This window comes from Mercurialis annua, linkage group LG1-X (assembly GCF_937616625.2).
Source record: "Mercurialis annua linkage group LG1-X, ddMerAnnu1.2, whole genome shotgun sequence".
NCBI lineage: Eukaryota > Viridiplantae > Streptophyta > Magnoliopsida > Malpighiales > Euphorbiaceae > Mercurialis > Mercurialis annua.
Window position 1 is genome coordinate 60,394,412 of NC_065570.1, and position 141,401 is coordinate 60,535,812.

The 141,401-nt window shown below is 31.7% G+C and overlaps 18 protein-coding genes across 26 annotated transcripts; 9 read left to right on the forward strand and 9 right to left on the reverse strand.

Moving 5' to 3' along the window:
* The first annotated feature begins 848 nt into the window (after positions 1 to 848).
* On the forward strand, positions 849 to 4,758 carry LOC126664995 (leucine-rich repeat receptor-like serine/threonine-protein kinase SKM1). Its single transcript, XM_050357642.2, has 2 exons — positions 849 to 3,508; positions 4,195 to 4,758. Exons 1-2 carry the CDS (start codon positions 1,006 to 1,008, stop codon positions 4,560 to 4,562), a joined length of 2,871 nt encoding a protein of 956 aa, XP_050213599.1. The 5' UTR covers positions 849 to 1,005; the 3' UTR covers positions 4,563 to 4,758.
* An 11,613-nt stretch (positions 4,759 to 16,371) lies between these two features.
* Positions 16,372 to 22,789, reverse strand: LOC126661560 (homeobox-leucine zipper protein ATHB-8). Its single transcript, XM_050355418.2, has 19 exons — positions 22,232 to 22,789; positions 21,774 to 22,008; positions 21,513 to 21,672; positions 21,224 to 21,333; positions 20,927 to 21,017; positions 20,272 to 20,367; positions 20,068 to 20,181; positions 19,891 to 19,974; positions 19,640 to 19,795; positions 19,476 to 19,550; positions 19,224 to 19,330; positions 18,950 to 19,142; positions 18,522 to 18,707; positions 18,303 to 18,380; positions 17,838 to 17,972; positions 17,396 to 17,721; positions 17,171 to 17,270; positions 16,916 to 17,065; positions 16,372 to 16,605 (listed from the first exon to the last, which is right to left on the reverse strand). Exons 2-19 carry the CDS (start codon positions 21,995 to 21,997, stop codon positions 16,459 to 16,461), a joined length of 2,532 nt encoding a protein of 843 aa, XP_050211375.1. The 5' UTR covers positions 21,998 to 22,008; positions 22,232 to 22,789; the 3' UTR covers positions 16,372 to 16,458.
* A 9,545-nt stretch (positions 22,790 to 32,334) lies between these two features.
* Positions 32,335 to 33,318, reverse strand: LOC126674236 (uncharacterized). The gene is made up of 3 exons (XM_050368655.1): positions 33,293 to 33,318; positions 33,221 to 33,230; positions 32,335 to 33,120 (listed from the first exon to the last, which is right to left on the reverse strand). Exons 1-3 carry the CDS (start codon positions 33,316 to 33,318, stop codon positions 32,335 to 32,337), a joined length of 822 nt encoding a protein of 273 aa, XP_050224612.1.
* Positions 33,319 to 38,522: 5,204 nt separating this feature from the next.
* Positions 38,523 to 42,894, reverse strand: LOC126675475 (uncharacterized). 5 transcript variants are annotated; one of them, XM_050370228.2, is made up of 7 exons: positions 42,634 to 42,893; positions 42,452 to 42,507; positions 42,243 to 42,366; positions 42,043 to 42,149; positions 41,847 to 41,916; positions 41,645 to 41,763; positions 38,523 to 38,800 (listed from the first exon to the last, which is right to left on the reverse strand). In XM_050370228.2, the coding sequence occupies exons 1-6, from the start codon at positions 42,707 to 42,709 to the stop codon at positions 41,684 to 41,686; spliced, it is 513 nt and encodes a 170-aa protein (XP_050226185.1). In that variant the 5' UTR covers positions 42,710 to 42,893; the 3' UTR covers positions 38,523 to 38,800; positions 41,645 to 41,683. The 5 variants fall into 5 exon arrangements, with proteins under 5 accessions (XP_050226185.1, XP_050226180.1, XP_050226190.1 ...); XM_050370223.2 differs by having other exon boundaries at positions 41,653 to 41,763; positions 42,634 to 42,892; XM_050370233.2 differs by lacking the exon at positions 38,523 to 38,800 and adding an exon at positions 40,107 to 40,392 and having other exon boundaries at positions 41,653 to 41,763.
* A 1,493-nt stretch (positions 42,895 to 44,387) lies between these two features.
* LOC126665514 (uncharacterized) lies at positions 44,388 to 48,606 on the reverse strand. Its single transcript, XM_050358334.1, has 10 exons — positions 48,350 to 48,606; positions 48,186 to 48,230; positions 47,644 to 47,700; positions 47,173 to 47,242; positions 46,776 to 46,817; positions 46,585 to 46,658; positions 46,013 to 46,083; positions 45,839 to 45,924; positions 45,657 to 45,766; positions 44,388 to 44,642 (listed from the first exon to the last, which is right to left on the reverse strand). The coding sequence occupies exons 1-10, from the start codon at positions 48,485 to 48,487 to the stop codon at positions 44,580 to 44,582; spliced, it is 756 nt and encodes a 251-aa protein (XP_050214291.1). The 5' UTR covers positions 48,488 to 48,606; the 3' UTR covers positions 44,388 to 44,579.
* Positions 48,607 to 63,324: 14,718 nt separating this feature from the next.
* On the forward strand, positions 63,325 to 64,940 carry LOC126672679 (GATA transcription factor 12). Its single transcript, XM_050366636.2, has 2 exons — positions 63,325 to 63,765; positions 63,987 to 64,940. Exons 1-2 carry the CDS (start codon positions 63,487 to 63,489, stop codon positions 64,749 to 64,751), a joined length of 1,044 nt encoding a protein of 347 aa, XP_050222593.1. The 5' UTR covers positions 63,325 to 63,486; the 3' UTR covers positions 64,752 to 64,940.
* Positions 64,941 to 71,363: 6,423 nt separating this feature from the next.
* LOC126665574 (protein NONRESPONDING TO OXYLIPINS 2, mitochondrial) lies at positions 71,364 to 74,802 on the reverse strand. 2 transcript variants are annotated; one of them, XM_050358405.2, is made up of 3 exons: positions 74,544 to 74,802; positions 74,261 to 74,442; positions 71,364 to 71,832 (listed from the first exon to the last, which is right to left on the reverse strand). In XM_050358405.2, exons 1-2 carry the CDS (start codon positions 74,672 to 74,674, stop codon positions 74,292 to 74,294), a joined length of 282 nt encoding a protein of 93 aa, XP_050214362.1. In that variant the 5' UTR covers positions 74,675 to 74,802; the 3' UTR covers positions 71,364 to 71,832; positions 74,261 to 74,291. The 2 variants fall into 2 exon arrangements, with proteins under 2 accessions (XP_050214362.1, XP_050214363.1); XM_050358406.2 differs by having other exon boundaries at positions 74,324 to 74,442; positions 74,544 to 74,801.
* Positions 74,803 to 74,909: 107 nt separating this feature from the next.
* LOC126665573 (uncharacterized) lies at positions 74,910 to 79,778 on the forward strand. The gene is made up of 4 exons (XM_050358404.1): positions 74,910 to 75,430; positions 75,550 to 75,706; positions 76,063 to 78,203; positions 78,391 to 79,778. The coding sequence occupies exons 2-4, from the start codon at positions 75,565 to 75,567 to the stop codon at positions 79,684 to 79,686; spliced, it is 3,579 nt and encodes a 1,192-aa protein (XP_050214361.1). The 5' UTR covers positions 74,910 to 75,430; positions 75,550 to 75,564; the 3' UTR covers positions 79,687 to 79,778.
* Positions 79,779 to 81,240: 1,462 nt separating this feature from the next.
* LOC126666208 (E3 ubiquitin-protein ligase SINA-like 10) lies at positions 81,241 to 82,082 on the forward strand. Its single transcript, XM_050359213.2, has 2 exons — positions 81,241 to 81,327; positions 81,402 to 82,082. The coding sequence occupies exons 1-2, from the start codon at positions 81,241 to 81,243 to the stop codon at positions 82,080 to 82,082; spliced, it is 768 nt and encodes a 255-aa protein (XP_050215170.1).
* Positions 82,083 to 82,528: 446 nt separating this feature from the next.
* LOC126664963 (uncharacterized) lies at positions 82,529 to 84,107 on the reverse strand. Its single transcript, XM_050357597.1, has 2 exons — positions 83,479 to 84,107; positions 82,529 to 83,299 (listed from the first exon to the last, which is right to left on the reverse strand). The coding sequence occupies exons 1-2, from the start codon at positions 83,537 to 83,539 to the stop codon at positions 82,692 to 82,694; spliced, it is 669 nt and encodes a 222-aa protein (XP_050213554.1). The 5' UTR covers positions 83,540 to 84,107; the 3' UTR covers positions 82,529 to 82,691.
* Positions 84,108 to 85,158: 1,051 nt separating this feature from the next.
* LOC126666038 (uncharacterized) lies at positions 85,159 to 88,720 on the reverse strand. 2 transcript variants are annotated; one of them, XM_050358986.2, is made up of 9 exons: positions 88,526 to 88,720; positions 88,035 to 88,241; positions 87,230 to 87,290; positions 87,055 to 87,091; positions 86,673 to 86,750; positions 86,494 to 86,566; positions 85,851 to 85,890; positions 85,495 to 85,569; positions 85,159 to 85,421 (listed from the first exon to the last, which is right to left on the reverse strand). In XM_050358986.2, the coding sequence occupies exons 1-8, from the start codon at positions 88,565 to 88,567 to the stop codon at positions 85,520 to 85,522; spliced, it is 588 nt and encodes a 195-aa protein (XP_050214943.1). In that variant the 5' UTR covers positions 88,568 to 88,720; the 3' UTR covers positions 85,159 to 85,421; positions 85,495 to 85,519. The 2 variants fall into 2 exon arrangements, with proteins under 2 accessions (XP_050214943.1, XP_050214942.1); XM_050358985.2 differs by having other exon boundaries at positions 85,159 to 85,569; positions 88,526 to 88,718.
* Positions 88,721 to 90,345: 1,625 nt separating this feature from the next.
* Positions 90,346 to 91,417, forward strand: LOC126660571 (uncharacterized). Its single transcript, XM_050354166.2, has one exon. It carries the CDS (start codon positions 90,572 to 90,574, stop codon positions 91,289 to 91,291), a length of 720 nt encoding a protein of 239 aa, XP_050210123.1. The 5' UTR covers positions 90,346 to 90,571; the 3' UTR covers positions 91,292 to 91,417.
* Positions 91,418 to 96,270: 4,853 nt separating this feature from the next.
* On the forward strand, positions 96,271 to 99,023 carry LOC126664840 (ultraviolet-B receptor UVR8). Of its 2 annotated transcripts, XM_050357417.2 has the most exons (5): positions 96,271 to 96,509; positions 96,635 to 96,802; positions 97,138 to 97,173; positions 97,294 to 97,418; positions 97,492 to 99,023. In XM_050357417.2, the coding sequence occupies exons 1-5, from the start codon at positions 96,416 to 96,418 to the stop codon at positions 98,779 to 98,781; spliced, it is 1,713 nt and encodes a 570-aa protein (XP_050213374.1). In that variant the 5' UTR covers positions 96,271 to 96,415; the 3' UTR covers positions 98,782 to 99,023. The 2 variants fall into 2 exon arrangements, with proteins under 2 accessions (XP_050213374.1, XP_055960254.1); XM_056104279.1 differs by lacking the exons at positions 96,271 to 96,509; positions 96,635 to 96,802 and having other exon boundaries at positions 97,133 to 97,173; positions 97,318 to 97,418.
* An 814-nt stretch (positions 99,024 to 99,837) lies between these two features.
* LOC126664428 (nuclear pore complex protein NUP85) lies at positions 99,838 to 106,205 on the forward strand. Of its 2 annotated transcripts, XM_050356810.2 has the most exons (18): positions 99,839 to 100,388; positions 100,503 to 100,608; positions 100,697 to 100,807; positions 100,939 to 101,022; positions 101,376 to 101,447; positions 101,577 to 101,633; positions 102,151 to 102,270; positions 102,383 to 102,583; positions 102,731 to 102,841; positions 102,940 to 102,977; positions 103,170 to 103,326; positions 104,053 to 104,154; positions 104,339 to 104,395; positions 104,598 to 104,744; positions 104,886 to 104,956; positions 105,061 to 105,148; positions 105,390 to 105,446; positions 105,630 to 106,205. In XM_050356810.2, the coding sequence occupies exons 1-18, from the start codon at positions 100,003 to 100,005 to the stop codon at positions 105,825 to 105,827; spliced, it is 2,163 nt and encodes a 720-aa protein (XP_050212767.1). In that variant the 5' UTR covers positions 99,839 to 100,002; the 3' UTR covers positions 105,828 to 106,205. The 2 variants fall into 2 exon arrangements, with proteins under 2 accessions (XP_050212769.1, XP_050212767.1); XM_050356812.2 differs by lacking the exons at positions 105,390 to 105,446; positions 105,630 to 106,205 and having other exon boundaries at positions 99,838 to 100,388; positions 104,886 to 104,977.
* Positions 106,206 to 107,417: 1,212 nt separating this feature from the next.
* Positions 107,418 to 112,389, reverse strand: LOC126653991 (protein unc-13 homolog). Its single transcript, XM_050347999.2, has 5 exons — positions 111,793 to 112,389; positions 110,521 to 111,387; positions 109,322 to 109,777; positions 108,846 to 109,035; positions 107,418 to 108,763 (listed from the first exon to the last, which is right to left on the reverse strand). Exons 1-5 carry the CDS (start codon positions 112,309 to 112,311, stop codon positions 107,829 to 107,831), a joined length of 2,967 nt encoding a protein of 988 aa, XP_050203956.1. The 5' UTR covers positions 112,312 to 112,389; the 3' UTR covers positions 107,418 to 107,828.
* A 9,076-nt stretch (positions 112,390 to 121,465) lies between these two features.
* LOC126659910 (uncharacterized) lies at positions 121,466 to 123,588 on the forward strand. Its single transcript, XM_050353240.2, has 2 exons — positions 121,466 to 122,689; positions 123,289 to 123,588. The coding sequence occupies exon 1, from the start codon at positions 121,599 to 121,601 to the stop codon at positions 122,670 to 122,672; it is 1,074 nt and encodes a 357-aa protein (XP_050209197.1). The 5' UTR covers positions 121,466 to 121,598; the 3' UTR covers positions 122,673 to 122,689; positions 123,289 to 123,588.
* Positions 123,589 to 123,704: 116 nt separating this feature from the next.
* Positions 123,705 to 126,884, forward strand: LOC126659920 (probable transcriptional regulatory protein At2g25830). The gene is made up of 7 exons (XM_050353252.2): positions 123,705 to 124,002; positions 124,117 to 124,289; positions 124,379 to 124,440; positions 124,582 to 124,738; positions 124,887 to 125,164; positions 125,718 to 125,838; positions 126,529 to 126,884. The coding sequence occupies exons 1-7, from the start codon at positions 123,915 to 123,917 to the stop codon at positions 126,619 to 126,621; spliced, it is 972 nt and encodes a 323-aa protein (XP_050209209.1). The 5' UTR covers positions 123,705 to 123,914; the 3' UTR covers positions 126,622 to 126,884.
* A 322-nt stretch (positions 126,885 to 127,206) lies between these two features.
* Positions 127,207 to 130,979, reverse strand: LOC126659901 (carotenoid cleavage dioxygenase 8 homolog B, chloroplastic). Its single transcript, XM_050353230.2, has 6 exons — positions 130,600 to 130,979; positions 129,053 to 129,796; positions 128,423 to 128,616; positions 128,114 to 128,303; positions 127,897 to 127,999; positions 127,207 to 127,576 (listed from the first exon to the last, which is right to left on the reverse strand). The coding sequence occupies exons 1-6, from the start codon at positions 130,885 to 130,887 to the stop codon at positions 127,431 to 127,433; spliced, it is 1,665 nt and encodes a 554-aa protein (XP_050209187.1). The 5' UTR covers positions 130,888 to 130,979; the 3' UTR covers positions 127,207 to 127,430.
* Positions 130,980 to 141,401: the final 10,422 nt, after the last annotated feature.

Consider the following 141,401-nt stretch of genomic DNA (forward strand, 5'->3'; position numbering starts at 1 on the left):
GAATTATCTGAACTAATAATTCTTTGTCATAACTTATTCTGACAAAGTATTATAAATCAATCAATGATCATATAGTATGTTTTAATCATTAGGAAAATGCTAACCAATTAAGTTTCACTATGGATTCATATCATATTGGTTCTCCTTCATAATATATTTTCCTTATCTTCTTACATTCTTTTTATAAAAACTGAAAACTATTAATAAACCATATCAATCATATTTGTATTGATATGAAACGTAAAAAAGGAGTTGGTTGGTATTTGAGAAGCGCTCAGTTGGTTAAACAAATGAAAGAATTTAACTATAGAATCAAATGCTATGAATACTATTTTGGATATTAAAAACATAAAGGGTAGTATGTGATATGTAGTTAGACGATTGTGTTATGTTAGTGAGACAATATTTTAATATATCTATCATATTTATAAGGCGATATGTAAATTAGACTATGCACTTATTAGCATGTAATATCTATTTCTTGTGAAGTTGTCAGGATTGGTTTGCAAACATTTTTTAGTATCTTATTCATCTGCTTATTTCGATTATTTCTTAATGAACTCTTGAATAAATAACCATTCTACTATAATGTATGAGTAATTTTCATAAATAAAAGTAAAAAACGAAAGGTAAAATCTAAAAGATTGAAAAACTTTTCAACGGTCACAGGAAAATACATGTCACTGTCCGAACTCAGTCAAAAGATAATTTTGGTAAAATCCGACAAAATCAGAGTCTTTTCCAACATATGTCCCTTATTTCCCTTTTCAAACACTTTCTTCAAGGTGCACTTTTGTAATTATGCCCTCTTTATTATCATCTTCTTCCCATTTCTCTTTTTCTTAATCATCTATTTATACACTCATTTCTCTTCAACCCCTCACTACTACCATATTAATAAGATCAGCTATATATAGAAACTCGTGTTGATTTATGGTTTCATCTTTTGCAAATTTTTACAGCTTCAGATCCTAGAAAGATCATTATCCACTCTGCTATAGACAAATGGCCAAGAAATTAGGACCTCGAGCTCAAGAATGTTCTTCAATGGCGTTTTTTTTCTTATTCTTGATGAATTTTCACATGCTACATGCAGAAGATGAGCTTGATCTTCTTTTATCCTTCAAATCTTCCATTAATGACCCTTTTCATTACCTCTCAAACTGGAACTCTTCAGACAGTTTTTGTCTGTGGTCAGGTATTACTTGTAATAACTCTTCTCGTATTAACGCCATTGATCTTTCTGGTAAAAACTTCTCCGGCGAGCTTTCTTTTTCAATCTTTCAGTTGCCATTTATTAAAACTGTCAATCTTAGTAATAATAATTTCTCTGGTTCAATACCATTTGGTTCAGTTTCCTCTCTGGAAAGATTAGATCTGTCTAATAATATGCTTTCCGGGAAAATTCCTCAACAAATTGGATTATTTTCGAGGTTAAAGTTTCTTGATCTTGGCGGAAATGTTTTAGTGGGTGAAATTCCGGTTTCTATTACAAATATTACAAGTTTAGAGTTCTTGACACTTGCTTCAAATCAATTAGTTGGTCAAATTCCTAAAGAATTAGGCCAAATGAGAAGCTTGAAGTGGATTTACTTTGGCTACAATAATCTTTCAGGTGAAATTCCACAAGAAATTAGTGGTTTATCTTCTTTGAATCATCTTGATCTTGTCTACAATAATTTCACTGGTTCGATCCCATCTTCTCTTGGAAATCTCACTAATCTTCAGTATCTATTTCTTTATCAGAACAAGCTTACGGGTCCGATTCCGGACTCGATTTTCCGTCTCGGAAATTTGATTTCACTTGACCTTAGTGATAATTATCTCTTCGGTGAGATTCCAGAGCTTGTGGGTCAATTGAAAAACTTGGAGATTCTTCATCTTTTTTCTAATAAACTCACTGGAAGAATTCCTGATGCTTTGAGTTTCTTGCCACGACTTCAAGTTCTTCAGCTTTGGTCTAACAATTTTTCCGGGGAGATTCCGAAGGATCTTGGAGTGAAAAACAATCTCACCGTAATAGACTTATCCACCAATTCTCTCACCGGGAAAATTCCTGAGGGCTTGTGCAGTTCAGGGAAGCTTTTTAAAGTTATTCTTTTCTCAAACTTACTTGAAGGTGAAATACCAAAGAATTTGACTACTTGCAGAAGCTTGAAGCGAGTGCGCCTTCAAGATAATAGCTTCTCCGGCGAGTTACCTCAAGAATTCACTCAACTCCCACTCGTTTATTTCTTGGATGTTTCCGGCAACAATTTCTCCGGAAGGCTCGAGTCGAGAAAATGGGAGATGAGTTCACTTCAAATGCTGAATTTGGCAAGAAACAGATTTCTCGGAAGCTTGCCGGATTCATTTGGCAGTGATCTGATTGAGAATTTGGACATGTCTCAGAACAGATTTTCAGGTGCTATTCCTCGCTCTTTTGGGAGGTTATCGGAGCTAACGAACCTCAAGATCAGCGGAAACCAACTCTCCGGAGAAATTCCAGACGAGTTATCTTCATGCAAGAAGCTTGTAAGTCTAGACCTGAGTAACAATCAACTCACCGGGAAAATCCCTGAGAGTTTTTCAGAATTTCCAGTTCTTGGTCAGCTTGACTTATCAGAAAATCAATTATCAGGAGACATTCCAAGAAATTTAGGAGAAATTGAATCGCTTGTTCAAGTGAACATCTCTCATAATCATTTTCACGGTAGTTTACCATCCACCGGAGCTTTTCTTGCCATAAATACAAGTGCAGTTGCCGGAAATGAACTACTCTGCGCCGGCGGTGACACGTCATCAAGTGGCTTGCCTCCATGCAGAAAGACGATCAAGAATCATACTTGGTGGTTTTATATTGTTTGTATTCTTGGTGCTTTGTTTCTCGTTATCTCTGTGGTGCCTTTTGGATTTATTTTGATACGACGTCGTTTAAGGAATCTAGAGCTGAAAAGAGTAGAAAATGAAGAAGATGAGATATGGGAATTGCAGTTCTTCAGCTCCAAGGTATCAAAATCAGTAACAATGGAAGATATTTTATCGTCCAAGAAAGAAGAAAACATCATTTCTAGAGGCAAGAAAGAGATTTCATTTAAGGGAAAATCAATTTTAAACGATATGCAGTTCATCATAAAGGAATTAAGTGAATCAAATTCAATTCCGTTGAACTTTTGGCACGAGATAGCGGAATTTGGTAAGCTTCAGCATCCGAACATCGTAAGATTAATTGGAATATGTCGTTCCGATAAGATTGCATATTTAATTTTTGAGTACAAGGAAGGCAAAAATTTGAGCGACATAATTTGCAATTTAAATTGGGAAAGACGAAGAAAAATTGCAACGGGGATTGCTAAAGCTCTTCGATTCTTGCATTGTCATTGTTCACCGAGTGTTTCAGTTGGTTTCATGTCGCCGGGTAAAATTATTATTGACGGAAAAGATGAGCCTCACCTGAGATTGAACCTCCCTGATGACCTAATTTGTTTTGATGCCAAGTGCTTCATTTCTTCAGCTTATGTTGCTCCAGGTTAGTCACAACTTTACCCTATTGCTAACATTACGAGTCATTATTTTTTTATAACCTATAGTTATTTGAAATAAAATTCATTATATTCAACAATTTATATGATTATAGTAATTATTATAGGGAACATTCTTTCATTTAGAAATACTAAAAAAATAGATGAGAATTTTGTCAGAGATATTGGTAAGCTTTTTCTTTAAGTATGTTAGTATTTATATATCAGTCCAAATCATATTTTATGGTTGGCATGCCAAAAGAGATTTGTAAGGGTGACAAATCATGACTCAACACTAAATTATGAGAATCGTGAAGTAGAGCCATAATGTGCGTATGTATATATATATATATAACTTTAATCTGTTTTACGTAATGAAAATACCCCATAGCCTATTTAAAAATTGATTATTTAATATAATGTTGAGAAATATCGGGACATTTAGTCCACTAGTGCAATGATGTCTTGGTGGCACTTATATTTCATGTTAAATTTGTTTTTTTATTAGGGTGCCTAAAAGGTTAGAAAATATTATAAATAGTAACACTGAATTGAATTTTATATTTGAAGTCTAATAAAATTTAAGTAGAGAAATTTATGAAGAAGTCAGATATCTTTTATGAGGTTTCATTAATCTTGTCCATGCATGCACATTACAGACTAATTATAAGATAAGAACTCATCTCCATTGCAGAAACTAGAGACTCAAAGGACATAAATGACAAAAGTGACATGTATGGATTTGGCCTCATTCTCATCGAGCTATTAACCGGAAAAAGCCCCGCCGATCCCGAATTCGGTGTCCACGAGAGCATCGTCGAGTGGGCCCGGTATTGCTACTCAGATTGTCATATCGACACGTGGATCGATCCAATGATTAAAGAAAATCTATGCATAAATCAGAATGAAATTGTTGAAGCCATGAACTTGGCTCTTCATTGCACAGCCACTGACCCTACAGCTCGACCATGTGCAAATGATGCATTCAAAACCTTAGAGTCGGCTTTCATGACAACTAGTTCTTGCATTAAAAATCTAAAGTTATCTTCAATCATCACCTAATTTTTGTGCAGGTGTTTGTTTTTATATTGTTTTTTTGGTATTTTAATTTTAATTGGATTTTCTAGCATAAGATGTTAAATAGAGAAGATTGTTACTGAAATGTTTTGTTTGATAATGGTATGTTTGACATAAGTTCGGAGTGTAAAAATGTAGATACTGAACGAACATTATATAAAACTATAACTTTTCTCTTTTAGTACATAAAAGTTGTTCAAATTTTTTTTTCAATGTTTTCTTTCGGTGTGATTACTCTATGAATATGTCACGTCATTTTTATAATAAATTAATGAGTGTTTAAACATTTTATTATAATTATCGTTTATTAAAAATTATTTTGACATTGCAAATATCTTATTAATTTGCTGTATGAATGACGTGACACAACTGTTGTGATGAATAATTATTGATTCACCTATATGAAAAATATATTACCTATAGTATGACGTGACATGGTATAATTAGATTAAAATCTTCAATCAATAATGACTATGACCATAATTAAATTATAGTCGACTCTCTAATAATTAATATACACAGTGAATTAAAAATTTATTAATTATTAGAATTATTAATTTATTAAATATCTTATATGACGTAAAATTGAAATTGATTCTTTGAAATTGTATTAATTATTAAAATTATTAATTTATTGAGTATTAATTATTAGAGGGTATATTGTACGGTATTTTTTTTTATTTTTTCACCTTCAACATTATGGTAGTACTTTATGAGTGATAATTCATGGTTTGCTTAGATTGCAACTTTCCAATGCTAATGTGATCCTCCAAGTAATATATGTGTGATGGTCTTTAGCTGGGCTCATGATTAAGAAAGAAAGCATTCACTTAAATTGTACTAACACATGAATTGTTGGATAATAGGCTTACATTATGAATATTTTGCATTTTATTTTAAATATCCAATGTAACACATTTGAATTAATTGAAAAAAATAATATTTTTGATGAAAATTATGTAATTAAAAGCCAAAAAAAGGGCAAAAACCAAAACTATAAGCTTTCGCACAAGAAGTGTCGCACAGTAGAAAGCTACGGCTTATAGAAAAGGCTTAAAATAAAAGTCCGAAAATAGAATACAAAGAGGGTTTTTAAAAAAAATCTAAACCCGAATAAACAAAACTTTTGTTACAATTCTTAAAAAACCACGCTGACTTAGTAAAGCAATTAAAAACCACATCTTCCTTGTCCGATGCCTTGCTTTGAAAAACTCTGATATTTCTGCACTTTTAGATTTCCCACACCACCAGACACCAAAAGACCTTCCAAAACTTCTGATAGAGTCCTCTCGAAATAATTTCCTGCCATTGAATAGTTAAATCCACAAAAGAGTTAGAAAAAACTCAAACCACATCTAACTTCTTGAGAATTACCACACCAAATACTTCTCGTAAAGCTACAGTCAATAAAAATGTGTGCTTGCGTTTTCACAACACCACACAACGAACACAAAGAATTATCCACTGTAATAATAGATCGAATAGCCAAAAAATCAAGAGATATAACTCTATTATGTAAAGCAAGCCAAATAAAAAACTTAACTCGCGGTGGCTCTAAAGATTTCCAAACTTGATTGAATGGTAAAACCATGTCCTGCATATTTTTCCTATTCTGCAAACCCCTATGAATGACGTCAGCTGCTATCCAAGATCGTGATTCAGCATCAGCAAGTCTTCCATCTTCAGGCTGAGTTATTTGTTCTCTTAGAGAGAATAAATGGATATGTTCTTCTGTTCTTAGAGAGAACAGCATAGACGAACTACATGAACAACACCGACAAATCGGTTCTTGGGCCAGCAGCAGCGACGGAGATCTGACAGCGTTTTCCGGAGGAGGGCCGATAGTGGTTTGTGGTAAAATAGGTTGAATTTAATTTCAATTGGTTTAATGAGAGCTAATCAGGAAAATGAGGGATAAAAATACTAAAAAATATATAATAAAATTGGTAAATATTATAAACATTAAGGTTATATTTGAATCTTTTTCGTATAAAGGTAAGAAAGCCACGTCATCAATTAACAGTTGTTTTTAACAGCGATGGACAAAAGGGTTTAATTGTTCAATTTTAGAACAACGAGAGTTTTATTGTACCCAAAAATAATTAAGGGCTTATATGTATTTTTAAAGAAACTACGAGAGCTTTTTTTATCTTTTGCCTAAAACATTAGGATAGTTTTAAAAAAATTCCATCAATAAATTTTTTTTATCTTTATATTATACCCTTACACTTATATTTGTACATTGATATTATATTATAATATTAATACTTTATAAATTGTATTTATTTTAATAAATATATAATAAAATTTAAAAAAATGTATCTTATAAGTATGTTGTTATCTATTATTTTCTTGAAATTACACAAATGCATGTATACCTAATAAAATATCTATATTTGTACATAGATATTATATTATGGTATTAATACTATATAAATTATAGTTATTTTAATAAATATATTATAAAATTAGAAAAAATTAAAATTAAAAAAAATGTATTTTATAAGTGTGTCGTTATCTTTTATTTTCTTGAAATTACATAAATGCATGCATACCCAATTAGGTCAAAATCAGGAAAAGAATGTGGAAATATAGAGGGCTGTTTCCAACCATGCTAGGCCACAATCTTTCTTGTTTGTGACCCACTTTTGGTTCTATATATATTGTAATGATAGCATCTCATCTCATCTCATCTCATGGATCTAGGGTTAGCTCTTTTTTCATTTTTGCTTCTTCCCTCGAAGCAATGATGATATTTGTGAGTGAAGAACCCTTTGGCTCAATCAGAACTGGGGGCTAACACTGTTAGAAGATTCCAGCACTACGCAACAATCTAAACGTAAGAATTTAAAGTATAATCATCACGCAGTTACTTTTGGCTGGCATGCAGAGATATGATTTCAATTTCAATTTTATCTTAAAAGTCTCAACAGATCGATCATATCCATTATCTATATAATTCTTGGAGACCATGCTAAAGGCTCTTTTATGCCCTCTTTTTAATTACTTTCTAGTATATATTTTTCCATCAATGGAGATTAAAACAGTGTTGAATGTTGATTTGGTTTATGGCAAACGGTTAGTTTCTAAATTTATTTTTAGTTTTGAATTCTTGATTAGTAGAATAACCATAATTGGATACACGTGCGTTCCATTGGATAATATAATACATCAACAACCCACTTAACACAATTAGTCCAGTTAATGTGGAACAGTTTACCAGTAGCGAAAGCAAGTAATGTATGGACGCAATTCAAGGAATCTACACAGTTTATTACCATATGGACGGAATTTATTATCAAATGTACATTAAATAAATACTCTCCGTTTCAATAGAATTGTCCACTTTATCTTTATCTCAAAGTTTTAAAAAATAACACGGGCACCGTTTTTAACCTAAAACGGAAACTTGGTCATATATGCAAAAAATTGATAGTCCGTGTATTTATATGCCAAAATTAAAAGTTCGTGTCAAATACTAAAAACACGCGAAAGTTTGTGATTTTTTGTACATTTAGACCAAGAAAAATATATTTATTATTTGTCTTTTCATGTATTTTCATGTTTTGCCCTTTAATGATAGTAGATTTTTCAGAGAGTTCTTTTTAAGATGAAAAGAATGATAAAAAAAGAAATTTAATGGTCAAATATTCTAAAAATAAAAATGGAACTTTTTAGATGGGACATTTCAAAATAAAATATAAGACTTTTTAAACGGAATGAAGGGAGTACTAAAATCTGTTATTTACAAGAAATGGAGGAGAATTTTAGGATAAAATATATAAAAAAAGTGGACAACTCTATTGAAATTTATATTTATAATTTTTATAACTTGAGTAAAAAGGGGGTTTTAAAAGGGTCTGTGTTTATACAAAATGGAAGATTTACATCTATACTATATATAAAAGCGCGGATGGGAATGGAGGAAGGGGGATATGCACATTTAAGATAATATTCTTTTTAGGTCAAACCCATCCTCAGGTCCCTCTACTCTTCACTTTTTTTTCATCAGGTCCCTATATTTCAATTTGACGTTTACAGATCCTTTGAATTTCAATTTCTTTGTTATTACATCTTTTTATGGATGGAATTTGGAGAGTGTACCTCACTCTCCGTTATTGAGACTGTGGAAAAAATATATAACATTTTTAACTTTCAAATGAAGTAAAAAATACCTTAAAATTCTTATATTTAGTTTATACTACATTAAAATCCTTGTACTTACTCTACAAATTAAAATCAAACCTTATTTCTTTTAAATTATTTATTATATTATTATAAATTCATATATTTATAGATAATTAATAGTGTAGCATTAACTAATTAAAATTAATCAAATAATTATAATTAGTTTATTATTTTAATTTATTTCGGAATTTAATTTTTATTTTGAAATAAAATTTAATCCGTAATTTTAGTCCCACCATCGTTTTCTCCCCCACTCCGATCGGCACCCATTAAAATTTATAAAATATGATTATTAATTAAAAAACTATTGAGATAACTATTAGAATTAGAGTACCAATAAAAATAAACTACTTATAATACTATTTCAAGATAATTATCTAAAATTTTAACTAAAATAGACTATTTTAAATATTAATAATTGTTATTTTAATTATTATTTAATCATCTAAAATTTTAATTGAGATAAACTATTTCTAATAGATTACTTATTTAGTTATTGTTTGATATTCGATATTTATATTCTCTATATAATATAAATTATTTCTAATTAACTAATATTTCAATGATATTTTATACTTAAATATAGTTTATAATTATAAAAATAATTATTAATTAAATATAAATATAATTATTTTAATTTATAATTTATATAATTATTTGATGAGTGACATTATGGGTCATATATAAAACATGTAAAATGACACAAGAAAATAAAAGTGTGAAAACAAAAGAGGTTTTTACATTTTTAGGTCATAGCAAGACCGCGCCCATGTACTCATCGTGTTTGTTTTGTCATCTAAAGAAAGAAAAATATTTCTCATCCTCTATTATTGAGTTTTATAGAATATGGGACAATTAACTTTTTAATCTCTAAATAAGTATTTTTTTATATATATAATTACAGTGGGGGAATGCTTGTGGAATAAAATAAATCCACGACCTTGACAGTTTGCTGTCCAACGCTTATATCATTTGAGCTACAGCTCGTTGGTAATTTCTAAAGAAGTTGGATCAATTTTTTTGAGGATAGTCGTCCCTATATGCTCGTCCTCTTAACTTCAATATTTTATAGTGTATTTTTAGTATTTATAAAAAATATGGAAAAAAAGAGTGAGTGACGGAGAGGAAGAGAGAGAGAAATAAATATATTACGTAAATAACATTTTTTATTTAAAAAATAGGTATTATTATAACAAAAACAAAATTTTAGAGTAGAAATATAAAAGTGCTAAAAACTGAAAATATTTATTTTATTTTTTATGTGTTGAAGTAAACATTATAATTATTTTAAAATAGAAATTGTTTTTTTAAATATTTTAATATTTTTTAGGACTTTTTACTCAAATAACAACCATTCATGTTTGATTTACTTTTATACTGACTCATATTTGACATTTCAAAACTATCATAAAAAGAATTTATTACTTTTATACCATTCATATAAATAGAGCTTTAATAACACAAATCCTCATAGAATTAAGTGGCAATATGCCCCCTATATTTGTAAGCAATAACAATTAACACATAAATTAACTTTGTTGGCAAATCAGTACACGAACTTGGTGATTATAGGCAATTTGCCCCATTTTGGTAATTTGCTCCTTTAATTTGTAAGTTAATTGTATCTTAAATTGGCAATTTGCCCCCTAAACTTGTAAGTTAATTTGCCAAAATGGGCTAATTGCCCATAATCAACAAGTTCGTGTATTGATTTGCCAACAAAATTAATTTATGTGTTAATTGCCCATTGCTTACAAGTTGAAGGGGGAAATTGCTACTTAAGTCAATCCTCATAATTACAATTACTTTCTCTCTACTCAGAATTCTCTCTCTTTTCTCTTTCAACTCACCTTTCATACACTTAGATCGTCGTTCCGCCTCCGCCTTACCGCCTTCGCCGTTCCGCCTCCGTCTCGCTGCCATCTTTCTTTTATCTTTTTGATTTTAGATATGAAATTTTTTGTTCTTTTTTTTTTATCATTTTCAGATATGTAATTTGTTTATTTTTTACCGTTTTTATCACCATTAAACATGTATAAAGAGTATATTTAAAAAATCTAATGCTCACTTCATGTTATGAGAATAATTTTGTGATTTTATGGAATAAAATTCCATTATTTCTGTATTTTTCTTGTGTTTTGTTGTATTTCTGCGTTTTTTTTATTCTACAGAACGATTTGTTGATGATGATTGATTGTTGAATTATTATAATGTTACAGTGTTGTTGATTTCATGTTGACTTTATGTTGATATCAACTGATTTTATTTTTGATTTTAACATTGACAAATAAGATAATATTGTCTTGAAATAAACTGAAAAAATTAAATTAAATTAAATTGAGACTAGATAATTATATGGTAGCATCGGGGAAGAAGACAATTAATGATGTTGAATTATTGTAATGTTACAGTATTGAAATTGTGTTGATTTTCGGTTGATATTTTGTTGATTTTAACATTGGTGAATAAGACAATAATGATGTTAAATTATTGTAATGTTACAATATTGATCTTATGTTGATATTGTGTTGATATTATGTTGATATTTAGCTGATTTTAACATTAAAAAAAACACATTATATGTAAAATAAAATAAAAAAATTGAAATTAAATTGAAAAAATGTTGAAAAAAATAAAAATTAGTGTAAAAAAAGATTGAAAACTTTAAATTAGTTAGTTTAATATATATGTTGATTTCGTGTTAATATTAAAACTGACAAAAAACATTAACAGTAAAAAAAGTTAAAATTCAAAAAATATTAAAAAAAATAAAAAAAATTAAAATTAAAATATGTGATAAATATTAAGTGCATGAAAATAATGGTGAAAAAATATATTAAAAATGATGAAAGAAAATGTTGAAAAATGAGAGTTGATATAAAAAATAAATTTTTTTAAAAAAGTAGTATAAAAGAAAAAAATTTAATATGAAATATAAAGATTTAAAAGAGATAGTAAAAAAGTAAATGTTAGAAAAAAAAAACACCATTTCATATAAAAAAAAACCCTATTTTTTTATGTTCTGAGTATTTATGTAAATAGTCCAATACATCACTCAACAAATAGCCTAAAGGGTCTGGGCCAGGATCCTTCAATCATATTATAAGCTCACTGTACAATTTAAAAGATTCTGGGATTACTCTAGGGTTAAGGGGAATAACAATTTTAACTTGATTCTTCTCCATGCATATTTTAAGTTTTCATATAGAATTGCATCTTTATTGACAGGGCGGACCCAGTCCTTTGAACTAAGTTGACAACCGCCCTCCAATATCTTTTTCTTTTTATTAAAAAAATATAATTATTAAATTTTCATTTTTGAACAATTAGCTCTCTTATTTTATGTTATTTTAAAATTCAGTCCCTCTCTACTAAATACCCCCCCTTTTTTGTCCCCCTCCCCCCTGTTTATTGATGTATCAAATCTGTCCAAGGGCATTTTTCAAAAAATATATGTTTGTAAAAGTTTAAAGAGGGCATTCATAGATATAAGTAAAATGAAAAAACATGCATATTTGAGTGAATTGATGGTTTATTAGTTGTAGTGTCTGTCTAGAGAACATTGGGCAAATTAAAGCTTTATTTTGAGAAGTCACTCTCAGCTTAATAATTCCTAAATAAAGCTTGACTTGGACTAGGAGCTATAGTTCTAAATCAACATCAAAACTGCCTAATGGAAGAATTAGATGCTCATTTATCCATACAATAAAAAGTTAAAGTCATTTTCTGATCAAACCTTAAAATTAACACCACTGAACATGTGGTTGATATGATTTAATATATGATATGAGGGACGCTATTTTTATGTTTTATTTTTGTTAAAAGTTGTCACCAATCAAACTATGAATCATTATTTTAAAAATCAAATCTGATCGTCTAGATCAACCAGTTCGATTGCAAACTGGAGACCAATTGGATTCGATGAGATTAGTTTGGTTTGAATCTTCTTTAAAAATCAAAAGTATGAATCAACTTAACCAGAAAAAATAAAAAAATTGTTGAATTGGTTAAACCAAAAAAATTTATAGTTCTTTACCTATTGATATGAGTAATCGGATAAGACTTTCATGCAGCTGGTCTAAACCAGAAATGATGAAGAAGCGTCATGAGAATATGTGAAAAGAAATTCAGTTATTCCTCTAACGCTTAAATAAGTATAATAACGAGAAAGAATAGTAAATATTAAAGGAAGAGATTAATGGCGGAAAAAATTCAGAGTTGCCATAAGAGATCAAGTGAAAAAATGTGTTATGTGCGCATCACGTGGGAGACACTTGTGATTTTATTTTTCTTGACCCGGTAGAGAGTTTAACATGAAAAAAACTGAGAATTACTCAATTTCAGGGTCTACATGTTTTTTTAATTTGACTTCTTGATTAGCTTTGTTTTCTCTTCATCCTTGTTCTTGGTTTTATGAAGTTTTTAGCATTATTTTAGTCTATTTGGTTCATTTTATTTGGCTTTAATTCTATGTTTTTAAGGTTTTAACCTTAGTTGATATTTGATAGAAGTCAATTATATGTGCCATTTCTAGAAATTCTGAGGCATCTTGGCATTTCAAAGGTCACAAGAACATTTTAGGTAGCTCTTATACGGCTCAATGTTCAAAATATATTATAATTCGGATACCTGTTTATATTATAATTTTACATAGTTTTATTAATTTTTTATTTTAAGTACATTTTTTTATTCTAAATGACCACTTGTCACTTTTTTCTTTTTCTCTTTCTCTTTCTCTTTCTCTTTCTCTTTCATTTCTTCTTCTTTTTCTTTTCTGTTTCCTTTTTTATTCACTATTTTTCTTTTTCTTCTTTATTTCTTATTTTCTTCTCCATTTTTATTTTCTTCTTCGTCGTTCCTTCATCACTCTGCAGTCGTCCCGCCATCGTTCTATCGTCGCTCCATATTTTTTTTTATTTTTTTTAGCAAATTTTTTCTTAACTCGTGGTGATTATTACGATTTATTTTAACATTCAGATCTAAATATATTACTCTTGATCTTTTTTTTTTCAATTTTAGATCTAAAAATATGCATAAAAACAATTTTATAATGAAAAAAAAAGATTTTCTGCACAAAATTAATTTTCTGTAAAAAACACAGCGTCTGATTATCATATGAGTATCACTGCATTATCATATCAGTATCATGATACTACAGAAAAAAACGATTTTTTATTAAAAAAATAGTATCTGTTTATCATATGAGTATCGCCGTATTATCAATATCGGTATCATAACATTATATGATTACGATATAGTTATATGATAATACAATAATGTTATGATAAGGTTTTTGTGATAATAAAATGATAAGGTTATGTTAATATGATACCTACATGGAAAAAGAATTATAAAACAATTATGATAACGAGATGATAGTGTGAAGACAATAGTATGATAAGGTTTTATGATAATAAAATGATAAGGTTATAATAATTGTATGATAATATGATACCTACATAAAAAAAAATTATAATAACGAGATGATAATGTTATGACATCTACATAATAACAAAGTAAAATCATAATTATACTAAAACCGAGACTAAAAGTATAAATCTGAAAAAAAATGATTATTCTCATTTTTGAGGTAAATACGTAACAGTCCTAAATTATTGTTTAAACAATAGATGTGGTGGGCAATATTATATTGATGTTATGGGTTTATTTCTTCACAAGTGTAAAAATATTTCTCTTTGTAATGAAAGAAAATGAAGAACATGCATAGATATTTCGTCTAATATTTTAAAAAAAATTCGACCTTTTAACTCTTTTTTAATCCTACTCTAACATTTAAAATTGGTCAATTTTACTCTATTTCACATTTTCTCGTTTTAATTATACTCCAATTTTTTAATTTTCTTACTTAAAGGATGGAATTATTCAATCAACTAAATTTAAAGATAAAATTAGATTCATTTCCATTCAAAAAAATATAAATAAGTCCTTTATTTTTAAAAACTAACCAAAAACCATAATCTAATTAAAACTAATTTAAATTTTTAATTAATTAACTAAATCTAAACAAATTTTAAACATATACAATTAATATATGTTAGACATAGAGAACGTTTTTAAATTTTTTCTAAATAAAAAAGGCATCAATTTAATATTTCAGGGTACAATTGAAACACAAAAATATAAAATAGGAAAAAAAAATTGGTGATTTTTCAACGTGGGGTAGAATTGATAAGGGGCTTAAAGGTCGGGTTTTTTTAAGGCATTAGACTAGATATTTATATCTATCAACAATATTAAATTTGCAAGCAAAGTGGATTCAAGTATTCCCGGGGAGTATAATATTTTTCTTATTTCCTCGGATTATAAAGTTAAAACGAGCAAGTCTAAGTCTTTAATTTTGAATTCTCTATCTGGACAAAAAAAATTGATGCTATAAAGATTTTCCAAAAAAAATATTAATATTTTTTGGTCATACGTAACCGGTCATTATTTAGATAGAACAGAAAAATACAACTCGACATCAGTATACAAGTTTGTGCACTCAACCTTCAATATATACTCTTTTACATGCAAATTGTATTTACATTTTTCTTCACCCTTTTAATCTTTTTCTTTCTATTTTTTATTTTTTTCTCATCATTTATATTAATTTAAGTGTCGAAATAAACTGTCGAAAAATTCGATGTTCTCTTGACATTTATTAATCCTTTCATGTTTAGACATGTCGCAGAAGATCTTATCCGATTAAAATACTGCGATGAACAAGAAACAGCATTGCACATAAAAAATACACTATTTTTAGAGATAAGCAAGATGACATAAAGTAAAACAAAAATAGAATATAGTAATAGCACAGAGGCCGGGACAAAAGGAGAATATAGTGGCAAATTCTGGAAATGTGGTGCCCATATTTCGGACCACCAAATCAATCTTATAAAAAGACGTTCTTAAATGTTTGATTTAACAAGTGCGGTGGGCACATAGAAACAGTGATGTGACCAAAGATTAGGAAATGCATACAAATATTTTGAACAAAGTGAAAGGGCGAGACCGTGAGATATGCAAAGTAGGGGTGTGCAGAAATATAATACGACTATAAAATTGAACCGAATCGAATCAAAATTGTAATTATCATTCAATTGTTTAATAAATATAGTTTGGTCCAGTTGTTGTTGTATAGACGTTTGATGTTTGATTTTCCGTTCGGTTTGGGCATTTTAAGAACCAAAAAAACTAAAAAAATGAATAATTTTACTTTAAAAATGTTCTTTTGAAAAAAGTAATATAATTACGTACGCTAATATTTTTTTGTCTTTATGTTTTAATTATAGTTGACATATAAATTAATAAATTTCATACAATATTAAGAATACGCCAATTAATATATATATATATATATATATATATATATATATATATATATATATAAATTAATTTTATAATAAAAAACATTAAAATTAAAATAAATGGTTTTTAATTGAACTGAACTTTTTATTTCGGAGCGATGTAATCCAAATTTTTAGTTCGACTAATTTGAAAATTTAACAAATTTTGATAGGTCAGTTTCGGCTGATTCTAAACCGAACCAACCGACTAAATAATTGCTGAGTGGTGGTGATTCATTAGTAAAGCATAAAGCAGGAAATATCAAAAGAAGAGCATATTATAAAAATAAAGATTGTTTATAATCTAATGTTGTCTGTCTGCATTTAATTTGAACTAGTATTCAGTTTTAGACAAAAGACCAATTAATGAACATAAAGCAAAAGCAGTGAGCTGTTTCTTCTTCATTTAAAACCTTCCATGCCACTGCTCTCTCATATGATACTGGTCTTCCCATACTTGACAAGCAGATACCACCCTCAAGCCACATAAACCCCTGCAATATTATTTCGACGAGCATAAAATACCTTTACTATAAACTGAAAACTCGCTATGTAGCTCGTATATGTAAATGTTAAAACAGAAAATGCAGAAATTGAATATTTTTAACAAATATAAGTTATAAATATAGAATTTCGGAGTTTCAGAAGTGTTTCCGGAAATGGAAATGTCAAAACATAGGATTTGAGAAGTTTTCATGCAACATCGACAACTACAGGTTAAGGATAGTGTAATGAAGATCCTCTTTTTTTGCTTGTTATTTCTATCGCGTTATGAGTTATGTTGAGTGATATTTATTACTATACCTGCTGCATTATCTGTGGAAACTCTGAGCACAAAGTCTTCCTTCCATTGTCATCAAATATTTTTTCCAGTGTGATGTCCTGAAGCGCAACCAAAGTTGTCTCGAGCATGTCGAGTCCTGCCTGATTTGCAAATGTAAATACAGGAAGAGCCTGCATTCAAAATTGGATAGGTTACTGTACTGTTCAGGATATTGTCATTTTTTCTTGATATAAACTAAATTATATGACGATCTTAAAATTATACAAACAAAATACCTTCAAAGAACAGCACATAACCGCATCCGTGTGATGCCATAGTGATTTCAGAACAGATTCACTTCCTTCATTTTTGAGTAGTTCCACACCTAGATAGCACCTGTAAGAGTATAAATTAGTTTGAATTCAATAACTGAGAACTTTTTTTGATTGTTGTCACTATTTCTACTGATCCTATGGATCGTACGTAAAAGAAATGCAAGTTAAAGGAATCACAAAACATACCGATAGCTTTGGCATATCCAACGTGCAAGCGTGTGAGCTTCCGGAGTGCCAGGAGGTGGCCGGAGACAAGGGTTAGAGCCAAAACCAGATGGAGAGAGGGCCAGTGCCACCCTCTGAACGGATGCTATAACACTACGAACATATTGCCGAGCCATGGAAGCCACATTTTCTTGAAGGTGGATTTCAAAAGCAAATTGGAATGCTATTGTCATTACTGATTTTGTGCTCCCACAATGGCCTAATAGATCACCAGAGGCTTTGTTTCCAGCAGGTCCAACTTCGAGAGCAGAGGCGAGGTCAAGTGTACGGTTTGGACTAGTGGCATCCTACATAACGTCGATTTCCAGAAATTATAAGAGCATTTTAATGATTTATGATCAAGGGGAAATTATTTAGTATCAAATATTTATTTTACTTGCATTATGCTTGTTTCCATACTTACCATTTTTGAATCAAGAGGAATGATGCGGAAGCCGGATGGAATAATAGGCGCATCATCAGAAAAAGAAGCATCAATGGGAGCAAATACAAGTTCAGCGCAGGTCCCAACAGAATTCTCGTCTACTCCACTGCAAAGCTGAGGATTTTGCAAGTAGGACGTTAGAAATTAAAAACAAATATGGATTCAAAATACTTGATAAGTTATAAAAAAAAACTATGTAGAATGGACACGGATACGGGGAAACATGACACTTGGACATGGACAGGGTGAAAGAGTGTTAATTTAAGGCTTCAAATGTTAAACATAAAGTTCCGCAACGTTTCGGACAGATTTCCAAAATGGGAAACATTGATTGAAGGAAGTGTCCTTGCTATTCAGAAATAAACACTAATTTGGTTAAGGTTAATCTTGAGAATCCGCTGGCCTTGACAAGATACAACTAATGAAATAAGCTGTTGCACTTACTTGCAAGAGGAAGATGTCACCAGGCATAATCATATCGTCCCGGTAGCCCATATTTTCAAGTTTAATTACCTCCATAAACTGCAATGGAACATGCAGATGTTATCATTAAATTCATGGCATAAAGTAATCACATGTTGCAAGGATAATTTATAATCAGATTGATGAGAAAGAAAGGAGAAACAGTTGGATGTCATCATAGTGCAACACTAAATTACTCACCTCTTCATGCTCAATTGTGTGAGCCAGGGGAAGAATAACCTGACCCCCGAAACCTCCAGCTCGAGCCACTGGCAAGGTACAGGGACCAGCTTTCACAGCAGCGGAAGCATAAGCATCAATACCACTATCTGCCCATTCTGATCGATGTTCACGCAAGAATCTGAGAAGTATTGCTGGAGGAACATTCTATACAAAAGAACAGAAAGCAAATGTTTGTAAAACTAAGTTATTTATTTCTATAACAAAAAATGATGGTACAACGGAAAAACTAAGTTATTTCTATAACAAAAAATGAGTGTACAACGAAAAGCAGAAGGTCAGCAACAACTAAAACATATCAAGTCCAGGAATATCATATAAAATATAATAGATTATGTAGAATTTTAGCTGACGTATTGCAGATTAGCAATATACTTAAAAATCCTTACTTGTAACAACATCGATGCCTTTGCACAAAGCACTCCATTGCTCATAGATGGAAATCCACCAGCATATGTTATATTCAGACCCATCATTTTGCTGGGAGATGAGTTGACAAGAACCGTAACGTCATCTATGCCATCACTTTCCAGCATAGACCACCCCTCATCAGTAAACCCATTAACAGCTTCGTTAAAGCCTCTGCAGCATTGAGTCAATAAGATCACCAGGTAGAATTGTATAATATTCAGAATTTCAAAGTGGAAGATTTAAAACTCATACTTGCTCAATCTCTGACTAAGTGCACGTAAAGCAGCTGGTCTTCTTCCCCAACCAGAGACATTTGGCTGAGAAATTTCTTGAGAAATCTGTCTTAGATGTCTTAAAGCCTGCGTTTAGAGAAAGCGTTGTTAGAATTGAAGAGCGTATTTTTCATAACTATTTTAAGTGTTCACTCTCACTGACGTCAATGTTTTCAATTCATTATAGAGGTAGAAAAATATTATGAAAGAGATAAACATAGAAAAGGCTAACCGCCATTGTTGTCTTCTGAGCTAGCAATGTTGATGACTCATAAAGGGGGCGCAACACTTCAGGTACACTCCATGGCTACAAAAAAATTATAAACATATCAATATACTTGCATAACCAAGCAAAGCATAATAAATTTCACATTATGTAAGAATGTATAAATATACCTCTAAGTCCATGTGGTCAACTATATGAATAATTGATCCACCTCCTTCACAAGGTCTAATCAGATACCCACTGGGCAGCAGTTCTGCTCTCACAAAATGCTGAGTAGGTGGCATACTGGGACCGTTCTGGGTATTGTTAAGTGATCTCTCACAAACCTTATAGCAAAAGCATCAACCATATTAAGTTTCATGGATATTTTTAACAAGCTTCACATAACAAAAAAAAGGAGATTCACAAGAAAAAATTATACCACAAGACTACCATCCTCCAAAACAGAGGTATAACGAAGTAACCAGAAGTCACGAGCTGGAGCCAAAGTCGTAGGCGCATAGAGCTAGGAAGAAAAAAGAAACAAAAATTAACACAATAAAGCAGATATTGCACTTAAGAAACTACAGATGAATGAAAACTGGCAGTTAACCCATACCTGCATGTAAATCAATTCAATAGTTCCACCATTTCCAGTGGACAATGCATTTAGAACATCCACAGCTCGGCAATCACGAAACCATGATGGCCGATCTTTGAGGATTTCCGCAACCTAGACAGTTTAGCAACAAAAATGTTTATAAACCAAATCTAAGACTCAAAATTTTACAGATGCACAATACCAAGCGGAGTTAGAACTTACTCTAGTGGGTTCTAGACCCACAAGGCCGCATGCACGTGCTGCCACACCAGGGCAACCATGAGAAATAGCAACGATTCCAATGGAATCCGGACCAGGCTGCAGAAGTAAATAATAAAAATATTGAATTAGAGAAGTAAAAATCTCGCTAGCTGTTACCTTAAAACATTAAATTGAAAGCACTGTCTTGGAGTAGCTGGGAAGCATTAGGAATAAATTAAAAAGCAGACAAGGGACATCATTGTACTCTGCTTATAATGCTTGAACAGGAAGAAATGATAATTTGCAGAAACTATTTTTCCCTCATTAAAGCAAGTATAGTACAAGTCGTGCAATAATTTGGCATCCGCTTTAGGATGAGTCAAAACATTTGTACAATGTGATAAGGACATTGCTTAGAAGTATAGCAAGGTTTTGTCCCTTATTCTTTTATGAATTAAGATTAAACAGAACACATTATACTCGATGAAAGATTGACGATTAATAGGCGGTGTGGGCTAGTGGTGGAAACTCTCTTCCATGTCAACCAGCAAGAATCTTCATCACTCGACTCTTTAGGTATATGCATGTATTTGGCTCCACCACTTAACTCCACAAAAAGTAAATAAAAGCTGTTCATCGCAAAAAAAAAAAAAAAGTTTGATGAAAAGCTAGAAACCTTCATCCCAGGCATTTGGACCCACTCCACAGCAGTTCCAGTAGCCTTTGAAAGAAACTCTGCTAAAGTCTCCTCTGCAATGGACAAAAGTCTGGAAAAAGAAGAGATAGAAACAAAGAATAAGCTCTTAAGCCAAAGCCATACAATACAACAAGAAAATTGTACAAATCGAGGCCAGAAAATGACATAACAACAGAGGTATATTGTACAACAAGGGCAATCTGCTCAAGAAAGAGAGTGACATAACATGAACCAAACACTTTTTTTCTGAGGAAAAAGAATCACAAATCCACTAACCCTGCAGGGCTGGCATCCCTTGGTGGATGCTGAGGAGTCAGATGGTGTTGACCGCTAGTCACCACCGATTCACAACTGTTGTTCGTGTCTGTGGTGGCTAGATTGGTGGTCTGCAACAAAGAAAATAGACTTGAATTCCATCCTTTAACATTAAAAACAAGATCTTCAGACATAATTCTCAACAACCAAAATATTTTTGTAGGAGATTACTAGTTAACCCCACCAAGAAACACAATCATTTCTAGCAAATTTCTTTAAAAAGTAGAACAAAATAACAAGTTTTAGTTACATTTTGTGTGTGTTGGCGAAAGTAGCTGTTCTCATAGACCAGCTGAGACACCTGCTTCTGTAACCTATCATTCTCCTCCATTAACAATTTATTCATAGCATTCAACTTCCTATTCACAGCTTGAAGCCGTGAAGCTTCTTTTCTCTGCTTCTCCCTGCATCTACACAACAGAACAACAAAAACAGCACAATTAAAGCTAAAAACTTCACCTTTTTCTAAAACAAATCCCATATTTTATACAAGAAAAAGAGCATACCATACCTTCGATTTTGAAACCAAACTTTGATCTGCTTAGGTTCAATATTAGAGAGAATAGGACACTCTCTAATCAATTGCTGACGGCGCATAGAGCTCGGTTTAGGACAATCATGGTAGAGCCTTTCAAGTGCTTCGACCTGTTCTGGTGTGTATCTAACGTATTTTCCATTGTCCATTGCTATTTTGCTTCCTCCATCTTTACACACTGATGAAGTTACCGCCATCATCCCTACTAGTTCTGCATCATCACATATACTTTTTCAATTCTCCATCAACACAACAGAAATAAAATAAGCGGCAACAAGATATTACTACAACTTAAGCTTAACATATATTATGAAGTTTGAAAACCCCAGCAGAAGAATATAAACTAACGAAATAAAGCTACAAAATTTGGCGTTTTCATGGTGAATAAGTTCTTGAACAGCAAAAAAAGATTGGATATTTTTCTTTTTTTTTACCGTCTGAAGAAAGTTGGCGTAGATCGGGTCGCCTGCCCCTATGGTTTCAAATAAACAACAGCATCAAAAGCCTCAAGAGTTTATGTTCTCCCAGTCCCTTGAAACACAAGCAAGGCAAAAGAAATGAAAATGCAGAGAAGGTGATGGCTTTTGAAGAGAAAAACTGAAGCCCAGTTGAGATAAAACGGTGTAGAAGAGGAGAGTTAATGAAGAAGAAGAATAAAGTTGGAAATTTAGAGAGAAGGTGGTGGTATTGGGATTGGGATAAAAAGAGTTAAAAAGAGAAAAGGAAAAGACCCCATATCCCAGACAGAATATCAGAGCATGTTCTTCCTTTTTATTTTTGTTTTTGTTTATGTGTTCTCATAATAATACTAGTATCACACAGCATCATCATCCATTCATTCTTCTTCTCCTCTCTGTAGAATTACCCATTACAGAGTTTCTTTTTTTAACTTTTGTTTTGGTTTCCTCTTACTTTTCCTGCTTCCTCAATTTTATTTCTTTCTATTTGGGTTTGGCCAAAGTTTTCAACTCTTCCCACTTCAAAACAAAACAAAATCCCACTCTCTCTCTCTCTCTCTCTGTGTTAAGGTGGAGAATTGCTATCTAAATTTTGACTGACAAGCGTGTGTCCACTGTAAACCTCATTGCCCCTTTCCCCATTTCTTTCTTAATTTCTTATGTATGTATTGCCAATTAGGGGTGAGCAAAGCTTTGAAAAAACCGAACCAAACCGAAAATAATATAAATTTTCGGTTATCGGTTAACGGTTCGATTAAGAATTTAAAATTTATACTTTAACCGAACCGACCGAATATTTATAATTTTGAATGCTTATTATGAAAAATAGGGTGATATGTTTTTGAATTTAATTCTTGCTATGGTATGGATTTGTGAGAAAATGCTTGATTTCTTTTTAATTTTTATAGAATTCAATTATTTGAATTTGTGAAAAAAATTAATTGATCTTTAAAACATATGTAATTGAAAAAGCCCATAAATAGCCCATTTAACCGAACCGACCGAAAATATATTCGGTCGAAACAGATTCGGTTAATATTCTTTGTTCGTCGGTTCGGTCAAAAATATTACAACATTCGGTTTGGTCGGTTTGGCCATTTTCGGATCGGTTACCGAACCGACCGAATGCTCACCCCTATTGCCAATTACCTTAAATACATTACCTTCCTATTATACCTTATATTTAAGTATTTAAGTATGTAATTTCTATTACTCAAAATATGAATTATAATTACTTTTTTAATTATTTAAATATTGAAAATATGACCAATCGATGTTGATGTGAACATCGGAACTCATATATCTTATCATGTCTTTTTTTCTTTTTATATTTTAGTATTGTACATCAGCGCTGATTGGTCAGAATTTTAATCTATAACGTAACATTTATAAAAATACTAAAATTTTAAATTTTAAAAATAAGCTAATGTTGAATTCACAATATAACTCGGAATTTTATTTATATTTATATTTAGAACATATTGTTTTAAATAAGATATCATATATATTATGAGAACGTTACAAAAAATGATAGAAATGTGCAAAATTTTAAACGCCACCTTGTTAAAAAAAAAGAATGAACTCAACGTCTAAAAGTTTTCACCCAGAATGTAAAAATTCTCGTTTTTTTTCGATATGTATCAGCAATGTACTTTTTGAAGTATCAAATATGTATCTACGATGTATTTTTATAAATAAAAATAACAGCATGAAAATTTCATATTTTGTCTACTTTATATTTGAGATGTATCAGAAATGTATTAAAGATGTCTGAGCGATATAGTTTTTGAGTTATCAAAATAAAAGCGTAAAAAGCAAAAGAAATTTGTTTTTTAGATCAAGATGAAAATTTTTGATCTTAGAGAATGATTTTGAAAATCAAGTGACTTTTTTAGATGGTTTTGTTGTTTTCTATATTGTATTATTAATGTATTGGAGGAGCGATTGGGATTTTGAACTTCTAATTACACATTGCCAATAATGTTTTTTAAAAATAAGTAAAGATGCTTAAAAAAACAGATATCTGGCCTTTAGTAAATTAGCAAACTGCGGTCTTATTAAAAAGGATTATAATCATGTGAATCATTAAAAAGGGTTATAATCATCTGAGTTTTAGGTTACAAGCTTCTAATTAATTTGAAAATTGTCAAATCCCATTTCCTTGTTCATATAGAATTTGCATTTTGCATGCACGGCATTAATGGAAACAATAAAAGAAATTAAGAATTTTGAATGATGAATTCAAGAACAAAGAGGTTGCGTATAGTGAAGTGCGAAGACAAAATCATGAGAATTTCTGCATGCCACCATCACTCTCTAGTCTCCCCGTATACACTATAGACTTATAGTAGTATAATCTTTTTTCTTTTCTTTTTATCATCTTTTTTTGAAACAAAATACATAGTAGTAATATTTGTTTTCTTGGAAAAAATAGGATCATGAGACCAACCCCATTAATTGCAAGCGGAGTAATTCGTATTAGTAATATATGATAAAACAACATTTATTTAATGTAATATTAGAAAATATGGAGGGTGGGAAGGTGATTTTGTCCAAAAATTGGTCAGGACTTAAGATTTTAGATGTGCGGCTCTGTAGAAAATGAAAGAAGGAGAATTCCATTTAAATTTAAAATTTATTAAATATCATATCCAAACAATAAATATCACATTAATTACCAAAGTTTATTTTTTAAATTTTCAAAATTTAATTTTTTGGTCCAATAAAAATTAAAAATTATATTAAAATATAATTTTAAATTTTCTAATTTTCGGTGGTTAAAGTAAAAAAAACAATTTTAAAACTAATAATCATCATAAAGTCAAATAAAGCAAATGGTATAGCACTCATGAGATGAGAGATTGAAAAGATTATATTATTGAGAAAATAGCTAGAATAGCTATGAAATGATGAAATCGGAATATTATTTTAAGAAATAAAAAAGTTTAGTTCAATTTGCAACTATCCATAAAATTTTGGATGTTTTGTACAATTAGGCTTTAAATGTTAGTGACGATTTTGGGACATATTAATGATGTACTAGGGAGGAAATTACTCGTATTAAAATTACCAATCTCCCTAATTGTGCCGCTATTTTTTGGCAGTAATGATGCAATAATAATACGTAATTTTCTTACTCAAATTATTGTATCATTTGAAGTAGTTTATGAATGTATGAAATTCCTTTCAGATTTAGTCACAGGAGAGAGTACTAGGAGTGTAAATGAATCGAGCCGAGCCGAGTTTTAAAATGCTCATATTCGGCTCGTTTAGCAAACGAGTTGTTCATATTCAGTTCATGTTCATTCGAGCTTTAAACGGGGTATTCGTGTTCAATTCGTTTAAATTTTATATTATTCATGTTCAGCTCGTATTCATTCGTTTATCCGTTAAACGAAAAAGCTCGCGAACGAGTTCGATAAGTACTAAACGAGCTCGCTCTCAACAAGCTCGCGAACGAGCTCGACGAGCACTAAACGAGGTCGTTCGCGAGCATGTTCATTTAGCAGCGAAACGAACTAACGAGTTCGGCTCGTTTATCCATTAAACGAACACGAATACGGACTGAATAAATTATAAAAAAACAATATCCAATAATAATTTTTTCCAAACACATACTAAAGTACAATTGATAAATCCAACAAAAAAATTATTCAAACAAAAACAACAAAAATGTAAGCAACATAAAATTCTAAAAACAAATAAAACAACTAATTGTCCAAAGATGTTAGGTTATAAATTTCTCATATCAAAACTATTTAAACCATGTAATTTTAAAATTGTAAAAGATATTTATATAAATTAATTTAATAAATTAGTTCGCGAACACCTAATCGAGTTTCTAAACGAGCTTGTTCACGAACTCTTATTTGAACTTGTTCACGAACTCTAATTCGAGCTAGTTCACGAACTTAGTAGTAGGCGGAGTAACATGTCTAAACTCTTCTGCATAAAATAGCTCATATGAAAATTGGCTTAACATATAATTTGACTCTTGAACTTGTACTTTTTTACGTATCTAACCCCTAAATTCAACTGAATCTCTGAACTTGTTAAATAATCTTTTTGACCCTTGAACTTAATAAATAAATTAATGTTGAACCCTTGACACTTGAAACAGAGAGAGTCGATATTTACTTATTTGTCAAGTACAGGGGTTAAATAGGATTATTTAACAAGTTCAGAAGTTTGATAGATTAGACGTTAAGATAAAAAGGTATAAATTTAGGGGTCAAACCATATATTAAACCTTTGAAAAATAGTGTTTTTTTTCTTTAAATCATCATATATTCAACCATTATATTGGATGTCGACTAATTCGAATTCTAATTGAACATTGATCACATAAATAAAAAAAGCTATTAAATTTTAGCCTTAAATTCTTTTGAGAGTACTTTTTAGTTTGGCCTAATTACTTAAAAAAACCCCACCTTAAAACAATTTTTCGTTTATACCCTGACCTAGGAAAAAGTTCATTTTTACCCTTTTTTTGATTTTTCGTTTTCAATTGTACCCCAAAATTTTATTTTTTGGCAATTTATTAATTAAAGGATGAAAACATTAAAAATAATTAAATAGAAGGGTTATGTCATCTTTTTTTTATTTGAAAAAATACAAATAAGTTAAAAAAATGAACGATTATTTTAAACTTTTTCTAAATAAAAAAAATTCAATTTAATGCTTTAGGGTAGAGTTGAAAATGAAAAATCAAAAAAAGGGTACAAATGAACTTTTTTTCTAGATCATGGTATAAACGAAAAAATATTACAAGGTGAGATTTTTTAAAGTAATTAGGCCTTTTAGTTTTTATTTACTATAAGAACCCTAAAAAGGAATCCATCTTTACTTTCACAAACCTTCAATTTTCTTTTAGAGAAGACAAAAATGAGTCAATGTACTTTAACCTCTCTAAAATATTCAAGTCCTCATTACTTAAAAGGGTCAATCCATTCAAATTCAATCACCACCCATTTGAGAGAGGAAAAACTCAAGAGACCCTAAATTTATTCATGGGTTAATAGGAGATTTAATATTGTTATATTATTTTTATCATTTAAACTAATATATTAGTTCAATTTTTTTGCTCCAATTGGCTAAAATTAAAAAAAAAATTAGTTAAAGTTATAAAAAAACAAAACATTCATGTCAGCATAAATTTTTGACAATCGAAATTATGTGAGATTAAACACATACTATTAAATTAATTGGGTATAGCCAGTTAAAAGCAATATGGATTAAAACTAATTTAAAATTTTATTTAAGATTTAAAAATTTAATTATTTTAGTCAATTAGATATGTCAAAATGGATCATAATACGGCATCTGATTCGCCAAACATGTAAAGTTGATGAATCTGGGTTGAATCTCAGCGGATTTGTGTTGAAAACGTGTCAACCCGTTTATAAAACTAATAAATGGGTTGTATTACGGGTTAACTGTCAAATCCATCAAACCCGTTTATAAATATACTACTTATAATAATATACAAATATACAAATTATAATCTTATAAAATATACAACCATTTTATTAGATAGAATAAACGTAATTATAATAACATTTTATATAATTTAAATATATCGATAAGTTTGATGTTAAAATTATATTTTATATATTTCAAATATTTTGACGCATTAAATGAGTCGTGTTAATAGTATTTTGATATTAATCGTATATCTTAACGTATTAATCGTATCATATCATGCTATTCGTTTTAAATTTGTGACGTGTTAGGATTATTTGTTTTTTTGATAAGATTAGCTAAATTGATGGAATTCGTGTTAATCCTAATCGTATCAATAGAATGAAAGGACACGAGGACACGAACACAATCCGCCAATCCATGTTGAGATTCCTGAATAGACCTTTGTTTATTTTGTTTGTGATAAATATTGTGCAAAGTGTGATCGGAAGAAAAATAGCAAATGGCAGACCAACTCTAGTGGTTTGATCCTTTACCATTCCGCATCCAAAGATGGACCTTTTTTACATATTATAAGTAGAATTACTTTAACCTTTTCTATGTTTTCAAATTCAAAGACTCGTAGTCATTTGAATCTAATTACCCATTTTATACACTATTAATTATTCTTCATTATACATTATCAAAAGTTTCTTGTTCTAATCTCAAATTTCTACGACACATTCCTGACGCTCAGTCTATACGTTATTCATAATCAAAAAAATTAAAGATTTAAAAATATAAAATACTATTATAATATCTAATTAATGAGACCCATGAATAAAATATGGTTTCCATTTAGGTACAAAGAACATGACTAATTGACGTACTGATAATACTCCTACGATTAGATTAATATTGAGAGAAATATGCTCAAGCAATTAATTTATTTATATGGGATAAACTCCAACTGTGATTCATATTCTAATTAAACTTACTAATGTGATTTACTTCACAATCAAGAAATTCATCATTTATTTGGATACCACTATAATTCATATTCTAACTAAATTAAAAATTAATTAGAAAACATTATGAAAATCCTAATTTTAAAGAAAGTAAAACAAATCCTGAAAATATGAATATCAACAATACTAAAAGTTTATAATTTGTTATACTTTAGTATTAGTTTAATGGTGTAATATAAAATGAATTATACTAATTGTGATGGTTAAATAAAGGCGATTTACCAAATCACAATCGTGAACATATAATAAGACAGTTTAATTAGGAAAAGAGTTGGAAAAGTAACATCAATGGCCTAACTCAAAAGATAAATGTGAATTGTTTATTATATTAAAGAAAAAGTTAATTAGTGTCTAATTTCCTTTTATTGATGATACTTTGTTAGATTAATATGTCAACGGCAGTCACAAAGGCATCGGCTGGTAAAAGTAATAACATACCCCGCCACTCCCGCTTCTTGCATTGTAATTCGTGCCACCTCCACCTCCACCACCGCACCAACTGCTTAACAAGCATGATACCTATAATCATTTGAGGCTCGGCTTATATTGAAGTCGAAGCTTTGAATGTTGAACACGAGCTCGGTTTATTTAAATTTTACTATATTCATATTCGATTCAAGTTTAAACGGACTTTGTTTGTTTAGATGCTAAAAAACGTTAACGGCGAATTTGTTTATTTTAGGTGTTAAATAATTTAAACTCGTGCTCGTTTAGTATTTACATGAAAAAATATCATTTGTTATCTAATTAAATGAACATAAATTAAAGTCGTTTAGCATCTAAACAAACTAACATGAACTAGGTTTGATAAATTAGTCAAAATTTATATAGTTACAATCAAAACTATACATTTACTTACATATGAGTTAGTTCACCAGCTCTTAATCGAGATCATATAGAAGTCAACTGACGAGTTCATAATCAAATTATATATGAGCTCGTTCGTAAGCTCATAATCGAATCAACTTGCAAGCTCGTATGTAAAATATTTATGAATATAAACGAGTCGGACACCGTTAAATTTAAAATTAATTTGTTCAAACAAGCTAACATAAATTAAATTTAAAACTTATTCTTCAAACTAACAAATAAGTTCAAGCCGAGTTCTGATAGATTTGAACATTAAGTCGCTTGTAAGTTTGTGGTTGAATGTTTAATATATGAATAAATTGTTGAGATAATAAAGTAATGAAATATTAATATTAGTAATATAAGAAAATGTACTTAATTTTGTTTTTTAGAGTTTTTTTTTTTTTTTTTTAGAGTTAGGAGATAGAACTTGCGGGTGAATAGAAACTAATTATATTTTTATATTATCTAAAATAGAAAAGGAGTTAGAGATAACCTAACACTATAATATCACCTTATTCTTTTAATTTTTTACTGACAATGATTTATTGCTTTAATAATTTTATACATAAAAATATTAAAGTTATTTATTATTTTGAAATTTAGTTATTTGATAAAATATTTGTTATCTATCAATAATAATAAATAAATTTTATAAAAATATATAGAATGCAAAAATTAAGAAAGATATAATGGACGACCTCTCTCTTTCATTATTTATCAATAATAATAAGTAAATAAATTTAATTTTATAGAAAATAAAATTAATTATAAAAATATAATTTAGAAACACATCTGACATGCAATTAGACATTTGATAAAATAGGGTCGTCCAGTTTCTATAGAACCTATCACTAAAATTCCCCTAGAGGGGGGATAGGGATAAACGGAACGAAAAGGATTTTTCATGAGATGAAAAATGAAAATTATTCATTTTTATGTAGTCGTCATTTGTCATTTTAATTTATCTTTCTTACATGACCATAGAATTAAGTGTAGGTATTTTTGAAAAAAAAAAAAACAGAAGCAAGTGTAGGTATTTAATTTATCATTTTAGTAAGTGAAATTTGAAATCAGTTGAATACACAAAAAAATATTTTTGTTTAAGTTTTTGTTAAAATATTTGATATTTAATGGCCAAGACCTTTTCATAAATACACAAGATCAGCAGTTCGAATTTCGATTTTCACAGACCGTGGTGGATTGTCTGTTTAGAATATATATTATAATGGTATTAATTAATTTTCATTAATTTCCGGTATCACGTAATCTAATGTAATTTTATTTTTATAAAAAAAATATAATTAATAAGTAATAAAATTATTGAAAATAATATATTGATTAAGAAGAAGGGGGAGACAGGTATGTGAATAATGTGTTTTAGGTTTTGTATAACTTGTGCTCAACGCCAGCATGAGGAAACCATATATTTTGTGGGGACCATTTTATGTGGGTCGTTCTAAATAGTGTGGTCCCCGCACGCGTGAGCACTTTTACAACGTGCAGAAGCTGGCCAGCTAATCTCAGGGGTATGTTTGTAACGTTCTTTTCTTTTCATATTAGTATTATTATTATTGCAAATTAATATGTCGAGTTTCATGTTTCTATAGACATTAACTTAAAACCGACGCCAAATCCTATAGTATCATTAATAGCAGTATTAATATTTCATCTCTAATTTACTAAAGGCGATGCTACGCTGATAATAGATGCTATGAACTTGAACTCAAAGCTCGATTTAGACCGCGAAGTTATCATCCAAGACTGTAGGAACCTGTGTTTGACGAAAAATTCTTTTTAATTTTTAATTTGTTAAAAGAATTTGTAATTGGGCGGCACATTTTATGGCCAAACAACCTCTTAGAGATATAATTTTTTGTAATGATTCTCTAACTCAATAATTATGGCTCGTTTCGAGACTCTAGTAGTCGTTTTCATCAATGAAAATTTTACATCTTTCCGACAAAATAATAATTAAATACCATGTTTTAAAATATTCCGCCATAATAATTTGTTTATTTTATTATATTTTCTTAATTATTATTAGTACTAATAAAAATATATTCTAAACGTTCTAAAATATAGATAAATTAATATTTTAATTTAAATAGTTAAATTGAAAGATTTAATTTATTAATTTAAATTATATTTTTAAAATATATCTTTAATATCTCAAAAATATTTCACATTTTTAAAATATTTAAATAGTTAAAGTAAGAATGTAACGATTTATATTTTAAGAAATATTTAATTTAATTAATGTTGTAATTTTTATTATCAAATAGATTTTCTGTATATTGGATAGAAATAGCAATGAATTTGGACCAATAACTATAGAACGCGAGTCAAAATCTTTGGGCGTGTCCTCTCTTGCAACAAATACTAGTAAGAAATAACGAAAGACATTCTGTTGTTGTTGGGATTTTCATCGGGAAGCGTGACTTTTTGTTACGTCAACGGAACGGACTCTTTTTTTGTTGGCCTCCATTTGCCGTCCAACTACTTTACTGTGACACCTGACACGACGTCGCTCTGTCTCTTCATTTTTCTTATTTCACTCTGTCCGTAGGTGTGCTTTCTTTTCTACTTTTACATCTTTTTGTTTGAATCTTTCTTTCTGGCCAAATTAGACCTTCCCTTCTATTTTCGAAATGCATTTTATGGGAGTGAAATCTACATGTTTATTTAAATTATACCCACATCTGTTTTTTATCTGGTACAAATGATTTTTTTTTTTTTTTTTTTGTCAAAGGCTAAATTTTATATATCAAAAGTGTAAAGAGTACAAGATTAAATGGCACCTCAACAATTTTGAGTGAGCCATTCTAAAACAGAATGATGAGAACTGCAAAAGCAGTCATCGACCAGGGCTTTTTTAGCCACCAAATGGGCTACCCAATTACATTTGCGGTTAACATATTGAAACCTAATTTCCGTTAACCGGGAAACTAAGCTTAGTATGTCTTCCAATACTACTCCGGCATCTCTATCAGTGCTAGAGGAGGAATTGACGGCATTAATGAGAACCTGACAGTCTCCTTCAAAGATTAGTCGACTCTCTGTAATAGACAACACCTCCTCCATTGATGTCCGAAGCGCCAATGCTTCTATAACCATAGGTTCAATTATGCCCATAAAACGTCGAGCCCCAGCCAAGATAAAATTACCTGCAAAATCACTGACCACAAAACCAATAGCACCTGTCCGTAGGTTCATATCAATAGCACCATCAAAATTAACTTTATGAAACCCTATCGGTGGAGGTACCCATACAGGTGGATTAGTTTGCACAGTTGAGCGAGTACTCGACATGCCATCCAAATTAGATCTCTTATGTAAAGCTGCTATATACTCTTGATTTTGCATGGCTGCCTTGCTAACTATTAATGAAGTAGGCATATGATTTCGATTAAACACTACCTCGTTGCGTGCTTTCCAAATTTGCCAGAGTAAAAAAATGCATAGAACAAATTCTTTCTTTGCATTTCTGAGTTGCTGCAAGTCATTTACTAGAGCATTCCACCACTCTATTAATGAATCCTGGGGAAGTTGATCTGAATGAAGACCAAATTTTGATTCAAACCAAACCTGATAATCAGTAAAGGAGTAAATCATTATCAAAATTCTGATCAATATGTAAAAAATAACATATTAATAACATTAACATAATATACAAACTGACAAAAACCTTATTTACTCTGCATTACATACAGCAATATAGGAGTTGATTACATCAACTCCTATTTATTTTATTACATACAGCAATATAGGAGATGGGTAAATCATTTCAACTAAGTGTATTGATATCGTATACAATTTCATATATTACATCTACCTTTATTACCTTTTTTGTCATTGGTAACTTTTGGCGTAGTATATTCAGATTTGAATTGGTATGTTTTCTTTTCCTTTAGTTTTTACATATACATTTGCTTATCAGTATGTACTAAGCACACAAAGTGTTGGATAAAATGCCTAAACTGGTTCCCTTCTTAGTTGTTCTAATTCCTATTGTTTTAAGAAAAAATTCGTTTATTTTATGTTTATTTTCTTTTTATATTTATGTTATTTTCGATAAATACATTGTATACAATAATGTATTTAATAATGTAAACATATATTATTCTTTAAAATTACTGTCTTGATTTGAAACTGGCAATTCGATGGTACATATATTGCTTCAATGTAGTGAAGAGTAGTTTCTCCTAATTAAAATTATAAGATTTAACTTAGTTTATTTATGCATATTTACTTTATATTTTGCTGAAAATGGTTATTATCTTATTATTATTAGGGGAGAGTTCATATTGTTGATTGATTCTAAGTCTACTGGGTTTAAATTTTAGCAAAATTTTATATCGTCAAAGAGCTTTACATGTTAAAAATATGAGTTCATATAATAACAAAGACATATTATATTAAGGAAAAGCTGATATACACCAAAATTCCAAAAGACAAGAGATGAATTGGATTTAGTACATTATAATGAACAGAGGTGAAATAAGTTTAATCCAATTGGATACCTTGTTCATATATTAGTGTGCAAAATTTAACTTTTAAGCGTTAATATCTGTTATCCTAATCATGTTTATAGCTAAGCAAGAGTATACCTTTTCCCAGCAAATGATCTACAGGGGATATTTCTCCCTCTAGATATTCCAACAAAGATATTCCAATCAGGTTTGTGGACCAATTGGTTGATTAATGTTTGTTCTTTAAAGTATGTGATATTATATTTATGCTAATCGTGCTCTGTGCAATTGATCATATGTGTAGTATAGTTACTTATGATTGAAAAAAAAAAAAAAAAAAAAAAAAAAAAAAAAGGTACAAATGATTGAAAAATTAAAATATACTTGTTTTTTTTATAAATAAAAATTATATTAAAAACAATAAGGTGTGGGAAAACCAAAAATTTTATCATTTTGCATAAAAAGTAGCACACTTAAAATGGCTCACTAGAAGTTAAGGAATAGAGAAATGGCAAACAATCACAGATCAGAGTACAAGATACAATACGGAGTTCTAGAAAAATTCAAATTCGAATGGTAAAAACTCTTATTACAAACTTTATAATGAAAAACTGCCTTAGAGAAAGCAGTTAAAAATAATTAGTGTGATAATTAGTAAAATTAGGGCAGGTATTTAACAGCACCCCCTTTTAATGGTGTTTGGAGTAAAAGAGGAAACATGGTCCTAAACGGAAAAACAAAGAAGAATAGTGGAGGGGGGCACGCCAAGCACAAGGTAATGGGAGTGAGCAAAGAGTGTCTCGGCGGCTCAGGGAGAGACTGTGAGGCTGAGCGTGGCCCGACAAACCCAACCCCGGTCCCCACATTGCGGCGGGGAAATAGAGAATCCCCTCTGCTCCCATTTTTATTTTTTATATATAGAATGATGATGAGTTGCCACTGTAACATCACCATTTTCATTTCTTATGCACTAAACTATTTTCTCGAGAAAATTTTAATTCAAAGCCAGAATATTCGACGGCGGCACTTTAATGTGACACAAATCTGGGTTTTCCAAGAAAGTTGTATGGTGGTGCCTGTGGGACCATTTTCCACGTTTAATCCCTACAGACGCCTTTACTCACTATTTGTTGGGTTAATGTTAAAAAAAATTACGAACTTTACACGTTTTCTCATTTTAATTACGAAGTTTAAATTTTCTCATTTTTATACACGAACTACCACTTTTTCCCAAATTCATACACGGTGCTGAGGTGGCCACTCATTCATAGTGTAAAATGACCTCCACCTCATCGAATTAAACCAATGGAGCCGTGACACCTCAGCGCCGTGCATGAATTTGAGAAAAAGTGGTAGTTCGTCTATGAAAATGAAGAAAATTTAAAGTGCGTGATTAAAATGAAAAAATATGTAAAGTTCGTGAATTTTTATGACATTACCCCCTATTTGTTTGGCTATTAGTTGGGTTCTTCATCTTCTACTTTTATTTTCAAAAACTAAATCAATATATTTTTAATTTTATAGACATTAATTTCGTCATGAAAATAAAATACATGTACTCCACTTGTTGTTAATACAATTAAAAAAAATATTTATTTTTTTTATTTTTTTTAAATTGAGTCTCTATACTTTAATTTTGGTTGAAAGTAAATTGTTTCTTTCGATCTGGCCTTGTGACGGTGTATAAAAATTAAATATATAAAAATATGAGAATTTAAATAAAAAAGGTTCAATCATCGGTCAGAAATTAAGACTCCATCAATTACTGATATTTTTTAATCCATGTGCAATTCATAAAATGTCAAAAAATTCTATAATTATATGAAGGAGGAAATATATATTATTTTCAAAAATTTATTTTCAAAAAAATTCAAAAAGTTAAAAAAAATCATATTCTTCTCGTCTTTTGGTTCTCATTTCCAGATATATACATCGGTTCAAATCCAATCAAATCAAATTTTTTACTACTTAAGTAAAACTAAAATGTTATGGATTTAGATTTTTTTAAACCGTATTGGACCGTTTGTTGCGATCAGGTTTTTAGATTTGGTTATTTTGTTTCGGTTTGCGTTATAATTTATTTTAAAACATTATGTCCCAAACTGAATCGAACTAAATCTTTTTGTATTTTATAAACTGAACTGAAAATTTAAGGATTAAAGCTTTCTAAACCAAATCGGAACTATAGGTTCGGTCTGATTTCTTAGTTAGCATTTCAGTTTGGTTTATATTAAACTTAGATGCAAAAAATGTAGTATTATCCAAAACCAAATTGAAATTGTTGGCATATTTAATATGGTATTGTAGAATAATATAGTCTTTTCCTTTATTGTTTAGTTTTGTTTATATTAAGACCTCTTATGTTATTTTAGGGTTTAAAACTTTCTCTTCTATTGTTAGCCTCTATTCCTTTGTATCTCATTATTCTATTTAATTAATGATTTCGGATTCTTCCATTAATGTTATCATAAATAACCAAAGGCCTCCTAAGTAAAATATGATTCAATGCCGATAAAATTTTGCGTAAAAGATTATCACAAAATCATCATATATGTACCTGATTTAATGGTAGGTTGTTTAATTATAGTGTCGCAATGATTCTGTTTGGAATCAATTACTCTTCTTCATTTAAAAAGTTCATATAAGTTGCTGTAAACTAAAATCTACTTGCTCAATTTCAAAATTAATTTCTAGACTTGTGCTCTAAGACATTCAAAGATTAGCCTTATATTATTTTGGAGTTTAGCAGATTAATATAAGCTTCGTGGGTTATCAAAGCATTAGATTTACAAACACTAAGCATTCTTCTCATATGTTCTTTTAAATGGTCGATAAATCACTCCTGATGCTAATAATTGTGTTACTTTGCACAAAAATTTATGAATAGCTCAGTAGTTCAAATTGCAACTCACTACTGCCACAGGTTGCAAACTTCAGAGCTCATTTACTAACTACTTCCACCGGTACATAAATATTTTAAGTTGTCACTTTTATTAAATTCTTCATATTAAGTAGTACTAGTAATGTTTTTATTGTTCTTTTTAACATTACTAAAAGGAGATAAATTTGGAAAAAATAGCAATAGATGGTTTGTTGATATTTTGAAGTGATAAATATCAGTACAAAGTAAAAAAATTCTTAAAACAACAAATATTATGGATCAGAGAAAATATACCGAACAGATGTTTTATATCTTTTTTTTTATTATTTTCGAAAAACTTCTGAAATTTAGTATTTATATATTTTCACATTAAAAGAATTATCTTATCATTTTTTTTATTTTAACATTTCATGTTTCCGCATATATATTTCATAACTTACCTAAGAGTAACTCTAAATATATATTATTACGGTAATTTTATCATATAAATTCACCAACTTTCCACGTTCTCACAATTTAATCATAACTTAAAACATCTCAAATTTACACCGACTTTTATTTTATGACAAATTGATACTCTCGGTTTACATGCAAATTAACTTTGCTCAGGTGTGAGCTAAAAAATGATTTCATCAACAAATTTCACCGGAGAATGGGTGCCACTTTATTATAAGTTGATGTATCGATTTGATCTAAAATGAAATTTGAGTATATTTGAGACGTTTTATATATCATGATTAAATTGAGAAAAACGTGTATAGTTGGTACGTAACAGGGGTGAAACTAAGAGTATATAGTGGTGGACTATTGTCCAATTTACAATTTTAATTCCTTTTTGAAAATATTAATTTAAAATTAAATAATTAGTTTTTCCATTTTAAAATTTATACTGATGCTCACCTTATTTCATATTTTGCCTATTTTGCCCACCTTGTAAACTTTTCATACAATCTTGTCCACCTTATAAAAAAATTATGGAACAGCCGGTTGGTGAATTCATATAACATTAACCTAGAGACGTAAATGAGTTGGGCTACTCATGAATTACTCGAGATCGACTCGATAAAAACTCGAATTTGGCTTGAAATATTCGAGTGAAACACGAGTATTAATTACCGACACTCATGAGACTCGCGAGTCTAACATGCCTCTTATAAATAAATTTTTTTATTATATTAACTTTTTATATCTTCAAATTTAAGTATGTATCTAAAATTGGTTAAATTTCAAATCTTTTAGTAAAAATTAATATGTTTATTTTAATTATTATTTTTATTTTTATTAAACTCAAATCTAGCTCAAGTAGCACAAATATTAATCGCGCTTGAGCTCGAGCTCGAAGTGGAGCCAATATAATACATTCCAGCTCGAAATTGAACTAACTCGGGCTCGACCCACCCGTTCATGGAGAGCTCAACAGCTGTGGAGTAACTACTTGTCGACCATACTTTTTCGTTGGCTTGGTGTGCTCATAAAAGAATCTAGCTAGCTCGTGTACAGAGGCAGGTCTTTCATGGTTGTACTACGTAGGTAAATTAGGTATAAACCTATGCCTAATCTGAAAGTGGGCTAAGGCCAGCCCAGAACTATCAAAATGTCAGAGTCTAAGATTTACTGGAGTGGTCAAAATCAGGAAATTGAAGCAGATGTGACTTGCTACTATTCATCAATACTGTGCCGTACAACACACTTAAATTAGCTGATGAACTGTAAAAATGATGAAATGCCATCTTTCCCGGTAAAAAAATACAGCAAAAATGAGTTTAGCGGTTAAAATTAGTATTTTTTTTTAAACCCAACAGGTCCAGCTGCTAAATATATGCTGCCGATCATGATTTTCGATATTCAGTATCTATTTTGCATGTAGATATGCAACAAGATGCCGATCAAGTTCAAAATGCTTCGAGAGAAATTTCTGCAAAACAAAGAAGTCAAAATTTAATAGGAATGAATTTAAATCAGCTTGAAAATTTTATCTGGATCATGAATTGTACATATAATACTCAATGAATCCAATTTTTTTTTAATTTCCATTGATGTTTTGATTTTTTTTTTTCAATTTTATTGATTGTCTTACTTTTTAAAACTAAAAAATTATATTAAAAAAATTAAAACAATAATATATAATAGAATAAATACATTTATTAAGTCATTAAATGTATAATTTTTATTTATACTTGCATAAAAAATAAATTAAAAAAACTAAAATATAATATAATTTTATTAATTAATCTCTTTAATTTAGTTGACTAACACCAAAATGAACAAAATGATTAAAATATTAATGGAAACGAAACTCTTGAATAATACCAGTTGATTTTAAAGCAAGAGAGACGCAAATGAAAATTATGCTAAATATAAAAAGTGTCAAAATAATTTGCTCTAATATTAATAATAAAATACTATTTAGAGAATTCCACATATATGATACAGGATTATTTAATGTAAGAATTCAAAGAGTCTTGCTTGAGATGGAGAAGAAACTAATATAAAATGCTACTGGCCGTCAAAAAAGTTTTCAATGTATAATGTTATGAACAACTAATAATCACCTATGACTCCTGACTTTTAAATCTGTAATCACTAAACTCCTTGATCTTTGTGGCGGCGCTCGCTAAGCCCTTAAAATAAAAAATCGGCGATTGTTTTCCCAAAAATGATGCCATAACAGCGATTTTTTCATATCAAAACAAATAAAACATGTCCCCATATTATGTGTTAGCTAACACCTCACCACAATCCCCAAATACACCAAAAATTTATTAAAAAAAAAACAGGTCAAATAGGTCGAAAGAGACGGCCGGAAAAAAATTTCGACCGTGGAGGTCGCAGCTGCGGGTGTTGGTGGCCGGAGAACGGTGGAGTGATGGATGGAGGTTAGAGGTGGAGTGGTTTGGTTGGAATTAATTGAGTTGGGTTTGACTGGGTTAGGTTGGGTTTTTTAATTTTTTAATTTTTTTTAATTGAATTTTGGGTATTTAAATTTGTGATGAGACGTCAGCTGACATAAGGGCAGATTTTGGTTGTCTGTCATGAAAACATTGATACCACGTCACCATTTTAAAAACAAATCGACGATTTTTGGTATCATGGAGTTTAGCGAACGCCGCCACAAAAATCGGAGGGTTAAGCGATCGTTTTTAAATATGAGGGAGTTTAGAAATTACAGACCCAAAAATCATGGGTCATGTGTGATATTAGCCGTTACGGACACACCTTCAAAGATTTTAATAAAATCTTTATAAGACAAATGATTAAAAACATTTTTTATTTTTCACGTTTAATACTCTATACAAACCACTTGTTGTACGGTGTCAAACTAATCTATCTTGTGTTAATCTTTGAGGTAAAGGTATTGACAAGATGAGCTCAGCATCGTCTTCTACAAACAACCTTCCGAGCAGCTCGTCGTTCCATTCAATACCATTCAATCTCAAAAGCCCAGTTGGGTCCAAATTATTTAACATTCTATTCTGTGGATTGGGCCATGCGTATTGAGCTCAAATTCTAGAAAAAAATACCACAAAATCGCTCAAAACAAAACCAGTTTGAAGTTCTACAATGCACTTTAATCTCAACAAAAATAAAAACATTGTTCTTCTTTACGTTTTTTATTTTTACCTACAAAAGATATGTCATAGATACATATCAAATACATCAAAAATATATAATTGATACATCTTTGATATTAAACGTATAAAGTGAAATCTTTTAGATACACTAGCTTTTTCAGATTTAAAATGAAAAAATAAAATTTTAAAAAATTGACTGACTTTAGACTATCTTTGTATTTTATTTTATTTTCAAATTTTATAATTTGTTGAAATGCAAGTTGTTACTATTTATTATTATAATTATTATTTTTACCTAAATCAGATTTGTATGCATCACATTTATAAGATCTATCACTCTTAAATCATAAAAAAAAATTGATAAAAAAATTAGCTGTATAACTAAGCAATTGAAAAGGCATATAGCTCAACCTCTATTTATAACCTCTGCTGGACATTATATTCAGTTTCAAAAATAAAAATGTGTATTCAACCCAAACACATCAATCAAACCATCTTAATCGGATTGAATCGAAAACAGTATCAGCATTAAGAATCTAATCTATACAAGACTTGTCAAACTAAGTTTCTTTGATAATTAAACTACTTATTCAATCAATTAATCAAATTAGTTGATCTAATTATCAAATTACCTACCAAAGACACACTTGGGTATCAACAAGCTCAAAGATTAATTAGATTTAAACAATTAACCAATAACGAAAAGCTAACAGTTTAGTTATTAACTTCAGTTCACGGTTCAATTAACCAAAATGCATGAGCAATGATATCCATAAGAACAGTGTCTTACACAATACTTGCAAAAAACATCCCTTGCTCATTCGATGGGGTTAAAATAATACAGATTCTATTTCTTTCATGGCTTTTTCATAAAATAATACAGATTCTATTTCTTTCACAGCTTTTTCATGTCAATGAAAACTCCCATGATTAATTTTATTATTTTCTAGAACAAACTTGCTGAAACAGTTGCAAGTTTATCAGTATCTACAAAGGGTGAAATAGAAAAGAAAAATTCCATTTACCCGGTTAATGTATTCTCTAATTCTACAGCTCAAATTTTAAAAACCTAAAGCTTCATTGAAAAATTAGGGAAGTCGCACTCATTCTCAAATCTATAATTCCCAAGGCATAAAAAGATAGAAAGCAATTTGAGATAGTAAGGAAAAGAAAGGTTGGTTTATTACCCACTAACCTGGAAGTAAAGTTGATGTTCCAAGAAACTGTTAATAAGCTTTCTTGGGAGGAGACATATTACCAATTAGAGAAATTACAGTGCCGATAATAATTATCTGCAGCAAAGATCCTGTAAAAACAACAAACAAGAAGATTAAGATAGGACTACACTAGAAATAGAATGTCTAGAGTTAAAAAGATATTTGATTTTACCAAATAGAAGAAGTAGAGTTTTTACAAGTTCAAACTTTTTCTTATCCCAGTCCTTCGGATTCCAAATAACCTATTCAGAAAATTCAAATAGTTACGATGAGAGTTTGATGGGAATTGCCATCCGAGAGTATTCAAAGGTTTCATTCTTAGTCAATCGGATTTCTAACATGCACATTGGATATATACCATTACATACCACTAAAGAGGAATTGCTGGTAATGGCAGAATATATTGAGAGAAGTAATACAATAGACGATATGTAGATGTAAAATCTCAATAAACCAACTCGACTACGTCTTCGGCCTTTAGCACACAAGGAAAAAAAAGAGCAGCATTAAGCATGAGATTAAAATCAAAAAATCAGGAAAATTAGAGAGCAAGAATTTGGTCAATAACCTAATTCCCCAATCAAAAGAGAAAGCAATCCAGTCATGGAAGATGAAACGGCCAATTTGCTCACAGTCTTTTCATTTGTAATCAACAATACAATGCATATTAACCCTATCAACTGAATCAAACCCTACATTGAAAATCCAAACCCTAATTAAAGAGTGATTGTGAAGTTAAAGTATTGTTAACTCCTGATGAGAATAGAGAGAACGTACCTGAGTAAGAAACAGTGTAAATAGACGAGATTTTGCTTTAGCTACCTTTGTGTAGCCTAAAATTGCAAATTATCAAAAACATAAATTGAATTGAATAGCATATAAACAAGAAAAACTCTCTAAAAGCCCTAATCATTTCTTATAATCAGAAGGAAATGGAAGAGGAAGCGGATGACAATTACGGGAATCGATGACCATCCGGTACGAGAAATCATTGCCGTCCGTTCCAGACGGCCTCCCTGATTTTCTTTGTTGCATATCACTGTTTTTCTTCAATCTTCTTCTTTTGCGCTGCTACTACTCTACTGTTTGTCTGAGATCTCAAATAAAGCAAGCAATGCTAAACAAAACGGCTCTCCTTTTGGCTTTGGTACGACGTGCCGTTAGCCTACATGAAAATCATACTCTCAATTCAAGGGTTACACAACACAAAGGATCATCTTTTTCCGGCCACCAACTCAATCCATTGCTAACGGTTTTCGGTCGTTAAAAATTGTTGAATATTTTATTAAATTTTTTTATTTAGTTTAATTAATTTTGTGGAATTAAAACGGTAAAGTTGAATAAAAGTTGACGTGAAATTTAGTAATTTATAAAATACTTTTTAGGAAATATGGTTTTATTGTTGAAATTTAAACATTGAGGACTATTTAGAATATGAATTAAAATATAAAGTATCGATTTTAACTTTTTTCCAATGAAAAAAGGCCAATTTAATACTTATAGGGTGTAATTGAAAGTTAAAAGTGATAATTTGGGTGCTATTTGATGATTTTGAAAGGTGAGGATGCAAACGAAGGGGGGTTGAAAGGTGAAGGATTTTTCAAGGATTAAGCCAAGAATAAAGTTTGATAACTAAATATAAAAAATAAAAAGTTCAGTGACCCTTAAAATTAATTATCTTTAATTTGGCACATAATATAAAAAAACCATAAAAGTTTAATTTGCCCCTTGAATTTGACGTAAAAGATCAATTAAAAATAAAATTATTCTTTGAGAAAAATACTATGAAGTTGACATTTTGCCTCGTTTTACCTACGTATATAAGTTGTCAAAAAATAATGAATGCATTATATATAAATTGGAGATGATGTATCAAACTATTATTAGACAATTTAAAGTTAGAAGTGGTAAAACGAATAAAAAATAACAAGTAGTAATTTTTTATCTCAAAACTCTAAAAATACTCCACGATGTTATTAGTTACAAGTGCACTATATTTTGGTCCTAAACATATTATAGTAGCTCAATCCATTAACCATGAGTTATTCGACATTTGGTTCAATAGAAGCTCGAGCCACTGTTATGGAACTTTTCCGGCTATTTTTGGCCATAACCCACCATGTACCACATGCCTAATGCATTCCTCCCACCTGCCCATCTATTTTTTCTTCTTAAACTAAAAAATATTGAAAAATATTTGAATAAATTTTATCCATCACATTAAATATAAAAAATCAATCGATTGTAATGCATGAATAATTGAAACTTTTAAATAATTTTTTTACTAGCAAATTAAGGTTATCTATTAATGTAATGTGAATAAATATAGATTAATCAAATATCTTTGCATAAAATTTGCGGCCATCTAAATAATCAATTCACTAAATCAAATTGAGACTATACTTGGTTGAACTTTTCTTCTGCTAATTCTTAATTGGTTCATTTTTTTCATATTTCTAATGAACTTTATATTTAGTTTGCTTCTAAATTTTAGAACTCCTAATTTTAATTCATTTACAATTATTTTATTTAAAGAGTAAGATATTTAATTCTATTGAATTCAACACCCATTAACAGACTTGAGTTTAACCAATTAATTATCAGTCTGAAAATTAAAAAGAACCTTTTAGCATACCAACCATCTATCAATTCGAGCATGAGCCGGTGGCTCATCAGATTCGGACACAGATTCGGCTTTTAAAGCACTCAAAAATTTAAACTAAAGAAATTTTTGTAAAATTATCAACAAAAACACATTGTACAACTGGTTCTTAAAAATGTAGATTTCCATCAAAATTGAGAGCAGAGACTTAGCAACAGTTCAACACCTTTGTCGTAGCATGAAGCAACTGAAAAATTTTAGGGCTGTAAACAGCAAAAATTTAACAGAATTGATTTTCAGTATCTATTTTTCATGTAAATATTCAACAAGGTGCCTATCAAGTTCAAAATGCTTGGAGAGAAGTTTCTGCAAAACAAAGAATTTTGTTAAATTTACATGAAAAATTAATGCATGAAAAATAGGAGAAAGTTCTTAAAGCTTGTACGGTCCTCCTTAGTTAAGGTTTAAAAAGGAGAAAGCTAGATGTGATTCTAATTTGTGCTTGATGAAAGAGAATTTATGTTAAGAAGGAAACTGTTAGAATGAAATCTAGAATTCTAAGTAGTTTATTGCAATGGTTAATAGTATGAATGTATTTGGAGAACTAACTGGATTCTAACCCCGGGCAGCACCACAGACGTGGTGGAAACCGAGATGAAGTGAGAAACTAAAATTGTCTTGGATCATGAAACCACTAAAAGATCACCACAACCTGCATCACGACCGTGGTGAATTGAAGAATACCATGGGCAACACTACGATTGTGGTGCAACCCGTGGTGATGCACGAAACAGTTCTTTTCTTTGAGGCATATGCTTTTTTTTATAAATACCTGTGCTATGTGGCAATTAGAATTTCAAAGAGAATGTGTGACATAGTTGTTCCTAACCATTTGGGTTACTCTTTGAGAGAGTTAGACTTAGAATAATTTGAGTGTTTGTTTCTATAGCTTCGTTCACAGTGATGTTTTCTACTGGAGTGTTTCTGTACATGTTTTGTACACCTTTTGTTATAAGTGGATGTCTCAGATTCAAACGTACATTCATTCCTACGCCCATGAATGTACGCACAACAGTCGAACTACGTAAATCTTTTGTATTATTTATTATTAGTCATATTATTTGGTTGATTGATTAATTGTCATTTTAAATACCTAATGAATAGTTTTTGTTCTGCTGTGCATATTAATTCAGTCACACCAAAATAAGGACAAAGTTAATACTTAATAGCTGATGGGAATGCACTATTTGCAGGAATTGAGCAGAGGTTTACAGTGCCCATTGGGCTATGTAATGCATTTAAAACTTGTAAAAAAAAAGTCAGCAAAAAGAATGCTATATAACATAAAAAAACCTAAGACATGATGCATCAACAATATACCTTTGTCAAAGGAGGATGTGATGATTTTGCCTCAAAATCCCAATCAGGAAAGCGTGTAACCTCAGCAGCATTCTCAACTAAAATATATGTGGGAAGTTGGCTCATGCCCCCTATAGGAAACAAGTTCCCTTTTAATCCATAGAACAATGGAAAAGATGAACTAGAATTGTGCTATAACTTACCACTAAGAGAAATTCCAAATTTTTCTGCTGCATTTGGAAAGAGTCCAATATCAACAATTCCGAATGATAAATTCTTGTTCGAGTATCTGTAAAGAAAGTTGAAAATATGAAGAAAAAAATAAGGGGAAAAAAGAGTGGACAAATATTTATGCAACATATGAAAAATGAACATACATAATTGAGAGCTCAGGCAAACTACGACTTGCACGTATACAAGCAGATGAGTACGAAGCACGAAATTCTACCTGGCATAAACAGAAAAGAACAGAGAGTTTTGAACCAATTTCAGTAGAAACATTGATTAGGTTATAAGCAAAGGTCTGCACACAAATATGCAATTAACGTTTTCAGCAACTTTATTTAGCAGAATTAGATTGTAAGCAAGTCATATGCACAGCCAGAAGCATAAGTGAATCCGCTTGTTACTTAGAAGCACTGATGAGCCACCAGCTTATATGTACTACTCTAAAAAAATATTAAAGTATGAGCTACAATGTTATCCTTCTTATAAACTTAGGACAACACAAGGGCATGTCTTATAATGCTTAAAGTACTGATTAATGAAATTTGCAAGTTGCAAAACTCAATCATAAATTACTAATTACATACAGCAATGAGTTAGGAGGACATCAGTTTAGATATATTAAAGAGTTAGTGTTTGTTTTTTAGGAGAAAATTCAGCACACTAGTCATAAAGGGCAACTTTAAAAAAAATAAAAAATAAAGAACAGGCCTCAGCAACCAACCAACCAGAATCTTGATGTGTTCCCTTCTGTTAGCATAGTTTCTAATTGTAGTGGTGTTAATTTAGTTGCAGCACCTGGGAAATCCAATTACATAAAAGAGTATAGCATTTCAAGGACCTGAAATTTCAAGGGCAATCATAATTCATAAAAGGAAATTTAGCTAGCAGGATCAATCCAAATTCTCTGCATACCTAATCCCTTGAAGGCAGGCTGTTGTGTCAAGATATATATAACTGCATAAGGAAAATACACAACAAAAAGTGGACATTGAATAAAAGTTCACAATATCAATGATGCTAGCAGCTTAAACTTATGACAATAAGTGCAAACTCTGATATTGTTTTTCATCAAGATTAACCTACAATGTTTAAATAAAAGCCACCTCAAATGAAATCAATAAGAAAAATATATACAAAGACTAAAGCTTTATTGAAGTTTAACCATTTTGATTCACAGAGAAGAATAGACCATATAGCATTACCTGTCAAGAATCAGAAAGCAGAAACTATAATCAAGATATAATAAAATCTCCAGAAGTCTATATATCATCACAGTTATTTCTATTTGTTATAATAAAAAACAATCTACCTGAAAAGACGATTATGTACCAGATAGTTAAATGGTAATCCAGTATCAAAGAAACGGCGACAAGAAGAATCTGCAACATAGTAACTTAAGTTTAGTATGAGTAGTAATAAGAAAAGTGCAGGCGCAGCCAAAATAAATTAGGCATTATAGACCGAACAGCTAAATCTCATGTGAAAGTTGAACACCTAATGGAGCTAGCAAATTAATATGAAAAGACATGCACCCTTCATATTTGGTTTGCAGTAACAAATTGCAAGAATCCTCTATTTTTCTAGTGCTACATATCTAATGCACAGCACTGATTAAACAAGACATTCATCAACCAAATTTCCCTGAAAGTTCTATCAAACTTTCCACCATCAGGATTCAGTCATATTATGATAACTGGCCTCACTTGCCAATTCCAAATCGGACAAAGTAAATGTGATGATCAAACTACAAAACAAATCAAAGAAGAGACAATTGATTCACCTTTGCATAAAACAAGAATTCAGCAACGAACCCTTCCCAGGATTCTTTTCTCACGAACTGCCAAAATATCAGGAAAAACATACATTTAGCAGCAACAAAAATGCCAAAATCCGATATTTAATTGGATTAGGTATCAATAACATCACAATTGCCTTTGTTTCAAATAAATCGTGTAAGAAGGACTTCCATTTTGCAAAAAAATTAAATTCATATCATTCACGGACAATTTCATTTCTTTCAAAATGCCACTTTGTTTCCTTGAAGTAGCAAGATTATGATTCTAGAGCAACTTTGAGGATTTTACAACATGAAAATTAACTAAAACAGAATTAAGTTTCATTAATAGCCTAGCCTTAAAACAATATTTATATATCTAAAAATTAATATTGACTAAGAAACTATACATAGTCAAACATTCGCTACAGATCAATATTTAGCACTAAAACATTCAATTTCTCTTTTCTTAGTGTTAGATAACTCAAATCCATGAAAATTCTCGCGCAACTAAAAAAATCAAATAATCAGCAAATAAAAAAAAAAACCTTAATAGCAGCTATAACAGCTAGTGCAAGTACTGCTTGAATCTCCTGAATAAACAGAAACAGAGAGTAATTATATTTTTTTGAAAATGGAAATATAAACAGTTTAGATCAAAATTAGAAAGAAAAAATTGGCAGAGCGTAAGTAGAGACGAGAAGAGACATACACGATAAAGGAGATGATGAGGAGAGAAGAGGAGAGATGTGCGAAGGATGAAGTAGGAAAAGAAAGCGAGAAAATGGAAGAGATAATAAGGCTCCGTTACCATCTCATTTAGCCATTCCATTGGATTATAGCTACTCATTTTCTTGAATCTCAACCCTCACTTTTGTTTGTTTTCTTCTCCGTCTCCGTTTCCGGTCATCCTCCAACTCCACTGCTTTTATGCTTTTCCCTTTTTCTTTTTTTCTTTTCTTTTATATTTTCAGTCCTAGAAATTGCGGCCTGTTTTGGTTTGTCTAACATGGAAACAGGCCCAAACTCTAAAAATTATTATTTGTATATCTAATGATATTTTTAATTGAGATTAACAATGTATTTAGTCTAAATAAATTAGATCAGTACAAATAATGGACATATGAGTTTTCATTATGGTTGATTTACTAACAGATAATCAATTTATGGCGGGGATGGCAATGGAGCGGGTTGGGATCGCCATCTCCATCTCCATCTCCAACACCGCATATATGAGAAATCTTAATCTACATCTTTCTCCCCATAATAATTAATGGGAAAGAAATTATTTCCGTTCCCATCTCTGTTTCCATCTCTATGATTTCTCCATCATGGCCATGAGAATTTTATTTATCTTATATTTTTAAAAAATAGTTAATCGTTTTGAAAACCATTTTATTTTGAAGGAAAAAAATGGTTATTTCTTAGATGTAAAATCCTAAATATATTGTTTTACTATGCAATTTTATATATCTCCACATTTTCAGTATTCTAATTTTATGCAAACCGAACCTCCTTAATGTAAATAAAATTTATATAAACTATTATGAACAAATAAAATGGAATATGAAAATATTATATCCAAATCAATTAGGTCAAACTAGACTTGTTCATTTATTTGAATATCTGTTGCCCGACAAAACTTGTCTTTTGGGTCAAGAGTTGGCCAATAATTTTTGGTTTCCAATTCATTCTGAGTTTTAAAAGAGCCGGTTATTTTAAAATTCAGATTTTTATTTTTCTACGAAGTCCGAAAAATCTGGCTAATAATCACCGACGGTCCTCGACTTTTACCCTAACCTTCCGTAAACCCTCCAACTTTTCAAAAGCTTTCCTAAACCCCCAACCTTTGTGGCGGAGCCATTCACGGCCCTTATAGACGAAACTACCCTTTTAGTTTTGGCGGCTGTCCTTTTTTTTGGAAAAAAACAAATAGTGGCGCCACATGTTAATTGACACGTCATTTAATGTCAAAACAAAATTGAAACACCTAAAATATCCCCTAAAAAATTAAACCAAATCAAATTTACTTAATCAAACCCAACCCACGGTCAATCCGCCCGCCAACCCGAACCACTCACCGCACCCGCCGCCGACCACCACCCGCCGCCCGCCGCCGACTCATCGGAATCTGCTCTTGAAGAACAGATCTGAAATCTGTTCTTGGAGAACAGATGCACATCTGTTCTCCAAGAACATATGTGCTGCTGCTCGTCTTCTGAAAAACGGAGAAGACGAGCTGATGCTCGTCTTCTCAAAAACGGAGAAGACGAGCAGCAGCTCGTCTTCCCCTGAGAAGACGAGCTGATGCTCGTCTTCTTAGATCTGAGAAGACGGTCGTCTTCTCAGGTGAGAAGACGGTCGTCTTCTCAGGTGAGAAGACGACGAGTTTGGTCGTTTTCTCACCTGAGAAGATGACCGGAGGCGAGTTCGGTTGTGGCGGTTCGGTTTCGATAATTCAGTGGTTTGAATGGGTTGATTTGCTTTGATTTTTTATTTTTGTTTTAATTAAATTTTAGTAGTTGTAAGGGTGTTTTGGGTTTTTCAATTTTTTTTAGATATTTTGCCACATGTCAGATGACACGTGGCGCCATCTTTTTTTTTTTTAGAATTGTAGCCGCCAAAAAAAGACGGCGCTTATGGGTATTTTCGTCCATAAGGACCGTGAATGAGCGCCGCCATAAAGGTTGGGGGGTTTAGGGAAGCTTTTGAAAGGTTAGGGGGTTTACGGAAGCTTAGAGCAAAGGTCGAGGACCGTTGGTGATTATTAGCCGAAAAATCTAGTTCATACCACAATATATTAAGTGTAAAATCCGGATTTAAATAGCAAATATGAAACTCGGAGCGAATTCGAGCCGGACTTAATTTCACACAAAAATAATAAAAGAGGAAATTAAGCCCAGCACTACTAAAGGCCTATTTATTTTCAGACACACGGACGCGCTTCTTTCCTTGCCAAAATGCATCTTTCACTTTCGTTTTTTTGTTTTTTACGATTTAACTATATACTAATAATTTTTTTGGAAAACTGGGAAAGGAAAAGAAAGCAATATGCCATAAGCGGATCAACAGTTCAATGAATGTACCTTTTGAAGAAACGAATTCGCTTAGCGGTGACTCCAAATTCCAAATCCCATAGAAATTGGAACACAAATATTGTCGTCGTCTTCACGTTGATTTCTTTTTGAATTTTGATTGAAGCTCACCAACAATGGCGTCGACAGAATTTATGCCATTGAATGACATTGTTGTTGTTTTTGATGTATAAGGTTAAGAGTGAGACGCCGATTGCTACTGCTAGCCATGTTGCGAGCGTTTTTGCTTTGTCTGATTGTGGAATTTCGAGAGCCATCGGTGGCGATGGCGGTGGCGGTAGGATCGGAGTAATTGAATTGCGGTTTAGGTGTTTGTGAAAAGTTCTGAGAGAAATGAAAATTACGAGAATATGTGGAAGAATCGAGAATATATGGAAGAATCGAGAACATAAGGAAGAAATTACGTTCTTGCTTCATAATTCTCACTGGCCAACGCCTGTAAGTTTGTTGGTAAATTGTACTCCATATCATTCGCTATTTAGGACTTTACAAACAGTTCATAAGGATGACTATCACAATCCCACTTTCACGGTAAGGTCTTAAAATTATCTATCTTTGTAGTTTCTTAGTCGTTGTTAAGTTTATTGATGTGTTGGTTGGAACTCTTAATTTTAAGTTCATGCTGTTATAGATAATGGTGGATGCATACTTCATTTAGAATAGTTTATTACTTAAGCATGGTAATGTTTCTGGCTGTCCGTGAACCATGGCATATATATTTATACATTATGCATATATATATATATATATATATATATATATATATATATATATATATATATATATATATATATATTTCACAATTGATACAATTCATATGTTCTGTACATATGTTTTTTTTTGACTTATTTTCTTAATTTGCTACTAGTATAATTTCTAGTTTTATATTGAAAATAACCGATAGTAAACCGTTAATTAATTAATTTAATTTTAGTAATATCGTTAGTAAGCCTTCAGTTAACCATTGGTAAAGTTATAATTATTGTTTTAGGATGCTCTTGATTTTTATATAATTTATTTTTTTCACTTGTGTATCTGTAATGATTTTGTTGGTGGTTAATCAATGATTTAGTAATGGTACACCAATAATTTTAGTAAATTAAGTAATAATATATTTTAACATTTTATAATTTAAAAATAAAAAATAGTAATTTGATTTTTAAGTAAACCGACAATAGACCATTAGTAAAATATATCATGATATTTTAAACTCACTCTTTGATGTAGGCAAAATTAAGGACATGAAGTCATAGCTCAATGAAGCTCTTAGTTCCAATGATGCTACAACAGAGAGATTCTAATCAGAAGAAAAATAGAGTCTCCACCTGAAAGAGAAAAATCAAACCCATTATGTTTTGTGATTTGAGTTTGTAATTTATGATTGTAATGATTTTATTGTTGGTTTACCAATGATTTACTAATATTATACCAATAAATTTAATTTTAATAATACTACTAGTAACCCTTGAGTTAACCGTTGGTAAATTTATAATTATTTTTTGATGAAGCTCTTAATCTTGTATATACTTTTTTTTCACTTGTGTATTTGTAATGATTTTGTTGTTGGTTATCTAATTGTTCATTAATGTAACACCAATAATTTTAATAAATTAAGTAATAATTCATTTTAATTTTAGTAAAATAAAAAATAGTAATTTGATTTTTAAGTAAACTGATAATAAACTGTTAGTAAATTTATTAGTAAAACTTGAGTTAACCGTTAGTAAACTTATAATTGTTTTTGATGATGCTCTTAATTTTTTGTGTAATTTTTTTTCCTTCACTTATATATATGTAATAGTTTTGTTGTTGGTTAACCAATTGTTTACTAATGGTACACCAATAATTTAGTAAATTAAGTAATAATTCATTTTAACATTTTACAATTTTAAAATGAAAAATAGTAATTTGATTTTTAAGTAACCGATGGTAAACTATTAGTAAATTGTTAGTGAACGTCTGGTTCTATAGCAGAGATGAGTTTTGAAAAAAATATCAAAATGAGAACGAGTAACAGACTGAGTTAATGAATTGCCATTTTAGAGAGAGAAAGGATGAGCTAAGGTATGGTTTTAGAGACAGAAAGGAGATATGAGGGTTTAATGGAGGAGCTCACATGCACAAGGTGAGTGATTGAACTGCAGCTCGTGACATTATAATTTATCGATGCTATTAAACACGTAGTGTGGTGGTAGTCTATGCTTCTTTAAGTCATGAATTGCATGCAAAGTTGGTGGCTGATAGTAAACTGTTAGTGAATAAACTTATCTTTTAGTAAAGTGGTAGCAAATTAATAGTAAATTTATTTTTATTGTAAAATAAAAGTATTAAAGTTTAAACTAGCTTAGTACATTTTTTACAGTATTGTTGGTAAACTAAAATTAAGTAAAATTCATTTTAACATTTTATGATTTAAAAATAAAAAATAGTTAATTTATTTTTAAGTAAATCGATAGTAAACCATTAGTAAACTGTTAGTGAAATTATAGCAAACAGATGTTTCGTAAACCGTTAGTAAATTGTTAGTCAAGTGCCAAAAATTGCATTTTATTCATGAAAGAAGCACAGCTAATAAAAGAGTTGCGGTAGTTTTTAATGTTTTTCTCGTCGTATTACAACCTACATTTAAATTTCTTATGATTAATTTTAAATTGTGCAAAAAAAAAAAAAATTAATGCTATCTGTTCAATTTTGTGTTTTGTAATAGCAACTTCTTTTAATTAAAAATTGGTGGCTTTATGCAATTTTTAGTTCATAAACAAATAGTTTTATGTTGAAGATAATCGATAGTAAACTGTTAGTAAATTGTTAGTAAACTAACTTATATTTTAGCAAACTGATATCAAACTATTAGCAAACTAGCTTATCTTTTAGTAAACCGAAAATTAAATAGCAATGATAATTTGTATAGAAGATTATGTCTTTAAAAATTTTAAATCTAGAATCACCAAAAACCTTTTGCCACATAAATTTTAAAAGTTCAATCAACAAAACACTTGATGAGCATGTACTATATTTTCACATTTTGCATCAAATAAACAATAGTAAATTATTTTTAAGTAAACTGATAGTGAACCGTTGGTAAACTTATATTTAGTAAACCAATATAAACCATAAATTTAATATTTTATAATTTTTAAAAATAAACGATAGTAAATTGCTTTTTAAGTAAACTGATAGCCAACCGTTGGTAAACTTATATTTAGTAAACCAATATAAACATAAGTCTAATGTTTTATATTTTTTTTAAAAATAAACAATAAAATATGAATTGTTTTTAAGTTTGGCAACTTCAACGCATCCGCTACCTAAATTGATAAACTATTTTTATTGCACATGCCAACCCATTTCTCTCTTTATCTCTATCCTAATATCTTCTTTGCCTTGCAAAAATAAAGTGGCCAAATTGAATATAAGTTTCAACACAATAGATACCTAATGCTAGTACCAAATTGATGGAATTTGTTTGCTTCAAACACAATAGACCAGCGCTGCCTTTTTGAACTTTTTAACTTCCATCATCTACCTTTTGTGCATTTCTGTTTTCTATCAAGTTTAGAAAAATAAAGGTGCTATGAAACTATAAATTAATATAGACAAAGCATTATCAAAGGAATTTAACCAGAAACAATGAAGAGTAAATTAGAGTTAAATTCAAATTTTGTCAAACAAAATAGTAAAGATGGCAACTTATAGAAACATCAAACCATACAGAGAGAGGGAGTAGGAAAGCTTCACTTCATAAAGCATGATATCAAAACTTACAATCACTTCATCAAGCAATTCATAAACAAGCACAAAGTTTTTCCGCAGCAGTTCTTCATTAAGGGTCCCAAAGACGGGTGGCGCCGCCTCCATTCATTGAATTCAAAAATCAGCACACTCATTTTCTCTGTTCATGCCCACAAAACCGGCACACCCATTTTCTCTATTCACACCCACAAACGAATTGCTATTTTTTCTTCAAAAATCAACAAAATCGGTGAGATCGGAAACTCTTGGTATCGCCCACCTCTTCCTTTCTCCGACCATCATCGCAACAACAACCACAACAATCACCGCCAAATCCATTTCTTCAAAACTCTTATTGGTTCTCTTACTGGAAACCAAATCCAAAATCCATCCCAAAATTGTCTCCTGGATTAAATCAGAAGGGGAAGTGTTTTCCAAAGGGGAAAACCAATTTAAGATGGAAACATGAGGAATCGTATTTTTGCAATAAATTTTTAGTCAAACTGTATATTTCAATAGTTTTTAGTCAACTGGTGCCGTTGATATTATTTTATCATTTTAAGGGTATTTGTCTAAAAATCTCATAATAAAATTTGGTAGCTTCGGTCTGAACCCGTTCTACTTCTATGAACAAGTCTAGGCCGAACCCATATTTTAATGTTAGTTAGCAAGGTAATGGAGAATATAGGAAAAGAGAGCAAATGGGCTTCAAGTTGAAGCCTGTCAGGCTACACCAGGCCTCTTGTCTTTTGTCCCTTTTATGCTAATGTTTTGAGGGATTTAAAAAAAAAATAACTAAAATAAAATAAAATATATATATTTCAAAAAAGATATTTATATTTTCTAACTATCATTTTATCAAGGCTTATTGGCATAAAAATCACAAATTAGAGTGTGTTTTATAAATTTAACATAAATTTTCAATTTTGGCAAATTAATAAACAAACTTTTGATTTTTTGTAATTTTAATAGTGATCAATTTTTCTTCAAAAAAATGCTGACGTGGACGCCGGAACATATCAGCATTTTTCTCTATTTTTTTGAAAAAAAAATTGATCAGTGCTATAATTGTAAAAAATTAAAAATTTGTGTATTAATTTGCTAATATTGAAAGTTTATATTAAATTTGTAAAACACGCTAAAGTTTGTGATTTTTTACATTATTAAATTTTTTGTCAATTGATTTTTGATTTTTCTATTCAAATGTACATCAGAATTTAAAATTTTACTCTTGTACTCTCTTTATCTATTACAAATTTGGCTTTTGCATATTAAAACAGTTTTCACCCGTTTTTAAAATAGGATTTTCAACTGTTTTTATAAATAATTTTTAAAATCTGAACAGTTTTGATTTTAAAAAATTATTTTCAATAATTTCTAAAAATTATTTGTAATAATCTTTAAAAATAATTTCCAAAATAATTTTTCAAATAATTTTTAAATTATGATTTACAATATTTTTTTAAAAATAGTTTGTAAAACAATTTTCACTAAATAAATTTTCCAAACAATTTATAAATCGGTTTGGGGTTTAAAATGCTCAAAGATGCACTACTAGAAAGCAGCGTTTTAGCGACGGATTTTAGTGACGGATCTAAAATCCGTCGCTATTTTTTTGATTAGCGACGGGTTTTGCGACGGATCTAAAATCTGTCGCTAAACGCCCAATTAAATTGGCGGGATTGATCCCGCCAACATTAGCGACGGATTTCCGTCGCTAAAGTTGGCGGGAGTAGTCCCGCCAATTGTTTTGGTAAAATTTAGCGACGGATTTTAAAATCCGTCGCTAATTATTGGCGGGAGTACTCCCGCCTTTTTGTTTTCCACAATTAGCGACGGATTTTAAAATCCGTCGCTAAATTACGCCTTTTACGACGGAATTTAGTGACGGATTTCAAATCCGTCGTTAATTTGCATTGTCAAAAAAAAAATTAAAAGGTATTAAAAATATTATTTAAGATAGTATTTAATAAAAAGTAATTTTTAAATTTTTTAATAAAAACTAATTTTTAATTAAATTTATAACGTTTTTATTTATAAATTAATAATTAAACCTTATTTATAAAATAATAATTACAAATTATTTATTTATTTAAAGTATATAAATATTTTAAAAAATTATCTTAGAATGCGGGATTAAATTATGAAAACAAATATTTGTGGTTTTTTTGTTACATTTAAGTATAATATACATAAATATATAACATGAATATGAGCTGGTTAAGGTGGAGTTATGCGCGGGAGAACTACAAGGTTAAAGAGTCTTGAGTGGGAGCAATGGAAGGATGGGTGACCTACTGGGAAGTTAGCGAAAATTGACAGGTGGATACGGGTAAGTGATTTAACTCGGGCGGGTGAGTGACGGAGGGCGCGGATGAGTGATTAATTAATTAAAATTTATTTTACGATGTAATTTTAAATTTTTTTAAATTTTTTAAAATTAGTGACGGATGAAAATCCGTCGCTAAATCCGTCGCTAAAACCGAGACCAAAATCCGTCGCTAAATTTTTTTTCCGTCGTTGTCAAACGTTGCGACCAAAAATGTAGCGACGGACTGTTTCCGTCGCAAATCCGTCGTTAAACGTGTTTAGCGACGGATTTCGGTCATTTAGCGACGGAAAAATCCGTCGCTAAATGACTGTTTTCTAGTAGTGATGAAATGATTCAATTTAGATTGTTATATACAAATTTTGATTATTTTTTATTTTTTTAACTCATTCAAGTTATTTAATTTTTACCTCGCATGTCAATTTTTATGAATATTTTTATTTTTGACAGAGTGGAATTTAATTATATACAGTTAGTGATTAATAGTGAGATTTTTAGTTCTTAAATTGGCCTTCAACCACTGACCCTATTGAAACTCGAAACAAAAATTATAAAAATTCAGTGGGGCGTCGTCTTAACCACTTGAATTAGGTCTCACTAGCAATTTTATGAATACTTCAAATTTAAAAGAAATATTTATAACTATTAAAAGTTTAGTATTAATTAGTAATAGTCTAATAGATAGTATTATTCCATATTAAAGATGTACTATACTATAATAGTATGCGGTATGTAGGGATGTAAATGAAGCGAGCCGAGCCGAGTTTTAAAGTGTTCATGTTCGGCTCGTTTAGCGAACAAGGTGTTCATATTCGGTTTATATTCAGTCGAGTTTTGAACAGAGTGTTCATATTCGGTGCGTTTAGATTTTATAGTGTTCATGTTCGGTTCGTGTTCAGCTCGTGTTCGTTCGTTTAGCCGCTAAACGAATAAGTTTGCGAACGAGCTCGATAAGTACTAAACGAGCTCGTTCACGAACAACCTCGCAAACGAGTTCGATAAGTATTATACGAGCTCGTTCGCGAGCCCGCTCGTTTAGCGGATAAACGAACAAACACAAATATGAGCTGAATAAATTAGAAACATAATACATAAATTAATTTAAATATAAATTAGTTCGCGAACACCTAATCGAGTTTGTAAACGAGTTTGTTCGTGAACTATATACGAGCTCGTTCACGAACTTGTTCACGAACTCTTAATCGAGCTCGTTCACGAACTCTTATTCGTGCTGTTCGTGAACATAAACGAGCCAAACACCACTATATTCATGTTCGGCTTAAAATCAAGTTCGAACTCGGTTCGTTTAGAATACGAACGAACATGAACCGAGCTTTTATCGAGCAGCTTACACATCTAGAGGTATGGATACATATATTTTAGAATTAAGCATCAAGAAAAGATAAATAGGTATTGGATGACCTCCACGTGTCATTTGACCACCGTCAGTTGGAGTTTTTGACACAGGAGAAGCAATCACATGGTTCACTGACACCTGCCCGCATCCAATCACGTGCAATTTGGACCCTTAACACATGCAACGAGTGCTTGCTTAAATACTGGTAATTTCTTTTTTCACGGCTTATACGCCTATAAGTATTGCCGTAAGTATCATCTAATTATGTAGTCAATTTTTTTTACTATTGTCTGTGGCTGAAAATTGTACGTGAAATAAAGAAATTTGCAGTTAAGTATTTTGTATACAATGTATTCTTCAAACCATAAAGTTTATCTTAATTACAAATAAATGCAACTAAATACACACTTAAAAGCAGTATAATCACTTAAATTATCCAATTTTATTGATTCTTTTTATTCGTAATTTAGCCTTTTAAAAAAGTAAATTTTAATATATATATTTCAGTTATAGCCTACAATTTTAAAAAGTTTAATTTATTTTTATATATGATCTAACTTTTTAATTTCATCAACTTTAGCCGAAATTTGATAAATCTCTTTCGTTTTAAATAAATTAAGTTTGGTCATAAAAAATCAATTTTATTTCTAAATGTATTTAGTTGACTGTAATTAAAATTAGAAAATTGATGTTTTTAAAAGCTTTAATAAATATAAATGACTGTAATAAAACTATATAATTAAAATTCAGTCTATTTTAACTAAACAGTTGATGATTGATGTTATTTTATTAGTGATATCAGCAATAAGTAATATAAAATTTAATATAAGACATACTAAAATTTAAGTTTTTGAAATAGAGATAGTACATAACTGAAATAATTTACATATTTTATGTATAACAAATTTGTAATATTAACATTTAAATACACTATTATATCAAAACAATTCTTAAATATCAATACATAGTATACTTCGAATATGTTGAAACACAAATAAAAATTATTTACTGGCACTTTTTTGTTAGTAATTAGTTTTTTTTTTGTTTTTTTAATTATTTATTTAGTCAAAATTACGCATATTAAGATAGTGGATATTTTATCTTAAATTATAAGAGCGAATGCTAATATAATTTTATTAATTAATAAATACATTGTTAATTGATTCATAAATTATTAAAAAAGGAGATATTTGAAAGATAATAGTTAAAGTTACATTAAATTTCTAATTGTACGAGTAATTAAAAATAAATATATTTTTTGAAATGGACAACTAAAAAAATAAAGAGAATAAAAACAAAATAAAAATAATTTTGAAAAATAAAAAGATATGTGAAAACTAAGAAAAATTATTAATATAACCATTGCATTCGTATAATAAATTAATTATGCGATGGTTATATAAAAAAATTAACTGATAAAAAAATAAATAGTAATTAAATTTTTTAGTATAAATAATCATTAATTTATTATAATTTATAGAAATAAGGCTTATCCCCTTAAAAATCCCTCACCTTTTACCCCCAATTCTTTGCACCCTCACATTGCAAAACCACCAAATATACCCAAATTACGACATTTTTCAATTGCACCCTCAAACATTAAATTGATCTCTTTTCACTTGAAAAAATAGGTTTATTTTTGTTTTAAATAAAATATTAGGTCCTATTTTAAAATATATGCTAAAATTTAAAGTATTGATTTGAATATTTTCAAGTGAAAAGAGGTTAATTTAATGTTTGAGGTGCAATTGAAAGTGAAAGGTCGTAATTTGAATATATTTGGTGGTTTTATAACGTGAAGGTGCAAACGAATTGGGGGTAGAAGGGGGGAGTTTAAGGGGATAAACCTAGAAATAATGATATAGCGCAACAATCGTACGATATAAAGACTAAAAAAAAAACAGTAAAAAAGTGAAGCCCCCAAGGCAAGCAACGGCCAGGTTCCCTATCTTTTTTACAGGCTTTCCTTTTAATTTAAAAAATGAAAATAAAAAAGCGAAAATAAGTCCAAGGAAATAAATATGAATAGCAGCAGTGGCCTTATCCGTTGTTCGAAGAAGCTTATATAGGGATTGGCAGTGGCCCCACTATAATCAGTGTGACACTCCTCGATGTTTGCCACGTGGTCTCTCGGCCGACATTATTCATCACCACCTCCCCTACATATCTTTTCACCGCCATCCATTTCTGTTAAATTCTAGTTAGATTCCAGATTCTCCATAACCTTATTTAACACCATTTCTTTATCTCTCTCTCCTTTGGGGCGAAGCCAGAAACTATTTTAAAGAGGATCAAATTTTTATATTTCAACAGAAAATACGAAATAAGGCGGTCAATATATTTTAAAAATGAGTGTAACATATAATTTAAGCTAATTAATATAATAATTTAATGCAATTTTTATCTTTCAAAGATGGTCAATTGACCACCTTATGTATGAGGTGCCTTTGCCCCTGCCTCTGTCTTTGAGCAAATAACAGAAAATCCTTTTCAGCATTCTTTCTGCCCTATTTGCCCGTGAGTTTTAGGTTGCCATCTAGCCATAGATCCTTTTCATTTTATTTTATCTAAATAAAATGGTGTGACATAAATTGTGATTAACTAAGTGTTGGTACAACATTTTTAGATTGAAAAGAAAAATAAAATTATCTAAATATGTTAATTTATAATTTTTTGTTTTAGAATTTCAGTACAAAATCTGTTTATTTTCGTCTAATTAACATAAACAAATTGCTATAATCGTGTTAAGTCTTTATAGAGATAGGGTAATAAAATGTGTACAAAAGTTTAGGTAAAATGCAAAATTAGCAAGAATTTTTGACTTTTAATGGTAGACCCTTTCATTATCCAACGTGGTGTAATGTGCTATATAGAAAGAGAAACCTGATTGGTAATGGTAGCGTATGCATGTTGGAAAATCACGATCCTCCATCTCACCAAAATTCATTAGCATTGCAAAAATGTATTACTACTTAAACTTTTAAAATTATATTGAAGAAATAAAAAAATTATGAAAGGGACTTTTTAAACATATTAAGCGCGACTCTCTAGAAAAATAAGCTGTAAACTTGGATGCTAATGCATAAGGCAAAGCGACAAACCTGCTAGATCGGTTCCTGAGGGATGTTAATATTGTATTGGGATTAATTAAATTTGCTAATCATGTTTACCCACTTAATGAAAAATTCCTGTTTTTTCTTACATTTTCATGTATACTACTGGTATGAGTAATAGAGAGGAGTAACTGGTAGTGTAATCAGCAATAAATAAAGATTGTCTGTAGTCCTACCTTTGATAATTGCTCTAAAATTGTATCATCATCATCATCATCATCATCATCATATGCACGCACGTGCACCTAATACATTCGGGTAGGCCCTTTCGGATTAGCTTACACTTGATCTTATTAACTTAAACTATTAGGACTAATTACTGATAGAAATAGTACAAATTAATGTTATGGAGGTGATTTTGTATTTAATTAATTCAAAATAGTAGTATAATTCAATATGATGATTTTATGTTCTGAATTTTTCGATTGTAACAAAAGAAAAATAGGTATGTGTTATCCCAAATGATTTTCTTTTTGACTTTTTATTAATTCTAAAGCCACGAATGTAACGACATTGTAATTATTATTTTTAAAAAATCATCAATATATGAATATCAATATACATTTTGAAAAAAATTAGGATCTAATTGGCATAAAAATGTGAAAAGATAGTATAAATTAAAAATGACCCATTTATAGGTTAATTAATTAAATGGACAATAAATAAAATTAAAAATAAGAAAACAAATTTAATTTCTACATAAACAATTGTGAATGGGTAATTTTCATTATTGAAAGAAATACCTTTATTCTCATATAATCCTCTCAAATTTAGCAAGTCAAACACACCTTAGAGTCACTATTGAAACATATTTTTAACACTACTACTCATTCCCCAATCCTTCAAAAGGACACGGACAACAGTGGTAACCAACCAAACATCAAAAACATAAAAGAAAGTTTCTAAAAGCAAAAGGACACTAAAGTAAATTCTCCAATAGATTTTCCTTTAATCCAAATTAAAGCTTCTTTATTTTAATATCTAATTCATCTTTGTTTTTATCTTAATCTTTCTTAAGCAAGAGAAAAAAATTTGATAGAATGACTCTCATCAACAATGGTGTTTTTAACAAAAAAAATTGGTCAAATTTATATTCGGATCCCTACATTTGGTCAAATTTTTTGCTTACAGTCTTTATAATAAAAATAGGATAGTCTGTATTCTAGTATTTGTTGAATTCCACTAAACATTATTTGCAAATTACTCCCTCCGTCACAATAAAATTGTTCATTTTACTTTTATCAAACAATTTGAAAAAATACAATTATTTTTATGAATTATTTGATACAAAAAAATAATTAAAGTAGACAACTCTATTGAAACGGAGGAAGTAATATAATTTATTTATTTAGTGAAACTTTTTGATACAATCCAAATTATTTTTTAAAATTATAATTATTTTGGTCTCTAATACTTGTCGCTTTTGACTGTAATATAGATATTAAAAATATATCTTGATTTATATATTTTATAAAATTATCTATATTTATTATTATTATTATTATTATTTTAGTTTTACTAGTAGAAGCTAAACTTGAAAAAATATATACCAATAATTACTCCTTTGACATTTTAAAGTGAGAAGCATTATGAACAAAAAATAATTTTGCCAAAGCGACAAGCATTATGAACCAGAAGATGCAAGCATTCATAATAAATTGTTTACTAAAATATGCAGGTGTTCATGTTTACTTTTTAATAAAATTTTATTTCTTTAATAAAATTATTTTGAGTATTCATAATATATTATCAATTTAAAAATTTAATAGAGTCTCACCAAAACATATTAATATGGATGCCATAATATATTTTATAATTACACCAATTAGTTATAACTATTTTTTTTAAATAAAAAAGTTTAATAATAAATAAAAATATTAAATTATTAAGATTAAATTATTAAAAGGCATTATACTTTCAATTTTTTTTTCATTTTCTTAAATATTATAGTGTACACTTAATTTTTTCTTTGATAAACTCTTAATTTAATACAATATATTTAAAAAAATTGTGATACTGAATTTCTCCAAGTGCAGGGAGTGGGAATGGGTTAATTTGGCCTAAAAAAATTGCTCGTCAAAATCCTTGATTATAGGTGTGTCCGCCTGTCCCCTTGAAACGCAAATAAACTCTCACTCTTCTCCCTTTTCACTACACTCTCTCTCTATCATTCAATCTCCTTATTTACAACTAACTAATAATTCAACCCCTCAATCCATCCTCATGGAAGCTCCCCAACTAACATTCTCTCATGAAAACCGCCACTCCTTCGATTCCAAGCCCGGCGCTGCCGACCATTTCATGGTGGAGGATCTTCTCGACTTCTCTAACGATGAAGATACTGCCATTTCCGACGCTTTTGATAATGTCACCGGAAACTCCGCTGATTCCTCCTCCGTCACTGTCGTTGACACCTGCAATTCCTCCGCTTCCGAACCTGCCTTTAATGCTGCTAACGCTGGCACCGACGCTGCTAATTTCTCTAACGACCTTTGCGTGCCGGTAATTTGTTTATATTCACGTGCAGTTTTATCGTACAAAGTTTCTTGGTTTCAGTATTTCTTGAATTCTTGATAAAACGTTATCGTTTTTTAGAATTTCAAGACTGCATGATTTTTGGCAGAGTCTAAACACAATGCGTACATTTATTTACTTTGCTTTAACATTAAGCAAATTCAATTTTTTTATAATCTCGTTTTGGTTCTTTATTTGATTGTGAATAGTACGATGATTTAGCGGAGCTTGAATGGCTATCAAATTTCGTGGAGGAATCTTTTTCAAGCGAAGACTTGCACAAACTGCAGCTCATCTCCGGCGTCAAAACTACACCTGACGAGTCATCGGAAACTCGCACCGCCGTAGCTACGAATACTAATAATAACAGCTGCGAAGATAACCATAACAACAGTTCAATTTTCGACTCTGAAGTATCAGTACCGGCGAAGGCACGTAGCAAGCGGTCACGAGCAGCACCATGCAACTGGGCTTCGCGGTTGTTACTTCTCTCTCCGACGACCTCGTCATTATCGGAGGCGGAAGTGAGTATGGGTCCGACCCATCATCCAAACACTGGGAAAAAGACAGTAAAAGCTTCGGGGGCGAAGCGGAGAGACAATATTGAGAATGGAAATAATGGAGGAGAAGGACGAAAATGTCTGCATTGTGCCACCGACAAAACGCCGCAGTGGCGGACTGGGCCAATGGGTCCGAAAACACTGTGTAACGCATGTGGTGTGAGGTACAAGTCGGGTAGGCTTGTGCCAGAATACCGACCCGCTGCGAGCCCGACTTTTGTACTGACCAAACATTCCAATTCTCACCGGAAAGTGATGGAGCTGCGGCGGCAGAAGGAGGTGGTTTGGACTCATCCGCCGCAGCATCATCAGCCGTATTTTCATCATCATCAGAGTATGGTGTTTGATGTACCCAACGGTGACGATTATTTGATTCACCAACACGTGGGCCCAGATTTCAGGCAACTTATCTAGTACTGCTGGCAGGTTACTCAGATTTTAGTTTTCAACATTTAATTTAGCTATTCTTCTAATTTACCAAGCCCTAATTTTGCATAACTTTTAATTTTTCTTTTTAGACTGTTTAATTCTGTCTTTTTGGAGCCTCATTTGGCAAACTCTCTGGAAACTCATTTTTTGTTAATTTAGATACATTTTTCTTCTCTTTTATTTTACTATTAACGTTGCAAAATGAATAAATAAGCGCAACATATTAGTGATAAAATCTTAATCCCTTTTTGTGTTAATTAATATGATCAAGTAAAGAAAGTTTAGATGAATAAAAGGAACAATTAATTGAAAGGTTTAGTGTTTGTTTTTTTGTTAAAAATTGGTGACAAGCTTGTGCTGCCATTTCCCCTACTTACTGCTATAGATATGTGACCACTCTTTGTTTAAGATAATATAATTGAAAAAGTGTTGTTTGTTATAAGAAAATTGATAGTAATTGTCTTCTTTAAAACAATCATTTCTTCTTCTTCTTATGATATTTCATTCTTCTGTAGCTTATTGGTAATGTGTCACTTGAAAGCTGCCCTAGTGTTTTCAATCTTACAATAGCTACTGCCAAAAATGAAAAAAAGAATCACATTCATACTTAAGTGAATTTAACCAAATTTTGAAGTGAGTGTCAATCCCTGAGGTACCCAAACTGTGACTTTATTGTATTTTGGTAATCAAACTTTAATTCATATCATTTTGTTACTAGGCTTTATTTTCATTTTAACAAAGGTTTTCCGGCCAACATACATATGTGGCAGCCGGAATTTATCACGTGACCATCGTTTTTAGCTTGTATTTTCTTGAAATTTTGTTATTTATGCATAATTTAGATAAATAAAGTAAAATTTGGTTGCTACGTATGTGTTTTTTGTCAAAAAGTCTTCCGTTAGAATAAATTTAAAATTTAATAATAAAAATTAAAAAAATAAAATTTCATGATTGAATCGAAATGAATTGAGATTTATAAATTATTAAAATATACTCTAAAAAACGATAATTTTAATATCCAGATGATCAATTACACTAACCGAACAATGCAAGTCTTGGAAAGGGAAAAAAAAGGAGGAGTGGGGTTGCACTCAAATAAAGGGAAAGAAAACTCATAAAATTGGGGTGTAGTTTAAGAAAACTCATAAACCATGTGAAAACTAAGTCATCATTTTTGACATTTTCATTTTTGGCTGACATCTTTACACTTTTAACTCATACTTCTCCAACTTTAACTATTTGTAGATTGCTCATTGTCTTCTCAATTTATATAAATAAGTGGTGTAACTCTTTCTTAAATTATTATCAAATTATCTATATAAAATGTGTATATATCACGTTCATTTTTATTTTAAATACTTTATATTTAATCTATATAAAATTTGGATATAAATTGAACTACCTAAATTAGCCTATGCATTCTATTCTTAAAATTGAAAAAGTTAAGTTAAAATCAAACTACTTAGATTAATATTCTCTAACCAACATGGATTATTTTACAATAATTTTTTATATTTTGATAAGTTTGTTCTTTCAGCTGCAAGGCATTTTTTACCTATCATCCATAGATTTTATTTTATATTCGACTATTGATTAATTATGGAGCATCTATAATTTACAGCTGCAATCTTTCGAACCTTTTACAATTACTTTGACAGACTAATATTTACAACTTTTATATTACTATTAATTTATTAATTGTATACAATATCAAATGAATGAATATTTATTCAGAAAGTTTTAAAGTGAAAAAATGCAAGAACACGTAATTCTGTGTATTTATTATTAAAACGAATATAGATTTTACATGTGACTGAAGATTTGACAAGAATAAAGGTATAAATTAATTTGGTTGTTGTACATGGTTTTGTAATGAAAACAAGCTTAAAAATAGGTGAAGATGCTATGCACGATCCAAGGTAACTCTAATCCATAGGCCTATTCTTCTGTTAATTACTTAATTAATACTAAAATTACTGCATATCCTTTCACGTAATTGGCCATATTACTTTAATTTATTTTCTTGTCTGATTTATGACAGGGGTTGAAATAAATGTAATCCCCCACAGAAAACCAAATACTAGTAGTATAATATTGCTGAAATAGTTGTATTTAATTTAGCACAGTATATGATAAAAATATTAAGTGAAGCAAAGTTTGCGGTGGTCACATGATTTCTTCGATGCCTCATATGCACTAGTCAGTCACTCATCATATAATCACACTCACACACACTCGACTACACAACTCTTCAATTAATTAGTTTATCCTTAAAACCCTAAACCTCTCTTTTCTCTAAACAAACTCTAGCCGTCTAGAGTTTTTTTATTGTTTCTTCTCCGGCAGCCGTCAATAGTTTGATTTTGCTGTTGACGGTAGCCATCCCTTTATATATGTTAATTTAATTTCATAGATATAATAAATAGCCAATTCTTTTCCATTTTTTCTTGATGGATTAAGATTTATCAACGAAGCGCAATTCAATTACCAAGAAGCGGAGATAAATTAAAGATTATCAACAACAAAATGAAATCGTTTATGAGCTATATTAGGTTTATTTATTTTTCATTGTTTTGTTTTTTTCTAAATGTTTTATTTTGTCCTTTTTTTGTGAAAGGTTTGTTGTCCTTCCTCTGCGGAAGGTTTGCTGTCTCTTTTTTTATGAAGGAGTTATCAAGTGGTGGTTGAATCGGATGATGTGAGTTTGCGGGTGATGGGTGATGGATGAAGTTTGATCGAAGATTGATTGAAAACTGCACTTAATTAGCGAAACAGTTAATAATTTATTTTTATTTTCGTAAGTAAGATCTGCGAATCAAACAGCATGTTGTCTGTTCCATATCAGGTCATCGGGTTTCGTTTTCGAATTATCCCGAATTTCTTACAAATGTAACTGTTTCATATTCGATTTAATGAGATTTGATGAATTCAAAAAAAAAATAGTTTATCCTTATTCAAACCACTTTTATTAATCGTTATTCGATTTACAATTTCACATTCGATTTTTCTTTTTATTATTCCAAATAAACCTTTTAATTAAATCAATCACAGTCTAAATTTAATAAACATTTTCAATTGTAATTAAATGTCCAGTTTACCAAGGCTGAATTTTTTCAATCATAAAATACTTATTATAATTGTGCTACAATTGAAAAAATTAAATACTTTTTTAGAACTGAAAAAAGTAAATAAAAGATATTGCTTTTTATAAATAGGCTTTAAATCAAACACTTACAATTATATATATATATGCCATTTAAATTATAACTCGTTAGTAATAGAATAAGTAGTTACAATTGAAATATTCTTATCTATATTAGATTACAATCAATTTAATTAAAATGTTTGGTTAGAATTGTACAATGTCATCATTTTTTTGTCATTTTAAAATAAATAGGCCTCAAAGATATAACGAAATGAATATTTACGTTTTAACTTGCAATTATAAGAAAAAGTATATTGCTGATAGAAAAAATAAGAAAAAGTATATTGAAGTATGCACATGAAATAAAAGTAGTACTTATCTTTAAAGATGATATAATAAGCATATAGTAGTAATCTCTCTTAATTACTTTAATTGAAGCATATTTAGGATTCAGAATGAACCAGCTTTTGTATAATCTTATGCTTATTTGAGGGGTATCAATTCTCTCGAAATCAATTTGAAATATTACCTAATGACACAGAGCGAGCACGTGCTTCGTGGCAGAATTAAAGAGAGAGACAATTGCATGATTATTGAGATTTCACCTCTATTTTTTATAATAAATCCAACATTATCTCATCTAATCTTTATTACTACTAGTTTTAAGAAGTAAACTTTAGCTTAATTAAGCCTAGCAGGCTAGTAGCTAGCTAATAGGCTCTTTGGATTGTATATATTTTCTTCCATATAGGCATGAAAAGAGAAAAATTCTTATAAAATTATCAAATATTACAATTTAATTCACATATCGAAGACAGAAGGCAATGTATTTTTTAACAAAAATTATAGGGTATTTGACATATATTATACATTAAAAATCTTTATGAGTATGGTCCAATATTTATACAAATTGCGTTAAATATATTTATTGTATGTCCATGGATCTTGGTGAAAATAAAATACGAGTTTCTACCTTAAATGTATTTTTAGTATAACAAATTAATCCATAATTAGAAGAATATTTTTAAATAAAATAGGAAAATTAGTTTTTTTTAAATAATATCAATTTATACTTTATTCGTTAATATCTAATATAATTTCCATAAATTAATTTATTAAAAAAACAAGTTAGTGATTATATATATATATATATATATATATATATATATATATATATATATATAGCATTAGCACCATTATCATTAATATTGTATTGCTAAATACGTGATATATATATGACAAAAATCCTATAATTCTTAGTAAAAAAGTATAAGTTTAACAAGATAGAAAGAGATAAAATTGAAGTTAAAATATATGTTGAGTAGAATAAGGTAAAAATGGGAGTCCATAAGCAGAAGAGAATGAAAATTGAGATGGGGTTCCATGCATGGAATGGAGACATATTTTCATGTTCTATTAGAAAAGAAATTGTCTCTTTGCCCCAACAACTTCTGACAAATCACTTGGTTTTTTAAATTTTTTTTACGACTTACTTTTATATCAATTGCTCTAACATGGGAACCAATCCCATAAGAAATCTCTGGAGTCTTTTCTTTTGATTTAACATTTTAATTTTTGAAAGCATTATTTATATAATAAATTACAAAAGTGAATTTTATAATTTTAATAATTTTTAATATGACAACTTATTTTTCTTTTTTATAATTTGAATACTGAGTATTTTTGTTACAAAATGTTAATATGGACACTACAATAGCGTATATTCCAATACTCATGTCATTAACTTTTTTACCAAAAGAGTTTCAAGTTACAAAAGAATAATATCTCACGTGCAAAATTGAAAATTTATGTTAAAATTATTAAAAATCAAAATTTACATTACAATTAACCATTTGTCTTTTTTTTTTAAATGAACTTCAAAACAAATGGTTAATTGTAATATAAATTACTTCAAAAAGGAAAAAGAACATTAAATGTTTACAAATTTCTTTTTTCGAAGTAATCTAACTTTTAGTCTTTTACTGTGGTGATGGTACTTCGAGTTGAGAATAGACATCTCCTAAAATGAAAAAGAAAAACATTATTTTTATGTTTGCTAACGCCTGGATTAATTATTTTAAAACCATTTACGATAAGAGCATAAATCTAACGATGGAACATCTCCGTTTGCTTACAAGTTACAATAGATCAAATGATGCTGCACGTTGATAACCAGATTTGTTAGGTTAGAAAAATAAATGAAGAGGCCCAATTGCATGCATGAAAGGTTGCAAAGTATTGACGATAAAGATTAAACATACATGTATGCAAAAAGCAAATTAGACCGAACCCAACCGATATATTCAATTCAAATTATGGCAATATTAATAAGATTAAACAAATTCATTTCTGTTTGATTTTAAAAGTAAAAGTTCAGTTCAATATTTGTTTCTGTTTATATAATATTTCAATTTTTTTAAACAATTACACTTCAGGAACTTTTTCTATAAAAATCTCTTAGGCACCGTTTGGATTGAGGGTTTTTAAAATCTATGAATTTTAACAAAATCGATGGATTTTAAATCAATGGAATTTAAATCCATAGATTTTAAAATTCCATCGTTTGGATTGAAAATAAAATCAATGGTTTTTAACATTATTTATGAAAAAAAATAAATAGTATAACAATCCATCATTCATAAAAAATTGTGGATTTGGACTTTCCCACCTAGTAGGTGGGAAATCAAAACCCTAAAAAATGATGGATTGTAAAAAATGAGGGAATCTATAAATCCATGGATTCTATTAAATTTTTTTTGAGGCAAACGATGGATTTTGTCCAAATCCATTGATTGTTTAAAATCCACCGTTTAGAATCCATCAATCCAAACGGTGCCTTAATTTTTTTAAAACATTTGCATCTCACAATCTAAAAAAAAAAACTTTAAGCTGACATAAAGTTGACTTTAATTAATAGTACTAAATTACATAAGGTTGATTTTCATTTAACATCATGTCATGAAATATAAATTAAAATTTCAAAACATTTGAAATATTTTTACAACAAAAAAAATCCTTGAAATTTAAACTTCATAAAAATATGCCATAAAGTGTAATTTCCTTTTTTACTTTAGATTCATCGGAGATCCAAATTAGACTGTTCGAGATATACAATAAGGAATAGCTCAATTCTTTATATACATAAATATAGCGGTATGGAAACTCGAAGTCGAAACCTCCACAATCCTCATAAAGTGAGAATACCAATCAAATCACTTCCTGGTTGGTTCAAATCAATTTTCAAACAAATGGAACCAACAAAGAGACCAACCGAACCACCTAATCCAGTTTGATTCAATTAAACTTGTAAAAACTGTTATAAATTCAATTCGATTCCGTACATGTGTGTACTAAAAGATAAAGGAAAATAGAGTTGCAAAGGAGCTTGAAAGGGAGAAAAATATGTGCACATGGAAGTGTAGTGTTAAGATGGAGACATAAACGCTCTACAGTCAAAGCAAAAGGGAGCATTTAGACAATATCTCATCAACCTCCCTACTTTCTCCACGTGTATATCACGTTCCCCAATTTAATACTTCAATTCCACCCTAATAATACAATCCTTTCTCAAATTGAATTAATACATTGCTTCATGTACATGGTCCATTCCCCATGAAGATATCATTCTTTTAAGAAAGAAAAACTTTTGAATAATCAAAACTCAATATAGCCCAAGTACAAAACTGTAACGAAAAGGATTCTTAGTTATTCTGATCTAATAAGATTCTGTAAAATTCATGCTTTTGATCCATGAGAACGCATATGGTATCCAACAAAATTTTAAAACCTTGCAGCTAACCCCGCTTGGATGGAGCTTTAAATTATACGGAATGAAGATGTAACGGAAGAGAGGCAATAACGGTGATCCATCGACCAATCTTCTATAATCAATTTGTTATCGCGGTACGCTGAGACCAAGTTCTGAAACAAAAGGAAATGCATTAATTAATTAGCATTTAAAATGCACTAGTAACGATTTTAGTACTAATATAAATTGGTTCATGTTATATGAATTCATGCATATACTGGACACCCAATGGCAAATAACAATAAAGAAACGAAACTTTGCATGTCCGAAAGTCTAATGATCCGTAAAAGAGCAGCACTTAAATTTTGTTGCTGAGAAAAAAATACTTAATATTGATTCAGACTATTAAGAAAGAAAACTGTTCCTGAGCCAAAGAATAATCCACAAGGAAACAAGTTTTCAAATGCAGGTGTAAAACAATCTCCGTACTCAAATCTGGGCCTCAGCAGTAAAGAAAAAATTAGGTATTTCGACCAAGAAGCTTGAGATACTTAAACAATGAATAGGACGTATTAAAGTAATAACAATGACAATTACCAAATACAGGAATCTCAACATCACAAAACAGCATGCTAGATTTTTGTTTTCATGTCTTTTGCAGCAGAGCTACGTAAAAAAAACAGTCTTTAACATGCTAAGCATGCATTATTAGGTACAACTACTGAACTCAGAAAAGTACCCATAAATAGTCAATCTCCAAGAACGAGCATACCAGCATCGATACACATATATACGACTGTGCTAACGTGAAAAAACAGTGAACTCTATACCAAAGGAGCCAGTCACATGGGTCTTTCCTACTGATCAGATAAATTATCTTCAAACCTAACAGATGTTTCCTAATCTATCCTTCGCTTGCCTTTCCACATTTTAATCGTGTAGGTTCACTACACAACCCATAAAATCAGTTGTGAGGTATTGCCAAAAGGAATAGACAGGAGAATAGATTAGTTGGGGTATTAGAGTTCCAGAACAGATTATCAGAACCAGTTCCAACCCAGTTTGCCCTGCCTCAGCCAGCTATTCCAAACTTCCAACAGACAAAATACAATACAAAGATAAAGTTTATCAATATAGAAGCGAAATTTGTTATGGAAGCTTAGCTAATTCTTTTTCTAAATGGCCAAGCACAAAAAGCAAAAGCAAAAAGAACTATTAACATGTAAGCAAGAGAGAACAAAATATCCCAGTCTCTTTAAGTAAACTTTTTTTCACTTGATCAAGATCTTTAAGTGAACTTGAAATGTACTTCTTGGCACAAAACTAATAGCTGATAAATCACAATTTCTGCATTCTTAAAGCGCTAGTGAAGGTTGGGAGGCAATTCAGCTACACTAAGAGCACAAGTAGCATCTTGAAGATATCAGGAAATTATCTATAAAAAATAAAAGGAAAATTGACGCCTTTCAATGCATCTTAACTGTGTATGCTGGCATTAGAATTTGCGAAATGTTAAGTCAATTGAAAATTTTCTATGGAGTTGCAGCACAAGCAGTAAAAGATTAGCTCTTTTAATAAAGAAAAGACTGAAAATGTTTTGACCCACAAGAATGTCAAAGATTTCTCATTTCTTTTTTGGTTGACTATGACTTTAATAAAAAAATGGTAGCTATTGCCAGATAGTAAAGCCACTCGTTAAAGGCCCAAATTGACTCAAAAGAACCGAGAGTGTTTGCTAGACAGCTAGAGTAACAGATTTATATAATCTAATTCCTCCTTAAGGTCCCTCACTATTTGAGAACTTGTGACTCATGCCCTTGAAAGTGAATCAGATTTATCTTTCAAAGCATAAATCCCAATGAAGCTCACTGAATCGCTGATCGCCGTGACTTTTAATAAATGATAAATCTTGCATTAACTACAAAGGATCTTCAAATTCAGAGGCCAATCGTACGAAAAAGAAGTAGATCTGTTTAATACTTCACTACTCTGACCCTTCACTAGAGCCCTTTTCTCATTCCCTTGGTGATAATCATGCAAAAAATAAATTTTCACAATTATTCACCTATGAAATTATCTTCTCAAAGATTATCTTTTCACATGGTGAATTAGAGGTCCTAAGAAGTAAAATTATCAAAAGAAAGGACCTTGACCCTTCATCAAACTATGTTGTTTCAATATGTTTCTATCTAAAATTTCCAACCATAAGCAATGCTGTCCCAGAATACTATATAACCACAATTAATTCCTTCTCCACATATACTGTGTTCTACAAAACTGGGATGCACAATTCATGATTATCAAACTCAAATGTTCTTTCAGAGCCTCAGTATCAGCAAAGTAGCAAATCAATGACTACACCAACTCATTTTGGGATTTGAACAATAGCTTTATAAATGATGAATAACTTCTGCAAACTGCTAAATTTGAAGCTATTGCATTAAAGATGCCAGGGGCTTGAATCTAGACAATTGTTCGAATGTTATAAAACCTTAATTCCTAAAACAAAACAAGCATGCACATAGAAGTATTAAGATTGAATTATATATGCACTTCAATAACAAATATGAACAAATTATAGAGTTAAAAAAAGTTGCTTACACAAAGTAAACAAAAAGATTTGGAGATTATATTAAACTCCTGGGTTGGCACTGCAGAGCATACCCTGAGACAACGACCTGGAACTGGTCGAATCAATGCCAAGGCAGGAGGTTAGCCGAGCAGAAGACACAGCTGAGTGCAGAGGAAGCAGAGATTGAATAGCACCCAATTGAGGAAATGACCTAAAATTCAAACCCAAGTTGTCACAGATTTGAATCTAGAATGAATTACAATCAAATTTTAACAATTCCAACAAAAATATATCAGTTATAAAATGGCTTGCCTTGAACATTTAAAAGAGGACGGAGTAGAAGGAAGAGAAGGTAAGGAGTTTGGTTTGAGTGTGGGTTTGTTAACAGTGAATTTGAAGATTGAATAACTTGATTTTGCAATAGATCTGCAGCGAGATCCCATTTTCAAAGCTGGCAAAGAAGAAACAGATGAAGGGATTTAGGGTTTTTGAGAAACAATTTAATCGATATAATTTATAGATTGTGTCTGCATATAGGGGCTGGGGTTTTTGACGGGTTTTACATAAAATTACTCTTATTTCTCTATCTCTAATCCCCCCTTAAACTATGTCGTTTAGCCAGATATCCATTTCATTTAGCCTAGCCTACTCATCTTTCATACCATGAAAGGGGGCTAATAATCACCCACGGACCCTGACTTTAGGGGTACCTTACGCTAAACCCCCTGATAAAAAAAAACGATCAGTAAACCCCCTATTCTTTGTGACGGCTGCACGTAAACCCCCTGAGCCCATTTCTCGCCGATATTTTGGCAAAATGATGACGTGGCACGATATATTCACTGACGGCTCTGCAAGTCACTCTGCATGCATGTCAGACATGTGTAAGAATGTGTAAGGCTGTGTAAGGTTGTGTCGGTTGACTTTTTTCAAAAAAAAAAAAAAAAAAAAAAAAATCATTTTTACCGCTCGGTTAAAAATCACTTTCTCTCTCTAACATTTTTAACTTTTCCCTCTTCTTCTCCCTTAGTTTATTTGATTTTATTTCTGTCCCAAAAAAAAACGTCCTTTCTGTTCTTTTCGTGTACCTACTTCGTTTCTTCTTCGCCTTGATCGTTTCTTCGTCGCCTTCTTAGTTTCCTGTTAGGGTTTGGTTTCTTGATCGTCTTCTTGGGTTTTCTTCGTTTCTTAGCAACTGGGTATGTAACATTTTATAATTTCTTGAAAATGGAAATTTTTTTGAATTTTTGAAAATGGGTTTGTGTTTATGTTATTTGGTTCGTGTAATGTATAACTTTAACAGGCTTGTGGTTGGCAGGTGTAAAGGGAAAAAATGGGGAAAAGAAAACGAGAGCGAAGGGAGCGGGAAAGGCAAAGTGAAAGAGACAAGAGATGGGAAAAAGGGTCAAATAGTCGAGATAACCCTTTACAACTCCATGATACTGATAGTGAAAGCAGTCAAGAAGTAGTCGAAGGTACGAAACTTGTGTAAATGTTGACCTCATAACCTCTAGGACCACTTATGTTGAACTGGTGTGCTGAAAATGAAGTATGATTTTTGTGGGTCCATTTGTGATAATATTTCTTTATATGCTTGCTTTTGGTGAAAATTTGGATTTTGTGTTGGCTTTGTGAATACTTTATTGTGGTGTGTTGGTTTTATGAATAGTTTATTGTTGGTCTGTTCCTGTTTAAAATTAAATATTGTTGCTGTGTTGGTTGTTTAGGATATAGAGAATTTATTGTCGTTGTTATGTTGGTGGGTGTATCCAATTGTGCGGTTTGTTGGTTTGCTTTAGAAATGAATGCATTGGTTATTCTCTTTTTGCAGTTTCACCAGGAGGGGGCAAATTATTCCAGATTAATTTACATCACCATGGGGATCTTGGTGACTTGGCCTATTATGGTGGGGAAGTTCAAAGTAGGATATACCATATTGGTGAGATTGAAATGTCCAACCTTGACACATGGTGTAGGAGGCTATACGGCGGAAAAGCCATTGTTGATTACCATTGGTGTCCGAAGGGAATCGAATACCGGGATGGGATAAAGGCGATAAACCATGAACAAGATTTCAGGGAAATGGCTGTGACAGGATTAAAGGCAGGGTCTGTTGAGGTATACGTAAGGGAGTATTCTGTCAAGGACATTAAAGAGTTACATGAAAAGATTAAGCTTGACTTGGAGCCTCCTCCTCTCCCCCCTAGTACTGTTGTTATTGAGGAGCTTGTGGACCCGGAGGCTGGGCCAGGGGTAGAGGTGAATATACCAGTTCAAGATCAGGGGCCACCTGTGATTTTACCAGAAATTGAGGGGGTTTTGTTGATTGAGTGGCACGGCAACAATGTGCAGGCACCAGTTATAGATGCATTAGAGCCGGAGGATGCAGTAGCGGGGCTGGAAGAGGGTGTGCAGGCTGCAGTTGTAGATGTGGTGCAAGAGGGGCTGGATGAGGTTCAGGAGGGGCTGGATGAGGTTCAGGAGGGGCTGGATGAGGCGCAGGAGGGGCTGGCAGAGGGTTTAAATTTAAATGAACATGAAGAAGTGGTTGGGACAGAGAAAGAGTCTGAGGCCAGATTGGAAGAGGTTACTGAAGAGGGGGAGGTGCCAGAAGGGGGGCCAGATTGTCCCCCTTCAACTCTAGAGAGGATGGCACAGGGTCTATTTGATCATATGGCTGAGGAGCTAGAGGGCATGGAGGGGCTGTTTGATGACGATGACCAAAATGAGGTTCAAGCAGAGGAACACTCCGGTCAAAGGGGGAAGAATGAGGGTGAGAAGCCAACTCTTGACGACGTCGAGCTAAATGTCGAAGATTACATCGTCGACCCAGACTACGACATATGGGACGACGATGACGATTTGATAACGGAGCTTAGATCGACGGGCCAATATTTTGAAGAGGGACCAGATGCCCAACATGAGGATGATGTAGATGTTGGATCTTCACAGAGATCTGGTGGGAGACCAAGGGGAGAGAGTCAGGCAGAATTTCGCCCGGGGGGCGTTGATAGAACTATACATCCAGAAGCTGACGAGCAGGAGGAGGAGGTAGACTCGGACTACATTGCTTCAGATGATAACAACACGGCTTCCGAGTCTGACGGTGACGGTCGGGTGAAGTTCAGGATGTTCAACGAGGAGAAAGAGATGGAAAATCCAACCTTCAAGAATGGATTGCAATTTGTGAACAGAGAGCAATTCAAGAAAGCATGTAGGCAGTGGGGCATCAAACACAGGTATCAACTGCATTTTCCTGTCAACGAGAAGACCCGTGTCAGGGCTAAGTGCTTTGACAAGAGTGACAATGTACCTAAGTGTCGGTTTGAAATATTTGCATCCAAGCAAAACATGTCAGATCCGGATGATGAAACATTCTTAGTGAAGACCCTGAACTTGGTACACACTTGCCCGAAGAGAAGATCGAATTTCCACATGACCAGTGCCTATCTGGCTGAGAGTTTCTTGGAGGAGTTTAGGGCCAATCCAGATTACAACCCTGAGCAGTTTGTTGCTAAGATTGCACGGGAGCTGAAGCAGAAGATCAGTGTGCAGACGGCACGAAGAGCACGACTCAGGGCTGTAAGAAAATTGGAGGGGGATGAGGATGGGCAGTATGCTAAGTTGTATGACTACCGAAGGGAGGTCCTTCGAACCAATCCGGGGAGCACAGTGGATTTTAAAGAGCCTCGAGGAAAGTTTGCGGGTATGTACATGTGCTTGGCTGGAATGAAGAATGCCTTCCGGAATGGGCTGAGGCAGATCGTTTGTCTGGACGGTTGCTGGTTGAAGGGGAAGTATGGGGGTCAGTTGCTATCTGCAACTGGGATTGACCCCAATGATTGCATGTATCCTCTGGCTATGGCATGGGTGAAGGTTGAGAATACTGAAAACTGGACGTGGTTTTTGGAGCTATTGAAGGCTGATTTGCATCTGGGCAACAGGACAACCTTCATGTCAGACAAACAGAAGGTAATTGCTTTCCATAACAGAACATTCATTATATAAGCTGGTAATTGCTTTCCATAGTTGTGCATTTTTATCAGTAAGGTCCATAGTTGATCATTTAGTAAACGTTAGGGTCCACAGTTGATCATCTGTTAAACGTTAGGGTCCACAGTTGATCATTTGTTAATGTCTTTAACTTGTGCTTCTACAGGGCCTCATACATGCACTGGACGCGCTTTTTCCACATTCAGAGCACAGGTATTGCTGGAGGCATCTGTGGGCAAATTTCAGAACCACCTTCCACTTGCAACATTTAAAGCCGCTTATATGGAACATTGGGATTGCAACCTACACATCCAAATTGAATGCTGCCATGAAAGTTTTGGAGAATACTCATACGGCGGGCTACAACTGGATTGAGGAGAGATCTAGGGAGCATTGGTCCAGGGCACATTTCAGGCCGCAAGTCAAGTGTGACATATTGCTGAACAATTTAGCGGAGGCCTTCAATAAATATGTACTGACTTCGAGGACGAGACCTATCTTGACGATGTTTGAAATGATTAGGACTCAGCTGATGAGGCGGATCCATGACAAACAGATTTTTGGGAGCAAGATTAATTCGCGGTTGTGCCCTAAAATTAGGAAAAAACTGGACAAGATAATTGAAGAGGGTTGGAATTACACCGCACACCCTGCCGGCAGTCCTCAAGTGCAAGTTATAGGTCCCGGAGGTCAGTTCGTGGTAAATTTGGATGAAAGGACTTGCACATGTAGGCGTTGGGACCTCACTGGGATTCCATGCGTTCACGCATGCCCCTGTATTTATGAGAACAATGAGGTCCCAGAGAACTATGTGGACGACTGCTACACAAAAGCCACCTACCAAAAAGTGTACAGCTATGTTATCAACCCTTTGAATGGGGCTGATATGTGGGAAACCGATCCAAATCCATTCCATATCATAGTTCCTCCCTCGCCTGTGCAAACAAAGAAGCGGGGTAGAAAATCGACGGTAAGACGAAAGGAAGCGGAAGAGCTAGAGCAGCAACATGAACAGACTGTACAGGAGGCCCATGCAAAGAGGGCAAAGTTAGGACGTAAGGGGCTTCAGAAGGTTAAATGCAGTGAATGTAACCGATTTGGCCACAACAAACGGACGTGCAAAAAGGACAATGACCAAGCTGCATGTGGGGGTGACACTCAGCCAGAAGCAAGAGCTGCAGGGGATGAAACAGGGGGAGAAGCACCAGATGCAGGGGAGGTTCCAGGTGGGGAGTTTGGAACTGGAGAGCAGGCCCCAACAGGAGAGTCTGGCGTACACCTAAGTGGAGCCTATTCTGCAACAGAACAAGCCTCGGTTGAACAGCAAGGTGCAGGGGAACCCAGTCATGACACTTCTATACAAGCTGCTCGAGCTGCTAAGAGAAAAGGAAAGAGGCCTGCTGGTCGAGAAGTCCCTTCGCGATACAGGGACTGTTTGAGGAAACGAACAACGAACAAGTAGTGCAACAAAACAGATGGATGTATATTTTGTACCATGTGCTTTTTGTTAAGGAACGTTTTTTGTTTTGGGCAACACATGGATATATTTTACTAGATGCCCCAACTTTGTTGTGTTTAGAAGCGTACGGTGGTGTATGTGCAAATGTAAATGGTTGGAAATGTTATTCTGAATGGTTTTTATTTGTGTAAATGAAGTTCGTTTATGATTGTCTTTAATTGTGCCAGATTATGGTTGTCTTTTATTGTCATACGCTTGAGTGAAAGTATAATATCTCCTACGGCCCTCCATGTATTAGCAATAATCAATCATGGACCCTTTTGTTTTCTTATATGATCAATCATGGACCCTAATATTTCATTATTATAACAGACCTAGCCCCTATGAAAAACAACCCAATCATCCTTGGCCCACAGTGTGGCCCATAAATATCCGCCTACAACTCATCCAGCCCCACTCATCCAGTGTTTAACGCTTACAACTCAACTCAAAAATTACAACCAAAAATGGAAGGAGTAGCTGCACAAGTGGTTTGCGATTGCGGAATCCCATGTCGCCTAGACATTTCTTCAACGGATAGGAACCCCACTCGAAGATTTTACGCTTGTTCAAAGCGAACTGTAAGTAATTCATGTGCTTTACAAAAAAATTCAAACTGTAAGTAATTTACATTAATTTTTTGACCTTACTTCGCCTTTTATTTTTTCGAACTAAATTTGTCCAGAATCAGTGTAATTTTTTTGCCTGGCTAGAGAATGACATGCCTTACCAAATGTCGGTGGTCCGAAACTTGAAACTTGACCTCCATGTCATGACTGTTGAACTGGAGGAGGCCAAAAGTTTGCTTGCTGCTAAAAAGGACGAGTTCCAGGGATTGAAGGAGTCCCATGAAATGTACATAGACGAAAATCAGGGATTGAAGGAGTCCATTGAGATGTTTCGCGATGAAAATGGAATCTTGTTTGAGGAAAGCGGTCTACTTTTTATGGAGATAGACATACTGAAGGGCCAGATCAAGGACATGGAGGTCAAGTGTGCAGACTTGGAGAGGTCAACCAGGAACATGAAGTTTGGTTTTTGTGCTGCTTGTGCAGTTGCAGGATGCAGTGTAGGCTTGCATTGCATGAGGAAAAATTGAATAATTATTAAATGATGTTGCTTCATTATTATTATGGGTTGTAATGCTACATATATTAATTAAATAATTTTTAATTTCAGACAGTGTTTTTTTAATTATGATAGAGCAATTAATTAAATATGCTAGAGTAATTATTAATGATGTTTTACAGCCCAATATCGCTAATTGTACATACTGACTTGTCTTATCAGCATTAATGTTGTTTAAGAAACCAATATACCCTTTCATTAACCAAAATCGTCATTAATGACATCCACTCACTTGGGAAACAACACACCGCTTAAGTGAAGAATATGAAAAGACATCTATCCAACTTCTTTAAATATGTAATCATGCTTACTTACTAACACACACAAAGACACTTATCATTCATACTTAAAGTGATCCACTTTCGCCTTCATCTTCAAAACAACGCAGCAATGCCTGAAAATAGAGTCCGTTCGTTTGATCTTGAACTCATGGACTGTGCCGTATGCTGTGAACCTCTACGCCCTCCCATTATTCAGGTTTGACCCCACATCATTTATATATTTATTCACTTTAGGTTATTCTTAATTTTCTAACTTTTCCTTTTCTTCAGTGTCAGAATGGACATGCAACATGCAACTCCTGCTCTGTAAAGATGGGTAAATGTCATGCTTGCACTTTGCCAATCGGACCGATGCGCTGTCGGATAATGGAAGCAGTCGTGGAGTCTTTAACGGTTTACTGCCAGAACAGAGTATATGGTTGCCAAGAAAGCTTCAATTACGACGAGAAGACAGATCACGAGAAATACTGCTCTTTTATAGAGTGTTCATGCCCGATTCCAGAGTGCAATGTGAAGGGCTCGTCCGAAACCATTTATGCTCACTGCAAAGAGTTGCATCAAGATATTCTCACACTATTTAACTTTGGACGTAAATTTGCAGTTTCTGTGGACATGCATGATAGGGGTTTGCTTCTCCAAGAAGAACAATCAGACGTTGTGTTTGTTCTGAACAACACGAAGTGCTCTTATGGGAATATTATAACAGTGTTTTGTCTCGGCCCATTGTCAAACGGAAGCTGCCCTTATGACATCGAAGTGAAGTTTGATGAATCGTCAGTGCACAGGTTTCATTCTTCTACCAAGAATTTTCAAGACACCAACAAGTATTACCGTTCATTGACAGGATTCCTTCTTGATAGTAGCGACCAAGAGTTTTTTGCTGACGGGTTGATCAAGATGGAAATTTCGGTATATCGATCGTTGGAGCTTGGTTCTGCAGATGATGTTTAACGCTGCCCTTAGTCAACATGTTTTCTGGTTTTCTGTTGTAATTTGGAATATTCTAGTATAGGTTTTATTTTTTTGCTTGATGAATATTGTAGTATCGTTGATGAATATTATAGTTGTAATTCGTAGTTGTTTTATTTTGGAAATTTGTTTATATAATGGTTGATTGATATATGTTGTATCTTTATGGTTGACTAATTTTCATTATTGATAGGGGTTAATGTTGTTTTAATAAATTTCAAAAGTGCGTATTTATTGAAGGGTCCACAGATGATCAGTAAGAATACATGAGGGTCCATGGCGGATTATAAAATAAAAGTATAGGGTCCATATGTAATTATCAGTTTCATGGAACATGTAGGTCGTTTCAAACGAACCGAACGACGATAACTACAAACTTTACTCAATTTCAATAACAATAACAACCAATATTAAAAACAAAACAGCAATAACATAAGCAAACAATACATTCCAAGTTTGTAATCAACATTCATTTTGATCTAAAATCCAAATTGTCACTAATAATATAAAATGCAACATACATATTAACCTAAAAGGTTACAAATGTTGTTTCATATGGCCCAAAAATAGGTCAATCTAGTGTCTCGGCCTTCAGTCTGACCCACCAATCTGCTGCTGCTCCTCCGAGGGTTCTTCAACTGCTTCAATTTGCAGCAAATCCAGTGGTTCACCTTTTTCTTGACCTTCAATATGCAGGACCTCCACTGGTTCACCGGGACCTTCAATCTGCGGCACCTCCACTGCTTCCACAGGACCTTCAATCTGCAGCACCCCCACCGGTTCAGCCTCACCAACACCCTGTTGCTCCAATGCATCATCCCCATCTTCAAGTTCTTTCAACTCAAATAATGTGTGTCCAAATACAGGCCTTAGGTTGCACACGTCAACACAACTTAACTTCCTAACATACACATCAACACTACCATCTTGTGTCCCAGCCAGTGCCATGTCCATGACATGGTCATCATTTTCCATGGGAATTAATTCTTCAGTATACATGCCAGCCCGCCTCCAATAATACATTAACAATCCCTCAACCTTCAATTCAAGTAACCACTTATCTAGACTATTTAATCCTATATCCTCAATATGAAATTTTCTAACAGCCAAATCCTCATTAAAATAACCAAAGTCTTCAAACTGTCCATTGTAGTTCAGAATAATTTCAAAGACCTCAAAAAGACAATCTTCAGTACAAGCTGCTCAAACCAACAAATAAACAAAGACCAATTTTTAATTAATGAACCAATGAAAACCAAACCAAAACAACAGGCAATGACGAACAAGAAATAAAATACCAATAAAATTCAAAAACAATCACCAACGAACCAAACACAACTCAAAAAAAATTTCTTCCGGCGAAAAAAAACACACATACCTTTTCGTTTCTTCCCTTTTCTGTCTTCTTTTCCCATTTTTTTCATTTCTGTGGATCCCATTTTCTGTTAAAGAACAGAGACCTCGAAAAATATTTAAACGAAGAAAAACGAAGAACTGAATAGGGGCGAAATAACACACAAGATGGAAGAGAAGAAGATGAAGACGATGGACGGCGATAAGAGTGCAGGAGTAGTAGACCTAGGGTAAGGAACGAAAAAAAAAGGAACAAGACGAAGACAGGATGAAATATTTGAAAATATGACAATTAAAGAGAATGAGGGGGAACAGAGGGAAAAGTTAAAAATGTTAGAGAGAGAAAGTGATTTTTAACCGAGCGGTAAAAATGATTTTTTTTTTTTTTTTTTTTTTTTTGAAAAAAGTCAACCGACACAACCTTACACAGCCTTACACATTCTTACACATGTCTGACATGCATGCAGAGTGACTTGCAGAGCCGTCAGTGAATATATCGTGCCACGTCATCATTTTGCCAAAATATCGGCGAGAAATGGGCTCAGGGGGTTTACGTGCAGCCGTCACAAAGAATAGGGGGTTTACTGATCGTTTTTTTTTATCAGGGGGTTTAGCGTAAGGTACCCCTAAAGTCAGGGTCCGTGGGTGATTATTAGCCATGAAAGGGGGACAAAAATATTGATAGTTTTAGAAATATTTATTTGATTTTGAATTTGTGTTTTTATTAGACTATTGCTTTATCAAGATAACTTTTATTAGTTATTTTGTATTTTAAAGGCTTAATGGCATAAAAAATCACAAACTTTAGCGTGTTTTGCAAATTTAACATAAACTTTTAATTTTGGCAAATTAATACACCAACTTTCAATTTTTTTGCAATTTTAGCACCGATCAATTTTCCTTCAGAAAAATGATGATGTGTACACCGGAATAACTACTATTCCGGCGTCCACATCAGCATTTTTCTGACGAAAAATTGATCGGTGCTAAAATTGCAAAAAATCAAAAATTGATGTATTAATTTGCCAAAATTGAAAGTTTATGTTAAATTTGCAAAACACGCTAAAGTTCATGATTTTTTATGCCATTAAGCCAATTTTAAATAAAATGTTCTACTTTAAATACAAGTAATTAATTAATTTAATTGATTTAATAAATAAAGGAGAAAAAGGGAAACATTTCCTGTTGCTTTTTTTAATTCAATATTGATCCATGGATGTTCAAAAGATATCAATTTAATCCGTAAAACAATTTAAAAGAAAGTTTGCAATTAAATAATTAAAAGTGTGATTTGACTCTTAATATTTTTTGAAAGATCAAAATCAATTTCAAAAATAATAAATTAACTGCAAATTTTGAAAATGCTAAATTAAGCCTAAATGAAACTATTTTAAAAAAAGTCGATCATTCCAAGCTGAATGATTTGTCTCCGACTATTATTGTTGGGCATCAACGCAGCTTTAAAAACCTGCATCAAAATTACTATGATTGCACTAATTCATAAACCTATAATATTCTAAACCAAATAGTAATAAACCAATAGATTCGATTTGATTTTTTCATTCAAATAGTTTTTCAGTTCAGTTTGTATCAAAATTTAAATGAAATTTTTTACTTTTAACTCCGAACCAAAATCTTACATGTAGGTTCACTGTTGTTTCTACAACTGCGAATTTAAATATAGAAAAATTATGAAGACTTCAAGTTCCACGAAAATAGCAGAGAGGAAACAATTCATAATGAGTTGCAGGCAGTTTACATGTACTAGAAGGAATTTAAATACATATGCTCATACAACATATAGGTTATGAGTAATTTCTCTCTTCATTCCATTCCTCTCAGCAGATAATGGAATGATACACAAGCCACGGGGTCGGAACAATGTATGCATCTTCAAATAGTCTTCCTCCCAGTTATAAGAATTTCTTGTTTGGAAACTTCTTGCCCACCTTGATCAGAGACCACATGCTACAGCGGTAGAAAGAGATTGATGGTTCGGGAATATGAAGAAAGGTCGCAAAGAAAATTGGCAAATTCATACCAATCAGATCACTTTTTCCAGATTGTTAAAGCAGGTGCAGTTTCCCGGTAACTGAATCCACGGATGCTTTCGGCCCTGCCAAGAAACAGGAGAAGATGTTATCATTTTGCGGTTCAGCTTTAAATAAAAGCCGCCAATTAAATAGGGTGCAGTGGCTCAATACTTTTCTCCTATAGAGATCAACGGAAATTTGATTTTAAGGATTCAAATATGGGAGAAGAAGAGGTTCCATGGTTAAATTTCTTATTTACAGTGTGGGATGTAATAATATGTATCATTATACAGCAGCCAACTAGAATAAAAGCATGAAGGAAAGCAACTAAACAAATCCATCAGTAATCAGAAATGAAATATACCAGGTCCAATTGCGAGAACAGTCTTTGATCCAGCCAAAACCTGTGTAAAATGAAGAAAACATTTTAAAAAGAAGTTGATCACTGTGATTCATTTAATGAGGATGCAAATTGCACATTTATAAATCCATCGGCATTCTACAGAACATTGATGGAAAAGAAGTAGCAAATGAGCCTTTTCCTCATCGAAGGTATCGTATGAAATCTACAAAACTGGTATCACTGGACAAAGCAAACTTGCAGCCGGTAATTTAGAAAAGACAACCTGAATCCAAACCATGGAGTGCCTTGGACCAGAGTGTACCAAGAAGATTTAAGACCAGATGTATACGTATATATATGGGGCTCAAACGAATAAAGGCTATCAGTGATGTAAAAAGAAGGAAATAACTATTCTTTGCATGGAAACTCCATGCCCTCCCCAACATCGTGAAACTGACAGGGTGCAGAAGAGGAATGTGATTAAATCTGGAGTAAAAAATAATTTCTTGTTATAAAGGTCCAGTCTTTGTTTAAAGAAAATGTCTCATTTCCTTTATGTTGTATGATTTTGAGTTTAATAGGTTTTGCAAACATACATTATATGCAGTCAAGTAGCTTTAACACGATCTTATCAATTGTATCATTGTTTAAGACAATATTGTACCTGTGTTCTTCCAGCATCTGCAACGACAAATGTTGGAAGGCCAAAGCTATCAGCTGTTTCCTGTAGCTTATTCCTGATAAAGAAAGAAAATGTAATCTATAGAGGGAGAAAAAAAAAGTCATTAAAGATGAATGTTACTGATTGAACAACTAATTACTCAAATAAAGTCACCTGCTTACATTTCTTGTTGATTTTTGCACGCGACAACTATTTTAGGCTGCCCGCATTGCTCCCATCTACTTAAAACTGACCGTTGGCTGCAAAGCGTTTGAAAATGTGACTAAACATAATAAATAACATTAGTAATTACATGATGTGAAACACATTCTCATCAATGGTTAGAAGGCAATTAGTATGTTTTATTTACTTTATTAATCAACTCCTGATCAGGGTTTCAAATCTTGATTTTCCTACAACAACTTAAATAAGTAAATACATCTCTTATTTCGCCAAAAGTATCCACAAGAACAATTATAAAGTGGAAAGTCAAAATTGGTTTCTATCAGCTAATAAATCTCCTAATGTTACAAAAGTAGCAAAGGTAGCTTTGCATCTATGTACCTCTGCAACAGCTCCGAGTAGATGCCAGTGGCTGCATCTGCATGTGAGCAAAAAATAGATTCAATCAGGTAAAGGATGCAGCAACTGAGGATGAAGTGATTCAGAGAATGGTCTAAAGTATTATCAACCAAAAGAAATTGGAGAACTTGAAATTGCAGAAGTTTAGGTATTTTACGAGCACATTGAGATGCAATCTTTCCTGTACCCATCTTCAGATCCTGTCTAACTACGAAAACCTGCCATAAGCAACTTGTGATCTGATCAGATCACTCTTTCAAGTTCTAACAGCCAGATCTATATCTAAATAATTCACACTAGACAAACAAGCTACACATTTAAGTAACTGGCTCCATCTTTCCATGGCATATGTTTATTGATCTGATCACTATACACTTTAACAAGCCATTGGGCACCAGAATTTAGTCAAAAGGCAAAGTGAGGCTACAAGCTAAATGCAGTATAATCCCGTGATTGCTACAGAATCAACTGCCATTTCTAACAATTATGTCTTACATTTTGCCAATATGTATACCTCCTCAAAGGCTGGTTCAAGCATCCTATCCTACATAAAATTGTTAGAATACAAGTACAAATGTAAACAGTAATTTTTCTTTGTCATGGCTCAGTGCAGTAAAATCTGATGGCATTATTGTAAAATTAAAAGGACCAACAAAGAGCTAAATCCGAGCGCTAGAATCCATAAAAGAGAAGCCAAAACTTTAAATTTTATGGCTCTCATTCATTATCACTCAAATTTTCCGCCATTACTGTAAAATCTCACTCATGGTAACATCAAATTACTGAATTCTACCAACATAATTCAAATAAACTCCCCTTCTATTACATTAACTGCAAATCAGAACATTCAACAAAACATGGTAAAGTAAAACTTGCATCTACTTATCTAAAACTGCATGCATTAGTTACTTAAGAAATGCAATCAATTTAATAAACAAAATCACGAAAGACTTAAAACAAACCATTTTAAGCTCACGGTCACCATTATTCGAGACCAAACTTTGCTGCTGTGACTTTCCAGGCAAAAAGTTCTTCTTCTTGATAGAGTTTTTAGTGGGATTTGTTAAATCCAGAAACAACCCAAAAATGAAACCAATAATAAGGCCAGGGATAAAATTCTCTACCCTGAAATTCTCTGTTAATCTTCCTTCTTTTTCCTGCTTATGCTTCTGATTGCACCAAAAAGACAAACAAACTTTAAGTACGAGCACAAAATAACAGCTAAACAAACTGGCTTTAGCTTTATAACAAAACGAATTTAAAAGAATTTCATATTAATTGAAGAAACTAAAGGTACCCACTTGATAAAAACAGCGGAGAATGAACTTTACAAATGAAAGACACTAAAATATGGCGGGTTAGACTTAATTTTGTCTGGTTACTATGAAACTACTAAACGAGTATGAATTAAGTTAAAGAAAAAGTATTGGCAGTGAATGGTTGCGTGGAGTACCTTGTTTGAAAGGTGAGATGAGTCTTTAGATAAACCCCACATATTATTATTATACAATATGTTTGCGCAGTAATCAATGGAGAATTGAAACAATAAGGAGACGGTACCAGAAAAAACAGTGTGATATTGTTTGGGAGAAGGGAGTGCAAAACAGTATGGGTTTTGAAAGTTTTTTTGGTAAAAGAAAAGGCCTAATCTAATTGTCAAAATAATTCCAAATTTTTGAGTGTTTTCTAATTTTAACTATAGCTCAAGTAAATCATGTATTTCAACCCACTTATTTTTCTCAAAATATATTCAAATTGTTTTTAACATATTTTAAATTTAAGAATTTTAATTTTAATTTTGGATACCAAATGAAATTTAAAATCATAAATTTCAGATATGATATTTTAAATTGTCAAAAATAAAATTTATATTTTTTTAAGATCGAACTAAACTGAAAATTATTTTTTTATAATTTCAAATTGAATGGAACTGAATCAAACTGATTCGAATTTTTTTATTTTTTCAAAATCAGACTTGAATGAGCCAAAAATTATTATTTTTTATAATTTTAAATTGACTCGAACTAAATAAATTTTTTATTTTTTTTCAAAACCGAACCTAAATGAGTTCAAATTTGAAAATTTAAGCTTTCATGCCTCAAATTTGCATAACTCGGGAATGACTCTGATCATTTACACCCTTATTATTAACGGGGACATTTTCAATTGCAAATTTGTATAACTTAATTATTTGTTATATATTATATTGTTTTAAAATTGTTTAAATTAATTTATATTCTTACGACTTACGAGCTCTGAATTTATATAAACTATTTGTTTAATTGATATTTTTTTAGTCATTTTACTATAAGATTTATTATTTTAATAGGTATTTTTGATTTTATAATTAATAATTAATTTAATCTATTCAATGTTTTATTATAAAATTATTATTTTGAAATTATTTAAATTTTTTAAATTTTTTATTTTATTATAATTTATTTTGTTTCTAAAAGAATAATTCTAACTGCAGTTATAATTTATTAAATTTATGAATTTAATAAATTTATGAGTCTTTAATCTATAAAATATTTATTTTCTATTATAATATTATTATGTCTAAAAACTTGATTTTAAAATTAATTTAATTTAAATTAGAGCTATTGATAATAAACTAATCAATTAATGTTAAAATTTATTGAAAAAATTCAATAAAAAGTATCATAGATATTCATGATATTATGAGCAAACTAATTTTGAAGCCCCCCCATATGTTATAATAATAATATGATTTTTCATTTGTGTTTCGTCAACAGTTCAGTTCTTCTGTCCATTTGTAGTGTTAGTTAATTGAGTCAAATGACTTAAGAGTAAATTAATTTTCAAACACAAGGGATGAAATCGTTGATAGAAATAAAAATGAAAGACTACATCGTTTTTTTAAATTAATTTTTTTAATTTAATCCTTTGACTTTGTTGACTGATACTAAATATATACAGAATAACTAAATCATTAATGAAACAAAAGTAAGGCACCATATCGTTTGATTTTCAAACTAAAAAAATGAAAATGTGATTTATGACATATACGGAAACTTCATAGTAATTTGCTCTAAAATTGTCGAGTAATCATTAAATCTCTAGATATTTTCCAATGTTATGATATGATTGGTTGAGTTCACGGATGACGTGGTAGACCGAGTTTACATAAGAATTTCTCCCGATAATTTGCTCCTAAAAGTATCGAGTAATCATAAAATCTCCCGATATTTCCCAATAATGTATAAAAACAATTGACAAATAAATACCAACAATTAAGAATTAGGGCTAGCAGTTTAGATATAGAAAGAGGGCAGAATCTGCGAACCCTAATACCAAGTCAAGATGATTGATCAACAAATTTCCCTACCTTACACTTCTCTTCCCCTTCCTTCTATCCCTCACTTCCTCCACAAATCTTGACAACGAATATATTTTTTCTACACCACCTCTCTTATATATTTCCTAATTCTATTCAAAAACTTTCAAATTTTCCTAACCCTAATTAATTCAATCACCCATGGACTCCATCGCCTCTAGTTCCAATTCCACCCTCCACCACCGCATCAGGCCAACCCAACCGGTGGCGGATCGCATATTCCGAGCACTCCGCCACCAACTCAAACTCCTCCACCGAACCGATACAAATTTCTTCGTCTTAGGCGCTACAGGAAATGTCTACACCGTCACCTTATCCACCAATCCATCATGCACATGCCCTGACCGTACATCCCCATGCAAACACATATACTTCGTTCTCATACGCGTACTGGGCGTTTCCGTTCACGACACGTGTCTACGGCGAGGGACTCTCCGGCCATGTAAGGTTAGCCTATTAATCAGCTTGCCCTCATCGGTGCATTCGCTAGCCAGTGTGGGGATCCGCGAAACGTTTCATCAGCTGTTTTATAAGGTGAGTGACGGTGGATTGTTGAGACCGAATAACAAGAACGTGGAGATTAAAGAAGGGACTGTTTGTCCGATTTGTCTCGATGAGATTGAGAAAAATGATGAAGAGAGAGTGGTTTCGGCTTGCAGAACTTGCAAGAATGTTGTTCATGAAGATTGCTTGAAGATGTGGAAGAAAACAAGGGGAAGAAAAGGTGGAAATTGCGTGATTTGTCGAGCGAGATGGAGAGATAATAGAAGTGATCAAGAAAGATATTTGAATTTAGCAGCTTATGTTGGTGATGATGTTACTGCTATGTATCATACTGGTATTGATGGTAAATGTCTTTAATCGTACGTGTAGAGATAGAGCTGTTAATTAGGAAGTGAATTAATTAATGACATTGTGGGATGATTTGTAAATAAAGGATTAATAGATTGTTTAACTTGATTATGATTCATTACTTGTTCTGTGTTAGCTTCTCACACTTGCAAAAGTGCCGGCGGAGGACCAAGAAATCACTCGACCCCGTACATCTGTAACGGTCACAATAGTATTGTTAAAACTTGCTTGAACATGAATAACTCCTTTTGGTATTTTACGTACATTTTTACGTGAACCAATACGTCCATTCCTGCGCGAACCTATTCTTGGTAAAGGTTTTGCCATATTTTATTATCTCATAAATATAAGTCAGGGTCTATGGATATATCCATTTCATGTCAAAATAGATTCTTTATTTTTATACATTTTTTTGTACATCAGATCTTTTAGAGCGTTTCTGCTTATCAAGATTATCCTTGTCTTTGTTTATGTCTTGGGTTAAAGCAAATTACTATAATTCGTCCTCGTCTACGTATCAGTCGACATTTTTCACAAATTTTACGAACAGACGGAGCGTGTTACGAAATATGGGGCATTCTAATCGAAGGGTCATACCTCTCGGACCTCTTACGGTAAGGTCAATGCACCAGTCAGTGTGGTGGCGAACACGCTGTGCTGTAAGCTAAGCTGTTCACCTTGTAGACAGAGGATATATATAAAGTGTGCCGCGCGCGATTCATAAGATTCTATAGTAGCACCAGTATATTATTCTATTTAACTTAGCCGTTTTTCGCGATTTTTTTGAACCGTATGCATCAAAAGGTGCGCGTATGGTTCCTGGAGAATAGAATTTTATCTTAATCAACCGACTTTATCAAGAAAGATTACTTTTTTTAGGTCAAGATGTTGATAGTGAGATCTCGAATCAACTTATTGGTCTTATGGTATATCTTAGTATAGAGAGCGAGACAAAAGATTTGTATTTGTTTATAAACTCTCCTGGCGGATGGGTAATACCCGGAATAGCTATTTATGATACTATGCAATTTGTGCGACCAGATGTACAAACAGTATGCATGGGATTAGCTGCTTCAATGGGATCTTTTATCCTAGTCGGAGGGAAAATTACCAAACGTTTAGCATTCCCTCATGCTTGGCGCCAATGGGTTTTTATTTGAAATGAAATAAAAAAGAAAACTATGCCTTCGCCATATGAAATATTGAAATAGAAATATTAAGTAATAATAGCATGGCAGTTCGAATTCGATATAGATATAAAGAAAACATTAGATTATGTATCGAAAGAGTAGTATGAGATACTAAGGGTATCTCTGATTTTATTCTATCAGGGGCCTATTTCAGCGTCACAAACTTTTTTGTTTTCGCGCCGGAGGGCTCTTAACATTATTTATGTTATAAAAATAAAAGAGTACAAAAAAATTGTATTTTTCAAATAAAAAAAATTTTGGGATTGCTAAATCAATGATGAAATAAAGCAACGGGACCCCCATAGTATTTTGTTTTTTAACTCCTACAAAGACATTTTAATTTAATGCAAAGAAAAAAAGATATATTTTTTGACTGCTACTTAGTATCGGTAATAGGTCCGAAAAGGTATCTAAAAATAGCAAATTTAGAAATTTGTACCCTGTCGAAGTAAGGAACCATGGCATATATGTTTGGAATAGATTCCATTTTGAGAGAGTCGAAAAAGCACTATCCCGTTGAAAGGTTCTATACATCTGCCCTTTTTCAACACATTTGGATCGCTATTCATTTGCATGATATCTTCTTTTATGACTCTTAAAAACATCTTTCTCTATACCATCTTCAGAAAAGTTAACAATCACATTATTCTTTAAAACCTAAACCCAAGTCTTTCTAATATAATCATTAATAAATAACACAAAATAAAAACTTTTACGAAGTAATGAAGGATTAATTGGACCATAAACACCTGAATGTTGAAAGTAAAAGCTAAAATTTAAGTACTCCAATTTGTGACATTGGTTAACCTTATAACAAGTATTCCAATTTATGCCAACGAAATTGAGATTCACATGTTAAAAGTAAATGCTAGAATTAAATTTAACTTGTAAATGTGATTACAAGATTGAACGTAAGAGAACACAAGTGTTTGTAAGTGTTTTTTTGCCGCTAGGCGGTGTTTTTGAAAATTTGTTCGGGTGTTGTTTTATTTATAACGGCTGTTGTGACGATTGAAACTTCTTTAGACCTCTAACGATTGCCTCCCAAATCTCGACACAAAGTTCTTAACCTCATGAATCTCAACCCCCCACGTTCTCGTCGAGCATGACATGTATCCGGTGAGTAGGACATTAATTGGCTTGGGGGATAGTTGTGCATACCTTTAAGGGAGAAATTTCTAGGTAGACTCAATTCACCACGTCATCCGTGAACTAATCTTATCACATAATAACACATCATTAAAATGATGACAATCTTGTAATATTACTATTCAAATGTGTAAATAAGCAATAAACGAATTTACAATTTACAATCATTTTAATGACGTGTCATTATATGATAGGATTAGTCCACGGATGACGTAATAGACTGAATTTAATTAAATATTTCTCCCCTTAAGGACATTCTCCCGTTTTCTATGCATGGTTGCTATATGGACTTGGACCGGATCAATGTGCTACTTAAAAATAAAATGGATTTTGAGTGGAGATGGGCATATATTTTTGAACTTTGTAAGAAATTTCAAATATGCGTCTAATAATATTTTCTATTTAATAATATATATTAAAAGAATATATAAAAAAATTAATTCTCATTCATAAAAGTGTATTTTCGGTTCAAATCAAACCGAATAAAAAATTTATTTTTTTAAAAAAATCCAACCAAAGTTTTAAGAATTTAAAATTTCAAATAGAACCGTACCGGTCATTTTGGTCGATTTTTTTATTCACTTTGATGTTTGATAATGAAACTTAAAAAAAAGATTGTGTCCAAACCGAATTGAACCGAAAAAATTCAAATCGAACCGAATTGGAGTGTTTGATTTTTTTTTAAATCGAGCATAACCAAAATTTTAAAGATATAATTTTTTTAATCAAACAAGACTCGTCGGTTCGGTTGAGTTTCAGTTCAATCGATTATTTTGGTTTAGTTTATTTTTTTCAAAAAAATTATGTCCAAAACCAAACCAAATTGAACTCAAAAATCATTTTTTTCAAAAAACAAAAATCAAATCAAACCAATTTTGGTTTATTTTTTAGGCTAGGTCAATTATTTCAAGTGATTAATATTATAGCTTAATCGAGAAATAAAATTATATCTAAAACCAAATCTAATCAAAAACCGATATTGGTTAATTTAGATTCAGTTATTTCAGTTCCATTTATTATACTTTAACTTAAAAAATAAACAAACCAAACCGAAAAACTAATTATTTTACAATATTAACCGAACTAAATTTAGTTAAATTTTTGCATACTTAATTCTACCAATTCTCATTCTTACGCTAATTTATCGAATCAAACAAAATACGAAAATAATCATTTCGATTTTCATTCTTTCACATTCCTTGTCTGGTTCTGATTTACATTACTAACTTTGAATTCAAACGCCCCTAAGTTCGTGCAAAGAAAATTAAATAGAACAAAGGAAAAGAACGCAAATACGGCACTCAAATTCTAAAACTTCGCAATCAGATTCAGACAACCTTTAGCTTCTTATCAATTGACAACATGGTTATCAAGTTATCTTCTATGTCTCTTATTATTTTCAACATCAATTTTTATAATTAGATTCAGAAAGACTTTTGTCATTTTATATTCTAATTTTTTTATCTCAATAATTTTAAATTTACATAATTGTTTTTATTTGAATTCGATTTTTATTCCATATTTAAAATAATTTGTTTATGTTATTTTTTTTACAATTATATGTTTTATTACTTATATACAATAATCATATATAATATATTACTATTTTTATAAAAAAATATTTGCAATTTTCAGCTCTTTAATAAAAAAATTGATGATTTTTTAAATTCTTATATTTTAAATTTGATATCTACCTATAAATTGTAGCCACATTTTTAAAACAATCCCATATTTTATATTGTACAGCCCATTGCGATTCTCTAACTATTGGAATCCTATATAAAAAACGAAATTGGGTTACAAGTTGCAAAATTTAAAATAAGGATAATGTTATAAAAATTCACCAATTGTATACGTTTTTTTTAATTTAATCACGTATTTTAAAACTTGTCATAAAGATACATTAATTTTTATTTTTATTTCCAAATTCATATACGGTGCTGAGAGACATTCATTCATTGAAATAATTTGTTAAGGTGGATGTCATTTTTAATCAATGAATGAATGTCACGTCAATACCGTGTATGAATTTGGAAAAAAATAAAAGTTGATATATCTTTATGATAAGTTTTAAAAGGCCTGATTAAATTGAAAAAATATGTAAAATTAGTGAATTTTTATAACATTAACCCTTTAAAATAATATACTTAAAACGCTATAAACACGAAATGACATGATTTAATAGAAAATAACCTCAAATATGAGTGATGAATTATCGCGTAGGCATGCGATATTCCATTTACTACATAGGCTTTGAACAGCCGATCGAGAAACGGCAATGGGTTATACAATGCTAAATTTAAAAATGATAGATGTGAAGGCTCACGTTTTAAATAATGCGCTTAAATCGCTATAAACGGTAAAGATCATACTATTGCATATGAATTAGCCTTCTAAATATAATTACATATATAATAGTTTAAATATATAAAAAACATAATTATTATACTTCATATTTATGTATATTATAATTATTATTTATTATAATTACAATAAATAATAAATATATATATACTTTTAAATAAATTAATTAAATAAATATATCTTAGACAATAAATGATGTAGATTATCTTGACCATATGGAAATGCTACTAATTTATGTATTTATTGGCTATAAAAAGATTATGGACTCCAATAATGCCAAAATGATGACATTTACGTACTTCTCCCCGATAATATTTACGGCTGTAACATACATGATGCAGATAAAGCACACCTTGTAAGCTGTGCAAAAAATGTAATCAAATTTCTGTGCCTCTGTTTCACATCAGAATTCAAAACATTTGATAACAAAATGGAGGATACCGGAGAATCGCCAATTGCTGGCAATTTATCGGGCAAAGTAGTGTCAGTGGCAGCCGGAGAATCCCATACACTTGCACTTACCGGTAATACTAATCGTAATTAGAGATTTGATTCAATTTTATTACAAATTAAATTGCATTTGGATTAGCTTAAAAAAATGGAATCACGTCACGTCTGATGCTTTTTATTAATTAATTTGACTATGCAGGAGATGGATGCGTGTATTCATGGGGAAGAGGAATGTTTGGAAGGCTGGGGACTGGATTAGAAAAGGATGAGTTTTACCCGGTTCAAGTGAAGTTCGGCAGTTTTGATGAGAAACAGCTCAAGTTTGTTGGAGTTGCTGCTGGTGCTTATCATAGTGTTGCTCTTTCAGGTTTTGTTCCTTTTTTTAGCTTTATTTTTGTAGATTTGAGTTTCATTATTTTGGTTTTCTAGGTTTGAAATAAATTGGTCTACTGTTAATGATTCTTATCAATTTTAATTTTGATGGTTGGATATCTCTTTCTATGGCTATGTTTTAAACATTTATACACTTTTTGTTACACAAACAGATCTTTATACTTTTTCTTATGTAATCATATTATTAATCTAAGGAATCGAGAAAATGTTGGATGTTATTTGGCACTACTAAACTAAACCTGCGTTTTGAGTAAACTGTTAGAAGTTTACAAACGAGCCCTTATTATTTTTGGTTCTATGTGATGGCAGATGATGGATCAGTTTGGTGCTGGGGTTATAACATCTGTATCCTTCAACCTGGGATTCTCTTCAGTTTTTAGTTCATTCTATGGCATGTTAGAATTTAGTAAACTCTATGCTTGTTATTGTGTACTGTGAATCTGTGATACCTTGACCTTTGTATGGATGGCCAACTTGGTGGGAATGAAGAGAATTCTCTCGTGCCTCGCATGATGGATCAATTTCATGAGTTGGTCCCTCCTGATTCAGCAGCAAATGAGTCAGAAAATAGTAAAGAAGCACTATTGAAGGTGCGGAATGTTTTTTGTACCACTGATTCCCTTTTTGACAGCTTAAGTAGATTTTTTATTTATTGAGCTGCAGATTTGTACCATTAAAGCGGGAGGAATGATGTCCCTCGCAATTGATAACCTTGGAGCTCTCTGGATGTGGGGCAATTGCCCACAGCTAAACAGTAACAGCGAGGGTGGTTTCTCCTTAGTTAGCAGTTTCACTCCTATCCCCGTCTGGGATTTCCACGGTCACACTGTTGTTAAAGTTGCATGTGGAAATGAACATGTCATAGCACTTGTCAGTAGAGGAGAAACATATAAAGGTGAAGATCTAGTATGCTACTCTTGGGGAAACAATAGTCACGGCCAATTGGGTTCGGGAGATAGAGAGAGCAGAGTGCGGCCTGAAGTTGTTGAAACATTTAACAATGACTCTCTATGGACTGTTTATGAGGTGTCATGTGGTGCATTTCATACTGCTTTGCTTGCTCGTAAAAAGAGACCAAATGACAAGTTAGAAAGTACGTGCTGGACATTCGGCTTAGGAGAAAATGGGCAGCTCGGGCAAGGAACCACCCAAAGTGTACCACAACCTGAACAAGTAAAAGAATTGCCAGAGTATGTATACTTGATCTCTGTTGATTGTGGTTTATTTCATACCAGCGTTGTCTCTTCAGCTGGAGATGTGTGGTCATGGGGAATGATGAACGGGCTTGGACTTTGCCCAGATGCTCGATTTACTGGCACCGATGCTGGGGATGCTCTTTCTCCCCTTCAACTTAGAGGATCTCAAGTGCCGAAATTTAATGACCCTGTCCAAATTACGTGCGGCGCTGCCCATACTCTTCTTGTTGCAAATGGTGGTTATAAACTTTGGTCCTGGGGTAGAGGAAGAAGTGGAGCCCTCGGAAACGGAAAGGAAATAGACGTTTTTGTTCCAACTGTTATGCTGTGGCCGCCACTGACGGAGGATTTCAACAACCAAGAATCAAATGATACTACTGTTACGGATAATTCTGGCAAAAAACGATCCGAGGAAGTTACAGAAACGGAGAAAAAATTATCCTTGGCGATGGAGGAGCTGAAGCTTCCTCAATCAAAACTTTCTACGATTGAACGATACGCCGGAATACTTCATGGTTCAATTTTTGGTAAACCTTTTACAGAAGAAGAAATTCCAGTGTCGCTGCAGAATTCAGGTACATTTGATATTGCAAAGGAATGGGAAGGCATGTTAGAATCAGCAGATCGGAGTAAGCTTATTAGGCTGGAGATTTTCTACCGAAACATGCTTGCAGGAGTCAAAGATAAGCAGATGAAAAGAAGGATCCAGGAGATCATAAAAGATTGTCTTCCTTCTTCAGCTCAACAACATACATAAAAATTGGCCACATTCACTCTGAGGTTCTTCTATTTTCAATGATCCCTCGAGATTCTTGCTTCTTTAATGCATATCCTGTTTTTAGAGTAGTATAGGAAATAAGCAGCTTTTTTGAAAAGCTATAGTTGTTTTCTGGAGAAGATGATGATCATGCGTATTCATGTAAAGGAAATGATATTGAATAATATAGTTTGTATAGTACATAAGGCTTAATTGTTTTAAAAAAACCACAAATTTTAGCATCTTTTGCAAATTTAATAGTACGATTTTTTAATTTTTACAATGTCTATCTTTTTTTTGCAATTTAAAATATTAAGTAACTTTTCATTAAAAAATTGCAAATATATATGTCGAAACAATATATATTAAGATGGCCATATAAACAAGAAAATTGTTTATGTTTCGAATTGTAAAAAAAGTGGCAGTTCATGTTTTAAATTACGAAAATTAAAAATGATAGTTCGTGTTTTAAATTGCGAAAATTTAAAATTTGTATTAAGATTACAAAAGACGCTGAAGTTTGTAACTTTAAAACAATTAAGCCTCCCCATAATTGTATGTTATTATTTGTATTTTTTTGCCTTTTTATCTCTATCCTTTAATCTAGTGACGCCCATAACTATTCTCCAGCCAAAACCATTAACCTTTTCACGTTTCTTGTAAAAATAGCTTTCTCAATTCTTGAAAAATATCATTTTTACATATTTAATTTTGAATTTTTGCAATTTCACATTTTTATATCTCCCAAAGGGGCAAGAATTGCAAGCCGTAAAGGGCTCATAATTTTTTGGCCGAATGTATATTCATGTCCATGAACTTTATAATATTAGTTAAATACACATCTCAACTTTGATGATGACTATTTTTACACCTATTAGACTTAATCATCCAAAAACTTCATCTTTTCGATTTTTTCCGTCTATATTTGAAAGAGAACTTTGTCCGGATCAATGTGTTCTAGTAAAATTTGAAAGAGAACTTTGTCCGGATCTTTTAGAGCAGGGATACAAGTCTGATGCAATGGAATAGACAAATCAAATCATTTATTTCGGTTTTGACACATAATAGAAAACAATTTCAAATTTCTAGCGCCAAAATAAGGAAACGGTGCGTTTAATAAGCTATTTTGCAGATTTACCTTACTGTTCAGTTGTCGAATCAAAAAATCGAAAACCCTAAACCCTCAATATTATTCTCTCTTCTTCCTCTTCCTCCTCCCTAATGCCAGGCGTCACCTCCACTTCAGGTGGCAATGATTCATTAGTTCCTTATTTACCAGACTCTCAACTCTCCGTGGTCTACCCACTTAACCATGGACTCAAACCCCCGATTTCTCGTCTATCTCTCTCTTTCGCCGGAGGAAACACCTTACGCGTCTCTATTTTCCGGCCACCTCCATCCGACACCGACGAAGCTGACACAGATGTCGGAGGGAAAGTAATGGAGGTTAAACTTGGCGGCAATGGAGATGGAGAGTTAAACGACGCGCAGTGGCGAAGAATCTCGTACGGCTCTGTATCTCCGTACGCTCTCCTGAAAAGCAGAAGAAATTCTATTTCTAGCTTGTCCAAAGTACAATTGAATTCTTCTCCGTATCACCCCGAGTGGTAACTGAACATGTATTTTCTTTTAAAAATTAGACCTAAATTGTGTTGCAATATTGTGATATTAGAAAGTTATTTATGTTTGCGTGTGATGACTAGAATGTGGGATTAATTCAGGTGGGAGTATGTGATGGAGTACAGCAAAGAGATAAGTTCACTACTTGGTAATGATAAGTCATCAACTGCTTCTCCTGTCATTGAAGACCCAAACGAAGTTCTAAAGGTGTTATTTGAATACCCGGGTTCCTTTGTCTTTGTTTACTTCAATTTTCTTATTTATTTGTGTTATTGTATTAACTATATTTGTGCAGAAAGGTGAGGAACCGACCTGTTTAAAGGCTGCGTGGGATCTGATGGAGATGTTTTATGCCGATAAGCCGTCCCAATCATGGCTTCCTGAGCGTCTTGTCGATTGGCTGTCTGTAATGATCATATTTATTCTTGGCTTTTATTTGTTCAACTTTGGCATTGCATTTGCTAGAATTTATGTGGTATTAATATTATAACTTCTGATATTTTAAAAATTCCTATTATTATGTTTTTTCTATTGCAGGATTACGACAGCCTACTATCAGCCACACAGACAACATTACATATGAAACTTATGGAGTTTCAAGATGATCTAGTCACTTTGCAGGTTTGGCTATGTCTGCTATTTTAAATCCTTGTTTCTGTCTGAACTTTTTTAATAATGTAATATTTGAAAGCAATATGACTGTTTGAGCTTTAAATGTTAACTTGGTATGACCTGCTCTAAGCCTATGTTAAATGTTTGCGTCAACGAGATTTTATGTTCTGGATTTGTGTTTCTGCAATGGGTGTGCTGCTCATTGTGTTTAAGAGAGTTTCTTTATGGATAATTATTTTTATGGCATCAATGACCAATTTAATACTGTTTCTCAATGCTTTTAGTCATTTAATTACATTAGTTGATTGTAAAGTTATTCAAAAGGTTTCATGACTTGTAATATTTTGAATTGCTATATGTAGGTCATAGAGGATGATCCAAGATATTGGGAGTTGATATCGTCTGCATTAGCAGTTGGCTGGCTAGAAATTGCTGTAAGTAATCTTCAGTCAACTTTGCTGCATCATATTTAATGTCATGTTTATACATGCAAAAATATATTCTAACAAATGTTTTTTCTCTCATGTATATGATGATGCATAACTCATTGATTTCACTTGTAGGTGAAAATGTTGCGATTGCATGGGTCTTATCAACTGGATCAGCTCGGCAGTAGAGAGGTTGGTAAGAAGATAACAGAAACAATAAATATGTATATGTATTCCTAGAACAATTTCTCGAAGTTATTATGATGCAGCTTACTTGGGCGATTTTCAATTGTCATGTGTAGGCTTATAACCTTACAGTGTTATAGCTTGCTTTTTGTTGGACAGAAAATGACTCTTGTCAAAACAAACTATGTTAGCTGGTTAAATGACATGAAGCTCTCTTCTTGATTGACCATTCTATTATTTGGTATTCACTGTTTACCATGCAACGAGTACTGTATGTTTAATCTGAGAAATATGTGCTTCTGTTCATATTATCCTTATTGCCTTCTGTCTGTAGATATCTTTTCCTTGCGGCAAAAGTGAGATGTTCAAGCATAGTTTCTAATTTGAGTTTCCATTTTACATGATTTTGATTGGTTGTGCATACATGTAAATTTTAACATGTTATGAATTTACTGGACATCTATAGAACCATTTACTTGGTACTGGATCCTAATCATGTCTATTTCACCTTTATATTGAACAGACTGAGAATGGTCTTGTAGAGACAGTTGCTGTTCTTATTTCAAAAATGCCACGCATGCGTCCTGAATTAGGAGCTGGAAAATTGGGTGAATGCTTTAAAGCCAAGCCTGATTTTATGAAGGTATTTTGGTTAAAAAGTGATCTAGAAAAATCCTTTAATAATTTTGTTCATTATATTTTTCCTCAAACTATCTGCTTTTTGCTCCTGCAATCTGTGTTTGTCAACTTTGTAGGCTTGGGAGAGATGGCGAGCACAAGTAACTAAGTTGGAGTCCAGTTCTTTCTGGGTTCAGTGTGATCACCGTCAGACACGGGAGGGATTGAAAAACATGCTTCAGATTATGCTGGGAAACTCTAACATTCTGTCAACCACAACTTGTAATTGGATGGAGCTATATATATCTCACATTCTATACATAAGGCCATTCACAGCAGTAAGTGCTGACTAATTTCCCTTGATGAATTAGGTTTCCTGGCACTTAAGTCCTTGTAACATTATGTTATAGGTTTCTTAAATCTATATCATTAGTAACATTGTACTAGTGAAATCGATACTCATTTAATCCCTCCTCTGAAATCAGGGTCTGGAAAGCATGTACAACTTAGCTCAAAAATGCATTCAATTAAAGCCATCTTCCAATCCACATAAACTGATGAAGCTTGTTCTTGGCATACTTGGAGACAATACTGAGGTCTGTTTTGTGGATCAGACATTGTAAATGAAAATTCTCTTTTATTTGCTCTTTGGTGTTCTTTTAATTGAAATAACTTGGTTGGTTAAATACTGCAGGTTATTTTAGCAGAATGTTCAAGAGGATTTGGCCCTTGGTGAGCTGCTTTAGTATCTTCTCTTTCTTATGGAACTCATGTTTTCAGGTCCTATTGTTTTTTTTTTAGAGAGAGAGAGAACAAAAGACCCAGACAACTCTTAGAAGAATAAAACTAGGGATCATGCGTGTGCAAACCTTAGAATTCTGTTGTTTTTTAAATGGGCTATAACTTGTTGGGACCTTTTGACAGGATGGTGACTCATGCCGCAGAGTTATTGACTGCTGGGAACATTCAAGCAGAGATGCTGTTACATGAGCAGCGAGATAATTTGGGGGGAATCAGTATAGATGAGCTTCATCGGCTTGTTTATGCTCAAGTTCTTTCTTCACATATCTTGACTTGGCAAGTAAGTCCAAACTCCTTAAGAGATCGCCATGGTGATTAAGATAATTTACATATGTAATAAGTAACTTATTTTAGACCTAGGTTTAGCTATTTGCATTATTATTATTAAGAAATGGAAATAGTGATTGAGGTAACAAAAAAGCATGTTATACGTTTCATATATTAGAGTTATTATTTAAATGAACACCCAATTATACGTCAGTGGTGAATTAGTACAATGCAAATTAGTTAAACTGAATTTGTTATTATAAATGGTGATTATAATGATTTATGCTTTATAGTAAATTAAAATATCATAGAAGGGGCTGGATTGCAGAAAAATGGGTGTGATTTTGCCACCTTTTAGATTGTAATTAGAACACTTTGAAACTTGATTGATTTTTTCGTAAAAATAAAAGTTGAATCTTGAATAAGTTAAAACCTTCTTTCATTCTTGATAACCTTATCTTGTGCTATAAAATGCTCCCTGTCAATTGTCATAATCCATTTGACTATTAATTGTAGTTGGATTTATTGAATTAAATCCTTTATTGGTAAAAGAAATTCAGGCCTTGCACATAGTGAAATGTTGTTATCAAATATGCAATCTTAAGGGTGATTTTTTATTTCGCAATTATTTGATATTTCATACATATTATGGAGTTTTTGCCATTTTAGAGGTAAGTAAATCAGTCATCCTTCTTAGGACAAGTGTTCTGTACTCATCCTAACTCTTTTGTAACTACAGATTGCTCCAATTTATTTGATATCATGTATGAAGCTGGGAATGAGTTTGCTGGAGATACTATTATACAGGCAGCCTGTTCAACATAATGAATTGCTGATTAAGGTAACCATCTTCTGCATCAGCCTTCTGTCGTAGTTATAAATGCTCTTGGAATGGGATCTGCTCATGTTTGACCAATCATGATCTTTCATTTTTGTACAATCTCAAGTCTCAACCATTGAACTGAAAGTAAATGGCTGAGATGTTATCCAACAGCTAACTAAACATTCCATTATAATTGATGCAGAATTTGGAGATTTGCCGTCTTTACGAACTTGACAGTGTCAGCAGAGATGTTATGAAGGTATGCTGTGTAATTTTTGGACGTATCACATGTTTCATTGGTGTATGGACTTACACCAAAAAGTGCGGATCTGCAAATGTCCTCCTGCTTTAATATTACCCAATTACTCTGTAACTCGTCTTTAAAATGCTCTATTCTCAACAGAGTAGAAATCATGAGACTCCAAAATCATTTCTTAACAGCGTTTTTCATTAATGGCTAGATTGCTGGAGTATACCACTGGAAACACGGTAGGTTAGGTTCTGGAATTTATTGGCTTCGGCAAGCTCGGGATGAAGTCTGTCTTAACAGAATCGGTCAGCAATTGTTTGATTCTGTTGGAAAGTCAATCTCTGATGAGAGTTTCAAGGTTATTATCTTCATTACAGTTGTTTCCACTTAGCTGTTGGGTCAGTTTAGTTTTCATTAAAAGTTTCCTTGAACAACTATTACTTTACTATTTTGCAAAGGTAATAGCTCTTTTGAATTGATTTTAACTTTGTGCACACAGCAATGGGAAGGTTTAATTGAATTGCTTGGTTCAGAATCTAAGCATGCCGGTGGTCTTGAGTTCCTGCACAAGTATGGATTTTCAATTACTTAGTAATCATCATCATCTCAATTTTCTTTTTCTCTGTTTATTATGTTTGCAGTCTTTCTTAATTCTAACCTTAGTTTTGGTGCAGGTATAGGGATTTTAAGAAATCTCTAAAGCAGGTTTCTGATGGGAAAACTACAGATGCTGCAAGGATAGCTGTAGAATCACTATTATCGGTAAGTGCAGCTGACCAACTTTTGTATTGAAAAGCTGTACTGCCATGCTCAAGACTAATTTTTTAATCCAAGGAACTTAGAGCTTGTCATGGTGGTGTGCATCCCTGTTGAAATGCTATTTTACATATATTCTGTTAGTTTTAATAATATTTAGAAGGTTCTTTACATGCCAGGAGAAGTTTCAGTTTTTGTTATTTATCAGTCACCACTAGGTTGATTCCTGATTTGTTTGAATCTGCAGCTTATGAAAAGTTCTTCTACACCTCAACGTTTCTGGCTGCCTCTGCTGTATGATTCGGTAAGCTGTTCTTTATCTCCAGGAGTTTGGAGTTGGTAATTTGCAGATACATATTTGCATTTTCCCTTTAGATGTAGTTGATTCCGCTCAAGTAATCTGTGATCAGATTTTTGTTTCCAGTTGTAAATCTGGTGTAGGCAGACCAATTTGTTCTAAATTTTCTCGTTCCTTTAATTTCTGCAGTTAAAACTGCTTAGCTGGCAGGAGCAACCCCTGCTAAATGTATCTCAAACAAATCTTCTGTTGAATAAACTGCAAGAATTGTCAATGGCGAGGCTCCGCCCAGACTTTGTCGAAGCAGACTTGCCATCTCAGGCTTCAAGCTCTGTTAGACTAGCTCTTGCCACAAATCTCGGACGTGCCATCTTAGAGGAATCATGATCATCTACATTTGACGTTGTCGGTGTCATCATGTTGAATATTTGACTCGATAGTGACTTGGATTCCCAGCGACCAAGCATCAGCAGTTATAATCATTTGTGGTTTAATTGACAACTCCAAAAGCTTGGACAGGTATTGAGAAATCATCTTTGCTAAAATTTATCTCAAAGCTGATGGTTTAGGGGACAATCGGTTGTATCTGTATTTATAGAACAACAACGTTAGGTGTTGCCGTGCTGAAGTTTAGATCTTACTTATATCTGTTTCTGGCATTGTTGTATAATTATAGTCATTGGTCCTTATGCGTATTAGCAGAAAAGAGTTTAGATTGATGTACGATGATTTTTGGAGTGTAATATGCTTCTAAAGTTTGATAAATTGTCTGTCTTAGTGCTTGATGTTTTTTGAGTTTTCCGTCAGGAGTTTGATAGGATCAAACTTATGTTGGAATCAAGTTAGTTATCAGTACCATCCTATCTGAATTGTACGGGTCATTTCTGATTGTCCTCGGTAATCAAGTCTCAGTTGAATATTGAGATCAAACTCGAGCTTGGATCTAGATAGTTTGAGCTTCAAACTTGAGACTAGTCTGTTGATAAAATTATCTATTTTAGATTGCATTTTTTAAATGCAAATTCATTGTTTTCATTCACTCTTACCTGTATTTTCACCTTTCTTAACATTTAAGTTATACAAAATACAAAAAGTTTGTAGTAGAATTCAGAAGAAACTGATAATTCGGTTAATGATGCAAATATAGCATGTTTTGAAGAACTAAATCGTTAAGATCTGAAAACATGATTAGGTTTACTATCAAACTGAGGATTTTAAAACTTGAGTAGGCTAGACATAAACAACAGATAATGCAAACACAATCAATAATATTATACCTAGTAACTTAAAAACGTCTAATTCCAACCTTTTTAATTTTTTCATCCAACTTTTCAAAGCACTAGCTTAGATAAATGCATTTCTAGCTGACTTTTTTTTTTCTTCCAAAAACACTCTTACATTTTTTTTTTCCATTTTGTCAATTTTAATCTATATTTTTTAATAACAAAAACAAAGTTATAAATAAATAAAAAAAGCTAGACTCTTTTTTAATAAATATACCAAGTTCTACAATTAAAATATATTTATCAAAATTAAGCCAAAACTTGAAATTTTTGAAAAATTGGGGAAAAAAATCAAAATGATAGTATTTCTAAGAGACCAAGTCATAAATTTTTCTCTTCTGTCAGCTCCTCATATCATGAAAGATGTTAGGATGACCATTTGATGAATTACATTCCGCCTGTCAGCTCCTCACACAGGAAATGCAAAATAACAGTAAAGCTGCAGCTTAAAGAATATACATAAACCAAATGTAATCGAACAAACAATCTCACTATCAATCAAATACTTTCGTACCTTTTCTTTTTTAGAGAGTTTCGACTGCAATCATCAATAGCCAGCCATATAATACAGCCATAACAAAGAAACAAATATAATTAATTACTATAATCAACAAAATATAGCTATACTAATATACCATTTAATATAGATTCACATCTCTATGTAAATGAATTTGCCAAAAACCAAAAAAACAAATAAAGAGGAAAAAATCAAGCTCATAAGTTTATATATTGCTGTATACAATAGACAGAAGAAAAAATAAAAGCAGGGCAGAAGGAATCTGGTCAGCTTTATAATAATTGAATAAATAAATAAAATTACTAGATATATACCAGCCTTCAACAAGCAAAGCCATCTTCCTTTCTTCTACCCTGCTTCCAAAATCCTGTTCAAGCGGCACGAACACGGCCAATACATTTTTAAAGTACTATACAAACTCACTGCTATTTCCCAAACGCCAGGCGGCTCATCTACGCTCATGATATCGAGCATCCTTTCGGGTGCCATCTGCGCTAAATACAACTGTCTATCCATAGAAGTGTATTCTGTATTCTTTTACCATATAAGAAATGACTTGCATTTGTCATATTCAGCCATCTAACTTCGTTATAGTTTCTTAGGCAAATTGTAAGTTTTCTTTAGAAACTTTGATGCTGCTTCGTCATTCCGGAGACACAACACTCGAAGGAGTGTGTTTGGTTCAGTAGGGTTCCATTCTCCTGAAGTTGGAGGTAATGGAAGTCTGGACCTGGCAGAAGAGCCATATGCTTCCAACGTTTCACGTCTAAATCGCTCAATGAGGCTGTCTGTATCAGTTCGATAAAGGGGAAGAACACCTCTGACTGTAATTCCAAACTTCTCTATCAACTCAGCAGGCAATCCATCCCCATTTGCCAAAAATAGATCTTTAAGGGATTTAAAATCATCTTCTATTATTTCGTAATCCTGACGCGTAAAAGCACGAGACGGCCCTCCCGCAAGCAAAACTAGCAAAAATCCATCAAAAGAAGCTCTCATTAAATCAGTAACAATCCGAGTACGAACTCTTTCATGCATTATGTCTGCTATGATAATCAAGTTTCGCTCAAGCTCTTGGAGAAAAGGCTCAATTCTAGAAGATGACGGCTCCCCAACGTACAAACCATCCCATAGAACATGACGCAAATCGTGGAAAACAATTTTATAAGCCAGTGACTCACTGAGTTGCTGAACTCCTTCAATGCAGGCAGATGGTGTGGATTCAAACCTCTTCGCCAAGCCATTTGAGAAGTCTTCTGTATGAGCGGATTCAGAGTTTCTTAAGTGGGTTATTATTCTCTTCTCCAAAACATCCAACTCGGCTCGGATTCGGTGCACAGTGTTTATTCGCACACAGAGCTGGGGTATTCCAAAGGAACTGTCTCCATTCATTGTTGCTACCTGAGGATTCTTCTTCTGAGGATTTGGTGACTTCTCTTTCTTTTTCCACACACCTTGAAACTTTGATCCGATTTCACATCTGGTCAATGCCGGCATAGTCGGCACATATGTATTGCGCGATCCTACAAAAAATTTTGAAAACTGACACAACTAGAAACCCAAAGATCTGAAGTTGTGGACAAGTTGAGCTTTGCAATAACTTACCACAGCCAGATTTTGCCTTGGTCACATAATATTGAAGACATTTATCCAGGCCAGCAATCAAGTCAGGAAGCAATGCTGGATGCATTGGTATAGGTAGCTGAAAATATGCATCTAAAGTTTCATCAATGATTCGAAGAACTTCAACAGCCGACGGAGCAAATCCTTCTTGATTTGCTTGTGGATTCCAAGCCTATACATATCATGTCATATCAAGCTTGTTACTTCAAGAAAAACTGATCACAATCATATCATGGAAATGTCTCAGTAAGGAAACTAATTCAATTGAAGGCAGTGAATCTGGTGTGTGAACTGTGTATATATACAAGAGTAATGTGACATTAATTTGACAATCAATCTCAATCTCAAATTCAACATAATAAAGATGCCAGAAAATTATCAACTTAATAATATCAATAAACCAAACAGTAATCTATCTGCAGAACAAATAAAGTTAAAAATAAATAGCAAGTGCTTACTTCCTGTTGCAAATTTCTGTCGACCCATTCCTTTAGTCTATCCAGCCTTGTTCTGATCCATGATTTTACCAGATTGGCAATTGCAGCTTCAGCTTCATAAGGAGGCATTTCACGGATTATTGCCTTCCCGCCATCATCACTGTCCACTGAATCTTCTACAGCAATTTGCACAAGATCTTTCTCCAGTTTGTCTGCAGCTCTCAAGACCTGTACAGCATCTGGTGTTAAATCCATTATGCCTGATATGAATTGTTTTATCTCGTTTCCATAGCAGGCATGCAAAATGGCCATGGCTACACCTGCTGCAAACGGATGCCATCTCTTCAATACTGGACTATACACTTGCTTTTCATTTTTTGCCAGCTCACCAACATCCTTTGCAAGAATTGCAAGAACAGGAAGAGGATTCGGCTGATTTTTTGATGCTCTCCTGCTTGAGTCTGCTTTCTCCATCAACTATTTCACAACAAATCAAATAACAGTCACAACCAACCACAAACAATTACAGACATTAAATGCCAATTTATTGATTCTACACCATCTCTAAGTCTACAAGTCTATGTACGAATGCATGTGCAGTGCAATCACACGAGTTTTCTTCAAAAGGTAAGGACTTGTGGCATGTTAGGTTAACTATACATGCAGCTGAAGTAATAAATCACTCAATAAGCTAAGGCTGACACTCGAATATTAGGTAGGCATCACCATGTCAAGCTTGGATTAGAGTTTTCAGATGTTGCACTAGGCTGACATCTTGACAACTCAATGAGGCCAAGTCCAACAGAAGGTGAAGTCTTGAAATGAAAGAATACTAGCTTCTACAGCCTTAAGAAAGAAATCTCATATAATAATTGGTTATAGCAGTTCCAGTACTCTTAAAACCCTTTAGCATTTTAGATTTTATAATTGCACAGTTTGCACCTTAACTAACATAAAGCATAAGCCAAATAAAGAAGAAGGCTAAAATGACTAAGGTTCTAATAAGTACATATAATATTCCCAAGTATCACATGCCAATGATGTATGTTATAGCGTGTGGTGTGGGCAACCGACAATTCCAATGAATTTGCAGGTTCAATTCCCCTCTCCTATCTAAGGTCAACCCAGAGAGTGCAAGCACTGTCGTGCAGCAGATGCCACAGGTAACTGAAACATAAGTTTATCGGATCTAAATTATCACGTTGACAAAAAAGACTTGCCTGTGCAAAAACAGTACGTAATGATGATCTGATGTAAGTGTCAATCCTACTTCGAGCAACATCAGTTTCCCCTTTCCTCTTTCTACGATATTCGTTAGATATATCTTCAACCAGAATCCTGGCTGCTGACACTCCCAGAGAAACAATGCACTGCATGGTCTCAATATTTCCTCTATCGAATGTATCATGATACGCCAGGAGCCTTTTTTCCGCCCAACCCAATATTGAACTCAATGTAGAACTCAAAATCTTAGCGTACAGTGGATCCTTCGTTGTCTTTGCATCTTTTGCAACTTCAACCAACTGACCATCAGCAGCATCAAGTAGGTCTGTCTCCACTTGGCCAGTCGCAACAAACCGGTGAAATAAAACCCATGTAAAACAAAGGTTATGATATATTTGACTCATACCAAGAATAATCCAAGTCTTCTTGATTTGTTCCATAAGTTCCTCAATTTCCTCAACTAAAGAAGTTTCATCATAAACATCAAAGCAAGCTTCTAGAAGCATTTCATAAAGGCGCAGGTTCAGAGGAATCCCATCAGCCCAATGGCATATCTCAGAAATAGATCCATCTGATCTACTAGCTAGAGACATAACCGCACCACGAAGCACTTGCATTGACTCATTATTCTTTCCAGTTTCTATAGGCCTATCCATAGCCCCATTAATAATTTGCCGCAGACGTTGTGAATTAAGATTTGATTTATCAAGCGGAACACGAGGATGCATAAGAAGTCCAGCCTCGATTACTTTTAAAGTTCTCTTCTGCCATGTTTCATACTCTTGTTGATCAGTAAAATCAGAAACCTTTAGCTGCTGTAATAGTTCTAGCGGAAGAGCAACCGACTCAATTCTCCTTCCAACCTGCGATAAGCCCCCTTATTATTAGGTTTAACTTTAGTCATAAACAAAAGCTTAGATTGTGAAATAACAAGCAACATCAAAGTATATATAAAAAAAAACACATAAAAGACCAAAGTAAATGCATCAGCCAACAACAGGGTAAAGACAAAACAACAGACATTCAGGCAGTAAATTGATATCATAAACAATTCTGAATTGATATAAGAATCACAAGTTACAAATTTGAAAACAATCCAATAATTAGGCTTTAAAAACTATAGAATTCAATAAACTACATTATAATTTCTAAATTTTGATTCATCAGTCATTTTCAATATTTATCAGATCAATAACAGATATACAAGATAATTCAATTATAACAATTAAAATCATAAATTAAGATAGATCAGACAAAATGAAACAAACCTGAGCAGCAGAAACCCTAACAAGAGCTCTCCTAATTCTCGAATCATCACTCTCAGAAACCCGCATTTGACACCTCATCAACTCTCCAACGGTCAAAGGCCGTTTCGACTTCCCCTGACCCGGACCCGAACCCGGACTCTTCCTCGGCGATTTCAACCCCAAAGCTTTCTTCATTTTACTAGCAGCAGCTGAAGTGAGTGACTTCTGCAACACGGGAGTGCCGGGCGAGTGAGGCGCGTGATTATTATTAGGCGCGTCGACGAAGTTGCTTGCTGAGCTGGATGTAAACGTGAGGGCTTTACCGGCGGAGGTTCGAGAAACGGCAACGAAGATCTCGTAAGCAGTGGCGCGTAAGTCGGAGTCAGTGAGTTGGGAGGAGAGCTGGCCCAGTGGAGATTCTAGATCAGTGACGATGAGCTTTGATGACGGCATTCTTGACGGCGGTTGTAACGACGGAGGTGGCGACGGCGACTCTCTCTTAGAATGGCCTAAGGAGAGGTCTCTGAAGAGTGAAGCCATTGCGTTTGCGGTAATGCGTGAGAGAGAGAGAAGCAGTAGACAGAAAAAGTCTCTCTGCTGCTTGATGATGGACTCGGTCGGTAGATTATCAGTAAGAGAGTACGTGTTTTTTCACTTTTATTATAATTACATATTTTCATATTATTTATTTGTTCATGTTTAATATAATAATGAGTTTTTCTAATAAAATTTTATTTTCAACAAATTTTACTTATGATCAATTAATTCTAGAAACACTGCACTACATTCGCAAGAACACCTTACTAAAAAAACGTCGGATTATATAAAAATAGATTATTTATATATTTTTAATTATATTAAAATGTGGTTTACTATTAAAAAAATCGATCGAGCTTACAAAAATGAATAGAGAAAGCACAAAGTTTAAAATAAAATATTAAAATAATATGTAAAAAAGAATTACAAGTGGTAAAACTGTAATTAATTGTGAATTGCTATTGATTGTTAAAATTTAGCATATGCAATAGCAGATGCTAAATTTAACATATGATATAGCATATGCTAAATTTAACATTAACTATAACATTATATTGGAGTCCGTTTTTTAGATTAAATGCTAAATTATAGCATTAGCACCTCATTTTAGTATTGCACTGGAGATGCTTTAAGGTAGACTCAGTCTATCACGTTATATGTGTACTAGCCAATTATATTATAACACATCATTAAAATAGTGACATTATTGTAATTTTAGTTGTTAGCTTTTTTACACCTTTTTAATAGTAATATTACGATAATGCCACTATTTTAATAAGTTGTTATAATATAATTAGCTTAGTTCACAGATGATGTGATAAACTGAATCTACCTAAAAAAAATTAATTTGTATATACCAAAATTAAAAATTAAATATGTTTTTGTTGTTGAGAAATAAAATAAATGTGTTTGGTGTTAGTGTCCTCGGAATAGTATCCAATACAATCGTTGCACTATTTTTTTCATGCAACAAAGTAATTATGCGTTAGGCATGTGGAATTTTTAATATTACAAAAATAAATAATAATTAAAAGATGTGGTAATTTCCTGAAATACATGTTTTGATAACTTATTTACACCTTTACCTGCCAAGTTTTGATTTTTCTGTTTTTTCTTTTTTTATTTACGAAAAATACTTTTTTTGTTAGTTAATTTCAAAAATACCTTTTTCGGTTTCCAATAACCGACAGTTTTTTTTATATAGTGTATATATAGAGTTAATTTTATTTTTTATAGATTTTTTTTCTGGAATTTTTATTTTTTATAGTGTAACATTAGTGTATATATAATATTTTTATGGTGTAAGATTAGTGTATAAGTAGTGTATATATAGTCTATAAGTAGTGTATTTATAGCATTTTATAGTGTTTTTTGTGGTTTACACCATGAAACACTGCAAATACACCATAAACACTGCAAATACACCATAAACACTGCAAATACACCATAAACACTGCAAATACACCATAAACACTGGAAATACACCATAAACTCTGTAAATGCACCATAAATATACTACAAAACGGCAGAAATATACTATAAATACACCAAAAATACACTAAAACGTAAATATATTATAAAATTACTACCAATATACCATAAATCAATTTTTTTTCACAAAATCAGTAGTAATAAACAAATCTATGAATAAAAGAAGACAAAATAAATAATTATATGAATAATAGAACAATTTTATAAACAAAAAATTATAGATCTACAATAATTTATTTACAGAATATTTAAATCATTACAAAAAACCTAAAAAAATTACACAAATCTAAAAACGAGTCGAGAAATTCATAGCGCGAACGGAAGAGACGAACGGACTAGTGCGAACGGAAAAGACGAACGGAAAAACGACCGGAAACGACGAGAAATCCATCGGAATTAGACGAACGGAAGCACGACCGGAAAGACGAACAGAAAAGTAGTCGGAAGAGATAAACTGAAAATCAAATGAAAAAAAAGAAGAAAAGAAGAGAGAGAAGAGAGAAAAGAAATATGGCTATGTAAAAATTTAACTTAAAATGAGATAATAATTCTTTATATAGTGGGTATTTTTGATAAATAAGTTAGCTTATTAGATAATGTAGAATAAGAGGAAACGACAGGCCAAAATAGTGTAAATATTTTATCCAAAACAAATATTTGAAAAATAATCTCTTAAAAATTTTCTATCACAAATATTTATTAATTTGTTGTAAATATAACAGGCACAATCAATATATGATATAAACACGGGTCCTCTCAATATAATTTGAAAATAAATTATCCTTTCTTTATGGAGTCATCAATCATGTCTATTAGTTAAGCAACATATACCTTAAATATATTTGTTTTTCAATTTGTTTGTTATCTTTAATAATCTATTTTAAACATTGATGGTATCTATTTTTTTCATTTTTTTATAAGATATATTTCTTCCGTCCCGTTTTATTTTTTATTTTTTTATTTTCAGACAGATTAAAAATACATTAAAAGTTATAAAAATAAACTCTTTTTTGTGTTGAAAATAGAGATATTAGAAAATCAAAAATCTCAACGTTTCACTTTTATAGCGATTTAATCCTAACGTTCAAAACATTACGAAATAAATCTCAACCTTTTTTATTTTTGCAATTTGTAATCCCAATCAATTTTCCGGCAATTCTTTCTCTTTTTTATACTACAAAGTGCAAAAACACAAAAGTTTGGAATTTTATTTGAATTTTTTTTGAGACGTTGGAATTTTATATGTCAGTACATATATCTAATATGGCTGCTACGTATGCACAAAGTTGTTGTAAAAGGGTTTGGGCTATAAATTAAAAAAATAAGAAAAATTGAGATTTGTTTCGTAATGTATTGAGCATTGAGATTAAATCGCTAAAAAAGTGGAGCGTTGGGATTTGTTTTGCGAATACCCCCTCCAAAATATGATATAGTCAAACTTGTAATTTTATCTAGCAAACTCATTGATGTTAATAATAGTAAAAAATAAAATATTAATTTTTTTTAAGACATTAAAAAATATAAAAGGTGATAAATAAAATGAAATAGAGAGAGTAATAAGAAATCAATTTTTTAATCTTTTAGTTAAAATTTATAAGCTAAACACATATTAAATTTAATTATACATGAATTAAAAATTGAAGATAGATTATTGATCTTTTTAATAATAAAGTTTGAATCTTTTAGGCTATTATAATTATTTTATAATATTTTATTTAAATGTTTATTTTCTTTATAAAAGTTGTGTATGTTGTTTCTTTATGAAATAATTATTTATCTTTTATTTTTGAAAAATTTATCAGTTTTTTTATTATGCAACTAGAGTTGATTTTTATTATGTTAGAATAATTATATAATTTAAATTTTATTTTATAAGGCGATTTACGAACTATGCTATATATATCGATGTCAGAACATTAAAAATAATTTTATATATTTTAAATTTCTTAAATTTATGACTGTTTGAAATTAATATAAACATATCATTGCAAAAAATCAAGGGATACATATTTTTATTTTTATGTGAATTTAAAATTAGATAATTTTTTTATTTTATTTCCGATAATGAGATTTTCCATTCAACATATATATAAGCTTTAATGGGAGTTTATCAATACACTATATATTGTTGGCTAATAATCATCGACCATCTTTAACTTTTCAACTCTCGGTCCACAAACTCTCTGAATTTTAATTTCGGCCAATAAATCACTTAAAGTTTAATTTGGAGGCCAGTAAACTATCCCCAACCACCTTCGCAGCCGCCCAAATAGCCACCACCATTGTTGTTCCACCTGAAATAATTGTCGGCAGCAACTTTTCCGGCGACAACGTACATCAACGAACAGAGACGATTTTAGCGTGACCTCCAATGGCAGTTCCTTCCACCTGCAGCTGACCGGGCTTCAACTAGAACCAGGTCAAACTCGGTCTTTCATCAAAAAGTACCGCCAACGGGCAGCAGCAGTTGATGTAGAGTTAATTGTGTATGTATTATTTTTTCAAGTATCATGTGGATAATGTTTATTGGTTCATAAAAAATGAACAGTCAGGAGTTTATTGGTCCAAATCAAAATTCAAGGGATCTACTGAATGAAATTGAAACTCAGGGAGTTTCTGGATTGACGGTCCAAACGTCAGAGAAGATGATTGATTTTTTTTTTACTCCAAGACGTTGATTATTAATCCTATATGTTTTAGGCAATATTTCATCACTTTTTATAGTAAAAAAAGTTGGATTATTTTTATTGTGAACCTTATAATAAGATCTATTTAATCTGTTGATATAATAAGATGTTAGAAGTATTTTGATAATTTTATATTTAATCAATTATTATTTTTATTTTGATGGAGGGAGGGAGTATTATTGTTTTCATTATTTTGATAGGAGGATGAAAAATGCAACAAGTTACAAGTAAAGCCAACAAAACAAAAATATAAAAAGAGAGAGTGTGAGATGGAGCCAACCCATCTAATGCCAATAATTTAGTTAATAGAAAAGGAAAAGATGGACCATATCTACACTCAACCTTCGAGTTTTATTGTTAATTAATTTATACCCCTTCATTGTTGGGCAATTGCAGGTGACATCATCAATTATACAACAATTGCAAACTGAAATAAAAAATAAAAAATGGCATCAATGAGTTTGAAAGAAAATCGAATTCAATTTAACTATATTCTATCGATTTGAACATATAATTTTCAAAATCTTTTTTATATAATATAAGAAGGCGGAATCACTTGTGGATTAGGGTTTTTTCTAGTTTAGATTGTCATCGATTTTTTTTAGAAAAAATAATTATTGTGAAACCAATATTAAAAGTTAATTCATATTGTTGGATATTTAAAAAGCAGACTAGATGGTGAGGTAAAACTTAATCGGGATTGAACTATTTTTTATTGTGCCACTGATAATATTGTTGGTATTTTAAAATAGTAATAGTTAAGTAAAGTAATTAAAATAATTAAGAAATAAACTAAAATAAATTTTAATTTGAAAAGACCAAATTGGATTAGACTTGGTTTTTCACTGTAGCAATTGATAAGAGTTAAAAACAAACTGTAATATTGTTAATTTGGGGGGGTGAAATTGTGAGAAAACATTGGTATACCTTTTGTTGTGTGGCTTAAATTTGTATAACAACAATAAAACCTTACAACAGCATCCAAATGAGAAATGACTGACCATTTTGTTTGTTGATGTAGACAGTAGTATGTACTATGTACAACGATGGACGATTGATAAAAGGACACGGACGGACCTACTAGGTAGTTTTTCGTTGACATACATATAGTAACTCCAGTTTCACGCATTTTATAAATTAATTAATACTATTAATTGTACTATATTTTATTCATATTTTAATTTTTTAATTTTAATTTTCATAAATTATAATAAAATACATATCTTGTTATTTTTTATCGTGTTTATTTATATATCCATTCGCCTTTGCTCTTTATCTTATGTTAATAAGGGTAATCACATTTATTGAATTTCTATTAGATCAAAATAATTACAACTGACTTGATCATTTTTCATGTGCCTCAAGATAATCAGTTTTCAGGTGCCTCAAGATAATCAGTTTATAATAAAACCAAGTTGTGGCATGGCTTTTGATAAAAAAAGGGGGCTTTTTTTTCATAAACAACCAATATTTATCATATTATTATTTTTATACGGACAAATGTTTTCATTATCAAACCTACCGTACATGCTATAAATTATAACTTTATACTGATATATATATATATATATATATTGCTCTCAGTCAAACCCTCATAAACAAAATTATTTTCTCTCTCATCATCATCAATTGCTCTCATATTATTTTTGATATTATAAAATTGCTTTTAGTTGTTGTTCTTGCGTTGCTTTTTATTATCGTTTTTCTATTTTGATTTCAGATCTAAAATTTATTGTTCTTCCTATTCTTCTTCTTCTTCTTTATTAAATCTACATTTCCTTTTTTTTGTTTACATAACCGTAATTTTTCATCATTAAACATGAATAAAGATTATCTTTTCATGTTATATAAAATAATTTTGTGATTTTCTGGAATAAAATATCAACTGATTATCAACATAAAATCAACAACATTGAAACATTACAATAATTCATCAATCAATCATAATCAACAAATCGTGCTGCAGAATAAAAAAAATGCAGAAATACAACCAAATACAGTAAAACTGCAGAATTAACAGATTTTCATTTCATAAAATCATAAAATTATTTTATGTACATGAAAATTAGTATTAAATTTCGTAAAGAGTGTGCATTTCCTAATAACATTTAATTATTAAACTTTTGCACTCTAATCCTCAAATGAGAGTTCCGAAAGTTAAGCTCCAACCGGGTTATTCTACCAATATGGGTCCCGAGAGCTGAGCTCCAACCGAGTTACCCCAACCACATATATAGATTCAATCTCGATACTCATACCTTTACTCAATCATAACCGGTGCGCATGCAGTCATAATGATGTCCATTAGGTAGCACGTTCCATTATATCCATAAGAGTTATAAAAACATTTCTAAAACATTTATATCATATATATATATATATATATATATATATATATATATATATATATATATATATATATATATATATATATATATATATACTTAACAAAATATATAAGTTACTTAATAAAAGTAAATAATAATATAAACTCACAAAACGGGATCACTAATCCCGAACTCCACTATGCTCCAAAAGCCAAGATCCGACTCCGTAATTCGAGTAGTAACGGGTCTAGGAAACAAAACGTAAATTAATAACCGAAAGGATAACACCCCTTAACTGTAGAGATTTCTAAACTCGCCTCAACCATATAAACACATAATCATCGAATCAAGTCACATAACATTTATAAAAACCAAGAACTAAGTCAAGTCATAATCAACCAATCAATTAGTATTCCAGTGTTAGTTGAGCTCTAAAGTATTAAAAGCAATTTTCAGAAAACCTCCTCGTTTTATAATCAATGGTTATTATTGAAAACATTATCCCCTTGAGTTGGCCGATTCACCAAGACTACCAAGCCCTACTCACAAATCGAGAGACCGAAATCCATCTCATAATAACCATACTTTAAAATGTAGTCAATATTACATAACCCGAAAAACATATTTAAAACATAATCTCAATACTTCAAATTCAAGGGAGCTCAACCCTTACTTAATGCTAACCCAAACACATTTCAATAAACCAACATTCATACCATAAGGCTATACTAAAAAACAATCCAATTTACTAATCCCATAATGCATTAATTATTTAACCAACCAATGGTTCAATTAAACATACCAAGCATTGATTAAACATTAATCATGGAATTAGAGTGGAAAACAAGGGTTACAATCTTATAATCAAATATATATCTCATAATCCAAACTCTCAATACCAAACTATGTATTTTGAACATATACAAATATCCAACAATAGGGCCAATGAACTCAATATCAACAAAGTGTGTGACAATCATGAAATCACTAGTTACCAACTCAATTCATCCAACTAAATAAACAATTAACCAATCTATAACAATCAACATCCAACCCAAGGTTAGAATCAACAATTTAGACATGGATTAAGCACCTAACATACCAATTGAGTCTCAATTAAACATATAATCCCTAATTTAATCATATCAAGTAAAATCCTCAATTCTCTACACATGTCATAAACCGTAGATAATTCAATCTCAACCAATTCAATCAATTAAACCTCAAAACATGTTCACATAAACCAATTACAACATGCTAATAGAATATCATGCATAGGAGCTCACATAATCAACCACATTCAACATTGAATAGTAGTTTCCACTCAATCTTAGCAAATCAAAACCCTAGTTACACACACAACACCAATTAAAAGCAATAGAGCTTACCTCTAAGAGAAATCAAGAGCAAATCCGAAAATGGAAGAGGTAGAACCCTAGGTTGAACCTCTAAACTCTTAACTCAACAATGGTGAGAAACCCCAACCCAATCTTCAAGCATAAACTAAGAATTAGGTTTTTAGGATAATGGTTTGAGTGAATTAGAGTGTGATTTAGAATGGGTCTTCAAGGATTCAAAGGAATTTCAAGGGGGGTGAGTGTTTGAGAGGAAAGTTATGGTTTGAGTGAAAATGGAAAATGAATTCGAGTGAGGGCTGAAATATAAAGACTCAGCCTAGATTTGGACATGTCACGATCGTGACCCGCTATGTCACGATCATGACACATGAGTTACAAACCTCTCGGTACATAAAAGTACCCATGTCACGATCGTGACCTCCTTGTCATGATCGTGACACCGAAAAAAACTAAGGTCACGATCGTGACTGCATATCTCGATCGAGACATGACCAAATCACATCTTAACCGACTAGATTTTTGTAATTCCTCTTAGGAACACCATATCCAAAGGGGAGCTTGATCCAACGGTGCAATTGGGAGATATGTACGTTTTTCTAAAGCATGTCATATTAGGACAATGCTCGAACATTGTTTCAACAAACGCCTTAAATAAATCGAATCCACCCCAAACACATAACGGCTGATGGGATTTCCCATAGAAGCTGGGACGGTGATGGGGATAGCTTTCCCATCCCCACCCCGCCCCATTGGTATCCCTAGACAGGGATCCGGTTTGTGGTCTAACCGATGGTCCTGGTTTAAAAACAATGATAAAAAGTATACAGACCTCTTGATTGCTTAAGTCAAATATTAAATGAAAATTTGGGTAATTGATTCTGACCATCACTGAACTTTCCAGTTTTTTCATTTCAGTCACTAAACTATTGTTTTTTCGATCATTGAACTTTCATTTTTTTTCATTTTAGTAATTCTGGCAAAAAATGCTTAGGTGGCAGCCGGAAATTGACATGCGGCAACTGGAGTTTGCTAGTTTTACCACGTATACATAATTTCACTTTAAAAATGAGTTTTTAGGTCAAATTATGCATATATGGCAAGTTTTCAGGCGCAAAAAATTTAATCCGGCTGCCACCTAAGTATTTTTGGCCAGAAAATACCAAAATAAAAAAATTGAAAGTTCAGTGATTAAAAAGAAAAAAAATAGTTTAGTAACTGAAATGAAAAAACGCAAAATTTCAATGACCGTCAGAATTAATTACCCTAAAAATCTAAAGACAACCGAATTACGAAATAAAATTTAGAAATGGATGCCTGGATGGAAATGAAAGAGAGAGTTCAGGAATCAGGACAGCTTCTGAAAATTACATGTATGTGAAATCCCACTGAAGGCAAGCAAACATTTCCCCTGTAATCTTTTGAAAATAATGTCAAAACTAGGAGATGATGAAGTAGCTTCAATCCTTATGCGGCTCTATGATCCAAACGACCGAAAATCATCTTCTTTAGTTTGCAAGCAATGGCTCAGAGTTGAAGGCTTAACCCGTTTATCAATTCGAGTTCTTGAACCCGATTTCATCCAATCTTCCTTACCCAGATTCCCAAATTTACTCACTTTTCGATCATCAAATCTCATCACTGATGCCCAACTCAAATTTATTGCCAACACCTGCTCTAAACTTGAGGATATCAATCTCAATATTTATGGGTTTGATGAGGAGCCGTCAGATGATGATGATTTTGGCGATGATGCTGTTTGTGGGGGGTTAGCAAATGGGTGTCGCGATTTAATTAGGGTTTGTTTAAGGAGGAGATGTAATGTGGGTAATATTGGGGTTATTAATCTTGTTAAGCATGCATTAAAATTGACAACTTTAGATTTGGGTAGATGTTGTTTGATCAATGATAGTTCACTTGAAGCAATTGGGTCTATGAATTGTATCATTTCTTTGAATTTGGAAGCTTGTTCGTTGATTACTGATCATGGGTTGAAGTTTTTAGTAACTGGGTCTTCTTCAAGAACATTGAAAAAGCTGAATCTTGCCGAGTGTGATAGAGTTACTGATTTGGGTGTGTGGCTTTTGAAAGGATTGGTTTGTTTGGAGGAGTTGAATTTAGCTGAATGTGGACCTAAAGTAACTAATACTGGAGGTGTGGCAATTGCTTCAATCCCAACCCTTAGGAAATTGAACATTTCTTGGTTGATTAATGTAACTGATGTCTCGATAGTTTTGATTGCTCGGAGTTGCAGGAGTTTGGTGTCCCTAGATTTAACTGGGTGTGAGATGGTTACAGACGCTGGAGTTTGTTTGTTTGCTGAGCATGAATGTTTGGAATCACTAATTTTGACTTCTTGTTACAATATTTCTGGGATTGGGGTTGATAAAGTACTGAAATGTAAGTCATTGAGCAGCATAGTGCTGGACAGAAGATTAAAAAAGTGGATACCAGAGAAAACACTACAGAAGATTAGCAAGTACTGTCAGTTGCATTGGAGATGATGGATGAACCACCAAAGGTACTGTGAATCTTTGAAAATTTAGCGATCGATTCATGTTTTTCCCTTGTTCCTTGTTGGTTAGTTGTTGATTTTGTGTCAATTATCCGGATACGGGTAGAGACGGTAACTAATGCAGTTATCTGGATTTGCTTTAATTTGAAATACAATGGGCTGGTAGTTCTAAATCAATCAAAAATACAACTCGTGCAAGATTACCATTCTGCATCTTTGCCGTTAGAAAGACTAGTTTTACATTTCCAGGGGTTGAATGACTACTTAACATGTAGAAATCTGTTAAATTGTCTGTGTAATCAGGCATTTGCTGAAATTGTCATGTCCTATACTACTGGGTGTGTTTTCAATGCTATAGTTCCCATGAGTGTTGCCTCCATGAGGTAGTTTTGCTAGGAAACTAAAAGCTGAAATTGATTGGAAGGCAAATAATGTCTTGAAGTTGGAGATGTGGTGAGTGTAATCAAGGGGTTGAGAATTGAAATGCAGCTTCATATAAATCCACAATAATGTTAATTTGCTAAAGATATTGTTGAACTTACATTGGTTGGATTTAGTATATCTTTGGTTCCATTCTTTCCATCTGATTTTATTTCCTTCAACAGGTTATAGACTCTGAAGAAGCATGCACAATACCAAGATGCTTAAGAAAAAGAAGTTAGAAGATTTTGGGGAGCAAAGGAGACCGGGAGACCGTAATTTTGTTATAACATTTCTGTCAGAATGATATCTGATTGGAGCTATACTATGTAGAAACACCGAAATGTCGAAACATAGAAGTTGGAGTTATAAATATAGAATTTAGGAGTTTCAAAAGTGTTCCCGTAAAAGAAATGTTGAAACGTAAAAGTCGAGATTCTAAAGTTTACAAGCTTGATATTAACCAACCCTACTGTTTTTGTTTACTGAACATTGTTGTGGATCCACTTTGACCAGCTTAACACAAGCATAAAAAAAATACAAATTCAATGCATCACAAATTGCTTATACAAATTCCTATATAAATTTGCCTGGTAAAGAAAACCCCCCTATAAATTAGAGAGTCGAATAATACTGCGAGTTCTCGAATCTGAAATTTAGTGTTAAGGAAAAAAAGAGTCTTTGGGCCACAGAGTCCAGTGAGTCCAAAATCCAGAAAACAAAGAAAACTTGAGAATACATTGGGAAATTGTGAATTTTGATGTGCGCCATCGAGACCCAGTTGCATGAGCATTACAAAAAAGTTGGATAAATGAGTGCAACGAGAGCATTACTAGGGCCATTTCTTCACAGATTATCAAATGCGGGTTTCTGCTTGAAATGCCCATCCACCTCCTTAAGTATGCTCATTCAAATTTAACCAATACCTCTTTCATTTGGGAAATTAGCATTTTGGTAATGTTACTGAAGTGGTTTCTATTATTATTATTATTATTATTATTGTGATGCTTCAGGGAATGATCTTCGTGGTCGGAGTCTATTATCATCATTTTCATCACTTACTCATTACACTACTTCTGGGTTTTCATTATTATGCGATGAAAAACACCAACTTAATGTGAGACGGATATGGACTTACCCTCCTCTTTGTATGGGCAGACGTTCTTGCAAAATTGCCGGTCGAAAGGTACTCTTCTTTTTACTCAACACCACCTGTTTGACACAATGCCTATATGAATTGATTTCTCCTTCTTTTTTACTTTAATTTGAGTGCAGGGTGCTCAAGATGATAAGAAGGCGAAACTGTATTCAAGGTTTGGAAAAGAAGTTGTGTCTGCGTAAGTTAGTTTCTCTTCAGCCCATATTCTTATGTTCACTGCCATTACTTACTATGTTCTTTTCAACATGTCCAAAATCGAAGTCATTGTTTCTACTTCCATTTCTTTATATTGATTCTTGTATCCTGCTGACTGATGCAGTGTGAAAAAAGGCGGTCCTAGTCCAATATCTAATACAGCTCTTGCTGTTTTACTTGACAAAGCAAAGGAACTTGATGTGCCTAAGGACGTCGTGGAGCGCAATATTAAGAGGGCTTCTGAAAAGGGACAAGAGGCTTATATCGAGAAAATTTATGAGGTACTGCTCGTATTTTCAAATGAAGTATTCATTGAGGACGGGAATATATTTGATTTCATTTGAGAATTTAGCTCCTCCAACAACTATTAGTCGTTCTTTCTATGTACAGTACGACCCTTCAGCTAAATATTTTTGCTTTCAATTCTAGGTATATGGATATGGCGGAGTTAGTATAGTAGTGGAAGTCTTGACCGATAAAATAAACAGATCCGTGGCTGCTGTTAGAGAAGTAGTGAAGGACTATGGAGGAAAGATGGCAGATCCAGGTTCTGTTATGTTTAAGTTTAGACGTGTCCGGGTTGTGAATGTAAAAGTCACAGATGTGGACAAAGATCAACTCCTCTCCATTGCTCTTGATTCCGGCGCTGAGGATGTGATTGAACCTCCAATCTTGGCAGATGATTCTGATGAAGATAGGTCAGAAAGGTAATGCCATCACATTTCATGCGAATTTCATCTATTTTCATCTTACTTCACTCCTCTAATTTATCCAGCTTGTGCCAAATATGATAATATAGATTGTTCCCTACCTTGCAAAAGTGGAATGAGAATGTTCTAGTCTGACAGAGATTTGGAGCTTTGCGCATGAGTTGGCGCCCATAAATGTACATTTAGCCAGTGACTTGTATACGTATCAACTTTTGATTGGTGTAGAACATAGTATTTCCAGTTTTCTGATATTGCAAGAAAAAGAAAAACCTTTGTGAAGAAAACCTTATAATTTGAGGGAACATATGACTAATAACGGTGAAATTTCCACATTCTATTTCCTTATATGTAAGTAGAAATCCAGAGAATAAAAGCCATACCAAGTGAGGCTACCCAATTCCTATCTTTATTTAACTAACCCTAGTGAGATCTTATTGCAGTGTGGTGGTATTTTCTTAGTTAATGAATACTTTTAACAAACTCAGGTTTTCTGGTTCTGCAGAAGAACTAATCTATTCTCTGTTTCTGTCCGTCTCTTTTTCTTTTGTAGCTACTACAAAGTTGTAAGTTCATCAGAGAACTACACAGATATACTATCAAAACTTCGTGAGGAGGGAATAAATTTTGAGACTGATAATGGTTCGGAGCTACTTCCTGTAACAACTATTGAGGTATATCCCTGGAGCTGAATTACTGTTTGCATTGTATAGACTTGCAGGGGTTTGATTTTCTTGTGATATGTTGAATTGCTTACCCATTTTTGAGTTTTTGACATACTATAGTATGTCAACCACGTAATCAAGCTTGTTAACTCTTTTTTTTTTTTTGAAATCATTAAATCGAATATGAAACAGTTACATTTGTAAGAAATTCAGGATAATTCGAAAACTAAACCAGATGACCTGACATGGAACAGACAACATGCTGCATGATTCGCAGATCTTACTTACGAAAAATAAAAATAATTTATTAATTGTTTCGCTAAATAAGTGCAGTCTTCGATCACTCTTCGATCAATGATTCGTGCATTTGCATTATTTGGCATCAATATTATGATTCTCAATCCTTTAAACTAATGCATAACAGATCCTACTTATTCCTTTTGGTGCTCAGCTCTTGGAGTTTTTTTTTTGTGAAACTTATTATTATATCATCATAATTCTTCTTTTATTGCATTCACTAACAACACATAATAAGTGCCTGGTGCACAAATAGATCTTTTGTGCCCACAAATCTATGAACTTTCAATCTGTTAAGCTTACCAACTATGTACTAGTTTATGACTTATATTTTAATGTTCTTGGTTGTACTTTCTTTTTCTGAATCAACCAAATAATTCTCAGCGTTTTGCTAATTTTCAGGTGGATAATGAAGCAATGGACTTGAACAAAGAACTTATGTCTAAACTACTTGAACTTGATGATGTTGATGCTGTTTACACAGACCAGAATTGATAAAATTTCTAACCGGGTAATCTTCTGCTACATTTGAGCTGAAAGTTTGGTTGCTGTTGAGCAGTCTATGGATACAGTCTGAACTTGTCCGAGCAGTCGCATTAAAAATAATTTAATGTTTCCTTCTTTTGGTTGCTTTTTTCATTTCTGGTGGGAGAGGGGTTGAAAGCAAATAGATATTTTTTCTTTTCATTCTGAATAAGTATATATTTTACCCGAATCGTCCCCCTAATAATATGAAACTATAGTATCATTGCAATAGATATTTCAATTGTTGTACGAAAATATCTATTTTCTTGGGAGAGACAAATAATATCCCGACACATTGTTATCTTGATACCATTAGAAGCAGTAAAATAAATTATAATTAAAAAAACTGTTTGCGAGGTCGTCGATCTTATACTGCAGGTAAGTAAACTGAGCTTATTCCATCAAAAAAGAAGAAGTAAAACTTGAGCTTAAAGATGCATATAGAACAAACGTGCTCTTTCCAAATCATATTATTAGATGAACAACATAGTAATTAAGATTGTTTGAGTGGAACCTAACCACCATACTTTTACAAGTTTCATTACAAAATTAAAGTCACACAAAAAAAGGTTTATAATAGTTAAGAACTTCAACAAAAAATTACCCAATTACCTAATACAATTTACACCAAAATGGAAATTACTTACATAAATACAAACCAATCTTAAAACACTCAAAACACCAATTAACAGTTTTTTCCCCCCTCTCTCTCCATATATATTTGATTATTTGTAGGGCAATACATGTATATCATATACAAATCTTTATAGCTAATTGTTTTAATTCTTTGGTACCCAACATCCATGTAGACCGTATGGTAGACCATAAGGAAACTTTGCTCTTGCAATCTCTTCAAATGTTGATCCATCTAATAATATTGCGTACCCTTCTCCACTTTTCTCACTTATCATCGAAATTACCACTCCTGAAATTGTTTTAATTTCCTTTGGTTAGAAATTCATGATAATATTGAAAAAATAACTATTTACTAAAGGCTTAGTCATCCAAAAGTTACCCCCTTTTCTTGACTTTCTACATTTATGGCCCAACCTTTTAAAATTGTCAAATTCTAGTAGTATATTTTTCAATTTTCAGTTTCACTTATAGCGATTGGTTCAAAAACGAGAGGTTCATAAAGACTCGATCTAGAATGAATCATTCTCAAGTAAGTAAACTCCCCCATTTAAAAATTATATAAGTAAGGTTCATAAAGACTCGATCTAGAAAAAAAAGTTAGTTACTCACCATCATCTTCTTCTGTAGCACCCGGCCGTGCCACAAAGAAAGGTTCAGATGGAACAGCACCCTCTTCATGCCAATTCTTTGCTGTTTTGTTGACTAAATCAATCTACAAATGCAAGAATCAAGCTATCACAACAACATAGTCATAGAAATCAATCTATGTAGCTACAATGTGAGAAAATTGAGGACTGAATATAGAGTTTTGAATAAAATGAGGTACCTTGGTGAGGGTGTTGGGAAAATTACAGGGACGTTGGGCTCCACAAGCATAAGTATATCGATATTTTTTGCCCAAGAAAGCAGGATTAATGCTGCACATGTCCATTCCTCTTCCATGTTCATCTGGGTCCAATGCTGCCTCCAGTGTCCCATATGGACTCCCATCCAATGGTATCCTGAACCTTCCAACCCTTTTTTTTTTGCCCATATACAATCACAAAACATAATTAATTATGCATGTTTGCGCATATGTCATTCCCTAATTTTGAATTAAATAAACTGATGAATATTAAATAGAGTAAATTCATACCTAGCATCTGGGAGCACATCTAGACCCGTGAAAGATCGAAGATTTTGCAGTTTAAGCTTCTCTAAGATAGTGGTGTCTGCGTGGTGCTCACAACAATCAGCTATTACTGCACTCACTCTTCCATCTTCATCTTTCTCTTCGTATGCATTTATGAAATGGAATGTCACAAATAGTGGAACCTCTACGCTTGCCACCTTCAAATCAATTTCACAAAGAATTAAGTGTACAGAAGAAATGTTATAATTAGTAAAACTAATCAATTTTTTTAATTTTATCAATTACAGCATTCCTTTAAATGATTGTGTCGATTGTAGGCAACTTTTTCCAGTTAAATTGATTCAATCTAAAAAACAATTACTACTATTAATTTGTGACTTTCAAATTTATGACGAATCTGTTACTTAAATTACACACAAAATTCTATCATTATATTTTCAGACATAATTTCGTCATAAATTTATGAGGAAAATTTCACCATATATTTGACAGTAGTACATGTAAAGTCTTAATTGATAAAATTTAAAAAAAATGATTTGAATTCATAAAAGCAGCAAACATTTGAATTTTTATGAGTTATTACGCTTTAATATAAATTATGGAAAATTAAAAGAAAAAAGAAGGGGAACTTACAATGTTGCCACTAGCTTTACACATAATATGAACAAACCCTTTAGATTCAGGATGCCACTGGAACTTATAAAGTGGTGTAGGCTCAGCTCTTAACAAATTTTGAGCACAATATCTCAAAGGCATTTCAGGCACTACAACATAATGTTCTGTCACTGGAAACGAATGAACCCATCCCGGCGCGGGGCCGTTCCGGCAATCCACCCGTCCGATCACCTTCCGCTCATTACTCCCAGGCTCCATCCTCGCCACCAAGTAGCCCGGATTCAACAAATCCGGCAACAGCGTCAAAAACTCACTATCTGTCACAATCGGATGAGCCGAGTGTATTAATCCCCCTAATGAATCAGAATATTCAAATTTCCCAATTGTATCCAATGTTTCAGGATCAACTACGATGGACCCTTTTTGCGTCTCCGTCAAGCAAACAACTCGGCCGTCTCCGAGCTTGATTACTCCGGTATTGGCGTTATCGGTTAAAGATTCGCCGGAGAAGAGATTAGCTAGCTCTCCGATGTAGGACAAGAAGTTGTCAGGTTTTGGTACTTCTGAAAATTCACGGTAACATAGTTTCTTGTTCTTTTTGGCGGCCTTATAAGCTTCCGATTCGATTTGCCGGTGACCGGCGACTAATCGGCCGTTTTCGAAGTGGAGTTTGACTAATAATGCGTAGCCGTCAAATAGATGCCTGAAGTCGTAATTCTCTATGTGCCATAGGCCAGGTCCATTTCTGAGGTACGTCCCTTTCTGCATGTAATTAATTATTATTAATTCAATGATTAATTAACATTTCGACGATTTTACTTCAATTAATCTATGTTGTTTAATTAACTTTGGAAGTATTTGAAAATATAGATTTGGATTTATTGAATTCTGAAGTATAGAATCAATCTTGATGAGTCATATATATGGTCCAGACTGTGTTAATTTATATATTAATATTAATATTAATATTAATATTGAATAAAGAATATTAAATAATGAAAGTATATGCTTAGGTTTCTCCTTTCTCTTAAAACTGTTTATATGATTAAATGTTATGAGTCTACAGCTGAATTATATTAGTATCTTACAATAAATTTAATCTGCACTGAATTCGACTATGAAAATCTCATCTTAAAATACCATAAAATAATTAGCATTTTGGCCCTTTAGATATCTTCTTTTGCTCAATTTGATCCCATCACTTTAAATAAATAACTTTTTTGAATAAAAACCGTCTGATATTTACATTTTTTTAACTACTTCATTAAATAAGACGAACTTAGGTATACGCAGAAATAAAACTCTGTTGGTACATATTTTTCTATTTAAAAAATTTAAACTCGAAATTTCACTTAAGAAATACTCAACTCTTTAACACTTGTTCATACCAACTTGTCCTCTGGTTTCAATTAAGAGGATCAATTTCGAATAGAACTGAAAGAATCTATATTAGTTGATTTATTTTTGTACACTAATTCATTAACTAGCCGTTTTAGCTAATTAATTTCACTTTTACTATTGATAAGAAAGCATAATAAAAAAAAATACAAAACAAGAAAACATACCAGCCATAGTGGAATTTCTCCTTCCACAACAAGCTCTCCTTCCCATCTTTCTTGCCGAACACTTGTCCATGCAACATGATTCCGGTTAGCCGGAATATCTTTCTCCGGTGGAGAAATAATTGCTGGCAGTTCAGTAGCAACCTTTGTAATAAAAGAGTCTGATCTATTCACACTTTTTGCAGCAATAATAGTATTTTGAAATGAAAACCCTTCTCTTCTTCTAATTATAGATTCAGATTTATGATCAGAAACCACCATATTGGTGGCGGAAAATGCTAAGGAAGCCATGAAAGAATATGTAGAGATCGATACAGCTATGTTTTCTATAAGATTTTGTTGTAATAGTAAGGGAATATTTTTGTTTTTGGTTGTATTAAGAATAGTTGAAGAGGTGTACGTATTTATAGAAGAATTGATGTGGAGACAATAATAAACTATATAGTATTATCAATGGGGTTTGGTCCAAGTGGTAAGCGGTTTGGTATCGCTTAAGCATCGGGTTCGAGTCTTGTGAATGCAGAAAAATCCCACTGGTAGACTCATCCACCATGCCAGGTGCGCGATGCGGGTCGGATCCGGATTAGTCAGGACGAAGCCTTGGAAACAGGATGGGCTTACCAAAAAATAAAAAATAAAATAAAGGTCTAATTATTTAAAAACCACTCATCTTGTGACTTTTTTTTCATTTATACCATGATCTAGAATTTTTTTTAATTATACCCTGTTTTTGATTTTTATGTTTCATCTCTATCCTAATGAGTTTAATTGACCTATTTTTTTTTTTGAAAAAGAATTTAAATTAGTTCTTCATTTTTAACCTATATTCTGATAAAACGTTAATGTTAATTATTTATGTATCCTATTTTTAACATTCAGCATTTTTGAGCGAGATAATAAATTTTTATTTGAGTTTTACTTTAACTCTCTCTCTTTTACAACAACATTTTCACCATCTTTAACTTTAGTGAGATAATTATCTTCAAAGAAATTTATTTTCTTCGAATTTTTTTCCTTAGTAGTAAATATAGGAGTTCTCTTCATTTTTCTATTTGAAAAAAAATGTTTAACTTCTGATGAATTCATCTTATTATGAATATAAAATTTCAAATTAAAAAGAAAAGAAAAGCAAATATGAATCAAATAGAAAGAGAAGAAGATGGAGAATGTGGAATGAAATTGAATTGAGATTGGGCATAGAAAATGAAAAAACAAACTGTTAAAATCGTGTATTTAAGAAAACTGAGAGTTTGTAGTTAACAATTCTCTGTTAAAATGCTAAGGAATGTGATGTAGCGGAAGTCACAACTAAGAACAAAATACTTCAAAAGCTGTTGATAATCAAATTATGCCACATTAACTTCTAAAACCTATTGATTCAAATAAAAAAATACTAGGCAATAGGCATTAAATAATCGTTGATTCAAATAATACCGAAATTTGGGAAATAACAAATCAATTCTCAAAAAAATCAAAAACTGCCATTCAACAACCCATAAGGTTGTTTAAATACTAAGACAAAATAAAAACCCTAAACTGGGTGTAAAACGAAATAAACTAAAAAGCCTAAAAAAACTGTAGAAATCACAAAAACGCTATTTTGAGGGCCCAGATGATGGAAATCAGCCCAAAAGCGATCGTTGGCCCGTTTCCAATAAAGTTAGACTTCGGAACAGCTCAAGTCGCCGGCAGAATTACGAAACTGTCAGTATGCCACTTTGCGCTCCCTTTTCTCCATGAACTCAAAATTTGTCTCCACAACCGCATCAGAATGTAAATAAAATTTCAAGGAAAATAGAAATATAGGTTAGTAGAAAGTGTAAAATGACAATAGTTTATAAATAAAGTTTTAAAAGAAGGTGAACGATATACTTTCCTCCAATATTATTAAGAATATGAAATGAAAGTTTACACATCTTTGCTAAAATATAAGCATTCAAAAGCATAAACGTTAACTAGGATCGAAAATTTAACTTATATTCAAACTCGATCAATACTCCATTTTTACGAATTCTTAATTTTGCTAGGCTATCGGCATTATAGTTTGCTTCTCTTTATACATGACTGACAACAACATAGGATGCTAAGAATGCTACTTTGATTTATGAAGTGAATTACAAATAGTATAATAAAAAAGTAGCATTTTATTTTGCAGTTTCTCTATTAAATTAAAAATATTGAATTGAACGCCTATAATATGGTTGATATGGAAAATCAAAGCAAAGAATATATGAAAAAATTTACGTCAGCAACGCGTGAGAGATGTTTTACAAAAAAAATTTCTTATTTGTATATAGTACTTGGATGGTGCTGATATGTAGCTAACATGTATTTTTTTTACATTTATGGGTTTATTTGTCAAATTAGTTGTTTATAGGCGTGCAACTCATTATTTTCGGACGGACTATAAGATGGACGGTAATATTTTTTGGTTATATGATCTAGATGTTAAATTTTATAGTTGTTGTAAATTAGAAAGAAGAGATAAAAGTTTAGGGACTATGTAGAAATTATACAAATATATATGTGTATATCATTATAGTAAAGTTGGAGAATTAGCAATATAGAGAATGGAATCTTGATTGGTGGAATTCCTTCGCACTAGAAGACATGATTACGTTCATACGTTTCTTCCATAAGAGAATATCATCAAATTTTACTGCACATCCATGCTTTATGATCCTCATGCCATATTTAGGCACGTGCAATGTCACGGGTTTAATAATTTGAGGTTATTTTTTCACCTAAAAACTAATTAATTACTACTATTTAATTTTCCCCTATAAAATCTATGTACAATTATCAATATCCATGTTAAGAGCAGGGATGACAATGGAGAGGAATTTTTCGATTTCCATGAAAATCCCCCCCCCCCCCCAATAATATGAAAAATTCTTATTTATTTGTCTCTTGAGTACGGATGGAGAAAGTTTATCTCTATCCACGAGAAATATAGAGGGCACGAAGAATATAGTCTCACCCCACATGAGGATCCACATTTCCATCTCCCCGAAAATTCAGTTTATATACACGTATTAATTTATTAGTTATATATATGTGTGTGTGTATAATATGTATGTGTGTGTTAATATATATATAATATTACTTATTTAATTTTAGAGTTAATTACATATAAAATCACCACCTTTACACGAATTTTCAAAAATAACACGACCTTTAAAACGTGTCAATTCAAGGCATCATCTTTCATTTCTTTTTAAAAACAGCATGGGCACATTTTTAAATAAAATTTTCCTGACTTGGACATCTGATGGCAGCGCCACGTGTCATGCCATGTCAGCAAAAACGGCACTAAAAATGTGCCCGTGTGATTTTTAAAAAGAAATGAAAGGTGGTGCCTTGAATTGCCACGTTTTAAAGGTCGTGTTATTTTTGCAATTTCGTGTAAAGGTGGTGATTTTATATGTAATTAACCCTTAATTTTATTATAAAAGTATAAATATGTACTCTCTCCGTCCCAATTGATAAGCAATTTAGGACAAATACAAATCTTAAGAAATTGTATTTATCAAGGTAAAATGAGTAAATTTATAAATAAAACAACACACTTTCCTCATTTATTGTAGTAGTAAGTTTGTCTGTTAATATCTTTTGTGTTGTTTTCAGCGCATTCAACCATAATTAATGAAGGCATCTATGACAATTAAACATTTAAATAATAAATTACCGTCTATAATTTGGGATAAAAAAAATAAAAACAGTGTTTATCAATTTAGGATAGAGGGAGTATGTTAGTTTTTTTTTGTTATTCTAAAAGTAAAAAGGAAATCTTCATATTAGCTCAGAACAAAAGCAGTTACAAGTGTAAGCTTCAACTCGACTTAAAACAAAATGCCCATACTAAAATATAAACCTATCAATCGCAGATCACCTTATAAATCTAAAACAAATTAATTATGTAATAGTGTTGAAGCTGTGATTCTTCAAGAAACTCATAATAGACAAGTCTGAGTATCACAAAAAGTCTTGAATTAACAAGAATCGATAGCATACAATCCAAAAGCATCGGAAATCAAAAATCAAAACAAGTGATCGCCTACAATAATATGAACTTGACCGAATCAGAAAAGCAACACCACCTTCAAAATAAACACACCACAACCAAAAATACATCTCTTATATAGAAAAAATTTATCCAAAAAACAAAAAAAATATAAAACATATGGGTGAAAAGCCGGTCATAGACCAGTAACTACCATTTTCCATAGAGAGAAAACTTACGGCGAGGAAAAAAGGACTGCAGAACTTTTTTATTTTCTCTCTCTAGGTAAGAGAGAAGGAATAACATATTAAATATGCTAGTTATTTAGTTGTAGTTTCTTCAAATCAAAAAGTTAAATATTTATTTTCATATTTAAAACAAAAGATAATAGTATTTTATATAACTGGAAATACTATTTTTCTTTTTAGTTATGGTAATTTTTAATGATATAAATAAAAATATTTAAAGTCTATAACTACTAACGATTCAATTGAAAAGGCCCTACTACCCGGGCAATAGGGCGCAGAAAAAATTGCATAGTCTTAATAAATCAATTGCTTGGGAGCTCATAAAATTCAACAAGGGTCAGTATGACAGCTTACAGAGAGGATCAAAATGCTAGAACCCTCCTCCATCCACTATGTGCTTCGGCTTTGTAGATTTCTTTTGTCAATAATAATATACAGAACAACTATATATCAAGAACACTATAATTTCTCTTCTACTACTTTTCCTTCATTTATAAAAAATATTAATTTTAGATTATGTTTGAATTAATTTTTTATATCTACATAAATTCAATAAAATTCATGTATATAATTGAATATACGAAATGTAAATTTAAAAATTTAAAATTCTACACAATTTGAATCGAATGTAAAACTAATAAATTTATAGAAATAATTTCAAAATATTATAATATTATAATAATTTATCACCTATAAAAAGTAATGAATTTAAGGTGAATTTGAAATAAAAGCTATATAGAAATAGAATGACAATTTTTTTGGGATTATTTTTCAAATATCTGTTTTTGGCAAAGTATTTACACTATTTTGACCCATTTTTCCTTATTTTCTACGCTACCTATTTCTCTAACTTATTTACTAAAAATACCTACTATATAAAGAAATCTTATCTTATTTTAAGTTAAAATTTTACATAGACACTCTTTTTTTTCTCTTTTCTCTCTCTCAAAGTTCTCTCTTTTTTCTTCTTCTTTTTCATTTGATTTTCAGTTTGTCTCCTCCGATTATTCGTCTTTCCGGTCGCGCTTCCGTTCGTCTACTTTCGATGGATTTCTCGTCGTTTTCGGTCGTTTTTCATTTCGTCTTTTCCGTTCGCGCTAGTCCGTTCGTCTCTTTCGTTCGCGCTATGGATTTCTCGACTCGTTTTTAGATTTATGTTTTAGGTTTTTTGTAATGATTTAAATATTTTGTAAATAAATTATTGTAGATCTATAATTTTTTGTTTATAAAATTGTTCTATTATTCATATAATTATTTATTTTGCCTTCTCTTATTCATATATTTGTTTATTACTACTGATTTTGTAAAGAACAAATTGATTTATGGTGCATTTGTAGTAATTTTATAATATATTTACGTTTTAGTATATTTTTGGTGTATTTATAGTGTATTTCTGCCGTTTTTTAGTATATCTATGGCACATTTACAGTGTTTATGATGTATTTGCAGTGTTTATGGCGTATTTGCAGTGTTTCATGGTGTAGACCACAAAAAAACACTACAAAATGCCATAAATACACTAAAAATACACTATATATACACTATATACACTACAAAAATACCATATAAAAAATAAAAATTAACACTATATATATACTTTATATACACTAACATTACACTATAAAAACACTATATATACACTATTTTTACACTATAAAAAAATAAAAAAAAATCCAGGAAAAAAATCTATAAAAAAATTATTAAAAAATGTCGGTCGGTTCGGTCGATCGAACCGAAAAAACCGAAAACCAAAATTGGACACCGAAAAAGGTATTTGTGAAATTAAAAAAAAAGGTATTTGTGTGTGTTAGTTAATTTGTTTTAGAAATTTATAAGCTTGAAATATAATTTTGAAGTTCAAAAATCGAGCAAACTAGGTCACATATACAATTTTAATCCTCACATTAGGTTTGGTTTTTAACTCGAATCTTAATTTTTTTTAAATGGAATCCAACGTTATTAAAATAACAAATTGGACTCTCCTTTAACAGATTTTTTCGCCGTTGTCTCCGCTGACATATGCATGTGACATTTTACTTAATTAGAATATTAATGATTTAGTTCAATTTGAAACTTAATGTTATCAACAATTATAAATTGGATACTTTGTCAATACCATGTGTATGTCACACATTGTCCATATCAGTATGAGTAACGTTGGAGAAAAAATCTGTTAAAAAGAATATTTTTTTATCATTTTTTATTGGTTTAAATGCACAAAAAATCACCAACTTTCGCGTGTTTTTGGAATTTGTCATGAACTTTTAATTTTGGCATATAAATACACGAACTATCAATTTTTTGCATATATGACCAAGTTTCCGTTATAGGTGAAAAACAATGCCGTTTTAGGTATAAATCGTTGGCGTTTTATGTCAAAAACAGTGCATATGTTATATATGAAAAATTTGATAGTTCGTGTATTTATATGCCAAAATTAGAAGTTCGTGTCAAATACCAAAATCACGTAAAAGTTGGTGACTTTTGGAGCAATTATGCCTTTTTTATTAACGTTAAGTGCCATTTTCAAATAAGAAAAACATAAAAGTCCAAGTTAAAAATCAAACCAAAGATGAAAATTCAATTTGTAGGGCTAATTGATTTTTGAGGTTACTATACTTTTTAAAAATTGCAAAATAGTGACCGAACTTCAAAATGTAACATTTTAGTTACTATACTATTTGGTTATGTTAAGATAGAAGGATTTTTGGTCACTGAAAAAAAAATATTTCGAGTTGATTTTTTGTTGATTATGTGTATATATAAAATATTAGGTATTATTTGTCATAAATAATCAAAATTTGATTACTAAATATGTATAATTTGACCGTAAAACACTTAAAAACCTCACAAAGTCACATATTTAAAAGTTTAGTAACCATTTTGTTACGTTTTAAAGTTTGGTCACCATTTTGTAATTTTTAAAAAGTACAGTGTTCCCTAAAATCAATTACCCCAATTTGTAGATTTACCTAGTAAACTATACGAGGAAGTAAAACAAGAATCATATACACATTCGACTAATTAAGGAAAAGTTATATAAAATAAAAGTGAAGATTAATTGGAGTTCCTGTACTGGTTGTCAGCATTATGGTGAAGTGGTAGAAGGATTTCTGTTCTCTCAAGTTGTTTGTATGCAAATTTCAATTTCTTGTATGCAATCATATATTGAATGAAATATAATTGACGATGCAATTAAAAAGAAAAACTATTACATATAATTAGTGCACCATTTTTATCTATAAATTATATCAATAATGGAATTTAAATGTTTCATAGTCCATATACCCATTTCGGAAAGTGCTAAAACTAACACTATTCTTTACTAAAATTAGAGGAATTGTGTCCAATTCTCATTATGAGAAGGGTCCATATGTTTGCCATATCTTACATTTCATATAATAACTTCAAAATTGACATAATTATTTTTTCACCTGAAATGATGTAATTGCCATCGTATAACTCCACCACATCCTAGTTGTTTAATTTGTTTTTGGCGATAATCCATACTAAAATCCATGTACTTTTTATTTTTTCTTATTTCATCCCTCTACTACCGAAAGTGAGGACAACAAATTCCCATATGGACATCAGTAAGATGAGGCTCATTAGTTAACGGTGATAAATTAAAATAATTGACAAAATTTATCATTATGTCCCTCTATTTTGCATGTTTATTTATTTCATCTTTCTATTTTGTAATTTTTATTTACTTCATCCTTTTTCGCATTCCGTCCCTCAAAGCTTGTGGATGAAATTATACAATCTCTCAAATTTTATAATTTTGTATATAATTTTTTAAAGAGTACTCCAATGATTTAAGTATATTTTTTATAACTCTTCCAGGATTTTGGTTACTATTTGATGTATATTTTTTTTATAATTTTTCAAATTTTAATGATTAAAAATAAAACACTACTTGGTCATTTTTTTTATGATGTTAGGTTAGATTTATCTAAATATATATGCAGGGATTAGGAAAGAACTACACCTCGTATGCGTGCGCAGAAACCCAGGACACGTCCGATCATGTATCCCAAAATAGAATTTAAAGAAAATCAATACTTTATATATGACATTGTTAAACATTTAAAGTTCTTCCTTATTTCTTCTTCCATATAACTATTAATTTTCTTTTGGTCTAATCTATACTATATATAAACGCACGGATGAGGAGACAAGCAAATTTACTGAATAATCCTTTTCAGTTTACTACTAAATAAAGATTTTATAGTCATTAACTAATTAGATTTTATAGTCATATTAATTATTTAATTAATCACTATTGTAATTAAAGTTCTAATTAGAATAGGTAGCTAAATTATCTCCAATTTAGTTTTAGTATGTAAAAAATAACTAAATTATCTCCAAATTTATAGGAATACCTATCTTTTAGTTTGATTGAACTACAAAATTAAAATACTGTATTTGGTCAATATATTATTATTTAAATTTCTATCTTATTATTTTTAAAAATATTATTAATAAAATTAAGTTAATTATTTAATTATGGTTATTATAAAACCAAAAAAAGAATAAATTTAGTATATAAAAAAATTTAATAACTGAATATATTATATTTACTTTTATAAAATGTTTTAACTAATTTAATATTAATTATAAATAAAAAAATTGATATAATTATAATAAATTTACTAATATGTTTATTGACAAGTTACGTTACGAGCCACGTGCATAGCACGTAATGCGAAACTAGTACCTCAAAAAATCCCAATCTTTTAACCCCTTTTCAATTTTACCCTGACGTTTGAAAACCAGTCAATTTTATTCTATTTCGTATTTTCTCGTTTCAATTGTACCCTAATTTTTAAATTTTCCACAATTTTTTTATTTAAATGATGAAATTATTTAATTAACTAAGTTTAAAGATAAAATTAAATTTATTTCCATTTAAAGAAGTACAAATAAGTATTTTATTTTAAAAAACTAACTAAAAACCATAATCAAATTATACCTAATTTAAATTCTTAATTAATTTAACTAAATCTAAATAAATTTTCAACATATACAATTAATATATGCTAGACATGGAGAACGTTTTTTAATTTTTTTTCCAAACAAAAAAAATGTCAATTTAATATTTCAGGGTACAATTGAAACACAAAAATACGAAATAGGGTAAAATTGACCAGTTTTCAACGTCATGATAGGATTGAAAAGGAGTTAAAAGGTTGGAGTTTTTTAAAACATTAGGCCTTTCCTTTTCTTTAATAACTTTTTAAAACGAAATCATGTCATTTAGCTAAAGAAAACTCATTTTTGTGGTCTCTCTTGAATTAATATTTTTGCTCCTTCACCACTTACTAAATCTTTAAAAATATATTCACCTCATTCCATTTAAAAAGTTTATTTATTAATTTACGCACATACTAAAAAAATAAAAGACATTTATTTATTTATTTTATCTTTATTATTGGTTATGTTTTGAAATTAAACATATTACTAATTATCTTATAAAATGAATATAACCATTAAAATAAACAAAGGATACAAAGAGATATTATACTTAAAAAGTACAATAAAACTTTTTAAATAAAAATCATAAAAATGATAAAAAAAAACAAGAGGCGAAATTAAAAATTAAAAAAATTTAAAGAGGGGGGAGAGGATTGAGATGTAAAATACAACCAACTCGAAAATTTTACTAAAATATTTTAAATTATCTCGATGCAAGATGCGTCTATTAAGTCTTTAGCTATGTTTGATTTATAAAATAAATCAAAAATATAATAATTATATTTTTAGTTATATTCCATTCCATTCTTATTATATTCTTAGTCTATTTTATTGATGAAACAAGGAAAGCTTTTGATAAGATGAGATTTGTGCAATATAAACCTAATATTTGTAAATTTGCAACATCACTGAATATTGTTTTTCCTCGCCCATAGCTTGAAAACTAAACCAAATATAACGCAACCAAAGCAGTAGACTTCTCTACTACGTACTTTGTAATGATTAGTCTATGTAGATGCTAGTGACCCACTTGGTTCATAAGTGCTTCCTTTTTCAATTTTGTCATTTTTGTTTAGTAAAGAGAATATAATTGAAGATTCTTATTATGCCAACCTGCATAGTTTAGTGATTAAGATCTTTTAATTCTATATAATATTTTTAGTTTGGATTTTTCTGTTTTCCATTCTTGTTATTGCTCATCATCTATCATGATTTTTGATTCATGTCCTTTCTTGCCTCTCTTGATTCCCACAAGTTATCAATCAATGGAGTCCCATAAAGTCTGTGGCAGACATAATTAGGGTTTCCCCACAAACAAGCAAATGCATTCCTTAATTTAATTTTGTTTAAATTTAAATACAACAATTATTGAATACTCGAAAAAGACATTGAAGATGAAAGGCTACTTGAAAATAATGAAGACTAAATTTAGAAAATGAAGGCTATATAAAAGATAAATGATAAAAAAATTATTATATTAAATAATAAACACTACAAGAAAATTGATTTTTGGAAACGTTCGTGTCGTTGTAAAATCTCAAAATATAGTTGTTAAAAGTTTTTAACAACGATAAACT

Bases quoted from the DNA above. Each gene is read 5' to 3' on its own strand.
- LOC126664995 (XM_050357642.2), top strand. From the start codon at position 1,006: ATGGCCAAGAAATTAGGACCTCGAGCTCAAGAATGTTCTTCAATGGCG. The intron at 3,509-4,194 runs GTTAGTCACAAC...TCTCCATTGCAG, and splicing joins TTCAGCTTATGTTGCTCCAG to AAACTAGAGACTCAAAGGAC.
- LOC126661560 (XM_050355418.2), bottom strand. From the start codon at position 21,997: ATGATGGCGGTAACTTCATCAGTGTGTAAAGATGGAGGAAGCAAAATA. The intron at 21,673-21,773 runs GTATGGTATGCT...TCTGTTGTGTAG, and splicing joins GTTTGGTTTCAAAATCGAAG to ATGCAGGGAGAAGCAGAGAA. The intron at 19,551-19,639 runs GTATATTTATAC...ATTTTTTTGTAG, and splicing joins TTGACCACATGGACTTAGAG to CCATGGAGTGTACCTGAAGT.
- LOC126674236 (XM_050368655.1), bottom strand. From the start codon at position 33,318: ATGATTTACCCATCTCCTATATTGCT.
- LOC126675475 (XM_050370228.2), bottom strand. From the start codon at position 42,709: ATGCAACAAAGAAAATCAGGGAGGCCGTCTGGAACGGACGGCAATGAT. The intron at 42,367-42,451 runs GTACGTTCTCTC...TTTTCAATGTAG, and splicing joins TTACACTGTTTCTTACTCAG to GGTTTGATTCAGTTGATAGG. The intron at 42,150-42,242 runs GTTATTGACCAA...TGTGTGCTAAAG, and splicing joins TCTTTTGATTGGGGAATTAG to GCCGAAGACGTAGTCGAGTT.
- LOC126665514 (XM_050358334.1), bottom strand. From the start codon at position 48,487: ATGAGTAGCTATAATCCAATGGAATGGCTAAATGAGATGGTAACGGAG. The intron at 45,925-46,012 runs GTATGTTCATTT...CTTTCTTTACAG, and splicing joins TTGCCTGAGCTCTCAATTAT to ATACTCGAACAAGAATTTAT. The intron at 45,767-45,838 runs GTAAGTTATAGC...TGTTTCCTATAG, and splicing joins ATTTGGAATTTCTCTTAGTG to GGGGCATGAGCCAACTTCCC.
- LOC126672679 (XM_050366636.2), top strand. From the start codon at position 63,487: ATGGAAGCTCCCCAACTAACATTCTCTCATGAAAACCGCCACTCCTTC. The intron at 63,766-63,986 runs GTAATTTGTTTA...GATTGTGAATAG, and splicing joins CTAACGACCTTTGCGTGCCG to TACGATGATTTAGCGGAGCT.
- LOC126665574 (XM_050358405.2), bottom strand. From the start codon at position 74,674: ATGGGATCTCGCTGCAGATCTATTGCAAAATCAAGTTATTCAATCTTC. The intron at 74,443-74,543 runs GCAAGCCATTTT...TTTGAATTTTAG, and splicing joins TCCTCTTTTAAATGTTCAAG to GTCATTTCCTCAATTGGGTG.
- LOC126665573 (XM_050358404.1), top strand. From the start codon at position 75,565: ATGGGGAAAAGAAAACGAGAGCGAAGGGAGCGGGAAAGGCAAAGTGAA. The intron at 75,707-76,062 runs GTACGAAACTTG...CTCTTTTTGCAG, and splicing joins CAGTCAAGAAGTAGTCGAAG to TTTCACCAGGAGGGGGCAAA. The intron at 78,204-78,390 runs GTAATTGCTTTC...GTGCTTCTACAG, and splicing joins TCATGTCAGACAAACAGAAG to GGCCTCATACATGCACTGGA.
- LOC126666208 (XM_050359213.2), top strand. From the start codon at position 81,241: ATGCCTGAAAATAGAGTCCGTTCGTTTGATCTTGAACTCATGGACTGT. The intron at 81,328-81,401 runs GTTTGACCCCAC...CCTTTTCTTCAG, and splicing joins TACGCCCTCCCATTATTCAG to TGTCAGAATGGACATGCAAC.
- LOC126664963 (XM_050357597.1), bottom strand. From the start codon at position 83,539: ATGGGATCCACAGAAATGAAAAAAATGGGAAAAGAAGACAGAAAAGGG. The intron at 83,300-83,478 runs GTATGTGTGTTT...TGGTTTGAGCAG, and splicing joins AAAAGGGAAGAAACGAAAAG to CTTGTACTGAAGATTGTCTT.
- LOC126666038 (XM_050358986.2), bottom strand. From the start codon at position 88,567: ATGTGGGGTTTATCTAAAGACTCATCTCACCTTTCAAACAAG. The intron at 87,291-88,034 runs GTTTGTTTTAAG...TGCTTATGGCAG, and splicing joins GTGACCGTGAGCTTAAAATG to GTTTTCGTAGTTAGACAGGA. The intron at 86,567-86,672 runs GTAAGCAGGTGA...TTTCTTTATCAG, and splicing joins TGCAAAAATCAACAAGAAAT to GAATAAGCTACAGGAAACAG.
- LOC126660571 (XM_050354166.2), top strand. From the start codon at position 90,572: ATGGACTCCATCGCCTCTAGTTCCAATTCCACCCTCCACCACCGCATC.
- LOC126664840 (XM_050357417.2), top strand. From the start codon at position 96,416: ATGGAGGATACCGGAGAATCGCCAATTGCTGGCAATTTATCGGGCAAA. The intron at 96,510-96,634 runs GTAATACTAATC...TTGACTATGCAG, and splicing joins CCATACACTTGCACTTACCG to GAGATGGATGCGTGTATTCA. The intron at 96,803-97,137 runs GTTTTGTTCCTT...ATGTGATGGCAG, and splicing joins TCATAGTGTTGCTCTTTCAG to ATGATGGATCAGTTTGGTGC.
- LOC126664428 (XM_050356810.2), top strand. From the start codon at position 100,003: ATGCCAGGCGTCACCTCCACTTCAGGTGGCAATGATTCATTAGTTCCT. The intron at 102,271-102,382 runs GTATTTTGGTTA...TCAACTTTGTAG, and splicing joins CCAAGCCTGATTTTATGAAG to GCTTGGGAGAGATGGCGAGC. The intron at 104,155-104,338 runs GTAACCATCTTC...TAATTGATGCAG, and splicing joins ATAATGAATTGCTGATTAAG to AATTTGGAGATTTGCCGTCT.
- LOC126653991 (XM_050347999.2), bottom strand. From the start codon at position 112,311: ATGGCTTCACTCTTCAGAGACCTCTCCTTAGGCCATTCTAAGAGAGAG. The intron at 109,778-110,520 runs GCAAGTCTTTTT...GTTGTGAAATAG, and splicing joins TACGTACTGTTTTTGCACAG to TTGATGGAGAAAGCAGACTC. The intron at 108,764-108,845 runs GTAAGTTATTGC...AATTTTTTGTAG, and splicing joins CAAGGCAAAATCTGGCTGTG to GATCGCGCAATACATATGTG.
- LOC126659910 (XM_050353240.2), top strand. From the start codon at position 121,599: ATGTCAAAACTAGGAGATGATGAAGTAGCTTCAATCCTTATGCGGCTC.
- LOC126659920 (XM_050353252.2), top strand. From the start codon at position 123,915: ATGAGTGCAACGAGAGCATTACTAGGGCCATTTCTTCACAGATTATCA. The intron at 124,290-124,378 runs GTACTCTTCTTT...ATTTGAGTGCAG, and splicing joins GCAAAATTGCCGGTCGAAAG to GGTGCTCAAGATGATAAGAA. The intron at 125,839-126,528 runs GTATATCCCTGG...GCTAATTTTCAG, and splicing joins TTCCTGTAACAACTATTGAG to GTGGATAATGAAGCAATGGA.
- LOC126659901 (XM_050353230.2), bottom strand. From the start codon at position 130,887: ATGGCTTCCTTAGCATTTTCCGCCACCAATATGGTGGTTTCTGATCAT. The intron at 128,617-129,052 runs GTAAGTTCCCCT...ATTGATTTGAAG, and splicing joins GTAAAGCTAGTGGCAACATT to GTGGCAAGCGTAGAGGTTCC. The intron at 128,304-128,422 runs GTATGAATTTAC...CAAAAAAAAAAG, and splicing joins GATGTGCTCCCAGATGCTAG to GGTTGGAAGGTTCAGGATAC.